A 101,734-nucleotide genomic window follows, 5' to 3' on the forward strand; every position below is an offset into this window, starting at 1 on the left:
TAAGGAGAGCAATCCCATCACTTAGCTCCAAAAAAGTTCTGTGCCTTCTACAGACTGTTCACTGCATTACAGGAGTAAGTCAGTGCTATAAAATGCAAGTAATGAATTATATCATCATCCTCATCATCACTGATAATATTTTTATCCTTTTCCTGAAAAGAAAAAGGAATTAAAGGATGTATAGGGTTTGATTAGAAAAATGGGGAGAAGGAAGGAAACTATAACCCTTACAGAGAAGAAGGGTACAAAACTAGAATTTAGATCTAGTTGTGTACGGAATTGTGTTTGACAGTGTTCAGAGAAGGTTGGGTCCAGGGTTTGTAAAACCACGTGGCTTAGTTTACTTTTGAATGTTTCTTTCATCCCTCAGTATATGCCAGTTTATAGGTATGGAGTGATCAGGCAGACATCAAGCAGCATTAGAAAGCCATAAGGTCATGAAATACTCACTTCTTAGCAGTGTCAATATTATTTTCTTATTTGAAGTTAGGTGATTTGTAGTTCAAAACTGAGATGAAGGTACTTTTCTGAGTAATTCACTACCTGTTTTACAACTCCTTGTTTCTTATTTGTCTTTTCGTTTGTAGGGATAAACTCAGTAACAGCAAAAAAGAGTCCCTGGCATGTCGCAACTGTGATACGCACACCTTCAGGACCAGTGGCAACCTGTTGGCTCTCCTGATTAACAGCTAGCAATGATCAGACCATCTATAGACCTTAAGACAGATCGTGGAATGTTTTATTGTTATGCTGCTACCTCTGGAAGGTACCAAGAGTACCTGAAAGCACTTGCTTATCTATAACCTCGCAATAAAATAGCTGTAACAAAGTATGGAGCTACCTGCCTGATTTTCCAAATGCTTGGATGTCTCATCAGTCCGCTGGGAAGAATAAGGAAGCAGAGCAGGGAGCTGAATGTCTAATTAACTTGATGCAAGGCACGTACTCAGCTCTGCAGACCCCATGGGAGACAAAAGCAAGGGAAGAGGTGCTCAGTGCCCTTACAGGCCTGGGTTTTAGCTTCGCTTTGTTTGTAACCTCAAAACCATAGAAGGACTTCTTGCTGTGTAGATCTATAAATCTGGTAATGTTTTAATTCATAACAAAAATGGAGGCATGGTAGAGATAGACTTGACAAGCGACTTCATGCTTAGCACAGCTTGTTATTTTAAATGTCAGTCTCCTGGGGGAGGTTCCCGTGCCAACAATTTTCTGCAGAGGTTAGACGCTATGGAAGTGGGTGAACAAACCCCCAACCTGTAAATCAGGCAACCTTCCACCTTAATAAAACAGAACAAAAAACTTACAGAAATGCACTAATATGTAGAGCACATAGCTGGGAAACAGCAAAAAGGACATTTTATTTAAAACAGGATAAAAATAACAAACTGTCACAAAAGAGTTGCTCCACTTCTATGCAGCATGCCACACCTAGGAGATAGCAGTATTATCATCTATACCTATTTATTCAAGGCAGGGTTCTGACCTTTCCAGGCTCATTTGTTTCAGCAAACTTTGCTCATGCGACTCATAACTGCTCACAATTGTAAGACCTACAAGACTGGAACATCAAATAATTGCTAATAATATAAAGAAAGGAGGAACAATACTGTTTCTTATCATGTGACTTTTTTTTTCTTTAAGAGTCTGAGAAATCACTTCAATTATTTTGATAATTTTCCTGTCAAAGGTACAATTGGTGAATGCACTTCCACAGATATGAAGCTTTTCTGTGATTTTTGCAACAAATCTTAATGAATACATTAAACCCGGTACTATAGTTCTACCAAATAATATTACTGTAATTATTTTGTTCCAGGTTTGTTAATGTCCACCCAATAATTCCCACAGCTGCATGAAGGAAATGCAAATCTGTTCCTGCAGGTTGAGCAACAGATCCAGACTGCTTCAGGGGTTTGGTGGCTTCAGTCTTGTCACTTGACCCCAAAATGACACTGTGTCCTGACCTATAAAATGAGAACAATAAAATCTATTCATCTTTGTAAACATTAGTGTAACATATGGTTGAATAGCAGTATGTAAATTTAAAATCTTAATTAAACTGAGGCAGAATGCCAAGTAATCACAAAGCACATGCTACTTAAGCTCATTAATAGTTCTGCTGCTGGAACCAGTTTTTTAATGCCTCAGTAATGAGCTGACTACAATCTGCAAAACCACAGGTTTTGATAATTTTTTAAAGTATATAATTACATTGTGATAATGGCTTGAAGTTGTGTGTACACACATAACAAAAAAGATACCTCCAAAGAGTTAACAGCCTAAGATTTTAAATCTGTTCTCACTTATTCCCAATCTGTATTGGTATAACCCTGCAGTCAGCTGTGTCCTAAAAAGGGATGAGGATACTCTGGCTTTTCTGTTGGTACCCAGCACTGCAGCGGTGCTTCAGTAGGATGTTTGATCTGTTACTTTCTGAGCCATCAACTGAAAATACTGTCCAACCAACCCACGTCTCTGACTTTCTTCCCTTGCGTACTACAGTCACCCAGTACTCCTAGCAAACAGACAGTTTCATTTTCTGCGAGACGAGATGCATCTGCAGGTAAGGCATCACACTTAATTAAGCATGTCTCTTCATGTGCAAAGAAGACATTATATATGTTTGAGTGGGGTATGTCACTCTTTCATTTCAACCTAGCTTTTTTAGTAAGCTGGCATTGGCCAGTGGCCTCACTACCAACAACTGCTGGATATTAATCTTCCTCCCTTCCCGTCTTCCTTCCAGCACACTATTAACCTAGGTTATCTACTCAGAGAACCCATTTTTAAGCCCCAAGGTAATTTATATTTCTAATTTGCAAAAGCACAGTTCTTGCCTGCTCTCTCTTCACTACACCACAGGCACGGATCTGTGGTGGGGATGTATTCATATCCATGGCATACAAGTTAGGAGATGGCACCTGGTAAGGCCCATCTCTGGCCTTCATCCTTGGCTGCTCCACTTCATTATCTCTAGAAACCAACCAAATAAAACAGCACATGCAGTATCTTGCTTGCTTTCTTGTTGCACTCCTCATTCAGGTCTCCTGTTGAGCTAATGATTCAGTCAGAGTTTGCTGTCCAGTAACATGCCTGTAGACTTCCCCAGACTTAAGAGCCTGACGCTCTCCCCACAGCTTTGACTTTTCACAACAGCTACCTATGCAAGGAAAAGTGAAGCTGCAAGGCCTAGGAGTCCAGGAGACACATGTCACATTTTAAATTAAGCTCTGCACTGAAAAAGGACAACTCCTTTCAGGGCTGTTTCCTAGGTCTACATTGAATCCAATACAGGGAAACGCCAACCTTGGCTGCAGTAGAAGTAACCACAATCATCATAATGGAATACAAAATGTATATATTTTGATCTTACTTCAATTATTTTCTGCATCTGTAATCATGGTGCATTCACAGAAAAGATCTAAAAACCTATAATCTAAATGAAGGAACCACTCCCCCAGAGGGGAAGACGGAATGTTGTTTTTTTTCTATTTTAAAATTGTTAAGAAGGTGCTTATATGCTATTTCCAGTGAAAGAAGGTTATTTATTTCTCATAAGGATTGAATAATACTGAACAAGTCTTTATACCAACAGCAGACCATCTTTGATACTATTTATGAAGGAAACATTCAATGCATGAAAAATGAAATGAGACCAAAAATAATCACAATGACGACGTCTCTGCAACAAAAACCTTTTCCTCTGCTTCGTGAACTTAGCAACATGAACAACTTGGCTTAGCAAAGTAACAGGGGCACTGCTCATTTGTCTCTGTTGTTTGCAGAGATGTCAGCCTGAAGTTATTTCAGTTATTACGCCTTCCAGTGAGACTCCACCACCAATGGCTGTGGTTTTACGAGGAAGTTGGCTCTTTCCAGTTGCTCAGCGAAACACTTCACCAACCCAAGTCCTCCTGTGCCATCCTAAGTCTTTCAGCGTTTGAAAAAGAAGATTTGAACCTTGGCAATGCCTTTAATTTTCGATTACTAGGAGGCAAAATATTCTTTGATGCCTCGTGCTGTACAGTTTATGGGTGACTGATTAGCTCTATTACAGCGAAAATATTCAAGCAGCAACTTTTTCTGCTGCCACCAGAAGCGTGAAGCTACAGGCGGTGCATTTGAAGCAGAGCACTGCATGTGAAGAAAGCACTGTGTACACCTGGTCCTCAGGGCAAGGGATAAGGAGCAGCTATAGGAAAATCCCCTTATCTCAAAGACTGGAAAGATGGTAACAGTGGCAGGCACCCTCTGTTAGTACCAGGGAGGTAAACACTGTAGCAGTTCAGAGAGTCGTTGACCTGTCCTCCCAGGTGGAAATTAAGATCCCAGAGTAGGACTCCTGTGTGTCTGTGTAGTTTTTCCAAAGACCATGACTAATTCACGCACCCTGTGTGCCTCCCATGTCCTGAAAGATCCCAAGGCATGCTCCAGACCAGGCACTGCCCTCTGTTTTTCACTTGGATTCTCCTGCATCCATGCTTTCACCCGTTCAGTGCCAAACTAAAGAATATGGCTGGTATTTGTTCGGTGGGTCAGGAATGCCGAGCTCCTGTTATCAGCAAACCCCTCTGAGGCCCGTACAGCATCACATCAATGCTCCTGCAACTGTCTGTGATGTCTGACTGGATCTGCACGTTCTGAGGAGGACGTATCTCTTTCACCTTCATCTCACACCTGTGTTATGTCCCTCTGCACTAAACTGCTGTGGCTGGGGCTGATAAACAACCTTCAAAAGGCCTCTTTAGACAGACCTCTGTGGAACCAGGGTGCTGCTTTGTATTTTCCATGTCGGAGGTAGGAGCTGCGTGCACACTTTAGACCATAACTAATGATTTTGGAGGAGCCTGGGTAAGACTGTCCCCATACATACCCCTTCGTAGACAGGAGGGTGCAGCAGAAGGGCGGCAGTCAAGCTTGAAGCTGGGTGGAGGAAGCGGAGGTGGTATTTTGCCTATGCAAGTTTTTTTAATCTTGTAAAGCGTTTCATGAGGTATTTAGTACTGTTCTGCTGCTGAGCGTTCTGTTTCTAAACTCACATTCAAAGCACCTGGGACTCCCCTCGCTCCCTTGGCCAACCAACACTTTGTCTAAGGATCTTGAAAGTCACCGTTCAACCCCAAAGACCCTTAGAGATGCACAGGGACAGGCCCCAAAGAAGGGGGCGAGTGCCAGAAAACCTGCCTTTCCCCAAGCATCCTCAGCAGTCTAGTTACCTAGAAAGTCGTGCCCTTTAACCACCACGACTACAACTGTATTCCCAACAGGTTGCATGTGAGTAGCTCCACTGACTCAGATAATAGCAGGGTAAACACCGTTTAACGTAAACCCAGATCCTTTGGGTGAGCGTAGCGGCTTCACATCGCGGTGCTCCCGGCAGGTCAGTGCAGCTCCTTGCTGCACGGAGCTTCTGCGGCCGCCCCTGCCCGAGCCAGCACGGCCAGGGCGCCCCAAGGGCCCACCTACCCACCCCCGCCCCCGTCCGAGGCGCTCCCAGCCCAGCCGCGCCACAGGCCAACTCCCGCACCCCGCCGCATCCCGGCCAGCAACGGCCACGCTGTCACCCCCCTCCTCTGCCCCGCTCAGCGCAGGGCCCGCCGGGCTCTCCGGGTGGCCGGGCTCTGCGTGCCCGGGCCTGCCCCCTTCCCCGGGGCAGCGGGGTGGCCGCGGGCCGGTGGGGGCCACGAGGGTCGGGCTGGGGCCTGCGCGGGCCCGGAGGGGCGGCCGGTCCCTCCGAGGGCGGCCCGCAGGGCCGCGTGTGGCCAGCGGGGGAGCCCGGGGCGGGGGGCGCGCCGCGGGGCGGGAAGGGGGCGGCAGCGGCGGCGCCTGCGCGCCCCCGGGCCGCCGAGGGGGCCGCGCCGCGCCGGGCGCTGGGGCGGGGTCTGCGGGCGCCGACGGGGCGGGCGGCGGCGGGCGCCACGTCGGCAGCGGGGAAAGGCGGAGGAGTAAAGTCTGCGGCGGAGCCGAGCCCGGTGTGTGCGCCGCGCGGTGAGTGAGGGCTGCGCGGCGGCCGCCGCCGCCCTGGCCCCGCTCCGCCGTTAGCCGGGAGCCCGGCGGGCGTGCGGCCGCCTGCGCGTCCTTCCCGCCTGCCCCTGCTCTCTCGCGGCAGCAGGGAAACTTCTGGGGGATGAGGCGGGAGGGGACCCGGCGCGCCCCGGCGGAGCCGCCGGTGGGAGAGGCGGGCCCGGGGAAGCGGGGCCGCCGCCACCTGCCCCCGGCGCTCCGGCCGCCCGCCCGCCCGCCTTTGTGCTTCCTGCCGCGGCACCGGGGGGGCGGGAGGCAGGCGGGCAGCGGGGAGGACCGCGCCGGCTGTAGCGGCTTCGCCGCGGCCTGGGCTGCCACGTCAGTGCCGCCGCCCTGCGCTGAGGTGCCCGGCGGCGCCCGCGGCCGGGGGTCGCTGCCGGGAGGCGGGTAGCTGCCGGGGGCGGACGTGGCGGGGGCTGCGGGGACGTGGGCCGCCCTGCGAGCGGGGTGCGGGGCCTCGACAGGCCGGGACCGGCGCCTCCTCGGGACCGGGGCCGGAGCCGGGGTGGCCGCCGCGTCCTGCCCCGCTGCCCCCCCCCGCCCCCCTCCGGCCGGGCGCCCCCGCGTACCTGGGCGGGCAGCGGGGCAGCCGCGCTCCTGCCTGCTCTGCTCTCCCCCGTGAACTTCTCTGTGCCGGGAGCAGCTTTGTTCCGGGTTTTTCTTTCCTTCTTTTTAAACTTCGCTGTGTACTGTTGTTTCCTGTAGCACCCTGCTCTTTATTTCATCCTCTCAAGTCCAGCTTGATGGAGTAGGATCTGAAGAGGCTTTTTTGTAATTTCTCGGGAGCAGCTTAGCTTTCTGCATTCTCCTAGCCTAAGCATTTACGTGGTGTGGCCTGAAAATAAATGCAAGTTAATTTAGCCATACAGCTTGTTCTGGTCATTGGGGGAAGCTCATGGGCAGCCTTTGTGGATGCAATTAAATGCTTCCTTCTGCTCGTTTAACCAGGATGTCGCCCTGTAAGGAAGATAAATACCAAGCGCGCATAGCCTGCTTCAGTGTGTCCAGAGCGTTGCTTCAGGCAGCGTGTCTCTGTATAACTGGAAAGGTACATACGAGATAGCCTAATTTAGTGTACCAGTACCGTTTTGTATGCGCATCAATTTTAAGACTGCTCAGTAAATGCTCTCCAGGCTTTTTCTTGTTCAAAGCTTTGTGTTTTGCTGTGGTTAAACATTCAGTAAAGTTGGTGTTGCCTCCTCAGGATAGAAACGGACTGTGTCACAAAAGCGCAAACCGAAAGGTGGTCCTTGTCCAGCAGGTGAACGGGTCTAAATGTTGGGCAGGAGGCAGCAAACAGGTGGTGGATGCCACAGAGAAAGTTGTTTATTTCGTTAGCAGGGGTGGCAAGGGCATTCAGCAGCTGCTTTATCGTGCTGGCTGTTAGGCATTGCAAGTTTTGTCTTTGTAGGTCTCCTGGGAGAGCTGAGGTGAGTGTAGAGCTTGGGCATTGGGAAGGCATTACAAGGAATGGGGACGTCTCTGCCTTAGAAAGCTGAGCTAGCAGGAGACAGAGGATGACCAGACTGGTAAAACGGAGCTTCCGTGGCCTTTCTGAAGCTGTGCCCTGTGCCCTGCTGGAATTTACCATTTAATTTCCAGAAACCGGTTTTGGAGGACTAGAAAAGGGGAATCTGGGTTCCTCTGTCTTTGATTTGGTATCTTGTGAATCCTTGCTTCGGAGAAGACTTGAGTGACAACATCAGGTGTTCCCTAGAGCCTCTTCTGGAGCCTGATCCATACTTTAGTTGAGGGTAATGGAGATACGGTGGATTCCCTTGTAGGCAGATAATGATGTTGTAATGTCCTGGACAGAGTTAAGGGTTTTCTTTTTGCAGGAAATATGCTTCCTTTTTTGTTTTAATACAGATATATCGTATTACCTTCCCAGCTGTGTGCTGAACCCTGCATGCTGTGAGATTGTTTATGTTTCTTAGGTCAGACTTGGCATCTTTTTTTTGGCAGGGGCTTGTAGCCCATCTTGCTATAGGTTTACAAGTGAGCTGTGGTTCACGCTTGGAAACTTCTGATCAACTTTTTGTAGTCTTCCTCTGAAACCTGTGTCTTTTTTTCCCTGTGAAAAAGGCATGTTTGCTTCCAAGGCAGTCTTGCTTTGTATATAAGTCTGAATTTTCAAACTTGGCTTTTAAACAGAAGGCTTGTTGAAATGTCAGCTATGCTTTTGGTTTTTAGCTACATGCTTTCTACGTGCCTGGATTTGTTTTTTTAACGCTGTTAGCATTGACTCTTTCTTCTTGCTGAAGCTCGGTTATGTCTAAGAGAACTAACAGCACTGAGCACTCTTGCCCGTAACATGTTACCAGCCCTAATCCAAGGCATAAAGCAGGGAGCTAATAGTCAGGAGTCGTTTGTGCAGCTTGAAGCACTACCCTGAAGAGCAGCCATGGGTGGGATTACCTTTTTGGCTCCATATTTTTTTCCTTATTTAATTTGGAGAGTAAAAGCACTGTTACTCTTCCCAAAACTTATTTCTTAAAGTATCATCCATAAAAATATTTTTTTGTGTACGTGAAAGATGTCAGGTTCACTTTGAAACCTGCTGCAGCCACTGAAAGAGGGGAAGGAGAGCTGTGCATGTGGCAAGAGCTGTTTTGTTTTCAGTCAGCTCTGTAGCCAAGCTTTCTAACAGCTTAGCTAGCGGGCAGAAGGAAGATAATTTTTTCATGGTGGACTAAGATGAGGTGACTGGTTTGTTTGCACTTCTGTCAGGTGAATAGTTCCAGCACTGTCTGCTGCTGCAGCAGTCTTCTGGAGCAGTGTTATGCTGCCAACTGAAATTGGCCCCATCCTTGGGTAGTTTCATTGCTGCCTGCAAATATCTGAGTAGTGGCATTGAAACTCGCCAGTTTTTACTGGCTGCTGCTTGGGCCAGGTTTGCTGTGCTGAAACAGTAGGGCTTTTTGTCTGTGAAGTCAGGAAGAAATCAAGAGCATCATCTGAAGCTTGGGAAGTTGCACATGCATCTGTAATGGTTAGAGCCCACTTCTCAATGGAAAGCTAGAATTTTACACAAATTGTTGTCTAAGAACTACAGACTTGTTAAGGAAAGGCCATGTCTAAATATGGATTACCACACTTTGTAGTAATCCTCGTGACAGTGTATGGAGCAATTAAAATTACTTCGTTGCCCAAGAATACAGAAGAAATCAGTGTTTTGGTGAGATAAATATCATAAAATGTCGATGTCTTAAGGCCATGCTGACTGTGCTTTTCCTCTGTTGTAGGGTTTTTTATTTATGATTCTCTCTATACACCCATGGCAGGTATGTGACGGCAGCGCTGTTCCATAAGATGTCACTAACCTACTTTTCTTGTAGGTGTATGCAGAATACTTTTGTGGAAACAACTAACTGAAGCCTTCACAAAGGAATATATTTGGTGAGAAAGTTTTCTTCTTATCAGTTCTGTTATGAATGTATGTGTGGCTGTACCGTTACCTCCAGAGCTTTCTAGCGCTTTCATTGAGGGTCCTATAACGGTGTTAGTGTTTCATAAATGGCTCTTGAATTAAAAATCCTCTTCTAAACCACTTCTTTCTTTATAATGATATGAAACTTTGAAGCTTCTTACATATTTCATATTCTGACAGTATGGAAGTGTGTTTTCTTCTTTAAAACCAATTGAAATTGACATTTTTTTAGTATGAAGGTTGATACGTATTTTAATGCATTCTTAAAAAAGATGAGAAGTTACCCCTTATTTCTTGAATGACTAGCACCCTTGTAAGCACATAAGGAAAAAAAAACCCAAAGTAGTTTACATGTGTCCCTGTTTGAAATATCCTTTAAGATCTGGGTTTGCTTCCACTCCTTAAACAAAACACAAAACTTGCATATTCATCTGCAGAGATGAAGAAGGAAACGGGAGAGTGCCACTGATGGGCTAGATGTCTGCTTTGTGAATATCTGTATGCGTTCTGCCCAGGACTCATAGAGATCCTACCTCATTTCATGTGATCTTTTACTGCAGGTGTTGAAGCTGGAAGCTTTTCCCCAGTGACACAAGACACTGTGAATTTGGCATCACAGGATGAAAATGCCAAAGGAAGACTATTTGTTTGCTTGCTTCTTCCCTTTTCTTTAGCCAGTCAAGCATACTTTGAAGAAAACTCTGAAAAACCTATCAGAAAAGTCCCAAAGTTCAGGCTTCTGATAAATCTTTGCCTTGTTGCATGTGCTTGCAGTACCAGCAATAATTGTGACTAATGGGTCAGTGCATAAGGGACTTTGAATCTGCTGATTCCAACTTAAGTTTCTAAAGTTCCTTAATCAGTACTATGCCTGAATGACCTAATTCTCTGCACAAAAGTCTCATCCTTGCACCTCCAGATTGGTGCCTTAGGTATTAGCAGAGTTTTAATCTCTGTTGGGTCTCATGATTTTTGCTTTCTTCTTCTTTGTGGGGACACACCTTTAGCAAGGAGCGTGAAGACAAACCTTCCTTAGGATACGCTGCAGTCTGGTGTCCAGGAGGCCTTTTGCAAACTGGGACATACGAGCTTGGACCTTAATAGACAAAGGAGGCACTGAACTGTAGGTGAGTGCTTTCACCTTGATGGAATTGCATAATTTCTGCTTTTCTAACTACAGTTTTTGAAGAAAATTATATTCCTGCCCTCTTCGTCTGAAAACTGGATGAAGTCATCTGCCACCGAGTAGTTATTCCAGGCCTTTGACCTCCAGTCAATAGAGAGATACTCACCTCAAATCTCTGGAGGGGAGCCAGGTTTAAAACTTGCTCCTGTGCATAGTATTTTCTATTCACCAGATATGCTACACTTTGTGTAGCTCACAGGATTTTTGGATCACTTTTCAGAGGCTTTTAAGTCTCCTGATGTGTTAAGTTAAATACAAGGATGCGTGATGCAGGCTGTAACCTAGATAGCTGAAAATTTTCTGCTGAAGTCCTTTGTTGGATCTCAGTCTTGATTCTGTGATGCACTGGAGAGCTTGTACAGAGAAACAAAAGGACTTGAATTGCTCTTTGTGAGCTCTTGTGTGCCCAGTTCTGTTTCGGGTCAAGCTTTGAGCCTTTTCTGACTGTGATGTGATGCTGTTTACACTTGCACTGATGTAGTGGGAGGACAGTGAGTAAAATCTAGCATAAGCTGGTTAGGCACATCTCTTGCAGCATGCCCGGAGTGCTTCCAGGCACCTGTAGAGCCAGACCTCATACAGTAGTTTTCAGCTTTCTGATCTGTGGACCCCTGAAAGCTCCCATCTGTGTAGAACAAATTCAGCCCTGCGACAGTAACTTATTTCCCTTAGCTGCTCCATTCAGGCCTGTGTAGTACTCCCTTGGCTTCTGGGGTCTGATAGCAGCAGGTTACCAGTGCCTGGGCTGTAGAAGATGGACTGCTGTGGTCCATGTAGTTATAGGAGAGTGAAGTATTTCTGTGGTTTAAAAGGAGTTGCGGTTGTGTTAAATCATTGCATGTGAGCGATGCGTTGTGTAACATTCCTATCTGCCTTTTAGAAAGTAGCTTGGGGTCAAGAATTAAGTAACCTTGAGGTTCTAGGGAACATAGCAATGGAGTGAATGCTTAGTATTATTACTTCTTCTAATGCAGTGCTGTGATTTTATATGCTTTTTTTAACACTTTATCAATAAACTAAAACTTTGCTGTGAAACTCCCCTGCCAATACATTGCTTTGCTCATTTAGTTTTGCAGGAACAGCAAGCAAATCTGACGGTGGCCTAAACTTGATTGTGGAGAGTTATGAAATCATCTTTTACCTGCGCCATTTGCTGGTCTGACTCTTTGGACAGGTCTTATCTTAATTAAATACTTGTATGATGACTAGCACAACAGATCCTTGGTACTTCAGGGCTGTATCTGCTGTCAGTGCTGCTGTGTCCAATACCTTCTTAACAGCAGAAAATACTAAAACTTGTGTGGAGCCTTGTGACACTTTCTAGCATTCTGCCATGTTCAAAACTGGTAACTTATTCCCAACTCTCCTCTAAAGTTGTTGATAATCCCTGAGAGTGTTTTTTTTCCTTTCTTCATAAGATTAAATAGCTTCTCTGAGCCTCTTATGAGGAATTGTTGACAGAAACTTTTTGAAGCTCAAACAAGCAATTTCATCTGGGTTTCTTATGAGAGTTACATGTTGGCTAGATATAAATATATTAGCAGAGGTAGTTCTTTATTAAAAAAAAAAATAAATTCTCTGGCTTAACTCATTTGTGTCTCCCTTGAGTCTGCTTTAAAACTGTTTTGGTCACTTTTTTTATTCCTTTGAAGTAAGGCTTGCTAGGTTGTGACTTATTTTACTTTATTTGCTGCATTAGGGAAGGTTCTAAAAAACCTCAAAACTTCCAAATTCCTGAAGAGTAATCATCTTAACAAACAAAATAGCCACATGTGAAGTAGAAACATAGTTGCTTCATCTTTGTACAGATGTTTTGATCAAATAATGTCAGGCCTGTCAGTTTCTTACGGCATCTGGCTTCTCAGGGTGCTTTATATGTTTGTTTCAAGTTGGAAAAAAGCAACAACCTACATGTAACAATACAGTGAGGATGAAATCCTTGTATTTCTTCCAGCTTGCTTTAGATGAATGCAAAGAAGTACTTGAATTGGGTCCTTTCTCAGAACCTGATAGCCCTTGGTTGCTCCCTGTGATCGGTCAGGCTTTTTTTTTTTAATGACTTACTGATTTGTGAATTAATAAAAGAACAAGAAATTCTGTAATGAAACTTTTTCAATTTGTGCCTTAGCCCTTATGTATTTAGTCTTCCGTCCGGATGTGTTTGTTGCTACTCACTTTCCTATTTCTTAGCTTCCCCACTTGCGTTTCAGGCTTTTGAGAGGTACTTGTTCAGCATTGCCATCAAATCAGCCATCATGGTGGTAGGTTTTTTGCTTGCTTTCCAGTAAAGGTACCTTTCTTCTGTAAAGGTACACGTGTTTTCTGAGTCATGAACTGATACCTTTAGTGCTGATTGTGAGGACTCCTAAATGTTCAATTTAGGCTTGCTTCTCATCCAAAAATCTATCATTTAGCATGTGGGTGCTGTTTTTTACTGCAGTGTTTTGACTTTGTAATTACACTGTGAGGGTGTTAGCTGCTGTTTTCCAGGTGAGTCTTCCCACCCTCAAGTTCTGCTTCTGTCTCCTTATCCTTTCTTCAGATCCCAGCCTCTGCTTTCTCTCCCAGAGGATGTACAGAGAGATCTGGCCATGGCAAGAGAGGCTGGAATTACTTTTGTGGTGGTCGGCGACTCCTGGAAGAAATAACATTTTTTTTTTAAAGGCTTACACAGGGAAAAGGGAGCTAAGAGGTCACTGGCAGGAAGATAGAAGGATGCTGAGTGGCATAATGCAACTTGTTTTTCTTTCTCCTTTTCCTGACCTTGGTGCCAGCTGGGGAGGGAAAGCAGGATTGGCAGGAGGGCTCGGGGGAGGAGGCAGGACTTAACAGCAAGGCACACTTTGATGGGGGAGGAAAGCGGGAGGGAAACCTGGACTAGATACTGCTTTCTTCCCCTCTGAAAGGAAGATGCAGTAAGCAGAGCTGCTGATTTGCACTTTCTTCTGTGCTTCTTCCCCTCACTGTCAGGGACTGCTGTTCTAGAACTGTTCTAAGAAACGACTTCTGGTGTAAAGAAATCTTCTTTCTGAACTGTTTTCATTGGAACGTTTGTGTAGAGTTAAACCAGTCTAGTTCTGCTGCTGTCACCACCCTGTGTATGCAATACAGCTATAAGATAAATTGACTATTTTGGTTACAATTCTTTTATGTTGTTTTCATGGCATTTGTTTAAATTCTGCTGCAAGGACTTCCTTCTTTAAACTACTGCTTTCCAGGTACTAACATACCTTATAGGCATGCTGCTGTTGTTTTTCTAGTGCCCACCACCTCTATGACCACTAGGCCTTTCTTTTTTAGTACTTAAACACAAACTGTTGTATGGCAGTGGCTGTTTTGTTTTTCATACTGGTTTTCTTCCTGATAGCTTTTTAGATGCACTTGGTGTGGGGTGGCAGCTCTCACCAAGCCTGCTGGGCTGGTGGAGGGGTCCTTTTTCAAGTATTGAGTCTGGCTGAAGAATGCAAAAGCACAGTCAGATAATAAAAAGAGCAGCAGTTTGGCAGGAGCTGCTGGCTTATCTGGTAATGAAAAAGAAGCTCCTGTTATGTGGAACTTAAACTAAGTGAATTTTGGATTCATGAATTAATTTATGCTTTGCCAGAAAAGATGTATAGCATATGTGAATTTCTCTTTCAGGCAATAATGAATCAAACGGACAAAAATCAGCAGGAAGTCCCATCATACCTTCATGATGAACCACCAGAAGGTATGTATTGGTTTTTACAATACAAAGTAAAGTCGCAGAAATTAATCAGAAGTTCAGTTCTCTCTAAAAAAAAAAATGGATCTGCAAGCTGAACGCCTTAACTTTCATTTAAGTAACAGTAAGCAAGCCAACCCTGGGATGGAACGGGCCTTGATTATTGTTCACATCTGCATTATCCTGATTACAATAAGGCCGTGGAACATAACTCAGTAAATAACTGATAAATTACAGAGAAGATGGGCAAATACTGAAGTACATACTTTGCAGATCAGTTTCCAGAGGTGTGAATTGGTCTAATGGGTAGTTACTTCTGCTGTTTGTTCTGTGAGATGGAAAGAGCCCAGCTTCGCTTCTGGACACCTTGCGGAGTTCATGGTCCCTGTAACTTTTGAACAAGATGTAAAAAAGTTCCAAATATTTTTTAAATACTACTTTTGGAGGCCCTTTTCCATCATACAATTATCTGTGGTTCAAACTGTTGACTTAATCACATGGTTTTGTGAAAACAAACACACACTTGACTTCATTAATACAGTGGCATCTTGCTCTCCTGAACAAAATGTATCCTAAATTGGTTATTAGCTCTGCAAACAAGATGCAGTTGCAAATGTGCAGAGTTCCCTTCCAGGCTGTGGAACGATGAGACTGTGAAGAGTCCTGTCTGCATAACAAGACTAGAAGCATACTAGATCAAAAGCCATTCCTGGCATATAGATTGTCTGTGTTCTGTCTTCTCTTGCTTTAAGACCAAATGTGTTGGATGTAGAGGTTGGTGAGTCCCAATTCCTCTTGGGTCGTTGCTCTTCAATTTATAATGGCCCTTTAAGCTCAGTGTGTTTGTCAGTTTGGTTTTTTTCGTCAGCCTTTATGTGTTGTGTAACTGAACAATTCGCTTCATTTGAACAGCAGTGTTACCTGCTAACTGTAGCAGAAGGGATTGAAGTGGTAATAGCTCACTCTATTCTTAACAACTATTAGAAAGGAAACGCAATTACAGCAAGATGAGAGGAAAGGGAGAAATAGATTTTGGTGACACAGTGGTTCTTAAGCTGTCCTGTACTTGAGCTTGTTACAGTATCATGGTGTGAGGACAAAAACCTTTCTTTCTAAGCTCTCATGGGGTTGTCAAGATCCCAGAAGCATTTCTGAAAGCAGATGCCAGGTTGGAAACTATGCCCTAATGTGTGTTATCGTCAAGTCTAATTTTTAAGGGGCTTTTTTTTTTTTCTGCTCCTTAAATATTGACTTGTGTTTTATGTGTTAAACCTCACATATAGAAAATGAACAGTGGTCTGACATGTAAATTACAACTGATTCTTGAGGAAGGCAGTGAAAAAGTGGGCATTTTCTATCTTTCTGGAATATTCAGTAGGGTGTCTAGATACAGAACATAACAGCAGAGTCTGATAATCACTAGGTATTGCAAAGTTTTATTTAAAATTTGAGAGCAATTAAGGCTGATCTTCTTCTGCACAGTATCTTCTTTTAGTATGACAATAACCAGTTTGAATATGAAGTCTAAATAGATGGAGAAAGTTAGCGTAGTTGGAGTAGAATGAAACACAGCTTGTCTTAACGGACACTCTGTCCTTGAAGAGGCTTTCTCCTTTTGATGAGGTTTCAATGTGCACTCTTCAAGCCCTGTGAGTTCAGTTAAAATTTTGGAATACCCTTGAAGAACATGTCATGCAAGGCCTTCATATGCGATAGGCTTACACCATCATAGAAAGATGGCCAAATGCGGATGGAAGGCTACCAGTTCAATGTTGGCAAGAAGACTGGCTCTCTGAATGGGCTGCCAAAAAAAATCCTTAGAGGAAAGGCTCAATTCCAAAACAAATTTGCAGTTTTTCGTAAAGATATAGTTCCCGTTCATCCAAATCACACTTAACGAGCTTGGTGCCCAAAGGCTTTAAAGAAATACATATGTAGAAGCAGCTTTTGTGCTCACGCCTGCTATGAGTAGTGCTATTCTAATGTGTTGTTTTCTGTTTTGCTAGTGGCGCCAACCTTTGCAACCTGTGTTCATTCAAACTCTTGTTCACGGTTGGACTTTTTTCAGCAGGAAGCTGGCTGCAAGGTAGCATAGTAGAGCCAACCCCTAAATAGGGAACTTGTATCATTTTCTCCCTAGATCTAGGAATTATCTGTATTACCTTCCTCATGCTGGTTAGAAACAAAGGGACCAGGAATACGAATCCTAGAATAGAAATCAACTGGCAATAAAAACTTTGCAGCTGTGGGCATTTACTAGGTCTCATGAAACAATGCCAACAAGAATTAAATGAGAATTTGTCAGCCATCACCAGAAGTTATTAAGGCACCAAATCACAGTCAGTATTTACACTTCTGAAACAGAGTAGATAATGCCAAGGGATTGGCTACCTGAAGTAATGTGAGGAAAAGTGCGTCAAGGTAACTTTTGTTTGCTTCTCTCTTTTTAAGTTAGCTACGATGGGTCCTTTCTCGCTAACGTCAGGTCTGATTCACTGAAATCAGTTCTTAAAAATTCAGTGTGGTAAAGCTTCACTCACATTCACCCTGATGACAGTGATGTGGTTAGATGGAAACAAAGCACTTTCTGACCAATTTTTTTACAAGTCTGGTCACAGGAATCCTCTAATGAATAACACCTGGACTGTGGATTTTATACCAGGCTCTATATACTCCTCTCTAAGTGTGATTCTTTAAAGGCTTTCTGTATGTAAATAGAAATTCTGATCTCTGTGTGCTTGTGTTGGCAATGTATTTTTGCTAGAGGTGTCTAGGTTGAAAGCTGCTGGCCTAGAATGAAGCAGCAAGGGTGTTACTGGCTTGAAGCAGAAGGCTGTCATTTGCTTCTAGTTTCCATGGCCCTTTCTGTTACGTACATCAGTTTCTTAAATAAGAGATACTAGTGTAAGCTGGAAGCATTTTTACTGTTTTTTGCTGCCTTGAGCTGCACTGTTCCTCTGTACGTTTGGTTGGGTTTTTTTCCTTTTTGTCAAACTTGTAAGAATTTCTCTCATTTAGGTGGCATCTTTTGTTTTAATAATTCCAGGCACACACTATAGGAACACCAAACTTCATGCTGCTTTAATGAATTCTGAGTCCTGGGTCAGTCCTGGCATTACCACAGAATCCTTGGAGGTGCATGGGAAGTTGTTCCCCCTCGTTTTTGTCTTGTAGTCGATGAGTGCTGGGAGGTGACTCTTGGAAGCTGTCCTCCGAGTAGTTGTCGTGAGCAGTCAGGGCACTGGAGAGACTGCCGGAGACTGTTTTGCTGGTTTGTCTCTAAGGCACGTCACAGTGCAGAGTGAATGCACTGACAGGGGCTGGATAGAGGTTTCTGATGGATCTAGATCTGATTTTTTCTTTTCCCCTGCCTCTCTAGACTCATCCTCTTCCAAGCACTCACCTCTTTTTTTTTTTTTTTTTTTTGTCATATTTGCTTCTTCCCTAGCTCTGGCCCCTGTCATTCCACTTGCTATTTTCTCAGTTCCCCCCCGTTGTTTTTCCCTAAGAAAGGGAAATATTTCTGTTAAATCCTACATAAAATCTACGTGTAGCTAGAAAATACAAAAGACTGTGGAACTCACACCCTACTTGTGTTAACTGGCTGTCTCTTGCCATGGTTCTCTCTGATTATTTTTTTTTTTAAATAGTGTTTGGGGTTGGTGAGGAATTGACAAGACAGAAGCTGAAAAATGCTTACCTGTACAGCATTGTTGTGAAGACCAGAGATTTCTAAAGGTTCACATTGAAAACACTTTGCAGACAAACATGTCAGGGCTACTGGTTTATAGGTACAGTAGGTGAGATTTTCTTTGTGTGCTTAAATATGACGTTAACATAATGTTTCATCTTTCTGTATCTTCTTTAAAGACTAGATGATGCTTATGCAGTAGTGGGGTGTGGAGTTGCAGTCTTAATTTCCATTAGAGGCAAGATGCATGTATCTCTAGGATTTTGAAGCCTACATTTAGAAATACGAAGTAATTACTAAACTATTGAAAGGCTAAGTGGCTAATTCTGGGAATCTTTTTATTGCTTTTAATATTTTCTGTTATTTTGAGGCTATGTAATTGTACCATAAATACGGAATAAGTATTGACTTATACATCATATAGCAAGAAACTGTGCAAAGTGCAGGTTAAACATAACATTAAAAAGAAAAAGATATTTATGTGGTCAATAACATGCAGAAATCCTGTGGTTTGAGATTTGGTTTTATACGTCATATTGGGACTTCTGTTGGGAGCCTGTAACTCTGGCTGTTATTAATGCCTTTGGGGACCGCTTTAGGCATTCGGTGAGCTTATTTGGCCATTGGACCTTCCTCCCCCCCACCCCCTTCCCTATCCAAATTACAGAAAAGGCCTTTTTGGCAGAAAATTAAACTCGTGTTCATGGTGAAGAAAGGAAGTGATACAGTGAAGAGATGACATCAGTTTTTGTCCTTCTGATGGTTGTTTGGACTCCTGTGATTGCTTGTTTGTAACCTTTCCCTTTTTCCTGACCCTTGCCACACACCACTTTAAACACATCTTTGAAACAGTAATTACTAAGGAAAAAAGCAACTTGTGCCAAGGGGAGCTCTTTTCAAAGAACAGTGGGGTTTTTTTTAAAAACCCCACACCTTTGGCTCTGCTTTTCCAGGAAGCTTTTTCCAGTCCTTCCTGAGAGATTTGAACAGTAAGGTAGTGCTGTTGCTTTTGGGGGCCTCCCCTCTGTGGGCTAACTTTTAATATAATGATGTAGGGGAACAGGAGGGTGTGTCATTCATCCTGTTCCTGCCCCCACCTCCCCTCCCACCTTAATAAAGTCCAGAAATGAGGTTGATTTGGCCATGAGACTTTACAGAGTCTGGGAAGGTAGTGATGCATACAGAGGACAGTAGTTTATCATGTAAGACCGTCTGGGAGCTGTGTGCCTTTGTAGGCTTTGTATTGACTTGTGTTTTAGAAAACAGCATTGAGGTGTGTCTTGCTGCAGCAAAGTATCTTCTCTTATTTGCAACTACGGTGGTGTATGAGCATCCAGAAAAAGTAGCCTGCCAGGTAGGTGTGTACTGTGCGCGACAGATGTTAGACTAGAAAATGAACAACTTGTCTTTTGAAAATGCTTTAATCGTAGCACTACAATTGATTTGCTTGTTGTTTCCTCCCTTAGGTTCATTAAAAGACCACCCGCAGCAGCAGCCTGGCATGCTTTCTCGTGTGACTGGTGGCCTCTTCAGTGTCACAAAGGGAGCTGTTGGTGCCACGATTGGGGGTGTTGCTTGGATTGGAGGGAAAAGCTTTGAAATTACCAAAACAGCGGTCACATCTGTGCCTTCAGTGGGAGTGGGGCTAGTCAAAGGAAGTGTTTCTGCTGTAGCTGGAGGTGTTACAGCTGTAGGATCTGCTGTTGCAAGTAAAGTGCCTTTAACAGGAAAGAAAAAGGATAAGTCTGACTAAAACCAAAACTGAGACATACTCGATTCTCCAGAATGTTACATCAGTGGCATTAAAATCTGCTAAGATTTGGACCATGAGAAGCCATGTGTCTTAGACACTCTATCTTCTAAAGAGTTGTGCAAGTAACTTGGATTTCATCTGAAAAGGACAGAAGAAGCTTGGCTAGCACAGCGTATGAAGATTTATTAGAGCCTAGATTGAAGCTTTGTATCTGGTGAAATGTTACACTTGATAACTATAGATGTGAGTAAGCGTATCTGAAGGGATAATACATATCTGAATATTCATTTACTGTAAGTCTTTTGCAGTTCTGGACTAAAATGTGAACACAGAAACTTGGTAGTGTCCGCCATACCATCAGTGTGACAAGATGCCATTTACTGTTCTCAGTGGTTTCCACATCCTCCTGCTAAGGATCCTTCAGCCGTGTAACAGCATTGTTGGATGTACCCAAATAGTTTCGGTTACAAACCCGTGTATTCACAGGCAGCATGTAAACTATCGGTGACTTCATTCTGCCAAGTGCAGACTGGAGCAAATAGAACTAGAGGTGTGCAGAAATTGGAAATGAGAGTGGGAGACAGAAGTGAGAAAGCTGGACAACATGGTAGAAGGGATCCTAAAGAGTAAACTAACTTAATGCCTTATTAGAAAAAATATCTTTTTATTAGGGGAAGCTGGGTAAAGAATTGTCCTGTTATTTCAGTGCAGTTCACAGAATGAGCTTTAGACTCTCTTTACGAGTTCCACTGTCTGAAACCTTGTCAATTTTTACTGAAAACAAGATTGCTCCATCTCAGGTGTATTTAATGATATGCATCTCTCTCCTGCAAGTGAAAACTTGCTGCTAATAAACTTCCTGTAGACACTAGAAAAAATGATGGCTTAGTGGAAACTAGGCTGATGTTTGTGGTCATCTGGCACAACTGTCTTGACTTGAAAGAAATTCCTTTGTGTCATTGGAAACCACTGAAGAACTAGCAAAGCTGTTGTCTCAACTCCATGATGCGCCAGGTTAGCTTCTTGCTCTGTTTAAGCAAATGCAAGGAATTTTTCACTACATCTTTCTCTCATACTTTGCATTTTGATTTGAGTAAAATGCAATACTTTTATTTAAAACAAACCAAAAAAGGTAGGTGAGGCCTTAAAAAAAAAAAAAGAGAGAAAGAAACATCATCCAAGTAAATTGTATACTGACAGATTCCAAATGTTGACACACCTCAAATGGGAACATCTGTAGATCCTCTGCAGTGTGTTAGGCAAAAATGCACTTGTAAGGACATAGCTTGAGGTTGCCTTAGAATTGAAGCTGGTGGTGATCCTTTTTGTGTGTGTGTGTGTGTAATGACTTTACAAATAAGCAACCTCTTTGGAAGCCCATAGAAGGCGGCTGTGAATGTTGTGTATGCAGTATTTTCTAAAAACTTGTGTTCCTACAGAGAACTTATAAGCATGTAAGCTTACTTTTTCAGTGGCTATGGTTGTATGAGAAAGATACATAGGGAGGCTTTTTAGAAATTAAAAAAAAAATAATCAACATGTCACTTGTCTAAAACTTAAGTCTTATCTTCATGGGCGTTGAAAGTATATTATGTGTAAGTTATGGTACAGTAGTCACCTAGTCTCTCTGAGCCATTGGTACTTCAACTGCACTCTGGAACAACTATTTGGTATCACTAACTGTATGTTAGCAATACGGTATTTGTAAGCATGGGGACTTGGGGTGCTGGGGAGACCAAAAACCCAACAAACAGCATCATCTGCTCCTTTTGCTAGATAAACCAGCTGCTTAACTCCAGTCTACTGCAAGGGTATGATCAGGTAAGTTTATGTAACATATAGAAGACTTTAACTGGTTTTTATAGTCAAAAGCTAATCACACAGAATATAGTGTATTTTAACGATACCAGTTAGCTCTAGAAATGAGCTAGCTTGGATAGAGGAGGCAGTCTAGCTGTAGCAAATAACTTGGTGTTGTCTGCTCCCTTGCGGTTTCCAATGTAGACATACCCTCAGAGTGCTACCACTGAACTCCTAAGTCTCACCTGTTTGGAACACAGTGGTATTTCTGACACTCAACCAAACCCCTCCTAATTGTTTTCTGAAAACATAAATGCTGAACTGGTCATACCCCTTTTTTTATTACATTCTCTAATTTTTATACTATGAAACTTGCTGTAAAGTGTGGTCTGAGATAAGCCATGTTAGATCTGTAAAGAGCTGCCCACACTTCATTATGTTTTGTTCTTAACATATCCTGTAGTTATTACTTCTGAATCTTGTAACTGAAACGCTTTAACATGGCATATGGTTTTAGTTTTTGAAGAGCTTTGTCCTATACCCTGTGTATTTTCCATTCACTTAGGAAACTTGCTTCGTCTTAAAAACTTGTTCTGATTCTGTCCTGACATTTGTGAAACATTAAATTGTTGCCGTTTCAGACAATTGAGAGCTTCCTTAGTTAATTTGCAGAGAAAAGCATACACAGGTATAGATCTTGCGACAGTATCATGCCCTGGAGTGTCTTTTATCTGCATCTAAATAGCGCCAACCAGCTATTAACAAATACTGTAACTTCGCTGTGCAGGCTGTGCATAGGCACAACACAAAGTTGCTTGTAGTAATTGTTTTTTCCTGGGAACTGAGGCTTGGGGATACCCACTGTTAAGATCATATAGAATATGGCTCTGAAATTGGCAGTGGGAGTGTGGTTGTTCTTGTGTCTTGCGGTTGGTTTTGCGGTGGTTTTATGTTACTCTCCCTTTCCCAGCCCCCATTTCAAAAGGGGAAATGTTTATGAAGACTACTTGTATGCCTGACTGCTCACTAAGTAACAAGAGGGTGGTCTGGGCTTTTACGTGCCAGACGTAAACAGTATAAACTGGCTCACATTCGCTGTGAATAAGCAAGAGACAAGGAAGCAGATTTCAGCAATACAATGTTTTGGTAATTGGGAGCTTCCCTGGGGTTTTATTATAAATGAATCCTGTGAAGAAGAGAAAAACAGGTCCCAGACGAAGACTTAACGAATGAAGGATTGAATGAATTTCAGTCTGCTGGTAGAGAAAAGGAGTCTTTCTGCTTATGCTTTTGTTGTTGAAAGGGGAGGAGAAGAAATTGAAACACTCAGAATGGAAAATGAGTTTGTGATAGCTCGGGCTGTGACCCAATTAAGGAAATGTCTCACTTTCCTGTTCTGACCATTGCTACTGGAAATACTGTAAGTGATGGGAATAAGCTGTTTCAGGAACTTTTAAAAACAGATACCTGTAGAAATGCTGAAACTAAATTTTCAGCAAAAACACTGTTCCATGTCTCGGTTTCCTTTTCATCCTCAACCACTGATCAGTTCTGTGGTTCAGCATTAGAGATTGTATTATGAATAGCTTCGGAGAGCTGAAATGCCCCCTTGCGTCTGAGGGGAAGGATGCTTTTGGATCAGCTCAGCACTGAGAAGAGCAGTCACAGTGACAAAGACAAGTTTCTGTTAATTTTTAATATGGCTATCTTCCCAGTTCCCTCTTAAAAAATAATGTGTTCTGAAGAGTCAGCAAAGACATGGCTTAGTAACACAGCCTGACTCTTGCCAGCCTGATGATACGTGTGCCTTCTTGAATTCTTGCTACAGTCACACGTGCTCCTACGAGAGCAGTGTTTGCCCCCACAAGCTGCTGTCACGTCCGCACTCGCCTGTGTGGCAGTGAGTTTAAGGCCTTCAGCTGCTGAAATCTTGGCACTGCTCTAACCAGATGTTTCCAGCCCTTTCCAAGCTTGCAGTGGATAATGTGGCAGGCTATATAAAATCATCATCTTGCAGCCCACCCTCTAAACAAGTAATTCAATACCAGCTTTCCTCAGCAGTTTAAAACTTCTCTTGAAGAAAAGGAACGCTGGACTTGCTGCCAAAATGTCTGTTAAAAATGACCTTGAAGAATGGCCTGGAGTGAGGAGGGTATGTAACTTTTTTTCCTGCTGTCAAGAGGGAGTATGTATGGAATAGTTGCTTAGGAAGGTCTTTCTGAGAATTAGAATCACTGACGATCCTAATTCTATTGAGATGATCATCAATGATGCTACTATTTTATATTATCATTCACAGCCCCTAAATGAAAATAAATAAAATCCCCTGAGAACTTAAATGCTGTCAGATAGTTACTATTTTGAAAGCCAGCACTTGTCAACAATTACTGTATGATGTTATCTGAGAAGCAGTGTCACCCATATATTTAGAAACTGTGGCAGCTGTTTACGTAGCTGGTTGTCATTTTTAATCACCAGTGGTTTACAGACTAGAGTTTTGTTACACCTAATCTAAAAGTGTGACTTTTTCCTTTCTCCTACAATCATTTGTGACTCACTTGAGTCTCTTCCTAACCTTTTCTCTCCCTGAGCCTTGCTAGAAATTAAGAACTAGACAGTAGCAATAAATGTATTTCCTCCTGCCCCAAACCTTTTACAAAAAGATTAAGTTTTACAGTCTCAGAAATGTAAAGGAGGTTGTCTTTTAGTTTCCTTGCATTATGGTTTGTACATAAACATACTAGGGCCACACTGTAGCAGTCACTAAAAAAATACTATGTCCTGCCCCTACTCTCAGACTGTGCTTTAGCTAAGCGTTCCTATCCAAGAGGCCAAGTGTGCTGCAGGTCAGGATCTGGGAGCTGGAGCTACTTCCTGCAGCGATAAGGAATGGAACTCCAGAAGACTCCCCAAAAGTCAGTGAACCAGTGAGTTGATGAACAAACCTTTTATTTTTTCTTTCTCAGATAAAGATTGTGCTAACCACTACCAGAGGCTGGACTGTGAAGTGACAGCTGAAAATCCAAAGCAGTTAATTCCCTGTTAGGTAACAAAATGTAACAGAACCAAAAAACCCCATGTGAGGTACTCCCTGGGGGGAAAAAAGCAACCTTTATCATAACCAGGTTCTACAATATTATTTGAAAGTATTACAAAGTTACAATTGTAATAATGAAGTTATGCCAAACACCTACTCCAAGGCAAAGTACAGTATAAGACTACAATCTGGTTAAGATTACTTTTGTTTCGGCTCTTCTCAAAGAACCACCATCTCTTTTCTCTTTGATAGTGTTTTGTTGTTTTGGTTTTTTTTTGCTTAAAGTACGGTATTCAAATTAATCTTCTGTGTGTATAGGAGCAACAGGATTGAAAATTGGTCTCTCCTTCTTTGATTGTATCTTACCATAATTGACCTCAAAATCTTTCTTAGTACCATTCAAGCTTTCTAGAGTTCCATTCTTTATATCATATCCTAATGCGGAGAGTTTTTTAATTCGGTACTGAACAATTTGTGTTGTCAACTCCAGCACCATTGGTGTGTCTCTGATCTGCGCAATAGAAATTCCTTCCTTCAGTAGCCCTTCAAGTCTTTCTTCCAGAACTGGAACAGAATAGTAGAGGAGGGCTGGGCACTTGAGCACTAGCTGTTTTAATTCTTGGTCACTGCAATTAAAGACCTTTTTGGAAAAGAGCATGCTCTTCTGCATAGCAGTAGAAGTAAGTTGAAAAATGAAACCTTTAAGTTTGGACAGCAGCTGTAGAACTTCATGGTCAGTGAAATCATTCTTCTGGAGAAATTCCAAGTTCTCCTGGATTGCGGTGGAGCTACTTAATAAAATAAACGGATTTTGGCTCAATAGCTTCAGTATCCAGATCTTCATGTTTGCATCAGAACCTCCTAAACTTAAGTAACTTCTTTGTAACGTCTCTATCACGTTTTTGTTTTTCTCAACAGGATTATAGAAAATATTGGGTGCGCTTGTCAAGAACCTGGTGATTATATTATTCTTAAGGCCCAACTCTTGAAAAAAGAGTATATTTGCCTTCTGGTTGTCATGATATTCAGTAGTAAAGAAAGACTCTGGAAATTGCTCTATTAATTTAATCAACTGTTTTTCATTCTGGCATACTAATTGCCATAGAATTCTCTGAGAGTTTACCTCTGCAGGGGTATGGAGAATTGCCTCTGGGCAGCGTTCTAAAATGTTAGCTACGGCAGTTTCATCCGCTCCCATTTCTTGTAAGATACCAGCAATTTCTTTAACATAGGCCATATCCTGGAGAAGGACCCATTCCTTTAGTTTGCGTATTTTATTAATGTCAACTGACAATCTGTAGAGACTCTCAATGGTATTTTTGTTTTCTTCTCTTGATTTTCTATCAGTTGTGTAAGTGGAATGTATTAGGAAGCTTCTGTTTGCTACTTCAGTCCATACTGATAAAAAATTCAGTCCCGAGTTACAGTATTGAGATCTTGCCAACAGAACAGTAAATGTACCTTTTGCACCATGAGCGATTCCTCTCAACATTGTGGAGTTCAGCCTTATGGAGAGAGAACAGCTGTAAGAAAACACATTTAAGGCACAAATTAATGCTCAGACATGTTGATATTTAGATGAGCTAGCGTAAGAAATTACTCTCAAAAATAGGGTTTTTTACTAGCACAAAATTCAGCCTTTATGTGAAAACCAGGGGGGGAAAAGTACTTTTGAAAGGTCAGTGTTCTGACAGGTGCCTCACTGGAACAGTGACGTGCAGATGCAACAGAGCTGATGTGGGGGCAGTGCTCTGTCCATATAAATGCCTGCAGTCATACAAGAACCAAACTGTCAGCCATTTCCTACAACTAACATTGTGAGTGAGCTGTAATGTAATAACACTATACTAGAAAAATGTTTCATGCAATTTAATAAGACCATAATTCTATTAAATGAATAATGAAATCTAAAAAGCAGCTTAAATACCTTCCTTAACCCTTCTGAATGTGTCTGTTTAACTTCTTGAGCATTGTTTGGAGCGTGACTTGTTCCTTCATGTGTCAGAGACTCCCCCAGCGCTCCTTCAGCAGCCGTTTGTAGCCTAACTGCACTTTGAAATCATTCTTGCTATAATTCACTGGGGGAAAAAAATCATTGAAACCTTCATGTGTTTTTCAGTAGCTGAGTCTGTTAAGTGGGTTCTGAATAAGCACACTGGTACTTTGGGAGAGGAAGCAAGTACACTAACATCTTCAGGCCTTCACCTGTCTCTTCCTCTACTTTGCTACAGCTGCCCTTTGCACTAACACTTTATTTCTGTCTCTAGGTCTCTTCTGTCATTGCCAGCCACCCCGGTAGGCAGGGAGTCCTTGTGGAATAGGTGGATGGCTGTGCACACAGCAACCATAGGGTAGTTGTGGGTAACCCCACACCCCACCTTTGCTCAAACCAACTGCCAGGTATCGCCAATAGCACATGCACTGCCACCTGCTCTACAGTGGCTAAAGGAGCCACAGCAGTCAAAGATATCATCAAGTGTATCTCTAACTTCCTAGGTGATGTTTTCATAGCAACCTTTCAGAAGCATGGAGTGTAAAAGGGAGAACTGCTCGTCTATGAAATACTTGCACAAATTGTTGCTGCTGGTAACATGCTTAGAACTGCTCAAATTGAAAATGAGAAAAACAATGCCATTTGTACATTTGACAGTTTCACTTATATAGTTGATTTCACCTCTCATAAAGTACATACATGAGCATTAAGTTATTTGGGGGGGCGACATTTTTTTAGAAGAGAAAACACCATTATGATTATGCAGTCTAATCTACGTGACAAACCAAGAAGCCCATTGCAGGAACAGCTATGTCAGACTCCTACAATCTTCCGTAAAGCCCAACTTTTAAGAAAATATGTGGTTTCTTTAGAGAACTTGAGTGATAATGCCTCTATCTAGTTGCCAGGTAAAGTTAAATATTTTCCAGGGGCAAAATATTTTATCTCAGGAAAATGTACCTTTGACTTTAAGTTGATGTTTTTCAGCTTCTGAAACCTGGACTCTTACATTGCTACATCATAAACTAACAGAATAAGACAGAATAATAATTTCCTATATGCAAGCTTATGTTATTAACAGGAGCTGTTTATCAGCAACTTGTTTTTTAGTATATTCTCAAATCTCTCAGGCAAAATCTGATTGCCTAATGAAGCTGCTTGTGTCATAAACCCAAGGTTAATGATTTTATCTTCATAAACTTTGTGACTTGAGAAGCGCTGTCCAACAAGCTGTACCAGACACGCAATTTTTCCCAATAGCCCTGAAAGCACTGTAAGCATCCTTTTCGTGTGCTAACCTTTCCATGCCCTGTGAAAGTGGCTGTTTCACGGGGACTGCAAACTAAAGCCTCTCCTCCACAGGGAGTGTGACACAACCGCCTGTGTTTGTTGAGTAGCTCTATTGAATTTAGTGGCTCCAGTCTGAGCAAGTAAACCTCTGAAGGATCAGGGCTTTCTTCATTAATGCTTCAGCTCAGCTGGAAACTGCCAGCAAAATCAAAGTATTGTTAAAATTGTTTGGGATGTCAGATGATACTTCCAAAGTACAAACTGGAAAAATAACTAACCATGACTCTTACTTCAATGTGTAATCCTGCTGTTAAAATTGCCTTATGAGTAATGCAGTCACTTTATCTATTATAGAGTTTTAAAAAAATTCTGATATAGTAAATTGTGCTCTTTCAAGAACTGACATGGAAATAATTATGTTCATTTTAAATAAGCTTTATGTTGTCTGAAAAATGTTTGACATCATAGCCAACTTTTTTCCCTATTGTTAGCGAGGATTATGCAGAAACAGAATACTATAAAAGGAAGGAAAGCTTTATTTGCTAAACTGCATTTGACTGGGGTACTCAGGAGCCCTTGTAAAGCACTAAGTAAAATGTAACATGCACAGTAAGATGAATGGATTTTAATGTCATGGTGTTCTATAGAAACTGAGAAGATGATTAATCAAAAGTTATGATTTGGTGTGTTTCAGAGTACATAGATGACAGTATCACATTTCCAGGGTATGTAACCTATTCCAGGAGTTCAGTTCTCTTAAAGCTCATGCTGGACTACTGTTCTAATATGCAGACCCCCACTGTAACTTTTTACATACTTATATTGCTGTGGGGATTATAAATCAAGATATTAAGAAAAAAACCAGCCAGCTTAAGACATTTGCCCTCACTGCCAGCAGCACCTTATCACCAAGTGTCATAACAGCAATAAGGAACTGAACTACTGTCTACCTGGACGTTATCTGCGATGCTGCTTGCTAGCACACTTGCAGTGACCTACATGTAAGAACAACAAAGGGATGTTCTAAGTTTCATTATTTAATGAGACTCCTATGGATATCTTCTATAGGAAATGGATGCTAGGATCAGCTAGCTGATTCATCCCTCGTTTCATTCAGAAATTCTGAATATGTATTTTGAGACTGATCTTGCCTTTTGAAAATTAGCACACCAACCTCTTGCTTGTATTTTTCACAGAATCTTTCACTAGAGCGCCACAGTATGATGATTACTGGATGCTGGTTACTACCATTCTCATTACAGCACACTGTAGCCAGGCCTTAGTAGTTTAATTCTCTACAGCCTACTAAATGCCTAAATTGAACTTTGAATTAACCAGGAAGAGTCGTTATTTACCTAGAAGAGAGCAGGTAGATAGGATTTGAATAGCCTGTGAAGAAATCTGGAGCAGTAATAGGTAGCAGTTTTGTAGATTAATGCCTAGTAGAGTAAGCATTCACACTTATGCACTTAGATACAAATAAATGAATCCTTGCATTGCATCAGCAGTGGAAATGACATAAAGGATTAAAAAAAAAAATCCCTTTTTTTCTATTATGCTAGATGAAAGTAAAGCTTTCTAGAAAAAAAACTACAGAGGATCCTGGGATAATCCAGGTTGGAAAGGACCTCAAGAGCTCAAGGTGGGGTCTGCTGTAAGACCACGCTGCTTCGTTCCTTCGGCTCTTGAAAATCCCCACGGATGGAGCCTGCCCAGCCCCTCCGGGGCTGCCTGTTCTCCGGCTCGACCGTTCCTCGTGGGGAAAAGGCTTCTTGGATCTGCGGGATCACACACTATTTAAACCAGAGGTCGGAAACGGAGCGCTCCCAATGGCGGCAGCCCAGCCCCCGGGACCACCCCTGCCCGCACGGTCCCCGCCCGCCCTTCGGGCTGCGCTGGAGCGCGGAGGGCCCGGGGAGGCGGCCCGCGAGGCCTGGCAGAGCCCCCCCCCGTCCGGCCCCGAGCCGGGCTGCCGCTGCCAGGGCCGCCCGGCGGGGGCGCCGCCACGGCCTAGCACTGGGGCCCGCGGCCTAGCGCAGGGGCCCGCGGCCGCGCGTCCTCCATGGCCCCGCCGCGCCATTTACAGCACACGCAGCTTCTCCAGCGTCCCGCCCCGTCCGCCTGCAGCCGGCATCGCTGCCGCACGGCCGCACCTGTCTTCAAAGCCCGGGAGGCCAAACTAACGGCGGCGGCGGGCCGGGCCGGGCCGAGCCGAGCCCTCCCTCACCGGCCGGTGCCCGCCGCTCCACGCCCCCTGCCCCGCAGCTGCCGTGAGGCGCCGGCTGCCAGCGAGATGGGACGGGACCTGCCCGGCCGCCCCTGACCTGGCTCCACGTCGCGCCGGGCCGCACCACCGGTACGGGCCGCGGGGGAGGGGGGACGTACCATGTGCCGCCCGCGGGCGGGGCCGGAGGGCGCTGTGGCGGGGCTCCCGGCGCGCGCTGCGCTGTACCGGGGCGGTAACGGGGCTTGCACGGGCGCTTCGTGGTGCGACATCACCTCAGGTTCTTCCTCTTGTCAAAATAGACGTTGTTGTGATTAGAAACAGTTAAAGGTGTTGGGTTCAAACGGCTTGCAAGAGAGAATTAGCTTAGTTAAAAAAAAATAATTGAAAATCAATAATTGTGAAGTATTACAGTAGCAAAGAAACAAACGTTTTAAAATTAGGCTACTTGAGCGCCTGTGTTCTGAGAGAAAGCAAGTGATCCTATTGATTCGGTAACAGAAATGATCATTCCTTGTATTTACCCAGGACTGAAGTTGCAATGCTGGGGCTACTGAGGCCTTGTGCCCCGTGCAGCACGCTGGCCACTGCACTCAGCAGCCACTGCATGCGCCAGCCGCTGCACACGCCGGTCACTGCACTCACCAGCCACTGCACGCGCCAGCCACTGCACACGCCGGTCACTGCACTCACCAGCCACTGCACGCGCCGGTCACTGCATGCACCGGCCACTGCACACGCCGGTCTCTGTACTTGCTGGTCACTGTACTTACCGGTCACTGCACACGCCAGTCACTGTACATAACAGTCACTGTACTTGCTAGTCACTGTACTTGCTAGTCACTGTACTTCCCATCACTGCACACCCCGGTCGCTGTACTCGCCGGCCACTGTACACACTGCCTGGGAACCAAAGCCCTACCACTCCCAATACCAAGCATGTTAACCTCTGCAAAGATGCTTCTGCTCTTTTTGCAAGCGGTATCCTGAAAAATCTCTCCAGGATCAAATTTGGATGAGAGGCATGCTGATGTGATGACGGGAGGCTTGTCTTACATCTGTATAATTTCTTCCGTATCACTGCATTTACCACAAAATAAAAGAATAAAATTCACATATGTAGTCATTGGATTTATAGTCTTTTGCTGGTGGTGTTTCAGAAGTTAAATGAGCTGTGATGGTGAGAATCATCTTCCTCTATCGTAGTTTTTTCAGCTCTATCTACTTTATTTAAACTTAAGAGTAACAAATCAGCAGAGAAACATAAATGATACCCAGACTGGAAAGATTTTTTCTAGGCATGTTAGGATTTTTTTTCAACTAACCCTTGGTCTGCAGAACCACATCCTTCAGACAGTAAAAATCAGTACTGTTCTCTCTGGGAACACTTCTTTTGTCAGCTACATCTTCAATAGTCTCTATTAGATCTATGAAAAAGATCTAATGCAGAAGAGAACTGCTATAGAAAGAAACCATGCTCTATGAACCCAGTTCAGCCTTGGTCTCCTACATAACTGCTGCTTCAAGAACAGTTAACAATTTTTGTTAATATAAATGACATACAACCACATTAGAAACATGTATCTAAAAATGCTTCTAATTTGTAATACACAATGTATCGTATACTTGCTGCTTTATGTTTTTGTCATTTCACACCTTCATGTTTCTTTTTTCCCTTCTGACTCCTCCCCACTCTCTTGATTTTTGCGATCACTGTCTGGGCTAAATTAGCTAAATTAGCAATAATGTTCTTTAAAAGAATTATCCACAAGAGAACACAGTAGTGAGGTTTACTTGTACGAGTTCCTTGATTAACTGTGATTCTATTTTCTTTTTCTACTAGCTTGGAGACACTCTTCCCTTGAGATACAGTATTTTAATTAATATATTCTTCACCTTCCTTCCACTTTTAAATCAAGAACAAACAGTCTAGCACAGAAGGTATGGCTAGGGCCAGTGGTGTTTTGACATAATGATATGCTAATCATATACTACAGTTGTTATTTAGTCTGTAGCAACAAAGGGCTTATAGACTGATGGTTTCCATGGTTGCAATTTGGTTATGAAACCGTAAGGTCTAGCGAGGGAGGGCTGCCTCCACCTTAGTATTCCCAAGAAGGCAGATCAGTTGATGCTGGACTTTATTCAGGGCCATCTTCAGCATCACAGCCTTGTAAGGAACTAGCAGGGAACGTATGGAGTATGAAAAAGCGATTTCAAAATTTGAAATAAAACCTGTATTGTGAGATGACTTTTCTCATTTTGAAGGAATCTATCTTCTTCCATGAGCTCAAAAATTACAGGAATTTGATGGAAAGTGGTCATTAACTACTGGGATTTCTTTTTCTATTTTATTTCTTTGCAGATTATTCACCAAATATTTTACATTTCTTAAGAACAAAAAAAAAAACATGCAAGGAAGAACATGTTTTGTATTGAGAGAACAATGCTCAACGTTACAACAATGCAGGTGCCCCAGGTTTGAGTTGCAGCAAGGGTAAAAGACAGGATGCTGTTATGTTCTTCTTCCACCAGAATGACGAGGTGTGGAATATGGTGTTCTACATATGACAAAGTAATAATTGAAAATCTCATAATAATTTATGCTATTGTTAAAATCAGTGCTTAGGAACAGTTTGGCCTCCACACTTTTTAGAAATAAATTTTGTATAAAACCAAATAGGAAGGGATTCCAATCATGGCTGGGGCCTTTGCTGCTAGCATGCCTTAATCATTAATGACATTAAGTCATTCCAAGTGAGTAAAGTATGAAGGGAGACACATGATGCATGTCTCTTTTTGTTGATTTTGCTTTTACTTTCTGTGTATCTCAGCAGAAAAAAAGACTTTAGTGGAAGGAGCAACTACAATTCTTAAAGTACCATCCTGCTTTGGAATACTGGAAGTCAGGAGAGGTCAGTATGGCTGATGCAAGTCCTCTGCCTTTTACTTAAGAGCTGTTACTTCTAATGAGACCCCTCTTGCTGTGGCTACCCATTCTGTATGAACACCCTGGAATCTGGAGATTTGAGTCACAATCTACAGGTGGAGGTTGATTTTCAGATCTGCATCTACAGCTGCCCTGTTAGGACTCAAAATCGCTCTATCCAGTGCCGTTGGTGTGATGCCTTGTTCCGCAGTTAGCCATACCTGGCAGCTACCACGGGCAGATGCAGGGCAACCGGCTGCGTCGGCAGCATGCAGACCTCGATTTGAGCTCTGTAATTAAAAGAGAAGACGTTAGATACACACCATTTACTCATAATGGCTTTACTAACAGTGCCGGAGATCATTGCAGCTTACTCTGCTGCGCAGAACTGGCTGGAAAGCGCGTTTGCTCCCCGTGCCACGGCACGGCCCAGCTCAGCGGCCCTGGCCCAGCTCTTGTGGCAGCAGCTCGGGGCCGCAGCGGGCAGCGACAGGCGCACGGCCCGTTCCGTAAGCAACGGCACGGCAGCGCGCACCGCGGCCCGGCCCGGGCGGAGGCCGCGCGCACCGGCCGGGCTCCCCGCGCACACGCTTACATAAGCGCCCCGCCTCGGCCCCGCGGGGGGGGTGCGGCGGGATCGGCCAGGCCCGGCCCGGCCCACAGGCGCCGCCGTCCCCGCCGCGGGTGGGTGAGGGGAGCCGGGTCGCCGCGCATGCGCAGCCCCCGCCGCGGGCGCGCGCAGGGCGCTCCGTAACCGCTCTCCCGCGGGCGCGCGCCTCCCAGCAGGGATCAGCACCTCCGCCGAGCCTCTTCGGAGCCCCGTGCTCATCCGGGTCCCGCCGCCCCGAGCTGGGGGCGGGGGTGGGCCCGGTCCCCGCCCCCGGCGCCCCTCCCCGCCGCGGCCCACCGCCTCGCACCGCCCCGGCGGGTGGGATTCCCGCCGGGATCGCGGCCCCCCTCGGCCGCCGGCCGCCCCGCCGCGGGAGCGGGATCGGCCGGGCCCACCGCCCGCTCTCCCCGCGCCGCCACCCTCTCCGCCGGTAGTAAACACACTTCAGAAACGTGAGGGCCGGCGGTCACGTGGGGGTGGGGCCGGCCAATCGGCGGCGGGGGGCGGGGCGGGGCGGCCGGCGGAGCACCGGCGACCGGCGCAGTCACAGGGCGAGCGGCGAGGCGGCGGCTGCCGGCGGGCACGAGGCGCGCGCGGCCGGCACCGACGGCCGGTTCCCGCGGGCAGACAGCGGAGGGGGCCCGCCGCGCCGAAGCGGCCGCCGGATCCCGCTCTTCCCCCGTCCGTCTCAGCTCTCCCCGGCGCGGGGGCTCCGCGGGGTGATGCGTCCCCGCCGGGCGGCCGCCCCCGCCGCCTCCACCGGGTCCTAGAGCCGCCCGAGGCGAGGCCCCCGCGGGCCGCTCGTCCCGTTGCTCGCCCGGGCGCCGAGCGGCGGCGCCGCGCCATGAGCGGCCCCGCGGGTGGCGGCGGTTCCCGCTGAGCGCCCGCGCCCCCGGCCCGGCGGCGGCATGGGGGTGAACGCCGTGCACTGGTTCCGCAAGGGGCTGCGGCTCCACGACAACCCGGCGCTGCGGGAGTGCATCCAGGGCGCCGACACTGTCCGCTGCGTCTACATCCTGGACCCCTGGTTCGCCGGCTCCTCCAACGTGGGCATCAACAGGTGGCGGTGAGTGCGGGGGCGGGGGCCCTAATCCCCGCGTTATGTATGCGGTCACGCTGCCCCCCGCCACCCCCCCGCCCGCGCTGGCTTCCCTCGCCCTCCCCGCGGCCCCGGCGGCTGTGCTGTGTGCCCGGCCCTGCGGCGGCGGGGGAGCGGGGGAGGGAGCGGGGAAGCCCCCGGCGGAGTGCGGGGCGGCAGGCCCTGGTTTCTCGGAGGCGGGGGGGCTCTTGTTTCCCCTCCCCGGGCCGGCGGTTCGGTGCTGGAACGCGGAGCGGGGCTGCTGCGGGCTGCCCGCTCCGGGAGCGGCGCCCGGGGGCTGGCTTTGGCACCTCTGGGCAGCCAGAAACCCCGCGTAGGGTGGCCCCGTTCTGAAAAACTGGGAAGCTGCTTGATTCATTCAAAAGTAATTTCCGAGAGTAGCTTTCCTGCAGGGAAGAGTAGTAGCCTCCCTTTCCCGAAGGTGCGGATCTATTCCTGCACCTTCAAGCCAGGTGTAGTCCTACCTAGTGCAAAAATGAACTTGCCTGTGCAGTCGTGACTTGGTCATCCGTGCTGACTGTGTGCCAAAATAAGGCAGAGGTTCCCGTGCGGACTTGTTCTCTGAGATTAGTTAAAGCATCACTAGGGGTGTGGAAATTGTTACCCTTTTGGAAGGGCTGGTGGTGCAGTGGTGTTCTGGTGTCTGTCCATCCAGTGTCAGAGACTTGACATGCTGTGAGCTGAGCCTGCCCCGACTGCGGCGCAGGGAATTGCCTCATTACGGAACAAGCACAATGAAACTTGGCTCAGCACCATGTCACAGAAGAATTACAAAGTTCAGATACTTTGGGTTTCAGCTCGGTTTACTTCTCTTCAAGGGCTATTTCTTTCACATTTAATAACTTCTATCCCAGGTCATTAAATACTTTACCAGAAAGGTAACTTACCTTTGGAGGCTGGGGTTTTTTGGAACTATTCCTGGGGTTTGGAAGGCAGAAACGCAAAAAATGCTTTCTGTGAACTTGATGGTTATTCTTCCATTTTCACTGACAAATATAATGTTCATACTACTTAAGAATAATAGTTGTTAGATACTTCCCTTATCTCAGGGTCATTATGTAAATTTCTTTTATAGAAGCTTTTTAGTTTTTTTTTAGTTTGAAGGGGTTGAGGTTTTTTGGAATAACAAATCCTGACTTAAATAAAGGAAGCTCAGAGGTCTTAGTGTTACAGATGAAGCTGGAGCAACTGAAGTTTTAAAAGAATGTAGGCGACTGGTGCATGTCAAAGTGTTAAGGAAATCACATGTCTTAAGAGGACTTTTAGTTTCTAATGTGTTTTGCAATTGAAATGCCAAACTGTTCTTGGTTATATTCTTGGAGGTAGTGAATGACAGACTAATGTGAACTTTGATTTTAGTGAAAGGAAGTTCATGTCTTCAGTGCTGCTGCCCTGGTTCTTCAATGACTATCTAACACGTTTGATCTTGGTTACATTTGTGTGTGATAGACACGCACAGTGATTGCTAGTTGGTGTACTTTCAGAGTGTTCTAAAAGGACAAGTAGTCCCTGCCTGCATTTTGCGTTCAAAGAAAACAATCTTTTTTTAGTTGCTAGTTAGAGGGAGTGAGGTTTTGGTGATGTGGGTTTATTTTTCTTCTAGTCCTTTGGCTTTGTGTGCTTCTGCACCTCCCCACCCCCAATGAAGATCTCCCAAAAGAAGGGTAGATTACAACTCCCCTATCCAAAGCACTTTCAGACAATCTTCTGGGACTCAAATTAACTCAAGGCACATGCTGCATGTGGATTTGAGTAGGAAATCCCACTGCCTGCGTAGCCTGGTTTTGTGAGATCTTCCTTTTTTTTCAAGCTTAGAAGTACAGTAACTTTATAGAATAACTGTCTGCTAGACCTGTATGTTTATTAATCTCAATATTATTTTTTTAAATGAACTGTTACTAGTTTGGAATGAATCCATTTTATGTTCCAGTGGTTTTAATGAGCCATTTTTTAACCAGTAGTAACACCCATATTCACAGTATGCATATACAAGACTTAAGATGCAGTGTTTTGGTTTGCCAGTCTCACTCGGCGCTTGTAATTAACAATCAAGAATTTTATCACTTTGAGCAAGATCCTTGCTTACATGCCTGTGGAGTAGGGTGTTGAATGAGTCAAAAATATTTTATTTGAGATTAGGAGCAGAAACCCTTCAGCATTTGGAATATGAGTCAAATTTAATCTTCTGGTGTGAATTTACAGCGGTCCTATCTTAGTTTCAGTTGATTGACAGCAGGAGTTGAGTATGTTCTGGTAAGTTTATGGTCCTGATGCCCTGGGCAAACCTCTTGCCTGTCAAGAGTTCACAGTGTGACTAAAGCAATGGATCTGAGAAAAAATGGTGCAAGAATATGAGAAGTGAGGAGGTTTAGTTTCTTGTTGGAAGTAGTATTGTTCCTCTGTAGAGGAACCAGGACTCTGTAGAGTCAGTGGTTATGGTTCACTTTAAAAAAATGTGTGTTAAATGTGGCATATAGCAGACTGTAATGCATTGATGCTTTCTGTTTATTTTTTCTCTTTAAACAGTCATGTAACACTCATGAACTAATATTTTTGTGTAACTGCACTATTGAGCAAGTCTAATTACTAAGCAGTCACATGGTCTTACTGACCTCCTTTCTGCTGGCATTCAGCGTACCTGTTCTAAAATCATGACTGCTACGTAACAAATACCAGGGCCTTCCTCAACTTGCTTCATTTTTTCTGGTTCTGTTTCTTATTGTTCCTTCTTTCAAGCTGTCAAATAAATCAAGATGTGCTTCCATTGAGACATGCTTTTTCTATGGAATGAGTTTTCCAGTGTCATTCACAGATCAAGGCTTGGGAGAGAGGTTATTTGGTGCAGTAAAATTGTGGAGAGAGATGCTAAATGGTAAATCGCTCTAACGTTCTCTTAAAGTTTTGTCAATCGCCCTTGAAGTTTTGGCACCAGAATCACGGTGCATCCGATTGTGTCAGCGCAGCAGACGCAGACTGTAACTTACGTACTCCAATAAGTAACCATTACCTACTTATGAAAAAATGTGTTCATATGTGCTCACAGTCTTCTCCTTAATAAGGAGAATGGCATCCCCTGTTCAGCAGTACTGAAGCAATACTTGGTGTTTGTGTGTGTTCATTTAGCCCTGGTTTTAGTACAGAGCGGCAATTGATCACAATACCTAAAAAGAAATGTAAACATTCTGTTAGTTGCTGCATAAGAATTTACTTTGGGTAATAATTTACTTTCTTAGTTTGTCTTTTTGAGTGTGTATGTATGTTTTTGATGTGCTAATTAAAAGGCTGTCATGCAGCAATTGATTTTTTAAAAAATGGATAGACTAATCTTGCCAATCCTTGTTCTTTTCAGGAATGATTAAAAAATAAAACTTTCACTTTTAAAATAAGAGTAATAAAATTTGTTTTATATATCTAGTAGATTTTGCAAGAATATTGATGTGTTCAACATTCTGCAAAGTTAGCTGCTGTTGTTATGGCAGATAGTCCTGCTGATTTAGGAGAAAGAGAAGATGTGATGTGTGTGTGTGTGTGTCTCTCTCACATCTTAACATTCATACCTCGAAGCATATTAAAAATTAAAAACCTGAGCAAAAAATAAGTTTCATTTCCAGGACAATCACTGCAATTCTTGGAAATGCGAGTTTGTTTTAGAAAGTTAATACTTGGATGTTCTTCTGTAGCATCTGTTAAATTTTACTATTCTGTCCAGCTGGTTTTGAAAATATGTTTGTATCTCCAGGTTATGTAGGCAATTTTGTCCTATAGAAACCTGTTTGTTGGATGTGGGATTGGTGAAGAAGGTTTGTCAATAGAATTATTCTATTAGTGATTTCAGTTTTAAATATATCTGTAATTCAGGCAGGTGGAATTTGTGTATCATACTTTGTTAGTTTTGGTGATGTGCTTGGTATGTAAAAGGAGTGCACCAAAATTATGACTTCTCTGCTAAAAACATTCCTTTAAGTTTGTTTTTGTGGGTAGCACTTAGGATGAAAATCTGTTTGATTTATGAAATATTTAGCATCAAGGCAGTCATCTAAAATATAGAGAAAACGCTCTTGGTTTTTCGTATGCAAAGCTAGATGTATGTCAGGTTTGGGAGTAACATTAGTTTTGTATGTATTCTGTAGATATTTTGTGTTTCTTTTACAGGGTGGGTAGCCTGTGCTGAGCTCTGCTGCTATAGTCAGGTTGTAACAGGTCCACAAGGGAACCTCAGTACTCCTGTGCTGTGTTCTAGACATACCTGTGGAGTGGGTTGACCCTGGCTGGATGTCAGGTGCCCACCAGAGCTGCTGTCGCTGCCCTCCTCAACTGGGCAGGGGAGAGAAAATGTGGGTTGTGGGTCAAGAGAAGGACAGGGAGATCACTCGGCAATTACTGCCACAAGCAAAACAGACTCAACTCGAGGGGGAGAAAAATTAATTTATTACCAATCAAATTAGAGTAGCATAATGAGAAATAAACCCAAAACTTAAAACAAAAAACAAAACACCACCATCCTCCCACCCCTCCCTTCTTCCCAGGCTTAACTTTACTCCTCATTTTCCCTAACTCCTTGTCCCCGAGTGGTGCAGGGGGATGGGGAATGGGGGTTGTGGCCAGTTCATCAGAGGTTGTCTCTGCTGCTCCTTCCCCCTAAGGGGGAGGACTCCTTAATACTCTTCCCCCGCTCCAATGTGGGACCTCTCCCACAGAAGACAGTTCTTCATGAACCGCTCCAGCGTGGGTCCTTCCCATGGGCTGCAGTTCTCCGTGAACTGCTCCAGCGTGGGTCCCCCATGGGGTCACAAGTCCTGTCAGCAAACCTGCTCCAGCCTGGGCTCCTCTCTCTGTGGGCCCTGCCAGGAGCCTGCTCCAGTGTGGGCTTTGCATGGGGTCACAGCTTCCTTCAGGCATCCACCTGCTCCGGCATGGGGCCCTCCATGGGCTGCAGGTGGGTATCTGCTCCACCGTGGACCACCATGGGCTGCAGGGGCACAGCCTGCCTCACCGTGGGCTTCACCACAGGCTGCAGGGGAACCTCCTGCCCTTCTGCACTGACCCTGGTGTCTGCAGAATTGTTGCTCTCACACTCTCACTCCTCTCTCTGGCTGCAGTTTCTGTGGCACAGTGCGTCCCCCCCCACCCCCTTCTTAGACACACTATCCCAGAGGCGCTACCACCATTGCAGATTGGCTCGGCCTTGGCCAGTGGCAGGTCTGTCTTGGAGCCAGTTGGCACTGGCTCCATCAGACATGGGGGAAGCTTCTGGCAGCTTCTCACAGAAGCCACCCCTGTAGTGCCCCCTGCTACCAAAACCTTGCCACGCAAAAGCCAGCACAACTCATCATACCTTTTAATGAGTGGCTGCAACTCTAGTGCAGTGCGCAACCTGGAGCACTTCTGTCCAGCCAGCCCACTAAATGGAGAGTAATTAATCTGTAAATTACAAGATCTGTTATCGAAGAGCGGTAACTTGTTTTCAGAAGCTGTGTGTTCAGATGGGAGTTCAGTGGTACCAGGGGTTAGAATGGAGAGACCTTTCAGTGCCACGTGTCGTGGCTGCCCCCCGTCCTCTTTCACAGAAAGCCCTGTCTCCCCCCAGAGTGCCGAGAGTTCAGCAATTCCTTCTGTAATTCATCTTGTTATGATCTAGTCTATGATTTACAAAGTACGTCACTGAACCACACTGACGTATGTCCTCACGGTTTTAATCCTGCAGTGTTAATGAAAAGGGTGGTTCCACCCTTTCGTGATAACACACAGCCCTGTGGTGAACCAGGTTAGCTCATCAACCCATCCAAAAGAGATTAGTTACCAGTTTTGGTGGAATTACCTCTGTGGTAGATTGTGCCAGCAAAAAGGTCACGGTAGTAGTAATGAAGAGGCGAGAGTGGGAAGGGTAGGTACCATTTCTTTCAGCGCATGTGAATCTGAACCAGATTAAAATGGCCATATAACTGTGACCTGCATTGCTCACATGTGTAGTAACCATCAGGTGTTTTTTGGAAGGTGATTATTAATTTCTTCTGTGGCTTGCCATTTGTTGACACCCTTTGAAGTTATATTGTCAAGAATAAGTATTGGGCTTTTTACTGTGATAGGGGAAAGGCTGGATTTATTTTTTGTCAGAATGTGAGAAATAACCCAGCCATCTGAGAAATTACACTGTGCTTGTTTGCTTATTTTGGTGAGTGATCTTGTATCGCTAGATTCTGTAATGTAACTTGTTAAATTGGATAGGAAGTCTGCAATGGCTGGTCTGGAAAGAGCAGGTGCTACTGAAAATCCAATTTTATATGATGTGTTCAATAACAACTGCTACTTAAAAAAACAAGTTATAGGCCAGAAAAATTATTGTGAGCGTTTATACAATTTGCTTTTTGACTGCAAGATTGATCTTGAAGGAATTTAATTCCTCAGGTTAAGAAGATTTCAGGTTTTGGAGATCTCGTTATGCATCACTGATCACTAAATTTGAGGATATCAAGAGAAGATCTGGGTAGAGTGTTTTTGATATGTTAGAGTAGCAGGTGGACCTTGAGTATCAAGGGATAAATGCTATCTTGAAGCAATTCTGTAGGATTATTTCAGTCTTCCTTCTCTTGGGACCAGAAATCTATTTTTATTTCATTTTATGTAAGCCTTAATAGATCACATTATTTGAGCAGGGGAAGGTAATCTGTCTGCAACTTGTGGTGTTACCTCCTCTGGTCATAAAAGGAGAGGGTGATAAGTCCCAACAAACACCATCTGTGAGGAACATGAAAGCAGCTTTTTTTTTTTTTTAGGCAGTCAAGAATACAGATTTATTTTATTTTTTTTTCCCCAACAGATCAGTGTGTGGCAGTGTCAAAGAATTCTGCATCAGTTCTTCAAAGCAAATGATTTTACATATTACTATCCCCTTTTGGCTATTTTTATGCAATAAAGTGTATTTTCCTCCAGATTATGAAAATGTCCGTGTTCCTACCAATGGAAGCTACTCTTTAAACATACTTCATAATGCAAATATTGCAGAAAAAGCTGTTTATCATTGTATCACCTGAACTTTTTGGTTTCTGACAGTTCATCTACAGCATTGAAACCTTTATGTTCAAGGAAGGTGATTTTTTTCCATACTCTCTTAATGCCTGGCAGGTTTTCAGGTTAGTTATATAACCCATGATAGGAGGAAGGTCAAGCTGCATTTTTTCCATGTGGAAGTCACATGTAAAGTTTGTGATGTATTAATTTGTATATTGAAATAAACTTTATTTTAGGGAATTTTGTCACCTTCCCATGATGACCTAAAAAGGCAAAAGTCAGCTTGAGCATGAATTGGTTGTGTAAGTAGTGTGGGAGTATGTGGCTTTGTGTTTATTACTTTAGTAATCTGCATATCACATTTTAGCAAGTTTAATAGCCGTGCCTTTGGTTACCTCTAGGAAAAGGCTTGATTTGAGTACCAGGGTAAGGACCTCATGGTGTTTTGGTGCAACACATTTTACTTACATTTTTCAGAGCTGTGATTGAAATGTGGAGCAAGGTTAGTTTGTGTGCTTTGGTATACTTCTGGCTTTCAAGTTCTTTGCAATCTAGGTCAACAGGTGAACTATAATTGCAATGTTCTTCTAACCCCGAAGCCTCCATGTATAATTTTCAGGTCACCATTAAGCATTTGCTTTCACTGCTTTGAGTTTTGTGTGTGTAAATGCTTCTTTATGCAGGAATAAAGCTTGAGTGGAAGTGAAGGATGGACCAGAAAGGACTGGGGACACCAGGTCAATATTGCAATGTTCTGTTTCAAGTGTATGTGTAAATGGAGACAGCTGTGGCAAAAGCCTACATGTGTATGTATACTTTTGGAACAGTTAAGAATCTGAAAGCATACCAATTACTAATGGAGAGATAATAGAAATTAACACATGAGCTTTGTTAGCATTAATTTAGGCAGTAGCAGAACTGCAGTGAACAGTGTTTCTTAGAATAAGCATTTTCTTCCTTAAATTCTATACTTTGATTCTTTTTTTTTCTTTTCTTTAAATTCCATTAGTAATTGAGAGGTCTGAAGGTCTATATTGGTAAACCTGGGTAGGATATAAGAATGTCATTATACTCAGGGTTTCAAAAGTTAATTTAGGTGTCAAAATGTTGCTTGTAATCTCTTTGAAAAGTGCTAATGCAACAAGTTCCTCACAATAGCATGGGACCTGTTCAGATCACCAGAGACGGAACTGATTTCTTCCAGTTGGATGTTGGTCAGGATGTGTCCTGCAAGTCTGATTTCTGTGTTGACAGGCATGTGATATCATGTGCACCTGAGCTTTTGTTAGCAGTTTTCTTCTGCAACTCAACTGAAGAAATTTTCTGGGCCTGCTGTTGAAACTTAAAAATCAAGAAACACCAAGATAAAATAGGAAAGCATTTCCTTTATTGTTCAGTCACATGCATTCCTTTTTTTAACATCTGTTGGTATGTTTTTGACTCTTACACAGCCGTGAAGAGTAAAGGCTGCAAAATTCTTGCACTGTAAGTTTGATTCCTTTCAGAACACAGACTCCTATCCTTTCAAAAGGAAAACTGAAAATACTGGAAAAAGTCTGTTTAAGTTCAAATGGGGAAGTTGTGAAGTATGAATACATGTTATTGATTCTTCAGTGATGGAGATGAAATATCTACACCACAGGCTACATAGGAACAACTCCTGTAAGGAAAACCTGGATTTTTCTGTCTGTTATCTATCCAAAGCATGGAATTCATGACCTAGGAAATGCTTTACTTTTTTTATAAAAAGGAACCTGTGGAGTTCAGTGCTTGCAGATATTTTTTCTTTCTTAATGCCAATGCCAATATTCTACTTACCTTCTAGGTGAAGGGTAAACTGTGCTGCAGTTGATAGGGGCAAAATAATGATTGAAAGAACAGAAATAGGGCAACTTTCATCAGAAAGATGAGTAAATAAACAGGTAACTCCATGTAGGTAGGTTGCTTTGTGCCTTGTATAGTTTGTAAAACATGATCATGGTCTGCACAATTTCTCTATACGCTAAAGACATAGAACACCATGGCAAGCTTTATCTCAGTTTCGCCATCTGTGCAGTTCTGAAGTACTGGAGAAGTGTATAGAGATTTGTGAGGCTCCCTTTTATAGAGCAGCTGGCATTAAAAATAGTGAATGATTTGATTTCCAATACATTGGATTGATTGAAGAATGGAGTGAAAGTTTTCTTTCCTTTGTTACCTTGTGAGATTACTTGGAGTTGAAATTTTCTGTCTGTAAATTCTGTGGCATCAAGTGATTATTTTTTTTTACATTTTTTTTCCTTCATATTTCACATTCTTGACACTAAAGAAACTAATTTTTTCTAGTAGTCTTAAAGTAGAAAAGAGAACAATACAGCTTTTAACAGAGATTGCCTACTTTTGTTACCCTTCTTCCCCTCTCATGAGAGCAGCATGATTCTACATCTGTAAAATTGAGATATGCATTTAAAATAAAATATTTTACGGAGTAATTTTTGCCATCCAGGTTTCAGAAGGGTCTTTGGGGAGGAGGTTGCATTTTGGTTTTGTTCTTTGTTTTTCTAAGTCTCTATTAGTGAACTCAAGGGGTTTGAAACTATCCAGGTCTTAATGAGGATGATCAAGCAAAGGATGTAACCTGAATTATTTGTTTTATTTGGGTTGCCTAGGCATAATTCCTGTGGCTTTCCGTCATTATTTGTCAGTAGATGACAGGCTTAGTAAGATATAGTTAACTGTGGTTTATCTGTGTTTCCTTTTAGACAGTGTAGCTGTTTTCTGCTGTTACCCAGTATATCCCAAATCCTGTGAATGCTTCCTTAAATCACAGAATGGTCAGGGTTGCGAGGGACCTCTGGATGACCACCTAGTTGAACCCCCTGTAAAGCAGGGTCACCTGGGTCAGGTTGCACAGAGTCACATCCAGGCAAGGAAGAGACTCCACAACCCCTCTGGGCAGCCTGTCCTACTGCTCTGTTGCCCTCAAAGAAGTTCTTCCTCATATTCAGCTGGACCATCTTGTGCTGCAGTTTGTGCCCATTGCCCCTTGTCCTGTCACTGGGCGCTGCTGAAAAGAGCCTGGCCCCATCCTCCTGACATTTGCCCTTAAGGTATTTGTAGATCTTGGTAAGATCTCCTCTCGGTCTTCTCTTCCCCAGGCTAAATGTGCCCAGCTCTCTCAGCCTTTCCTCAAAAGGGAGATGCTCCAGTCCCCTCACCATCTTTGCGGCCTCTGCTGGACCCTCTCCCGTAGTTCCCTATTAAACTGAAGAAAAACAAATCTTATTTGCTTTAGTCCCCATATGTCTTAACAGTTTGTCCTGGTATTCAGCTGCTCTTATTTTAACCACATTGTCTCCAACAAAGTTTATACACTTCAAGGAAGGTGGGCTTGGTGCCCCCTTTCCCCTTTTCCTTTTTTTTTTTTTTTTTTTTTTATTTCCATTCAATTGGCAGTGTTGCCGTCTGCATCTTCTGTGTTGCTGTTAATTCTGATCCCGGCACAAGTAAACTAGAAAAAATAAAGTGATCCTGTGTAGGATGATGTTTTCCAGTTGTCTACCTTTGTTCTTTCAACAGTCAAAGTAATAAAAATATCCGTGACTGATATCCCTGAGGTGAATTTCTGTAATTCATGTCCATCTTCTGAAAGGAATGGATAGACGGGGAAAATGAGGAAAATATAAGAATATAGTTGTTCTCATGAAGAATTATTTTATGAAGAATAAAACCTTTATCTAATGACTCATTGTGAGTGACTTAACTAATTTTCTTTTCTCCAGCATACTCTTTCACTGGAAACATCTACTAATGTGTAGTAAACCTTCAGTTTATTACAAAGGAAAAAGTTGTAAATCACTGTGCTATTGCTAGTCTAGCTTTAATTGTAGTATATTCCCCCCCCCCCCTTTTTTTTAAGGCTTTCCTAATTTGAGGAGACCTGTATAAAATTAGTTTTGATCATACAGTCATGGTGGTTTTCAGTGAACAGGGTTATTTAATTTGAATGAAATTTCCTTTCTGTTAGCTGGTTGGCAATAAATTTACTGGTGAGAAGTACTTTATTTCATCATTACTGTGTTTTTCTTCTAAATCGTGAAGAAAATCATGAGTTTGTGGGGACAGTGTGGATGTTCCTATTTTTATACTTCAGATTTTGGCTTTCTGCACTCTTTGAAATACAACTCCACCAGCGTCTCTTTTTCAGTGTCAACTCTGAAACACTGTGTTGGTTTGCCAAAGAAAAGTTCCTCAAAGCTGCATTTACTGAAAGTTTGACTCCAGTTCTTTACTACTACCATATGAGACAGCACAACGGAGCTTGCTTTTTTGGCATTGGAGGTCATGCTTTCAAACTGAAGTGTGATGCTAGTGATCAGATCTTGCTCTTGCAGCAGCAGCCTTTCTGATTTTTTCCATAATTCTGTGGTATTTTTTTTTTTATTTCTACTACTCCATCTTTCTTCCAGAATCCTACCTTTGCAGTTGCTGCTCTATGGCTTGTCAAGTGCAATGATAAAATAAAAATAATTTTTAGGGTTTTTTTTTGTTCTGTTTGAGGAGTATGAGAATTGCAGAAGGAATTATCTCATATATGACTTACAAGTGAAAGTGTGGGGGGAAGCTGCAAAAACTTTTATACTTGCAGTACCATGTTGCCATTGATGCTAGCATTTTTCCTGCTGAACTTAAAAGTTTTGAGAAGGCTTAAGGTAAAGTAAGTTTTGGAGAGCTTTGCTGCATGTGCTTTGTTTTTCTACTTTATTAGTATGAGCTATATCTGTCTGAATCTTTCTGTTAACTGAAGTTTTAATTAGGATGTACTGTATGGTTATGCATAGCTTGCCTTTTGTTGGAATGAGTTGTCTTAGGCTTGGAAGTAGTGTTAGTCTCTTGTGCCTGCCTCTTAAATTTTTACTTTGAATGAAAGCTTTTGAACTTGGGGGTTGCAGGAATTGATAAAAAAAATACCTATGTACAGGTCAGTGTGATCGATGTTTGAAGCTTGTAGGTTTATTTCTAGAGAGATAATCTTTATTTCCTTCATGAGGTTAAAATATAGTGCAATGGGAAGTTGCACTGGTGACCTTTTTTTCTTTGTCATAAGATTAGTGGTTATTAACAGCAACAATAAACAGGAAATTAAGTAATTGTAAACATTACTTCCTGGGTTTGTGTGGTACCTTTGCATGTCCCCACTCCACAGTCCACGCAGCGTTGAACAGGGTTTAAAAACGTGTTATCTTTACCGGTCATTCCCAAGGGTTTTTCTTTTATGCAGATTTATGTTATTTAGACCTGTAATAAAGGATTATGTCCGTTAGCTTGTGCTTGGATGGCAGTACTGAGGCAGCCTGTTTGGGCTGAAGCTTGCCACCAGCTGTTGGCTCTGAGGGACACATTGTTCATGAGCTGCTGTTTTGACACCTTCCCCTTCTGTTTTTTTAATCAGCTCCTCCGGTTTTGAACATTGGCTCGGTGCTTCATGAACTCTAAGCACACATTAGGTTTCACTTAACCTTTAGCAGCCAACAGATCTAAATATGACACAGAGGAACGGAACCCACCAGCTGTTTGTACCTGCTTGATGCCTTTCTCCCGGTTAGGATTAACGTTTGGCTGTGGTACGGAAATCCTCTTGGAGTGGCTCTGAAGGGAAGAAGAAATTCGGGTCCTACTACAGTGGTTACGTATTAACTGCAAAAGTAGGTCATTGTGGCGGGGAGTAGTCCAAACAGCGCCTGGTTGCTGCAGCAACGACCTACTTTAGGAAACTATTTTTGTTGATTCATATTGAAATGTTCTTCTTATGAATTGTGTAAGGAAACGATCAGGTTATGAGACATAGCAATGAAAGCTGCAGACTGTAGACTCCCCCTGCATGTCCCACCCCCCACCCCCTTCTTTTCCCCCTCTTTGGTCTTGCCCTTTGTTGTTGCATGTATAGGGATTAAAGTAAATAAGTTTTTTTTTTCTTCCGTTTGACCTCTAGTGGGGAATGTCTCTTCTTGCTTGAAGTTTCTGCATAGCCATAATGCTTATCAATGGTGATTATGTTTCCGGAGTACAGAGCCTACAAATGCTCCCCTACTTTTTTGTCTATAGGAATAACTTTGGAGTTTAAAAAAAGAAATTTTTCTTGTGGGAGTATCTCTTTTCTGGAATTCTAACAGTTTGTCTTGATATTCAACTGCTCTTATTTTCACTGCTTTGTCTCAAACAAAGTTTTTGTATGCTTTAAGGAAGGTGGGCTTGGTGCCCTCTGCACACCCCCCCACACCCCACACCCCCCCAAATTGGCAGTGTTCCTGGCTGCATCTTCTGTGTTGCTGTTAATTCTGACCCCGGCACAAGTAAGCTGGAAAAAATAAAGTGATCCTGTGTAGGATGATGTTTATGATGTTTTCTAGTTGTTTACCTTTGTTCATTCAGCAGTCAAAGTAATAAAAATATCCGTGGCTGGTGTTCCTGAGGTGAATTTTTGTCATTCACAGCCATCTTCTGAAAGGAATGGGTAGATGGGGAAAATGAGGAAAATATAAGAATATAGTTGTTCTCATAAACTTTTCATTCTTCATAAAATAATTCTTCATCTAAACTACTGTCACTTCTGCAGAGATGATTGAATATCAATTTTTAGTTATCAGAATGTTCCACTTTACTATGTAAGTTGTATAGACTAATTTAGTTACTTCAAGTGAGGTACTTTCTGTTGGTCCTGACCTTCAGTATTGCAGTGAACTGCTGCAGTTGTGGCAAATGAAGGCAGCATGCTTATCTAAAGGTTATGTGGATTTTTTTCCTTTATTATGCCTCAAGCTATATTTCAGTTTTGTTTACCAGGGCTTATGTTCCTGAGCTCCGTGCACCTTTTCCATCAGCTCTAGACTTTGAGGTGGAAGGCCTGTGCGGCATGAAGTGAACCGTTACTTCTGTTAATCTATTCATGCTAAGAAACTTTGGGACAGTGGAGTTTTTCTGGATTTATGCAGCTTAATGAACAAAAGCTGTGTTTCAGTTATTTGTTTGTTTTGTTTTTTTTTTTTTAAATGTTGGTTCTTTCTACATAATTATTACTCAAAAGCCTGAACACATTTTGTTCATGTTTACCCTGTATTCCAATGTAAATGACTAATTTCAGCTTTGAAAGACCAGTTCAGACATTTTTGGTGTTCTGATTCATAAGAGTAGCAATGATAAGTTAGGATAATGTTGAATGGCTGACCACCATAAGGTGGGCACCGCAGAGATGAAATCCAGCCATTTTTAATTCATATTTTCAGGAATAGCTTCAGGTAGTTTTTCTTGGTTTTGAAACTTTACACCAATTTCTGTGCTTGCTTTTAGATTTTAGCTCTGTCCTTAATTCCCTTCTATTAGTTTAATAGATTATTGTTTTTTTAGATAATGGGAAGCCAGAGATCATGGAATTATACCTTAAGGGCTTGCAATTTATACAGTGTAGTTGAGAAATACATTCATTTAACACAGTTTCATTTCTGGGAAACTTAAAACTGTGAAAATCTTACTAGCAGTAATTATAACCTTAAAGTAGTTTTAATGCAAGGGAAGTAAAAGACTTTTATTAAAGGAAATGAGGGGCAGTATAAAATTTGTCCTTCAGAATCAGGTTGCAAGTCTGTATCTTGTTATAGTGCTGTTATTGCGCTTGCTCTTTTGAAATGAGCCGTAACTATTACTTTCTCATGGACAGCTTAGATTGCCAAAAATAACGTGGCTGAACTATTTTATAAAGCAGGCCAGCTCTGGTTTAATTACATAGAGCCTTATGAGCTGCTCATTTAAATAAGAGAACTAGGGTACATGAGAATAAGGAATTTTAAATTTGTTTAAATATGAGCATTTCTGTACTGCCAAGTAGCTTAGTTTTGTAATTGGCTTCTAGGTCCTATTTTCACAGCTGTTTGTCGTTCCCCCCCCCAGCAAATACATTTGTTTGCTCTTGGATTTTCCTTTATGGATCCACCTAGTTTCTCTCTGGAAAGAGTTAGGCATAAGGAATTAAAATCAAATAATAAGGACTTTGATTTATCAGATTTGGATTAGAGAAAGATAATCACAGAATATATACATTAAAGAATGGAAGACACTGGGAGTGAGATTGAGGAAGCTGTGAGCCTTAGTTGCCTATCACCCAGGAGGCTGACCTTTGTAACAAGCGAGTAATTTGAGATGTGTGGTTACTAGTTATATGGGAATAGTTCAGATGAATAATAGGTGCCCTTTGAATGTGAAGTTAAGATCCAGATCTTCATAGAAGCTAAATACACTATTTGTGCTGTGATGTATGGCTCACAAAATTGGAAGCAAATACAGATCGCTATTTGGGAGATTATGAATGTCTGTTGAATAGGACAAAAATTTTATTTCCTACCTTTGGGGAATGTTAACCTTGAAAAGGTCATTCAGTTGGGAAGAAATTTATGAGGAATGATATCTAAGGAATTACTAGCTTTGTGTCCATTGTAAGCTAGGTTAGATTCAAATTATTTTGTTGCTCTTAATAGAGCAGTATTGCTTGGTGTAGTTGGTTTTCTAGTTCAACTCCATATGTGAAATGGTCTTTACTATTTAGCTTCAAAGAAAATGCACCCAACATGACTCAGCTTGGAGACTTTTGAAAGAAAGCAACATTTAAATTCTATTATTGTTCAAAGTCCTTTCCTTAATCCTTTTGCAAAGAGCTGCATTTGTTTTTTTAAGAAGCTCTTTTACAGCAATTGTGACTATTTAAGCTGTACATGGGCTTGGGTATATCTTGCATTCTTCCTCCATCACAGCTCTGTTTTGTCTTGGAAGTTATAACAGTAGTAAATATTAGAGGAAAAAAGTGGAGTGACACACTTCATGGTCTGTTTGGTTTGGTTTTTGCGTGTGGATCAGCTCTTACTAAGTTATGAAAGATGCTGAAGTCCTGAATTGCACTCTAAAGGAGCTGGTTTTTCTCCACTGACTGTAGAGCAACCCTGCAGGAGATTAGTTAGCTCCCACAGCCACTTCACTTAAGTACCTAGAGTTGAATAACATGAACTTTTTCCTGCTTTTGTGTATAAGCTTTAAGGATAATACCTTTGTGAAATGTATTATTGTATACCTTTTTAGGATGTGGAAGTTGTATGTGGTATTCGCTGAAACAGTGTAATATAATAAGGCATGCCTCTGTGACCTTGATTTGGTAATAGGAAAATATTACTATGGCTTGTTGCCAGAGGATGCGGTGGAGTGTACATAACACTTAAATCCTGTCTGAGCTTAATCTTCTTACAGTTTCGTAAGAATATACTGCTCGTGCTAAGACACACTGGTTGGTGGCAATCAAGCAGGAAAGTATACTGATAAAATATTAAATATTTGTATATAGGTACATGAAATTTGAGATGCTTCTCAGAGGCTCATACTCTGTTGTGGCAGATGAAATCAGCCTTATGATTCCTGTAGAAGGTGGTATGAAGATGATGTTTATCTGAATGAAACAGACTTCCATAATGATCTAACAGAACATATGGCAAAATAGCAGATATATAAGAAAGAAAGGCTCCCTTACTCTCTTCCCATGAAGAGAAATAAATGTTGCGTAATTTATTAATAGTCATGGTCTAATCCTGTAAACGACTCAAAAAAAGTGGTTGATGTTATACCAGTATGTGATATTCTTTCTTTTTATTGAATCCAGCTCTACTAAACTTTGAAAGATGGAGGAGGATTATCTGATAGCAATGTTGGAAAAAAAGATTGAATGGGGAAAATAAAACTAGCAGACTTTAGGCTGCTTAAGATAATTCTGGTAAACAAAATCTGGGTGGCAGTCAGATACCTGTAATGACATGAGTCTCTTGTTTGACAGCACTTTTCTTTCACTGGAGAGATTGTAATCAATGGTTTGGGATGAGGACTAGTGGGTAGATAGAAGGTATTTAAAAAGACTAGTTAAATGGAAGTTTGGATGGGTTGCTGCAGGTTGGCCAGTCTTAGGTAAAAATACTAAACTTAGGAATGAAACAAGTTTTATCACTGGTGGTTGGGGTGTTTTTCACTCAGATTTCTAAACTTCTTCCTCAGAATGAGGAAACCCAACTAGATTCCTTTCTTTTGTGTGATACTGGCTGTGCAGCCTAACACTCCTGCCTTGCCTAATGGTTCAATTCAGAATTTGGATCAGTTCAGAAAAAAACCTGAAACTGAAGATGCTTAAGGGCTTAGCACCACCATTTTCAGATGTCAGTGGTGCCTGAAAGAGAAGTCACTGCATTTTAAGCCCCCTCAGTTCCCAGTAACTGTCCTCATTTCATACTGGCAAGGATTGTTCTGTGTGATTATGGTTTCTGGGTGTTCATTAATCCTAAAAATAATGCCAAACAAGACTTACTGGTAGCCTTAAACAGTATGTCTATAAGGTTCCTTCTTGTGTGTCTCCTAAATAAGAATGCTGCCTTTTTAACAGACTGCTCCTGACTTCTTCCCTGGAGAAGGTCTTTAATCATGTTAAGTGCAGAGTCAGGAGGGCTGCATGACGTAGTGCTTAGATTTGTTCATTTTGTTAATGATTAACTGTGTTAACCATTAGTTACTTAACTTTTTGAATTTCTGCCTTGATGGTACCGGTTTGTATCAGTTGCATAGTAGCTAAAATTATCATCAGTATTGTGCAAACTAGTTTCTGGCAGTCACTCTTAAGATGCAGGGGGGCAGAACATTTAGGTTAGATTTCAGACCCCAAGACTTTGCGTAATTGGCAGCAAGGAAGATCATGGAGTTTCTTGGAATAATCAGCTAAGATTTTATGTATATATCTTTTAAAAATGTGGTCTTCAGAAGCTTTCATGAAAATTCTGAATATCGTAGTTAGATGACGCTAAGCAAAATGTGTGTAATGCCCTCTAAGAGTGTTGCTTGAAGACAGGTATGCTTTGCATCGGCATCTTTCCTGTGTTACAATAAGTCAGTCTCTTCTGCCTGCCTCCATCGTCTCTGTCATGCATGTACCTTGTGCAGTTTGCTACAGTGAAATTAATGGTGAACTTTCCCTTGTACAAAACTAGAGGAAAGTTGAATACCAGATGCAGAAACCTGGGCTGATGCTCTAATCTGATTTTAAAAATATCTGTGCATCATTTTTGTCTTGTTAATGACGTCATGTAGTTTTTATGGCCATTCAAAGCGAAAAAGAAAGTGCTTGCCCATTGACCTTTAGGTTGAGAGGAAAAAGTTGTTTTAGATTGCAGACCTGTAACTGTAGGGAGAGGTTTGCATAGCTCCTAAATGCCACACTGGTGTAAAGTATAGGCTTCAAGCCTAGTAGCTCTTACTTTGTAGCTGCTATGAAGAAACTTCGCCTCAAGAGCTCATATACTGAAAAGAAATTACTTTTTATTTCATATTTGGTTTCAGTTCACAGACTAAGTTACCATTCTTTTTGATGTGTGTTATACTGTGAAAGGAACATGTTTGTGAGCATTTTGGTATATCTCTTCAGAGAGAAAGCTCAAATAATTTTGCCTTCTCTATGCTAGAATGCTGTTCTTAATTATGTTTAAATGCCTGCACTGAGCAAAACACCTGTGCTGCAGCAAGTGTCCTTGCATAGTATTAGAGTAATTCAAAACCATTTTCACTTGCAAACAAGTGTTAGCAGTCAAAATGATACCTTGGTAAACTAAAACCTCTTCTCTTCCAGATCCGGTAATAATTCACCCTGACAGTGTGTTGTTGAAAACTGAGAATTATTATTTAGTTATTTTTTCTTATGCCTTAATATGGGTGTGTGTGTGTGTGTGTGTGTAGATGTTCTGAATATGTTATTACTCCTATCTGATATAAAGTTTGTTATATGTAAAACATTAATTTGCTAGGATAGGAGATAAATTTAATGCATTACAGTGCCATGCCAAAATTAGAGCAAGTGCAGGAATTAAAGTTGTCCCAGGGAGTTGGTATAATTAGAATATTTCCTTTTGCATAGGCCTATTCACACAGACATTTATTAACATGTTAGATGAATGGAGAAGTTCTGAAAGGTAGAATTTTCCTTCCTTAAATTCAGAGTAATTTGTGTATGGTGATACCTAAAACTAGATATTAATTAGCATGCATTTCACCGCAGTAAAGATGCTGTGCTGTGTCTGGAAGTTTTAAAGGTACTCATGGGAAAAACTGGAGGTGAAAACTTTGATTATAACAAGCAGTTGATTCAACTATTAAGTTTCTTGGCAGGGGTTGTATCTAAAAGCAGTGATTTAAGGAGGTTTGGTTTTAAATAAGCAAGACTTGTTGCAGGTGGGTTGGACTGGATGAACTTTAAAGGTCCCTTCCAACTCAAACTATTGTATGGTTCTGTAAATCTTTGTAAATGCTTTTATGTTAGAAAAGTTTTATTAACACTTTAATGAGAAAATGCCTTTAGATGTGGTATAGCATAAATACAATTGGTGAATGCAAAATAGATGATTATTTGAAGCACACTTTATTAAAACACATTTGGTCTGAAAGATTCAAATATGCCTAATAAACTGCACGCTTATTCTGAGTACCCACTTGTAAACTGAAGCTGTGTTCTGAAAGTCAAAAGCGGTATCCTTTTGCATTGCTGTTATATAGATATCGTAGGGTTGCTAGGTTTAATGTGTTTTGGTTTTTTTTTAACAATGTGCTTTCAGTGAGTCTTGCAATGGAAGCTGTGGTTTTGCTTTTTTTGTTGTTCTGGTTTTGTTCAGGTTGGGGGAGTGTGTGTGTGTCCTCTGGCTGCTCTCCTGCTCCCTTCCTACATACATTTAACAGTTTGAGTCTACACCATTATGTCTGTTAAATGCATGAAAGAGTTCTGTGGAGATCCAGTTCTGGAGTGTGGTAAGAGATAGTTGAGAGATAATAGAGGGGATTTGGGGAATCAACAGAATAGAGATTAAACAGTATTAAGGGCAAGTTTAGGGATCTTGGATGTGAATTGGAGACTGGGTCAGTGCATGTAATCTTCTTGAATAGGATTTTGTGCCAAGTACAGACTAGAAGTTGTATGCTGTGATCAGTCAGGTAGGAAGAAAGAGATTGAGAAAATAGTGCAAATTGAAATGCTGATAGGAAAAAACCTAATGGTTTCCTGAAAGACAGATTTTTAGTTTTAATAGTTAAGAGCATTTTATGTCACCAGTTTCTCTTTATACCTTTTTCCTTATATTCTGTGATATAAAGTTTAGAAAACAAAACAACCACCACAACTAACAAAATCCCATCAAACCAAACCAAGAAAAGAAATCCAACCAACCCTCTTTTGGACTGTTTGAAAGGCATCCAGGGCACTATTGCAGCTTGTCTTCATAGCCATTTGTGAAGTATATGTGAATGCACGTGCTCCTGGAAGGCAAGGTTCACATGAGTAAGATTAATGATAAGGTCTGTCATTTCAGGCTTCAAAAAAATGATAAAATGAAGGTGTACTTTCCAGAGTCCAACTGGAAGTGACTTTGGCCTGGGAACGTGGGGCCCAGGTTCTGTCGGACAGAAGCATGTGTAATTCTCATCTGATTCTTAAAATGACTCCTGTGGGCCTTCTAACTAAATGTGTATACAGAAGTCCCTTTTACTTTTCTTACTTCGCGGTCTCACTACCAGAGTTGTTTGTGGTTTGGGGTTTTTTTTCAAATTTTTGGTTTGTTCCAGTCAAAAAACATATGAGCATAGTTGCCAGCCAAGAAGCTGTTACATGCTGGCTTCCCCTCGGACTTGCCTGCTGTTATCCTTTCAGGTTGAGTGAGCCGCACATTTTAGGTATTTAATAGCTGCTCTTGGGTTTTTCACCCAGCCTTCTATATATTATTTTTGATACTTTTCTTCCATATAAAGTTGGAAGCAATCTGTGTTAGGTAGTCATCACATATAACTGCTAAATCTCTAGAAAATGTAAAAAAGTGTTAGTAGATTTACAAGTCATGTATACCTGTATACCTCCTAGAAGGTGTAACATTGTCTTTGTAACCGGTTATTTCTTAAGATTCATTCTTTAAAGCGTAGGTGTTATGTGAACTCCTGATTTTAGTAAACCTGCTTGCTCGACACTTTGGTCTTTGTAGTGCTGTGGGCACTCGCAGTGGTGCAGCCTGCCCGTTGCTGGCAGCTCCGCACATTTTCATCCCGGCAGCGGGCACCATGCCTCCAGGGCTCCGTGGCACTGCTTTCCCTGCCTTGGTCTTGTGGTGTTACCCTCGCGGCCTTGCACACACACATACAGCAGGTGCTCTCAGAAATAATGGCCTGCAGCGTGGCCGTCGCCTCTGCTCCCCACCCCCCCCTTGGGTGTAGCTCTTGGTTTACGGCAGGGCATCCAGTGGTGTGTGTGCACAGAGGCTGGTGACTGGCTGGCTCTGACTCAGCGCCTGCCCTGATCAGCACACACTTCGGTGAGTACCAACAGCACTGCGAGTAAGAACAGTTGGCAGAGTTTGAGCAGCTCTTGGTGAGAACTGCATTGTTACTGTGAGGAAACAGTGTTGTGGAGGAGCCACCTGTTACACTGGAGAGGAGTCCAGGGGAAGGGCATTCATCTGGAGACCCCCAGCATCTCTCTTTCAGCTAGCTGCAGGGTACAGCTTTCACTTTTCCTCTCCTTCCTTTTGTTTTTATTCTTCCCCCAAAATCTGTCACCATTGGAGTCTTTAGTTAACTGTACTCAGTATACTCAGTAAAAAATCTTTGCACATGTGGACCTGTCTCAACATCCTTTCTGCAATTACCTGTTTCTCTTAAAGACTTGCAGATTTGCAGTTGTGTGTCGCGTCGTAACCCCCCCCTTCTTTTTTTTTTCTTTTTCATTATTTACTGATTTGCTCATTAAATAATTTGGGTGAGGTTACAGCCAAGATGCATGAAACTGTTATATAGAGAGCTATTTTTATAAATGAAAGCCAAAGGTGTAGTTATAGAATGGTTTGGGCTGGAAGAGATGTTTAAGATCATCTGGTTATGACTATGTAGTCCTCTGGTATGCTACTTTTAGTAAGAGTTCAGGCTGCTGTGTTGTAAGAAGGACTTGGATTAAGTTTAGTAGCAGTATGCCAACAGCTGATTGCCTGGGTTTGTTGGGATTTTTTCAGTTGTGTGCTTTTTATTCAGAGTGACAAGATACTTCTAGTTTCATTTAAGATTTGAAGGTGTTTTAGTCCATTCAAGAGTTGAATAGTGTTGAGATGGAAACTTAAATGACAGTGCAGTTTGGTTTTCTGAGTTATTGTTGAATGTGTTATATGGTATTGAACTGCTGTAAGCTAAGTGTAATTAGACTTAACATGCATGCATCACCAAAATACGTATCAAATACTGAAGGTGTGATAATCTTTGTTGGATTGTTCCTCTTAGTTCCCTTTTTCTGTTGTAAAATTATCTGGTTTTCCTCAGAAAATAAGTGTTTCTTTACACTTCCTTGCAGATTCCTGCTTCAGTGTCTTGAGGATCTTGATGCCAATCTGCGGAAACTGAATTCACGTTTGTTTGTTATTCGTGGACAGCCAGCAGATGTTTTTCCCAGACTTTTTAAGGTAAATGCCACCTTGCAGTTGTTTCTGTCCATAAATATGACTGAGAAACTAATTTCAACTAGAAATTTCAACTAATTTCTTGCACTACATACTTCAGCACACATTGTTATCCATGCAAATATTTAACTGTTCTTGCAGTTTCTCTGTTAGATTCAGGTTTTTCCCCTCTAATGTGCATATCACCAACTGAACTGAGTTGCTTTTAGACTTTACAGGTTTTGGTTTCTTTCTTTCCAGAAGTGGAACTGATTTCAAATGGTTTGTTAAGTGTAGGTATTGCATATTATTAAATATTATTATTAAATATTCCTTTCCAGGTTCCCTTTGAAATACTGAAATACGATTCTGTGCATGAGTCCAAGTTCAAAGCCTGACCTGTAAAAGCAGTGTCTTATTTAGGCCAAATATCTGCTGTGGTTGCTTTTGGCCATTAAAAGTATTTAATAATTTAATAAGTAGTAGGCTTGGTAAAAGCATAGTGCAGGTAAAAAGAAATTTCTAGTTGAAGAAGTTTAAGGCTTTTGTGGGAAAGGGTCTGATTATTGAGCAAATTAAAACTGTGAGGGATTGTTACTGATAGTAATCTGTATTCCATGGATAACTGTGTATTTAAGGTAACAATACTATAATGCGATAGTAAAAATGAACACTTTGCGGAATAATGTTAAAAATGTTTATCAAGTGACTGGATCAAGGAGAATGAGACAAGCAAGACTGTGGAGAAACAAATAGAGTACCTGTTTTTCCAAAGAGATCATCAGTTCAAGGTTTTTGTTCCTAAGTCTTCAACACCAAACTGAAACTCAACCAGATCTCACATTTCAGTCTTCATTCTTGTGCTTTATTTGTGATATGCTAACTGGATGATACTCTGACTGGTCTTTTCTTGATTTCCCTTCAGTGAAGAATTTCCTGCAGGAGTGGCATTAGTTGGTGCTTGCAAACCCCCAGATATTCAAGCTTATTATATCTGCCTGCCAAATTTGGTTTGATTGCATTTAAATAGGAGCAAAGATCTTGCTGTTGTGTGTATTGCCTTCTGGATTTGAGTGACCTGTGACAAGATTTCTTAAATAATGGCTACTTTGACAACTCCTGTTTCAGATCTTTCTACTAGGCTGATCTTTCTGTGCCTAACAGCATTGGGGTGCCACATTTTCAGAATATTAGTGCTGAGAAAGTAATGAAAATAACTTGTCATATAGATAGTGTACGGCAGCTGAAAAAGAACATTCACATCTGTCTATGTCTTCTCGTTCCTCAAATTTCAAGGAAGTGTCTTTATTTTGTATTTGCTTGCTGAGGGGCTTTTCAGGGCATCCTCTATCCTGGAACAATAAGAGGCATTGTTGAGGCTCTTGAGGACTTCTTCAATGTTTGGCTGAAGGCTGCCTGGAACATGCATCTGTCTCCTATCGCTAATCTCACAGCCTCTTTTGCCAGAGCAGTATCTGTGTATCGGGCACTTGCAGTGCAGCAAAGGGCATATAACACTGAACCAAGCTCTTCAGATCATCCTCGTTAAATGTCTCAAAGGTGAGCGGTGATCCTGACCCTGAAGAACACACGTAGGTGTTTTTTGGCTGGGAGAAGGTAACTTTAAATAACGGTAGGAGATAGTGGAACTTTTGTAGCGCCTTTGTCGGGAGCCGTGTCACAGATGCCAGCCTCTGTGGATTTCCTGGGGATGAAAGCTTCATAGCTGTTTCTTAGTAGGGCGCTCTCTTTCCCAGGCTGAAGGACAATTCCTTGCAAGAAGGCCTCAAGGTCCTTTAGGCTCTTTCATTTGTGTGTGTGTGTGTATATATATATATATATATATATAAACATACATATAAACTACTTTCCTCTTTTCAGTCCTTCAGAGCAGCTTTGATTCCCTTAAGATGCTGAATTCGGTTGGTATCACATGTTTTTAGCTGTACTAGCTAGGAGCACTGCTGCTAGCAGCAGTGGAGTGTCATCCTCTGGAGTAGTGCATAGAGACAGAATATTTTCTCCAGCAGACTTTGCAGGTCTCTGCAAAATTCTTTCAGGTTTTTTGTTTGTTTGAGGGTTTTGTTTGTTTTTTTGTTTGCTTGTGGCTTTTTTAAGTAACTTGAGGATGGTGTTTCCATCTGACTGCAGGGATCCAGCTTCTGCTAGTAGTAGGCACCCACCTGGCACCTGTTGGTAAACTTCAATTAGTCAGGTTTTGGTTGGTTCTTGCTTCATTCTCTTCAGTTTTTTCTGGTCTGCTCTGTATCTCCAGCTGTTTGGGACTGGCTTGGTAAAGCAAATAGAATTGGAACAATCTCTGTAATTCTTTAAATGCATCAACGTTGCTAAAAGTATCCAGCAGTATATGCAAAGCAATTTGTGTCCATGCTTCTTCTAAGTGTCTAGATCATGCTGATGTGATCTGGGTATATTCACATCACGTAGCACTTGTCTCAGAGTTCCTTGGCTCCCTTGGGGACATGGCTCTGGCTCTTGGACACGTTTTTTTATGGTTCTCTTTTCAATATGCCAGAGGAGGGAGAGATTTAGAAAAATACCTGCTACAGCTTGTCAGGCAGTGGTTTTACATTATGAAATGGGAAATAAATGTTATGAGGGTGTAGGAGGCTGCTTGAGGATTCAGGGCCTGCTGGGTCAGTCTTGGTAGACTTAATGATGGAAGGAACCAAGCCTTCTTTCAAAGAGCAGGCACTCCTTGACATCGCCTATCCTCAGGGTTGTACCTGGGCTTCACCTAGGAGAGAGCTGGAGTTCAGAAGTGAAATGGGCACCTTAGGTGAGCAGTGTAGAGCGCTGTGTGTCTCTTTGGTATAAATCCAGTTCTCCGAAATAGTCTGGCTGGTGTATTTAAATTAACTGATTAAGATTCTGAGGGATTAGAAGGGTATTTCCCAGAGTTTGATTGGCAGGATGGCTTTCTAGGATCATTGGGTGCATACATCACCTTTCCAATTTCCTACTGTTATGAAGCCTTAGCCATTAGTTGATCCCTTTCTTCACTTCTTTTCCCCCACCTGTTACTGTTGGCCTTGGTAACGGCATCTGTGACATGAAGGATATTAAACTTCAAGGTGTCCTCTGTTTAGGAGGGAGATTTTTTGTAATTGAGAATTTGAACATTGTCTCTTCTGGTGGGTGAGGGGTGAGGATTTGGAAAAGGGAATGAAAGTGGGTGGTGGGGAGGGTATTTTGTTCTGTTGTGCCCCCTGCCCCTCCCCGAAACTTCAGTTCTGCTCTTAAAGTTGACAGGCATGTATGAAAAGCTTTTCTACAGAGCAAAACTACTCCTGCTGATCAATGTCCAGAAGACAGCTTCTGTTGTCTTTCCCTTCCTTTGTGTCTCTTAAAGTATATGAATACTGAAGTTAGAGCTGAGTTTTCAGTTTGCACAGAAGCTGTCCTGTTATTGTATGCCCTCACACTAATGGGTCAGATAGAGGCTTTTTTTATGCTGGATTCCTAATTAGATGCCACAATGTTGGGCTTTATTTTTGTGAGTCTGGGTGCCTAGATGTATTTTGGGCCGTTGTGTATCTCTTGACAAGTTTCAGCAGGTCACAGCTGGTGTTCCATCTTGTCTGTATCCTTCCTGTTCTCTTTTCCCTCCCCCTCCATCAAGCAGCCAAGCTGAAGGACCACTTTGTTGTTGTTGTTGCAGGAATGGAATATTGCAAAACTTTCTATTGAATATGATTCTGAACCATTTGGGAAGGAAAGAGATGCAGCAATTAAGAAGCTGGCTAGTGAAGCTGGAGTGGAGGTCATTGTTCGAATTTCCCATACATTATATGACCTAGACAAGTAAGTTACCATTACCTCTAATTTTAAAAAGGAAAAAAAAAAGTATTAATTTTATGTAGTACTTGGTTAGATACTGTGTGCTACTTTCTTTGTAGAGCACTTCATGTTTAAGAAGACTATTTTATGTTTCCCTTTTATCCATCCTTCCAAATTTTATTGCATACTGAGTAGAACTTAACTCAAGAAAATGATACATAACTGTATCTGAAATACAATTTTGATTCAGTGTTCTTTTGAAAATCATAGTCATGTTAATTTTCTGTCTTACTATAATGAAGTTCACTCAAACGTGCCTGTAACTTCTCCCAAATAAGATCTATTGTTGCTTAGTTGCTTTGTTAGATTTTTTCATCCTTATTTTACTTGTGGTACACAAGGAAGCAGGAAGTCCTTTATTTTTCAAGAACAGTTTCCTACCAGTTATGTATCCAGTAAGTAATTGTTTGCTATCCCTGTGTTGCCTTACTTAATGTCTTGTTTATATTTCCAAAGATCTATTTAAATGGATTAGTATTAGCTCCCTATTATGGAAACATAATTCACAAACTATTCAGAAGTATTACTTGGCTTCTCTTAAGTGACTTATTGTGGTAGATGCCAATTTTATTCTGTTACAAACCAATGCATGAGAGGCAGCTAGACATATGGGAGGAAAGGGAATTACTGTTTTGAAACCAATTTGAAACCTGATGCATTTTTTATCTTAAACTTAGAACTCTTTTTCTTCCCTCTCTGCCCAGGCACTCCCCCACTAAATGAATGGTTGGTTCCATCTACCACTTTGTAAATTATTTCTGTGAAGTTTTCCTTTCCGAGAATTTTATATATATTTAAGGTGACAGTGCAAAATATGGAAACTGTTTAACAACAGTCATTGTATATAAACTACACCTTGATTTTCCCCGTATTAAGATGGTTGTAATATTGACTACTGTTCTGAATACCAGAGCAGAAAAATAGATACTTTTTTATAATGCAAATACCATAGTCTTGTAGGTTACTTGCGTGTATCTCTATGTAGCTATGATCTCTCATCTGCTTTGCTGATCTGTATTTTTCTTTGCCTTGAGCTGTCCATGTTCATTACTTGTTCTTGAGTGACTTTCCTCACCCCAGGGATGAAGAATAGTTGACTTGGTTATAAACAGTTAATTTATATATCTCCCTAGTGGGGGAAAAAAAGGATGGTAAAATTGAAGTTCAAATGGTCTGGGTTGCCATGTATTTCTGTGATTTTTTTATAACATGCTAGTGGCAGGTAAGAAGATATTTCTCTATGTGTATATTTTATTTTAAAAAATAAATGTTAGGTATTATTGACTGACATACTACTTTTTTTCTTTTTTGTTTTGTTTTGTTCCAGAATAATAGAATTAAATGGAGGACAGCCTCCTCTTACTTACAAGCGGTTCCAGACCCTAATTAGTAGAATGGAACCACTGGAGATGCCAGTAGAGACTATAACCCCAGAGGTAATGGAAAAATGTACTACTCCGGTTTCTGATGACCATGATGAGAAATATGGTGTCCCATCACTTGAAGAGCTAGGTATGTTCTAAGATTGCTTTGACACTGTGAAACAAGTAAGATGTAATCTGCCACTAAAAGCGTAATACTTAAAATAACCATGAGAGAGGTTTTACTTACGGTTAATTGTTAAACTGATGCCAGTTATGACACACAAAAGGAACAAGAAAGGATAATGAATACATTTTAGTTGTTTTCTTTTAAATGGAAGCTCAGTTATATCAAACTACATACACTATGTACCGTTTGGCTTTTTGTAATACAGCATAGCCATTTTCCCATGGTACCAAATAATCAGTAAGCTACCAATAGTCTTTGATACTTCATTTTGTATTAAATACATTTGGTATCTTTGTGCTTCAGGTCATTAGTCTGTCATTTTACAAAGTAATTAAAAATTCCCTCTTGTCTTGCAATGCAAAAAAAGATACTAGTAAGGCTAATAATTCTTTGAGAAGCTTGGGGAGCTGTGCACCTTACGTTTCTGTAAATTTAATTTTAAGAAATGGTATCAAGCTGTTGTCCTGTGAATCTCCCCCCTCTTTCCTGTTCCCCCATGCCCCAAAATACAAGCACATGTGGTATGACCTCCAAATTGCGAGCACAAGGGTCTGGATGGATTTTTGGCTGAGCTGTGACTGCTCTGTGTACTCCATTTGAACTCTCATACGGCAGACCTTTCTTTTCAAGGGTTTGAGAAGATCTCACTTAACATGTCTACCTATAGTTTAACCACTGCGTATCTCATGCACTTGATGAACAATCAGGGGGACCCGGGGAAGAAATCTTGTTACTTTCTTTTCATCTTTCTTTTGCAGCTCAAGTACATGTTTATGATCGAATGGACAATAATCCCAGTCGTTTATTTAAGTCAAGGTCAATGAAACCTAGGAATGTTCTGAAGCTAGCTCTTGTGCTTTTATTTTGATGGAAGAAGTTTTTAGATATTCTGTAAATTACAATTGCAATTGTTGTTTCAACTTAAAAAAAAAGAAAAGTTTTGAGTTTGGGATAGCCCACATATTGCAGAGCTGAGAATTGAAAAATGATAGAAAGGTCACTTAGTGCAAAAAAACCCCAGAAATAGGGAAACTGAGTAAGACCATTCAGCATGTAAAACTTGTAATATAAATCAATGTAAATGTAAAAGTTGGATTTTACTGCAAACTAGAGGTATTGAATGTGCTTTGGTATGACTTGGTTGCATGCTGTTCTAAAACTTGTACTTTGCCATGTGTCCAATTTACCACTATTCTCAAGATACAATAAAATGTAGTCAAGTATCAATATACTACAATTTTGATGCACTACAGTATAAGCAAACAAGAAAATTCCCTGTTTCAATTTAAATGTTTTTCAGGTTTTGACACAGATGGTCTGCCTTCTGCAGTATGGCCAGGGGGGGAAACAGAAGCTCTCACACGATTGGAAAGACATTTAGAACGAAAGGTATGTTTCAAATCATTGCAAGTATGACACACATGGGAAACGTAGTTACTCTTTGCAATCGGATATAAAAGGAATTGGACAAGTTGCTTAAAAAAAGAAATATCAAAACCACAAACTTGAACTTAATGCCTTGGTATACTGATATAAATCAACTTGGGTTTTAGTTTTAAAAGTTTATAGCATTATGTCTTTAATTTAAATTTTAGAGAAAGTCTGTGATACTGTTTTCTACTAAAAAATGAATTATTTTTTCTTTGGAGGTACTTTTGCTTGAAACATAATTTTTATAACTTTGAAGGGGAATTCTAAAGCTAATGTAATGCTAGTTGTCTAGGTTTTCCTTTTTAGAAGAAAGATAGGTAGTTCTGGAAGACAGTTCATGCATTCTGCCTTGAGATGAATTACCTTCTAGAGATTCTGCTGATTCAAAAGGAGCACCTAGATATTGTACGTAATGTGACCATCTGTCCAGTGTCTGGGTTCTGTTATGGACATGATTTCTTGCTTTACATTTACAAGTTGCTACCTAGCCTGTAGTCTGGTATTGCTGTGGGTTTTTTAGGTTGTTGTGTTGTTGTTGTTTGGTTTTTTTTTTTAAGGCTTGGGTAGCAAACTTTGAAAGACCACGAATGAATGCAAATTCCCTTCTGGCGAGCCCTACAGGGCTTAGTCCCTACCTCCGCTTTGGCTGTTTGTCCTGTCGTCTCTTTTATTTCAAGTTAACGGATCTGTACAAAAAGGTATGGTTTCTACATAGTCAGCTACATGTTCTTAGACGTCATGGCTTTTCCCTACTACTTCTCCTAATAAAATGTTTTCTTTTAATGACGATCTTCAGGTAAAAAAGAACAGCTCCCCTCCCCTCTCCCTCTATGGCCAGCTGTTATGGCGTGAATTTTTCTACACAGCGGCGACTAACAATCCGCGGTTTGATAAAATGGAGGGGAATCCTATCTGTGTACAAATTCCCTGGGATAAGAATCCTGAGGCTTTGGCCAAATGGGCAGAAGGCAGGACAGGTTTTCCTTGGATTGATGCGATTATGACACAGCTTCGTCAAGAAGGTTGGATTCACCATTTAGCCCGGCATGCTGTAGCATGCTTTTTGACTCGAGGTGACCTCTGGATTAGCTGGGAAGAAGGAATGAAGGTATTGTTTCTTACTGTTGGATTGCTTGAAGTGCCTATTGGAGTTGCTAGTAGTCATTCTAGAACTTTTACTGTGTGGTGGAAGCTGAATTTTAAACCTTAAACTGTGACCAAAGTTAAATTGGTTCTGATAAACAGTGATGTTGGTTTTGCCTGTTGAATGTCCTCTTTTATTGGAATATTAGAGTGTTTCTTGCAGTCAGAATAGGTCTGCATTCTTTTAAATTTGGGATTTCTTCCGAAATTTTGGCAAATAGACATGGATTACTCTTGTAATTGAAATTTCTTGCCAGTCGTACTGTGTGAACAGCTTCTGTTCACATCTCATGTCTGCTTCCCTGTGAAGGGAAAGCACCACAGGAATTAAAGGGAGAAAACTAAAAACTGAGCATGTTCTTTCAGCAATTTCTGTCCCTTCACCCAATGTTAGAAGTGCAAGTATGGTTAAAATGATTTGGTTGAAGTTTCGGTGCAATTAATTTTTATGCAGTTCAAGTTCAAATTACAAATGCCAGTCTTCTGAAGAATGGAATAATTTAATCTCAGCCTTTTGAATCAGTTTTACGTTTTTAGAAGGATAGTACATCTTTTATTCATCAATGATAATAAATTAAAAAGTCTTTTATTTTTGAAATCTAAAAATGCATTTACTTGCCACCAGATCATGACTGCATATTTATATATGTATATGATCTTATGAAATTTCATATTTCTTAACAAATCAGTTGTAAGCAAACACTTTCAGTTAAAAAAACCCCAAACTGTCTTGGTTACACAACAACATAAGCTGCTTTAGGAATTTTCCTTTTGCTGTTCATAGATAAAGTCATCAAAGATGCACATAACTCAGCCAAAAAACAAAGCTGTTTATTACAGATAAATGCCAACTTTCTTACTTTTGAAATATGGAGAGCCTGGCCTTGTGCAGTGGAAGGATGTTTGATTCATGTATCTGCATGTAGCAAAAGTTATTCTGGCTTTCTGCAATGATGTTATTTCCAAAGTCTTATTACATGGCAGCATCTAGTGGAACAGTTGTGTGCTAACAGTTAATGGTCATCTGAAGATCTTGTTATGTTATTAATTACTTTCTGTTTAGAAAATTTTTTTAAAGTGTTTTAAGATAAATCTTATTTTTTCAAATCAGTCCAGCTCCAGCCATCCTTCAGGGATTTACTTTTTTTAAAGGATATGCATATGTAAGAATCTGGAACTTTTTTTGGTTGTAGCTTTCAGAGATGTCTACAAGGTTTTTTACAGGATAAAAGCCAAACAGCTATCACACTCTTGTTCTTGAGTTTGGCGTTCAGGTAAGTATTTGCAGTTGCATACTGAGCATTCTGTGAATGTTGCCAGGTAAGAAGGAGTGTTGCTACGTTAAAAAGCTGGGTTTCCTCTAATGAAACCAGAAACCCAGAACAATTCCTAAAAATGTCGGGGTGTCAAAGGTGTGCCATGTTCAGACTAATTTGTTGCTTTAATTTCTTTAAGGTCTTTGAAGAACTGTTACTTGACGCAGATTGGAGTGTGAACGCTGGAAGCTGGATGTGGCTGTCCTGTAGTTCGTTCTTTCAGCAGTTTTTTCACTGCTACTGTCCAGTGGGTTTTGGCAGGAGAACTGACCCAAATGGGGATTACATCAGGTAACTCACAAGCCAGAAACTGCAGCGATTCATGGATGTCACTTAAACTGTCAAGTGGCTTTATACTGAAAATGACCTTTTAATTTTTTTTTTCTTAAGACGTTATTTGCCAGTACTTAGAGGTTTCCCTGCAAAATATATCTATGATCCTTGGAATGCCCCAGAGAGCATCCAGAAGGCAGCAAAATGTATTATAGGAGTTAATTATCCCAAGCCAATGGTAAATCATGCAGAGGCAAGCCGTCTGAATATTGAGAGGATGAAACAAATCTACCAGCAGCTTTCACGATACAGAGGACTGGGTATGGTTATAGGCTATTGGCTTTATTTGTTTGAAAACTTTTCTCACCTTCTAGAAACTAATAATTCTGTCTTATAGCAATGGTAACCAGATGTGAGCTCAGTGTTGTGACTAGGGTTGTGCATGCAAATAAAAGGGAATATTAGATACACCCAAGAAAAGGAAGAAAGAATTTGAGTGGAGTGCCTCTTTCTAAATCTTACCTGGACTTTTCTTTTTTCTGTGCATTTTTGGAAGTTGTTCTATTAAACTGGGTCTTCTGATGCTTTTGTAAAGTTAAGTTTTAATACCAGTGATTAGAAAATTAATGTGGTTCAACCATACTGTATTTGCATTTGCAAATGCTGTTACTCAAAGAGCAATGCAGCTTCTGGTAGCTTTCTTCCTAGTTAGGAAAGACTACCCTTTGCTCCTAGAGGTAAACCACATGCACTTGTATTGCTTAGGTAGGTGTAAGCAGTCACCGTGTTCAGATATTGGATACTGAATCAGGATGCATTGTACCTTAATGCAGCGTAACGAATATGTGTAAATAATGAATATTGGAGAAGTTATGCAGTGTGTTGTGTAGAAAATGCCTGTTAAGTAACTGTGAACTAAAATTACTTGGCAAGATAGAGAGATGTTCTCCTGTTATAAAAGTAAATCACTCAAGGTGAGGGTGGAGAATTGGCTATCATGAGGAAAAAAGCATGATACACTTCATCTTTTATTTTTCCTGGTTTTCATTATGGCTATATATTTTATTTTGTTGCTTAGGTCTTCTTGCAACAGTGCCTTCTAATCCAAACGGAAATGGAAATGGTGGCCTAATGGGTTATTCACCAGGAGAAAGCATTTCTGGTTGTGGTGGTACAGGAGGTCAGTCAAAATCTTTCAGTACATGGAATTATTGGTACTGAACCGCACAAACTTCTTTTCTAGTGCCCTTGGTGTGTTATGTGCTAAAAAAGAACTGTTTTCACAAGACAGTTTTCAGTGCAAGTCACAAACATTTTCAGATTTATTCATGAAGGTTGGCAGAATTTGTATATAGACATCTTTCGAATATTTTTTTAATCCCAAACATGTAAGATTTTTTTAACCTGTTTTTTTTCTCCCTGAAAATTACTTATTAACATGCATCAAATAGTTCATTTTTTAAAAAAAGCATTTGAATGATTTATTATTATTATTATTATTGGTAGAAGTCTACAGGCATCATGATATTTGTAGCAAGGAGTGATTTGTGAATTTTCAAGTCAGAATTGTTAATTTATGAAGTTTTCTAATGCTAGCATTAGATAGCTTACTGGAATGTAATTCTACCATAATGTCAATGACAACACGGTGGGCAGTGTCTGAAAGAACTTAATATAGAATTTGTCATATAGTTTTGATGAAAATTGCTTTAGGCTATTAAACTTCCTTATGGTAACATGCAAAGGCTAGCATTAACTAGTCACTAAGAAAAATAAATAAGAACACTATTAACATTGTCTAAACCCACGGTGCAGCAACGTCTTGAATACTCTGTGTACCTTGGACTCCTCATTGTAAAAAGATACAGCAGAACTGGATATCTACTGGGATTCTGGTCTCCTTAGGCTTTAGACAAGGTTGGAAGCAGTTTGTGGAGGAAAATGGACCTGACTGTTGTCAGCCACTATGGTTCCTCTCAAAGAATTGAAGTCTAGACTCCTTAAAGCTAGCTGGGTGCTTGAGCTTTTCTTCCTTTTAGGTTCAGAGATTTAGAAAGCAGGAAGGGCTTAGTTTAAAAAACTAACATTATGTACACTCTTTTTAAAAGGTATACATGTATGCTTAAATGTACGCATGTACTTAGGCTTTTTATATCAGAAATGTATCCATTTTGTAGGAGGTTACTATGTATTCATCTGAGTTTGCAAGTGTGAATTTGGAAAGACAAAAATATTAGAGCTTTGGACCTGTTGTGAGGTGTTTTGGAAAAAAAAACACCCACCATAATCAAAGTCTGCCTCTCAAAGAGGGGGGAGGGGGGAGACCCAACATCTTAAACTGCAGAACTGGAATTGTGTCCTCTGTTATGTTTAAGTGTTTGTTGTCTTGGTTTTTTTTTTTTTTCCCCTGCCTCTCCAGCAGCTCAGCTGGGAACTGGTGATGGTCATACAGTTGTTCAGCCATGTGCCCTGGGAGACACTCATACAGGAGCAAGTGGAATTCAGCAGCAAGGTATTATGGCAGTGCCTGTCTGTAGAGGATCTCCAAATCCTTGCAACTGTGGAAAACCAGACAAAACATCAAAATAACATGGATAGATTTTTGGTGACAGCTGCTGTCTACAACTTGAACTGACCTTGTTTCTGTTCTTGAAACATAAAAGTTATTTCTTAGAGTGAACTTGCTTGTCTTGTCACTTTTATCTCTCAAATGCTCATTTAGAACAATATTTGTATGTTTTGAGTGGGAGGGATCGCAAGTGTGACTTAAAAATAAATAAACATTATCCTAGGTTACTTCAAATGAAAGATACTGAAAGAAAGTAGTTGACTTTGTATTAGAGAGCAAAATTTGCATGTTACTTTTCCCTGATTTCACTACCACTCTTCCCATACATAATAAATTTCCACAGTTTTTATGTGGATATTCTCATATTGTGGAGGCAAATTTTTGTTACCTTAACTATACAGAAACTTAAGCTGTGGTTTGTGATGGATGAAAGTTGCAATCAAATTTAGCACAACTGTTTCTCTGCAATCTTAACAGAGGTTGTGTGTTAACTGATCATGACTGTCATGTCTGTTTTGTTTAAGCATCCAGAATATAACCAGAACACCACAACTGTTCAGAATAAAAAACCTTGCAACTGCTTTTGCTAATTTATGCTATTTATGCAGGGCACTCAGTTTGCATCTTTAAGTTATTTGCATATACTTTTTTTCACAGCTTAGCTATGCTATAACAAAATCATAAAAAAGATGAGACTTGGCAGAACAAATGTTAAAATTTACAACAACTTAGAATTAAAGTGTTTGGATATATAAACATTCTGCTTGTTGCAAATATAATGCATAAATATGTAGGCACTTAATATTGTATTGTGCATATATATTTAACTGCTGTAGACTGCCATGAGGTTTTTTGGGTTGTGAGTTTTTTTGTTGGTGGTTTTTGGTTTGGTTTTTTTTTTTTGCATAACTCTTCTGCATTTAGGGTAGTTTCTGGCAGGATTTTTCTTGATGATGGAAAATAAATCAATTGGCTCCTTTTTGTCATTGTATGCTTGCTTGCAGTTCTAAATTTTATTTATTATAATAAATATCTACTGTATCTGAACAGGTTACTGTCAAGCAAGTAGTATCTTACACTATGCTCATGGAGACAATCAGCAATCACACTTATTGCAAGCAGGTAATTTAAAGAACAACAAAGAAACAAAAACACTTTTCCTGAATATATAAAGGTGCAATAGAGTCTTAATGTAAATACTGGTTTTAAATTTAAATTATCAGGAAGAACAGCCCTTGGTACTGGCATTAGTACAGGGAAACGCCCAAATCCAGAAGAAGAAACTCAGATTGTTGGACCAAAAGTCCAGCGACAGAGCACAAATTAAACTGGTAAGATCTGAGACACCTTAAAATTACCCTCATAATGAGTAAATTCCTGTACAGATTTTGTGTCTGCAAGTCTACAGTAACATTCATATCACTGCGATGCAAAGGATCCTAAATTAGTGCTGCAAATATTTCAGTTCCAGGTGCTATACAAACAGATAATACAAAATCCTGGATCTAAAGAGTTTGTGAAGTATGAGATAGGAAGCAGTTATAAAAAATAGAACCAGACCAAAGATTCAGACACAGATTGAGGTGTTAATGAAAGTGAGAGGGATAAACTGTGGTGTCATGTACGTTAGCAGAGCTGCTTATTTAGTTTCAGTTACTCTCTGCTCCTGCATCTCACCTGAAGTTGTGCCCAGTGCTGTTTGTGTGACTGTACGGTGGCCTGAATCAGAAGACTAACACCACTTGAAAGGGGCTGGGTTTGAGTTCTAGACATACAAGTGGACTAAGCGGAACATGTTTTAGAGAGAGACTGTAGAAGGCCTGCGGAATGCTGATGTAGTTATTGCATGTAGAGGTATAGGGACAAGGAAGATTTGAAGCCTTGAGCATTTGTCATTGGTCTGTAACCTAAGCGGGATGCTCAGATAGCCAAGTTTCTCAAGGAAAGCTGTGGTGAAAAGTACTTGAGTTTGGAGGAGGAGGCATTGCTGCAAAGGTACATGTGAACAAGTGTGAAAATGTGTGGAGAGAAGCAGTAAATTGGGGAGTTTGATATGTGTGAAATCATCAACATAGAGAAGATAACTGGATTTTGTGTTTTGGATAGAGTTACTTAGGAACAGGATAGAGAAAAAGAGAAGGCCAAAGATGTTATACCGCTTCCCTCAGTGAGCTCAATTTGAGAGGAATAAGGAAGATGACCTGAAAGACAAGTTAAAGAGTAATTACTTAAGTGGAAAGCCAAGGAATGGAGGGCTGTCTGAAGCAAGAGGGGACAAGACTTCAAAACTAGGAGTGTGACAGCATAGGTTAAAGGTGATGTCATTCCATCTTTATCTTTTACAAAAAGAGTTGGTCAGTATAGATGAGATAATGGCACGTGGAGAGACTTCAGTGGAATTGGAAGATAGGGGTTCCCTACAGCAAGTATAGAAGATGCATTCAGCATCTCTAGAGATGAAATGGGAAATTCAGTCCACTTCATTTGGATTTGATAGCAAGATCTAATTTTGCTTGTTATGTGGTATTAGCAGTTTGACAAAGTTATTGTGGTGCATTATGAACAATCGTGTTGTACTGATTTGGTTCAGTGAAGAACCGCAGCATTGTTACCATAATGTTACTTGAAGTGAGCTGAGACCTTAGTGATTGATCCACCTGCTATTTTCGCACACATTGGAAGCACTGTAAACTGTGCTTCTGTGTTCTCAAATTGATTTCTGGTACTCGGATGGGCCTGAGTGGAACGCAATTCCGAGAGAGTCCGTGTTTCAGTAGCTGTCTGATCCATAGCATGTGTAGATTCATTCAGCATCCGTGTTTTGTATTGCAGAATTCCTTAGGTGCTCGTGTCTGTGTAGAAGAAGTGCCTGCAGAGCGAACGTCTGGTTCCAGTCTAAGCTCTTTTTCAATTGAGAGACAGGTTGGAGGGGTTTCCAGTTTGGCAGAGAAGACTGATTTTGTTAGGAGTGTCCAAAGCATGCTGCAAAAGCATTACAGTCAAATATAAAAAGCAGCCAAGATCATACCCAAAACCACTGCTGGCTAAAGGATGTGCGCCTTCTGAATAGCACTAAAGTACAGAGGCTGTTGGGTTTCTCTCTCTCTTCCCCCCCCCCCCCCCCCCCCCCCCCCTTTTTTTTTTTTTCCTGGTTTGGTTTTTTTTTTCCTTCCCCTTTTAGCCTCTAGGGAGTAAGAAATAAGAATGCTGAGTATTTGGGCCAGTACAAATGGGGACAGAGCTTCCTGCACAGAGAAGGGGGGAAAGAATATTGGTCCCTTGAATTATTTCTGCCTTCTTCGAAGACTCATGACAAACTGCCTAAGAATAATTTTTTTATTTTTTTCTTGCAGCATTATTAGAAGAGAAGATAACCACTCCAAGAACACACAGGACAAAATTTCTGCTATTCTGTATTGGAACTAAAGTGTTGTGAGAGTACATGTACTAAAATGACATACTTTTTCATAAATTATTTTCAATTGTTCTCAGTTGTAAACAAGTCCAATTTTTGGAATGCATTATTTCTAACTGGCATTTCTATGGTTTTTAACTTTTTAATGACTCTTTCACAAAGCGCAAATTGAGTTTTGTATATAAAGTATTTGGTGAAGAATTTGCTAACTTAATGTAAATATAAACATTCATGATTAGCGATAGACCCATCAATATATTTTTGATAATCTTTCATGTATATGGTAGTAGGCAAAGCTATAGTGTTCTGTAAAATGGATGGACATAGAAGGTTTTGAAGCTTTTAAATTGTTATTATTTTTAGATTCCAGAACTTGACCTCTGTATGATGAACTTCATATTTTCAGAATGTAAGTGCTTAGGACTGTGTTTAATCAAATACAGTAGAGTTGTAACCTTTGTTAATCACATCTGTATATAGGTCATGCCAATTTTTTGTCGAGTTGTAAAATTTTCATGTTTATGTCCAGTCCTGTATCTCCCAGTTGCCTTGTTCAGTAATGACATACCTTGTTAATAAAAGAAAATTGTATATAAAGATATGTATGTCTGTCCTCTGTGTACTCTTTTTTTACTCTAGCACATATTTCCAAAACCATTTCAGGAAGAAAGAAGAAAAATGTAATTTTTAGACTTGATCTAGAAGTGCACAGTGAACCATACTACCTTTCACTAGAAGTTTCACGATACTGAAGCAAAACTCTGTCCACGTTACTCAGGTCTTTTTGTTGAAATTGCATGCAGGTATGTATTCTTGTCATTAAATGTTTTTCACCAATGTATTTATTAAGTATTTCTTCAAAATCTAGGGGTTGTTTGGGTTTGGGGTTTTTTTTGCTATAATTGCAATTTGCATCACACCTTGATAGTCTTTTCTGCACTGTAGCTAACTTGCTGCTCTTCGAGGACGTTGATTTCTAAAAACACATCAGATTTACTGTCTACTCTGTCAATACTGTCTCAAATGTTTAGAGAAGTTGTATTTAAATGTTTTCTCAGACCATTGATGTCTCTGAAGAAATGGTCTGAATTACTGTATTTTACATATAACTAGGTCAGTTACCCACTTGAGTGGGTGCACAAATTATGCTCATGTGGGAGTAGTTAATTATCTTGTTCTTAGTATCACGTGGGTGACTTGCAGTCAAAGGGCACTTCTGAATTTTAAACACATGGACCAGATGTATGGGTTGACAACATACACCACAGGGCGCTTGCTGGAAGATAAACTGATGTGGTTCTGCCTGTTCCTAGATTTTAGATGATAATAGTTAAAGTAAATATCTCTGCATACTGACTCGGATAGAATAGCAAAATCAAAAGTATTACTAAGAAAATACAGGTGTGCTTACTGTCTTGAGGCAGAGAATTTTTAAGATTGACTGGTCTTGAAGAAAAAAAAAGTCAACAGTGAGAATCGAGAAGCAGATGCTAAGTATTTTCCACAGATCAGTCCAAGTAGAACAGAGAGATTTCCGAAGAACATATACATAATCAGTAGAATAAACAATTCTTCTGTTCGTTGAAGTAGTCTGGAAAAAAAAAAAGGGCAAAACAAACAAAAAAAAATAGCCTACACTGTCCTGGGAAGTGTTTTATGCTGTCAAGACAAAATCATACTGGGGTTTTTTTCTGCTGACATATTAAGAAGAAATCATACCATCCAAATGAAACATTCCACCTAGCTTTTCTGAGTGATTAAGCTATGAAATTCCCATGAAGAAACTTCATCAAGGTAAGAAGATACAATTAAATCTCACCTTTCCCCCAGCCCATCTGGAAGGCTCAGTAAGTGAGGGAAGAAATTTCCCACAGAGTTGATTTCTCTGGTAAGTTAATTCCCGCCTCCTTAAACGCTGAAAGGAGGATTCCTCTTCTTGGTCTGGGCAAGTCCTTAGATCAGGAAAGGAAAATCTGTGGTGGAGATGCTGTTTCACTTGTGTCGTGGCTTGAATGAGTTCCGGTGTCAGGACTGCAGCGGAAGGAATGGTCTGTAAGCAGGTTAGTGTGGGAGAGGGGAGAAGGTTGCCTTCTGTGTAGCAGTAGCTTCCTAAAAGCCCTTTGCTTCATATTCTTCCCTCCCACTAGTAGTTGCTGTGACCACAAAAATAAATAAAAGAAGGCTGAGGCTTTGGCTGCACAGAAAAATTGACCAAAACCATTGAGACATGCGTAGGTTTTCTCCTCTGGCCCCCACTACCCCCTTGTGATTTTCAGGGAGGGGCTGGACATGTGTTACAAACCCAGGATGGATAAGGGCCAGGATATTGTTTCTTATTAGACCTCTCCTCCAGAAATGTGGCTTAAAGTATTCCTCAAGAAAGCTCTGCTCCTGAGAGGTCTGGCTGGCTGGCCCTTCCCTGAGCTGGTAGGGAATGGGGAGAGGAGTGTTGGCAGATTGGTGGTTTTTTGGAAGCCAAACCCCAGGAAAATGCACTCTGGAAGCGTGCAGGGACAACTGCAGCTGATATTTGTGATGAAAAAAAAATTACTTTCAAGCATCTTCAAGCTTTCAGAACTGAGTGTTTCGAAGGAACTCACAGAGGTTTTTGGAAGGAGGGGAATGAAAGGAGTTAGGTGGAGGGCAAACCTGCGAAGGCCCTGTGGAAAGGCTGCTGGGCTAATACGGAGTGAGAAGTACCTGTCAGCTAGAAATCAGAGATTAGCTTTATGCTGAGTTTAGCGACGTAGTTGACTGGTTTCTGTTAAAGTGACATTTATGTGGACCTTCCTGCAACCTAGAAATCCTGCCCGTTGGCAGAGGCATGGAACAGCCATCTGCAAGGCAAGTGCTTGCTGTTTCCCCACCTGGTTGGGAAGGGAAGGGGGGCGCCGGGGCTGCTGCCACGGGGGTGTGAAGCCCGGCCTCCACCGCGGAGGGGCTGGCTGCAAACGCCCGCGGAACTGCATCCCTGCGCTTACAGGTAGCTGGGCTACTGCAAGTGATGCTCGGAGGTAAAGAAGCAGAACCCTGTCAGGTTCTTGATGTCTATTTTAAATAAAACTCTTGTGTCTACCTACAGAGCTTTATTGCTTTAAAATTATGCTTTCAAAACTGCAGTATATGCCACGCATATACTTGAAGCACTTTTTCCTATTTGCGGAAACTTTGAAGTCAGGGCAACTTGGTCATTTTTTTGAGGCAGAAGGGAAAAAAAATAAAATACATCGTTTACAGGTGCTGCCAACTGTGCGGGTGCCCGGAGGGGACGCTTGTGCCCCGAGCGCGGCGGTTTGCGCGCTGACACGACCCGCGTACGGCCTCGGCTGCTGCTTGCCGGGGGGATTTATTCCCCGGTTCCCTGCTCTCCCCGCCGCCGGCCTGTAGGTGGCGCTGCAGGCGGGCGCGCAGCCCCGGGCAGGGGCGGGGGGGGCTCAGCCCGCCCGCGCCACCCGCCGCCCCCGCTGGCCCCGGAGCCCCCGCAGGGACCGGGGCCTTGGGTTTGGAGAAGGAAACACCGGCTCCTAGTCATCCAAAATCCTGTGCTAGCAGCCGGGGAAGGGGAAGTAGGTAGGGATGATGGAGCTGCCGAACAGCCGCAGTAATTGCTGCCCCGTGTCTCTAAGTCGCGAACCGAATCCCTTCTGTTCGTCTAAAAGCTGCTGTTCAGGAGCGCTGCCCTCGGTGCCTGCCTGCAGCGACGTGTGTTCTCTTTTTCAATACACTTTGCCTAGAGATTACATAAAAACCGCCTTATGAAAACTCAGTCAGGCTTTCACCGAGCTGAACCATCTCCTGGGCTGCCTCTGCCCCGGGGGCCCTTGCGCCCGGCGCGGAGCCGGGACCCCCGACGTCTGGGTGCTGGGCTCTGCTCCCTCTCGGACCCGCTGAGCAGCCTCAGCAAACCTCTGCCCATTGCTGAGGCCCTCCTGCACCAGCTCGTGCTCCAGCCGTACTGTGCTGCTTTGCTGTAGATTAGATGAGATGAAACAGGATAGAAAAAGAACCTCCGCCCTCTCGTTTGTGCTCCTTATTTCCACTAGAAAAGTATTGTTTGGGCAAAAATTCCCTCCCTTGAAGGACCAAGCAAACAAAATGCTCATACTTTAGCTATTACCTCAGCTTTCAACTTAATTGTTTATCGCAATTTTATTCCAGAAATTCAAAATTTCAAAGGCCGTGGAAATTTCTGGGTAGAGGAGAAGTTTATGTTGATTGAAAAAGCACAGGGAAATCTTAAGCAGATGTAGAGAGATAACTTTAGTGTTGATTTCAAGGGATCTAAACTGGTTTTGAATTGTGTGCACTGCAAATGCAAAATTAATTCAATATTAAATTTAAAAATGCAAATGGAATTGATTTTGGGTTTTTTTTTACAAAATCTCCTGTAGAACAGAAAGATGGAAGATGCAGAACAGAAAATGGAAAAGATACTCAAAAGGAACTTCTCTCTTCAGGATGCTGTTGCTTTCCTTGCAAGAGGCCTCAGCACAAATTTCACAGTCCAAAACTCTTTAAAAAGAGCTGCAAAATGCCAGATGCAAAAGAGCCAACGTGTGGGATCACATCTGAGGCCCTGTGGCTAGTAGAAGCTTCTGCACCTAATGCCAGGTAAATTATACTCTTCTCTAATTTTCTTATCTCTGCTAATTACACCTAGCACAAGAAGATAATCTTGTTAACTGTGATTATTCTGACTGGGAGCAGCCAGCAAGCACATAAATAATTAATCAAAGAGCAATTTATAGGCAGCAGTTATAGAGAGGGAGGATTTTCTTCAGGTCTGTTTGGCTTTCTAGAGCTTCAGAACATGTGGTCTTTGCAAAGGCTTTAATTACCTGGATTATATGTGTTTCTCAAGTCCTTTTACCCCATCCAGACTAGGAATATTTTTAAGCAGTCATCTTTACCTGGTGGTAGATAGAAACAGCACTGCTCTGAGGAACAGCGTGCACCAGCCAGCATCCGTGATGTGCCTTCAAACCTCAGGGCGACTGCTACACATGCAAGAGCAGGGAATTTCAAGGAAGCTTGGTGAATGGATGGAAGAAAGATGATAAAGTAAGGAAGGATTTTACAGAAACCTTAGAGTGGGAAGAAGGAAAATTAAAGGGATGGTGTAAGGAAAGTAGCCAGCGGAAGGAAAGAAGCAAAAATTCAGATAAGAAATGGAAGTGCACTGGCAGATGACGGTGCATGGATAGATTTAGCATCTGTTGTGTCTTGGTTAGCTGGATAATTAGTCCTGTTATAAGATAAGCCTTTTTTGAGAGGGCAAAGAAGGGGGAGAAATGATCCTTTGCAGGTATTTTAGGTATTACAAGAACACTGTGATTTTCTGAAATACTTACAGTGCATATGGCTTTGGTTTCCAGCTGGTGGAAGATTTTGATAGTTTTGGTCCTAGTTGACTATTGGCCCCTCCAGGGAAGAACGCTGTGGGGTAGCACTCCTGATGTCTTTCCCTTCTGCAGGGCAGCCGAGCTGCTGCCCTGCCGGCTGCTTCAGTGTCCCCTTGTGTGCTCGGCTCACCTCCTGCAAAGTACTTGCATATGTGTACTTTTTTGTAATTAGCACATTAAGGCCTTGATTTTATTTGTGACATCAAATGCTACTAACTACAGTGCTTACTGATGAGGGGACCCCTCCTCTGCCATGTCTTCTGTTGCTAGACTTCTGCCGGAGAAGCTGGAGCTCACAAGAGGCTTTTCCTCTGTGCCACACGTGTTGAGGCTGAACAAGCTGGGATTTTACATGCTTACTGAGGCTGTGATGTTGGGTGCTTAACCGAGCGTTTTGGCAAAGTTTGGTAGCTACATCATCCAGCTCTGCTCATGGGTAGCAAGGGGAGCATTGGGCTGAGGGGCTGCACAACAGGAGCCATTTGCAGGGCAGCGCACACCTTGCAGTCAAACAGAGTAGCCTGGCCTGCCCTGCTGGGGTCCAAGTCGCCATAGAGAGAATTAAGGACCATTCCCTAATTCCTTGTAACTGCCTGGGCTTGAGCAAACAGCTGGCTTGCTGGGGGACAGCTGCCATTCACAGGGCTCTTTGTGGGCTCCAGACAAGACTTAGAGCCTGTAAGTGGTGACACTGGAAAGCACTGGTTTAATCCTATGGTTCAAGGACAAAAGTGTTGAGTAGACATGGGAAAAAAGTCAACATAGAATTGGTAAAGGAAAAATTGCTTTAGCGCATGTCTAAAGGTAGTATCTGCAAGACTTATTACAGTCTCGTGCTTCATACCATGAAATGGCACCCAAATGAAGGCTGTAGATAGAAGAAAAATTATTGAAATATTAACTTTATGACTGTGTACCATTTGCACTGCAAGGCTTTTTGTCATGTGTTTACAGGCCTAATCAAACATGTATTTGTGGATCCAGGTAAAGAGTAACGCAATTCTGAAACCACAACAGCACTGTTTGATGAACCCTCATTTAATTTGCAATTTACTACTGCCAACAGAAAATCCTGGGCTGATTCTCAGGCTGTGTGCGCATGTCCCTTGGAATTGATGGGCAGGTAGAGTGTACACTGGTGAGAGAGGTTGCTCTCCTCTTTCTGCTGTCATTAACATATGTGGAAAATCGTGACAAAAATGAAGCCGTGGGGAGATGTTTTGTATGCTAAGACTTTCAATTTTGCGTACCCAACCTCAGGATCTGAATCCAGATTTAGATGGTTTCTAAATAATTAACGACAGCAAAATGTAGTCAGACTCTCAGTTCTGAGCAAATTATTTCTCATCTGAAACTGATCGGTGCTTAACCTCTTTCATGCAGTACCATGGGTCTGTAGCTCATGTCCAAATTCAAACTACTGTTCTTTTACCTGGGCCTCGGTTGTTAGACACACGGAGCACCTGTAATCTCCCTGTAAGCAAGCTAGCAATAAAATACACAGGTGTGTGTGTTTATCTGTGTGGACAGTGTCCCAGGTTTAAGTGTTCTTCCCCGTGATCTGAGCAGAGCCTTGAGCCTCGCTTCTGGCCACCCTAGAAAATGCTCCAAGTTTAGACACAGTTCTCTGCATGCAGAGCCAAGCCTCAGTTTCTAGCCATTTTGCATTGTTCAGTGGGCCCTGTTACTAGTTAGCGTGATTTATGTTTTACTATCACTCCTGCGAGGGCTGGCATCATTGTACGGAGTGCATTTACAATGGGAAGAGATTCCTGCGGCTTCACCGAGGTGGCAGTGGATTCCATTCCCCATGTATCTTAGCTATTTTTATCAGACGATCTGGGGTGGGTTTCTGTCTCTACAGCTATCATGACATGATGCATTTTAATGTGGCAACGATTATGACCTGTAAGTTTCTTTTGGCCTCCAGTGCCCCAAAAAGGAAACCCAGATCCCACCCCCACCCAAAGAAATCTTTCTTGTATGCAAGGGCACTTATTTCCAAACCAGTCTCTTTTCCCAGGACAAGTATAGATGAATGGGGCCTTTTTTCTCCGATGACACTGCAGTCTGATGATTGTGGCGTCTCCACTGGATGCTGGAGGCAGGCAGGGGTGGGATCTCTTCCCGCTGGAATCCCTGCCACGCCGTGCCTTGTGAGGAGAACCCGCTGGCAGAGCTTCCCTCCAATCTCCCTCTCTAATTTCTATCTGTAGTTCTTGTGCCTGTCTGCACACAGCAGAGGAGGCTGTGCTGCTTCTAATTAAGAAGATAATTTAAAAATACCTCTTGAACCTTTGACCTTCAGGATTCCCTCAGAGGACGTCCCTCTGATCTAGGAAGAGCTCTCTCACGGTTGCCACTCGTCATGTGAAAATAGGTAGGGTGTAATTTGCAAATATTTATAAAGTTCTGTTCTGGGTAATTGAAACCACTGTTAATTGCTCATGATTTCAATCCAGACAGCTGGTTTGTTTTTCTGCCTCACTCCCACAGGAGAAGCTGCATTACTCCATGCCTCAAACCCCCAAAGGCCCGCTGGTTTGCATAGCATATTGTCTGTCTACCGTGTTTTCAGTAACACTTGACAGAGTCGTAAAGGCGACCATGGCTTGTTCCAGGAATTGAAACAGAGAATAGGCAATATGTAAGGCTTTTTGGCTTTGAAAATTTGGGAATGATTGCACTGGGAGCTGAATGAGCACGAAGAGGAGAGGAAGCAGAACTGTCTGCCGGGGCCCTGAGCAACAAGGCAGACCTCGTTAAGGGGGTAGATGTTATAAAGCCTCTTAAACAGTAACCTGAGGTTAGTAAGAATTCAACTTTGAGTCAAACTGACTCTCCAAAGGTCAGGATAAATATACTTCACTGCTGCAGAGCACGTTTCATCAGAAAATTATGCATGGGTGGGTAGATCCCACCGGACAGCTAACGAGCAGGAAAGGCATGAGAAAGGGAGTGACAGGAAAGACGGTTGGTGATCTTCCTGAGAGACATCTGTGAGATGAGAGGGTGTTAGGAGCAACCAGGGCATTTCAAGCAGCTGCAACAGGAGAGATCATTCAGGGCCAAATAAATCAATAAGGTAATCAATGACCATAATAATAATAACTACAATAATGTTCCAAACAAGTGCAACTTAAGCAAAGAACAAAAAGATGGACGAAAGGAATCTGCTGTATACACACTTACATGAGTGTGTGTGTATAGCCTTGTATAAAATAAAAGGAATAGAGGATCAATAAAAGCAGCAGTGCTTTTGAAGGGAAAAGATGGATGAGCTGGTTATTGCTGTGGAACTGGATGTCTCATTAAAGACAGCGAATGAAAAATGGTCTCTGAAAATGGGAAAAAACGGAAAGAACTGAAGCGAAAACCAGGCAGCAGGAAATTCAAAGCAACTACGTATAGGTGAAGACACCATGCAGCTGCACCTGTGGGACCACCTCTCAGCCTCCAAGATATTTGTGCAGTTGCCTTCAGCCCACAGCACGGGGCAGTGGCCACCTCTGGCTCCGTGGCCCTCCCTGGGAGAGCAGCATATCTAGGGCCCTGCCGGGAGGGATGTGCAGGCTGGGCTGCACCCCAGGCGAACACAAGCCGTGGCATTCAGCAGGCAGGGCCTGGAAACCAGAGCCTGGCTTCGTTGCTTTCCAGGGGTTTCACTCCTGGATCCTCATTGCTGTCTTGAGATCAGGCAGGATGAAGCTGGAGGCAGAGCCTGGAGTATTGCGGAGGGTAGTCAGTCATGCCTGGTTGACCTGATGAGTTGGTCACCTTCCCTGGGCTTTATGTTAGAGCATTGTTTTGCAGACAGGGCGAGCCAGGAGGGCTCAGTCTCCCCCCTTCACACCAGCGCTTTGCCAGCCCTGCCTGGCTGGCAAGCCTGACAGCTCCCAGCCCTCAGCCAGCTGCAAGGATGCTCGGCTGTGTCTGGGGAACCAGGGCATGAGGAACAATTAGTTCAGACCAAGCAAAACCTAAGTAGTCTACAGCAGGAGCTAGCCTCTCAGTCTGACCCCTCAGTCAGTTAGTGAGTGCAGGGGTTAGTATGGGTCAGATCCAAAGTCCCCCAACAGCAAGAGAAGATGCCCAGTGATCTAGACTTTTGGCTACGCGCTCCTCATGGCTGAAGAAACTTCAGTGCATTGGGGTGTCTTAAGCACATGCTAAATGTGACATACATGATTTAAGCTACTTTTTGTTTCCCCTGGGACATGGCTAGTTTTGAGCTGCTTTTAGAAGAAACTCAGAAAGTTAAACTGAAAAAAAACCCCAGCCTAACCCAGAAGAGGGGCTATGTCTGAAGTAAGCTGGAGAAAAACAGACAGACCAACAGAAACATTTCTAAGTTTTAATCATAACACAGAGAAAAACAATGGAATGGAAATGCTTTAGGTAGAAAAGGGGTTTATTTGGATCATTCTGATTAATATCCACCCTACGCCTGTTTATATTTCATAAATTACACAGGGTGAAATGTCCTCTTTTCATTTTTTAAAAAATGTCTTCATGCACATGAATTGTACTATCCATCCTTTTTTTATTAAAAAAAAAAAAAGGCTTTTGTAGCTAGTGGTAGTATTAATTTGGGAAAGATGGTGGGAGTGAGGGAAGAGGCAAATACGTACATCTGCTATGTATGAAAATCATTGTATTGTCCATTCTTTATTTGTTGCCATCTAACACTGTCTTTAATGGCAAATGCTAATGACTGCACAACTACAGAAAACACTGAGGAGACCGAATACGCCCAGTAAGACCCTCCAGCCAAACTGAAACTCCCCATAAGATCTTCATTAATTAAAATCTCTACAGATGGGTTTCCTTAATTGTAGGAAATGGAATACAATCCCTATAATTAACTCTTCACTTAAAGGCTTTTTCCTGCCCCCAGCATCTGGAAAGAACAGCAGTGATTGTTTGGCACCTCGTTGCTGGAGGCCACGGCTGCCTCTCCAAAGCTACCTGCTGCCCAGGGCCCCACACCAAAACCAGTCTCATCTCTCTGCTCAGACTCCTCCAGCAACCCTACCGTGCTGCACCGAGGGGTTTTTGTCTTCATGTGGATCCCAGTGCTGGTATTCGCTAGCCCAATGTCCCTTTCTCTTCACCGTGGAGGGAAATGTTGGTTCTTCTCTAAGGTCTCTGCCTGGGCTGGAGGGTGAGCACCCCTTCTCCACCGCAGCACAAGGAGGAGAGGTGCCAAGCTGTGGAGCAAGTGGTATTGAGGGGTAACCAAAGAAAACTGTCCTCCTTGGAGAAGCAGATGGTCTTTGGGGCAGACCTTGCCTTATGATGAGTTTGTGGAGCACCTAGCAGTGTGGCACCACCAGTCCATGAGGACTGCCAGCCAGTCCCACAGGAATTCCCACCTCTGCCTCCAGAACTTATGGTTTCATCCAGCACAGCTCTGACATGTCACCTTTTCTCTCTGCTCCTGTAACTAAAAGCCTTTTTTCAGTCCCACAGAATTCTATGTTCTGGTTACTACCTCTTTCTCCTCTTCCATCCCACTATCCCCTCTTGTTACCACCTTTCTTTGCACACTCCAAGTCCTGTAATTGTCTCAGCCTTTCTCCTTCAGGGGGTTGTCATCCCTCCATTAGCTGTGTCCACTACATGGCACTGAATTCCACCCATTGTCCTGCTTTTTCTGCTTCCATCTCATGGAGTCAGCATGTCAGAGTGGGGCACAGCAGAGAGGAGCTAAACGGCCTCCTCCTGGTGGTGGCTGTAAACCCATGGACCTTATTTTTTCTTTTGTCCTTTTGCTACAGTGTGAGCATTGTGGTGAAAGTTTATTAAACTGATTACTGCTTATGAAAATGTCTTTGTCTTTAATTAGGAATTGTTTAACTTGGACAGGGAGCTCAGGGAGCTCAAGGACAACTTTAATGAATAGGTGGTGTTTGTCCTGAGCCCCCTGAACGAGAAAGGTGTGGGCAGCACCATCCAGGCAATAAATATTGTGTGCAGCTGCGTCATGACGGTACCTCCACCACACTCAGGCATCTGGCCAGCATCCCTGGTGTGTGTGGACCTTGCATATCATGAGACAGTGCATGCTTGCACTTGGCACAAACTTAAAGTTTTCATACACTAGGTATGTAAGTTGGTTTTGGTTTTGCTGTATTGCAAAGGCAGGCAAGCTCTGGGACTGGGCCAGAAGCCTCACCTACAGGTGGATGCACCACATAGGAATTTCCCAGTTACTGAGAGACTCTTGGCACCAGCTACAATGGGGCTTACCAGCCAAAGTGTAGGCTTGAACGGTGTTATTAAGGTGGTAATTGGTGATGTATCCTTTTCTTAGACTCCATAATGCTTTGCAGTAATCATTTGATGCATCACTTCTATTGCTCTTTTTTTCATATTGTGGATAATAACTAGTACTGTTTCCTTTTGTCATATTGCATGCTGTTTTCCTGTATTATCTTGTATTATAATAAGCTGCATTTATTCTTATATTTGATTTGGAGTCCATTTTTGCTTGGTATCCACTCAGTCATCAGAACAAGGCTCTGTGGCACAGTGAAGAAAACTTCCCTAGAAATGTAAGGTGGTGCCAGGCAAACTGAAAATCATGTGCTCTAGCTGGCTCTAAGACAGAGCAGCTGGGGAAAGGTGCTTGCTCCAGGCTGTCCAGCATCCCTGGTCTTCTGAGACAGCTTGTGTGCGCTGCTGATCATAATGCAAACAACCAAGGCATTGAGTATGGATGAGCTCCGATCCCTAAGGGTATGGTAGTTATTACTGGGAGCAGCTGCTACAGAAAGCACTTACACACACTCCTTAGCTAAGGGTTAAGTAGTCACCCCTGGTGTTAAATGTCCTTGGGCTCAGCCACAGGTGAACCATATGGAAGAAGTGGTGGCACCTTGTGCATGATGAATTTCAGCACTGAAGCAGCGTGTTTCTGACCAGATACCAACTCGCCTAAGGAGCTTTGCCACATTTTGGGAGAGCCAGGGGACACCATCTGAAGAGAGGTTGTATGGTAGGAGGGTTTTGGAGGACCCACGGACCTGGAAGTAAAGCAGATACCTGGGGTCACCCTGCAGATTGCAGCCCTTCCTAATATTGGTGTGGACCTTGGAGGATCCACAGTTCTTCATGTCTCCTGAACACAGGGAAGCTCTTCAGAGGGTACGTTCCTCTTACAACTACTTTCTGCTTGCTACCAACATGGGTCCTGGTATCTTGTCTTGGAGGAGCTTCTGCAGATATCCTTGTTCTCAGGGCTCACAGGCACGTCAGAGCTGTTCTCCAGGGAGCCACGGGAACATGGGACCAGCCGTAAGGCTGATGTGCACGGCGGCTGTAAAGGCTCCCCCAGAGAGTTACAGTTCCTCCCTGAGCAGAGCGTGGGGTGCAGAGGGTTGCCTTCCTCCCCACCAACACTACAGAGATGAAGGTCTCTGCCGGCAGTTCAGGCACATCTGACTCACAACTGCATGCGTCGAAGACAAATAGACTCAAGAGAAGACATGCTCACACACAAACCTGAGGTAGGGGTTGCAAAGACATGTGGCATCTTGCCCACGGACTCCACTAAGGAAATGTACTTCATGGAACGTGGGGTCTCCGAGCCAGCCCTGACCTGGAACAGCACATTCATAAGGGAATAATATGTATGGGGCAGGGGGGTAATACAGAAAAAAAAAAAATCAGTTTTCCCTTTCTGCCACTCAGAACTTCTTTCACTGTAGTACGCGGGTACCCGCTCAGTACAGATCACTGTGCGCCTCTGCCGAAGGCACTTCCACGTTGTGCAGCACAGCACTGTACAAGGCAGATGTTTTACTGCTGCTTCCCATGCTTATCAGGAAAGAAAGCCAGTAACTGAAATAACGACAGTTTAATTGCTCATACGGTCTGTCTTTGTTCTGTAACAGCATCATCAGAGTTTTCTATCTATGGAAGTTGTTCTTTTCCTGATCTTTAGGATGAGTCAGTTTTAGAAACACAAGTCTGCTTTTAATCAGTGTTTTAAAAAGTAGATTTTTTTTCTTGGAAATAACTTCATCATTGGTATGACTGGAGTCTCTTGCTCCCTGAGACGAGCACTCGGCTGCTGTGAAGCACTAGGGTCTGCTGGCTACTCTGCACACAGTTTCAGGCGTTAAAGAATTGTACTTTTTCTCTCATTGTAGCGAAGCCAGATACCCTTCAAACTGCAAAGATTCACCTTTGGGTTGGGCAGCACTTTTCTGAGTGTGGGGCAGAATCCCTGGGCTTGTGCCCATGTAAGGCACTAACCTGCATCTCGGGGGGGCTTGTGTCCAGCTTCCCACATTCACATACTCAAGAGCAATGCAGTCCACACAAAATTTTCAGAAATGATGAAGGAACCCTCAAACTACATCCTCAGAAATTGTATAGCTACTGTAGAAGTATTTCACTGCAAGTCAATTTTGAAAATGGGATACACCTTAGAAAACAAGGTAAATATATATGTACCTTGTAAGGCTATGGGACATCCTGCATGGGTGACACACAGGGCCCCAAGATGACCCTTTGTCACACTCCTTGAAGAAGGTCCACCATCCCTTTTGCTCTTGTGTACAGTATTTACTTTCTGCTGTGCTCTCAGCTTCGCTGACGTGACTGACTCCTCCTGGTCCTTCTCTGTGACATCCCACAGGAATAGCAGTCCAGTCCAAACCATTGCTTCTGAATCCAGCCCTCCTAATGAAAAGGAGTTCATTCACCTGGCAGAGGGATTTGTACAGAAATGCAAAACAGTGTGTAGGGTTCAGCAGAACACTCAGATGGACAATTTATTAGTTAGAAATCTAAGCATGCGTTTAAGTGCACTGCTGGGTCCCCGCTGTAACCCTGCAGTCAGCAACAGACAGGCAGCTAGAGAGGCAACAGAATTAGTTGCACGGAACACAGGATAAACAAGAAGAACCCCCCCTATTTTTGGCTCACCGGCGCTGGACTGGCTGTAAGCTGAGCCCCACACTGCTTCCCACGGTCTGCAACAGTCCAAGTGTGCCATAGCCTCCTATCCTCCGCCCTGAGCCAGAAGTGGTGTGGAGACCCAGGTTACCTCCCTCCAGAGGGCAAACCCTGGTGTCACTGGAAACCTTGTTTTCTGAGGGGCCTGTACTGCTCAAAGGGCAGGACGTGGGTCAGACCTGCTTCTCACCAACCTGAACACAGCTTCTGCACATGCTTAAAGGTGAGGATGTGGCTAGGGAGCATTTTTCCTCATTCACTGCTTGCAAAAATACCGATTCAAACTTTTTAAATGCTTGTCCTTCTACCAAGGCTATTTAATCTGCAGGGATGCACCCAGCAAATGATTTTTCTTTATAAAGTTTTGCTAGATATTTCAAGAGACTCCTTTGTGCAAATTGCTACCTCAGTGAATGTACCTTGCAAACCTTTATGATGACCTAATTAATTTTGCTGAATAGTAGAAGCATTTCCTACCTACAGGCAAGGTACAAGACGAGGGGATTGAGTGCACCCTCAGTAACTTTGCAGACAACACCAAAGTAGGGGGGAGTGCTGATCTGCTGGAGGGCAGGAAGGCTCTGCAGAGGGATCTGGACAGGCTGGACCAATGGGCCAAGGCCAGTTGTGTGAGGTTCATCAAGGCTTAGTGCTGGGTCCTGCACTTGGGTCACAACCACCCCACACAGCGCTACAGGCTGGGGGCAGAGCGGCTGGAAAGCTGCCTGGTGGGAAAGGGCCTGGGGGTGCTGGCTGACAGCTGGCTGAGCATGAGCCAGCAGTGTGCCCAGGTGGCCAAGATGGCCAGCAGCGTCCTGGCTTGTATCAGAACTAGTGTGGCCAGCAGGACTAGTGATTGTTCCCCTGTACTGGGCACTGGTGAGGCCGCACCTTGAATGCTGTGTCCAGTTTTGGGCCCCTCACTACAAGAGGGATGTAGAAGTGCTGGAGGGTGTCCAAAGAAGGACAACAAGGCTGGTGAAGGGTCTAGAGCACAAGTCTTATGAGGAGCAGCTGAGGGAACTGGGGTTGTTTGGTCTGGAGGAGACTCAGGGGGTTGTCTTACAGCTCTCTACCTGAAAGGAGGTTGTAGGCAGGTGGTGGTAGGTCTCTTCTCCCAGATAACTTGTAACAAGACAAGAGAAAATAGCCTCAATTTACACCAGAAGAGGTTTGGATTGGATATAACGAAAACATTTTTCACTGAAAGGGTGGTGAAGCATTGGAACAGGCTGCTAAAGGAGATGATGGTATCACCATCCCTGGAGGTGTTTAAAAAACGTGTACATGTGGTGCTTAGCAGCATGGTTTAGTGATGTACTTGACGGTTCTAGGTTAACGGTTGGACTTGATCTCAAAGGTCTTTTCCAACCTACATGATCCTGTGATTCTGTGATACCCACTGTCACCCAATGGATTTTTAAGTGCCTTTTTTCCCCTTTTGTTTCAATGGTCTTTGTTGTTGAGCCATCAGATATTATGATCAGAATACCAACTTTTCTCCTCACTGCATGTATAAGAGTGTAAAATTGTAAATATTGATTCAATTGTATATTCAGCTTCTAAGACGCTATCTAGTAGCCACAGTGGAGTTCTGCTTTTCTACTGCTTACTGAGTCAAAAGCAATTCTGCTGAGCTTTTCCTAGGCGGAAAGCATCCTGCTGGATTTTCACACCACAGGCTTGTTCCTGTGCCTCCAGAGTTAATAGGAGTTTCATCATTGACTTGGGGTTTTTTTTTAAACTCTTTATCTTGTAAGGTAGATTATAGGCAGTAAGATAATATAGAGTCTGATCCTGTCTGTACTAAAGTCAATATTCAATGCTTGTGGGTTTTGGTGGCACTGGATTAATTCATTAGTTGTAACTGCATTTGCAGGGAGGCGAGAACCATGAAACACACCTAGATTTTACCTGCCCTGGCATAGGCATAGACACAGAATCTAGTTTGACATCCTCAGCCATAATCATGTTGGAAATCACTAGATACTGACTTACCAGCTCCATGAAACCAAAGCACAGCCTGGCAGCTCTCATGATATTGGTCTTTTTAGGAGTGACCCATGCATGCCCAGACATCTACTCCCAGAATAACTTCGTAGGTGTAAAACTGCAGGCTAAAACCATCCAGTGTAAAAGACAACATTGTGTGTCAAAACATGACAATCTTTGGATGTCTAACTTATCAGTTACTGGGGTGGATAGCTGCCCTTTCCACTGATCTCTCAAGGGAAAGTATTGCTTTTTTTCCTACAGCTCTGGCCTGTGCAATGCTGAAGTCAAAGGTAAATGTAAGTTAGCTGAACATATTCACTTCTCATTTGAGCCATGCCAACTTTAAGTGCTTTTCATATACTAAACATTTTATATGTTTGAATCTGCTTTCTATTTTGCTTTCTGCCATTGATGTGTTTCAGTAGGTATGAGCATGGCATAGAAATACAAGAACCAAAAGCCTCAAAGGGGCTGGTGCTTCTGGCTGGTTTGATTTGTTGTTGTTGTTCATTGCCTTGGTGGTACTAAGTTGCCCTCCCCCTGGCAGTACCCAATGTCTCTCATGAGACTTACGCCTTTTCTCATTCCTGTTAGGGAGAATTGTATGCAATGGTGGTTTTTTAGAAGGGCATGTTTATAAGTGTTCATGTACACTAAATCAGCTGTGCTCTAATACAGGGTGTTTGGTCTGAAAGGGCAGTTTGAGCTTGGAAAGGAGAAAACACGACCAGAAACATTGGACAACAGCAGTGGTTGCCACTAGCTAAATGAAGCTGGGAAGAGTAAATGATCTCATGGAAATAATTCCAATGTTCTTACCTTTTTTCAAAACTTCTGGGACCAAATCTGATCCAGCACTATTTTTAATTTTGTTAACTTCCAATAGAAATATTGATGCACTAGGAAGGCACAGACTGACAGTCAAAGACTCATCAGTCATTTTATGGTCTGCCTCTGCATTTCAGCTCTTCTAATTCATTGCTTGGAAATGGCCTCCCAGTGCATCCTTGCTGGTTAATCATAATCCCCTCACCTTGGCTCTGAAACCTCTCCTACAGATTGAATGCAGCAAAGTGTTGCTCCCTACCCAGGCAAATCTTCCACCAGCTCCCTGGGCTTGTGGAGGGTGACATTGTGCCCGTGAGGTGCTGGCCAGCAGGTCTTGTTCAGGTCCGCTGGGTCTGCTGTCAGCCACAGGGAAGCCATGGCAGCTTTTGCTTGGAGAAGACCCTCTGTCTTCATCAGTGTCTAGACTCTCGACCTGCATACTCCGTGAAGCTGCTGAAATTGGTGAGAATTTGTTGGTGAGAACTGGCATTTAATTAAAAAACCCAAATAAACCACAAACAAAAACCAACCAACACAGCTTCTCCAGCTCCACTGACAACTTCCCATGTTGGCCTAGGTCAAATGTAACCAAAGTCCACGTAGATTAGATCTCCTACTTTTCCCTGATCAAGGCAAGCAGATACCCCAAGAAGTTTAGCCTGATGTGATCTGTTTTTCCTAAAATCACATTGCATTTTTGCCTATTTTCATTTCTGCATCCTGATTATTTCCTCCAATATCTGTTATACATGATAGAGGTCAGACTAATGAACTGTACTTTCTAAATATATATTTTTTCCCCAGCTAAAGGTCTACCCCCAAGTCTTTAAAACTCTTTCAGTCATTTAAGTGCCTGCACAATATCCACTACTTCTTGTTATGTTAATAACATTGCAATACTCAGGGAAGATATACATAACCTTGAACTTTCAGTATACACAGGTTCTCCAGCTGTTCAACATCATATTAAGTTTCCAAAGAAACTGAACATGATGCAGTTTAAAACTTTCTGTATTTCTAGCCTTAAATTTGTACGTATTGTGGAATAGCCTCTGTTCAGTGCTGCCATTGTATCAATAGTTAACAAATATAGGCAAAAGTGTTCATGTTTCACTTACTTGAGTCGCTCAGATCAACAGGAGTGTCTGTTCTTTTTTACTTTCCTATGCAAAAATGGATTATCAATTATTAATCAAAGCAGACTTGATTTCCTTGAAGATCTGGCTTCCTGTAGCAAGGTACTGTATCCTTAAATGTTAAAGGTGCATTCTTTCTTAAAAGGCCACATGCTAGAGGAGCTTTTAACTGCAATATGAAATGGATCCAATGGTAAAGCCTAAAAGAGTGTAAGCGTGAAATGTGGGCTGCAATGCTTTCGCACACAAAGAGCTTTAACATGGATGCCACAAGTGTGCAGAACAGCATGCTACACAGCTGGTCCTGCAGGACTTCAACAGAAAGCCGTTCGTTCCCCCATCCCTGCGGATTGCTCTGCACCTCGGAGGTGCACACCGGGGACACACAGCCCTGTGCAGGCCTGTGCAAAGGGCACATAGGCCCCAAACTCAGATGGCCTTTGGAATAAGAAGTGGGGGATGTCAAAAGCTGAATTTCAAGGCTGGGGTTTCTTTCCTGCAGTGGCCTCTGGTGAGCCTCAGCCTGGCTACCAAAGAGATCCTGGGAATCCTCAGCCTGCTGGGGCCATGCCAAGGCCATGCCAGGACTGGGGCTGCTGAGGGGAACAGGGATGTTTGCTGGGTTGGAACTCAGTCCTTGCATCAGCTCTCAGCAAGCAGCTTCCAGTATTTATTTTAAAGCTCTGTCAGCTCAGTTTAAGCTGTGCCTGTCGTGAGCATTATGTTCAAATGCAAGCTAAAATGACTTAAAGACACATTTAGAATGACCGTGAACCCTGTTGGAATTGATAACCAAGGCCTCTCTTTCTTTATTATTTTCACATGCTCAATTTATTATGTACAGATAATAAATTGAAAACAAAGTGCTGTATTTGTGTGACATATTTAAATTATGTATCAGTAGCCCAAGACACTGTGGTTAGCCATTAAATAAATCATTGTAAACAGACCAATTCAGAATGATCTATTTCCATATTTACATTTGTGGCCTAAGAGAGGAAATGGAAGCTTTTCATGGAGGAAAAAATATCCATCTATCATGGGGTCCTCCAACTAAGGTATCCAGTGCTAGTAAAAATGGTATTTTAAAACATAGTATTAAATGGGTTTCCAGCTTCTCCTAGGAGTGTAATGCAGTGAAGTTCCTTTGCGTTACAATTTTGGGTTTTATATGATGTATGTATCCATTCTGAGAGAAATGTAAGAACAGTTTGTTGATGGGACTTTTTCTTCTTTTCTAAGAAAATTGCTTTCCATTAATTAAATTGGAATTCATCCCTTTGAAACTTCACCTGCCACAGAGCTCAGCAGGCAGGAAAAGGCAGTCCTGCTGGCCCTGAAAACAGCAGCAATGCTCCAGTTAATTGCGGTTGGACCAAAAAACCCAAAATGGCGCTTCTCACAATGGCCACACGGATTCAATGTGTGTGCTCAAGTGTTTGTGCTTTTCTTTTTGTGATTGCAGCTTCTGGAGTCATGAGATTCCTGTCACATTTCTGTTGTCCTTTTGGGAAGAAAAGAGGAGAAAAGTTTCTACCTCTAATTGTGGACAAGATTGAAAAAGAGGACCCCCAGGACTCAGGCGTGAGGAGGTAAGTAAAAGTGTCTCAGGCTGGCGTATTAAACCCATCTCACGAGTGCTTTTTGGAGACCTTGCCTTACGATTTTGAGACCAGCAGTTGGTTGTGCTGCAGCAGGTCAGGCTTTGTTGTTCAGACCTGTAAGGTCAGTTACACCGGTGACTTCCACAGGTAATCAGGAGTTAAAGGCACACCTGAAATGTGTCATCCTCAAGTACCTGGCTGAGGTGGGATATAACTATTTTAGAGTATCCTACCCCAGGGTCTGTTTGGCCAAAAGGTCAAGTCTACCAGAATGCTTTCATGTAAGTGAAACCAAAGTTAGCAAAACTGAAGCAGTTTTGGGGATTTTGCTCTGCTTTTTGGTAATTGCATTATTTATCTAATTTACATCTCAGCTGGGTTGAGAAAAGTAAAACTGAAGTTTCACATTCTTCTACACAGTCTCTGGTTAAGTTAAGGTTCCCATCTGTACCCTTCAGCATAGTGCTGTAACAGCAGCAGTAACTGTTCTGAGGGAGTCCTTGGCTTTGGGGGTTACTGTTCTAGGGGACCATATACACAGAAGAAACATTTTTCTTGCTTGAAGAAAAGAACCGTAATTTGCTGACCTCCCTCCAATTTCACCTGCTGACCTCACTGTGTTTGATTTACACTAGTATCTAATCTCAAGCAATGAACTTCCTAGACTTCAGGAGCTGAGCAATCTTTTTTGGCATTCCTGATAAACACCTTGATAACCACAGATACTCCATAAAACATGAGTACTTAATGAAGCTATATTTCTATGATTGTGCATTTTTAACTCAAGAACAGAAAAAGCTTCCTGTATTTACATTTTGCTATCACAAAAAATCCCAGCCACAAAGGCACAGAAAAATCAACACTGGAAAACCACCACAAGCTTTGTTTTCCTTTTGTATAAACATGCTGACTTATATCAGCTGAGATCTGAACCCATGTGGGAAACCTGAGAAGCTGTATCTAAGCATCAGGAATAGGTCCTCTTATATCAATACCTTGTAAAAAGAAGAACAAGCTGTTCTTTAGAAGGAAAAAAAAAATTGCACAGCTTTGTATGTGAATGATGGATCTGTAACACTTGCACAATTTCACTAAAGATTCTCATGGCAAGAAAAATGCTCTGGGAAAGCACCCCTAAAAAATCTGGCACTGCCAATAGTGTCAGCCATGCAAACACCACTTCTGTGTACGTCACTGTGTGTAAACTCAGTGAGCTAAATGTTTAACTGACTATTTCTGCTGTTCGCCTCTCACCCTGAGAGCTGTTTGCATTAACAAACAAAGTCTAATGTTTATGTACACAGTCACCCACACTGTCTCCCTCCACCATTTAGCTTTTATTCCAGAGAATTATTCTTTCTGTTGGTGCAAGGCTGCTGTAATAGCTCCACTGAGGGATCCTGCCCCTCAAAAGAGAGCTGTACCAGTGAGGCCAGGAGAGAAAAGCTGGGTCAGTTCACTCTAATTAATACCAACAATTCTTTTAATCAAAAGCAAAAGGCACTGCCACAGTTTCTTTGTGACTGGAGGAGACATGGATGAGGATGGAAAGCAGGTCTCTCACTCCCTCTGAAAATTAACCCGGGTAGAACAAGAATTGACTTTACAGGTGGGGAAAAATAATATAAGCAGTTGGCATCCATGCAGTGCTGGTTAGTGAAGTCCACAGTGGCTCTTACAGGTGGGTGCTGTGTTTGTTCCCAGGGCCAAAGCTATGGCACCGAAGTGAGAAGTTTCTTCAGTTCTGGAGAGATTTTGGAGTAGAAATGGGGAGAGAAAGGACATCTGGTGATGCCACACTTGCAGCTCTGTCTCCTGGAGCCCTGCACATGGTACCGAGGAAGCTGTGAGGCCCTAAAGCTCCAGCAAGCTTCTCCCCTCTCTGGCTGGTAAGTGAATACTGTTGTTAAAATAGACTCTTTCCAGCCATCCTCCTCATTGCTCCTACAAAGCAAAACAGTAAAAGTGGCAGGAATTTCCTTCTTCCACCTTTGAATTACTAGGAGACTTTATCTGTTCCATTGAATTACTATCTAGTCTTTTGTTGTCTATAAATTATTTTCCTCAACACCAAAGGGGGACACTTCAGCATGCACCACGTATAGTCTCATGCTCAAATGTTATAGTGATGGGCCGTATTTTAAGACCTGGCAGAGAGAAGGAGCAGGCTATGTATATGTATGTAAGAAAACCTGCAGAGTATGTGTGCTGTTCCTAGCTGAGTTAGGGTCATTTGTGAGGGAGTGCTTCCTGCTGTGGGTTGATGCACTTTGTACTGAAGGACACAGGGCATGGGTGGAGGTCAATATTCACCAGATTTTGCTAGGAAAGGCTCACCTTGGTGTGGCTGTCCATGAAGGGATGATGAACCTGCCACAGAGACCTTCATGTAACCATCAGCAGGCAAGCCATGAAGAGGAAAAAGCAGTCATTTAAGGATGGTGCCCGACATGGGTCAGTGTCTGCACAGCCTTTGGCCCTGCCTTCCTCCAGTCTGATTGTGGGGATGCTGCAGGTGATAGGGACCAGCCCAACGGCAGCTCAGGCTGTGGCAAGAGTGGCCTCATCCCTAGGTGAGAAGCCCACAAAGGCAAAGTTCCTGTGGGCACAAGCACCACTGGTTTTACGTGACTGGAGCCCTGCGAGGTGGCAGGGTGCTGGGGGAGGCAGCAAGGCAAACATGCGTGTCTGGCAGTGGAAAGCTGGCTCTGTTGGACCTGGGCAGTTTTGCCACTGATTGCAGCAGACCTGGAATTTTGGCATTGGCAGTACTACACAAAGGAGCACGCTCCCATTCTGCATAAACTCAGTTTCTCTTGGAGACGGGTGTGAGATGGGTGTCCTACCCTGGTCTGGAGTAAAAATCTGGGGACTGGAGACAGCAGACAAAGCACAGAGCTATGGTGAAACAGAGGTCTGTTCTTCCATCTTTACACAAACAAAAGGCCCATTGAAAGCAGCAAGACATTAAGTCCTCTGACTGAAATATATATATATAAATACATGTAAAAATTTGTTGTATTACAGTTTCAGCTCTATGCTTTCCCTTGATTTTAATTTTTATGTGGAGTTCAAATACAGTGTTCCTTCACAGCTTATTTTCAAAGCCTTTTTTTTTTTTTTTAACTTTCATATTTAGACTTATTTAAGGCCCTTAGATTTTTATCCCAGCTGTGGAAGGCAAAGACAGAAAGAGACAGAAAAGTCAAAGACACTTTTACAATACTGGAACCTTTGAAAAGCATCCTTGAAATACAGAAAAAAATGCCACCATAAATAATGCTTCAGTTTTTTAAAGTTTTTTTGCGTGAAGCCTTTTCCAGTTTTAAGAGTATGAAATAATTAAAGTGTGCCAATGCATAACTATGCTTTGTCTCTACACCTGCAAGTATTGTGGGGGGTTTTTTTCTCACTTTTGCTCCTATTTTATCTCTCTTCTATTACCAATCAGGCCCTGCTTCCTGAGCAGGTACCCTTGGAAAGGAGAAATGCCTGAGCTTATGCCAGAATCACTGTCCTGGTTCTTCGGCAAAACCAGGTTTCCAACATGTGCCATGTGCAGCACATGCCCTGCCATGCCAGGTGACTGTCTCAGGGCTTCTGTCTACCAAGGGTGGGTGTTGCTCTCGGGGTTTGTTTCCATCCTTCACTGTAGCTGATGTGGCTGCTATGAATTTTCTTTACTTGTTGGGAGAAAACAACCAGGTTTGTGCATTCAAGCAGATCTGTGCAGAAACAAGCAGTCTGTGCTCAGGTGCCTCTCAGGCACCTGAGCATCCTGGGCAACAGAAGCTCTCAGTAGCGCAGCTGCAGTCCTGGTCTTAGCCCACCCCTTTGCGGGGCTGAGGAGCCCAAGGTCCCTGGACCCACCTATCGAGCACAGCTGGCAGAAGCTGCCTGCAGATGCAGCAGCTTGTGTGGCAGTTTTGGGGCTCTACTTTGATATCTGAGATCAGGGGTGGGGGGAGATCCTGGGAGCCCTTTGAGGACTGTGAGGTGTGGGGTGAGGACAGCGATGGGGGGCTGTGACCACTAGCAAGCTCTGGCAGCCTGGAGTTCACCTCCCTTCTGTAACCTGTGTTGCTATGGGATGCTGATCACTGAAACTTTTTGCAGACATTTGCCTAGTTCAGTAACCATTTGCTTCAGAGTGACCAGTGGCGAGAGCACTCGGCTGTGTTGTAAAGCTGGGTAAAGCTTTTCCTGTCCCGAATGCCTCAAGAACTTTGGATGTGCCTGAGCTTATCCTGGGCAGGGATGGGCAATGTCTGAAACTACACATTTCTTCCCCACCCCCTCTCAGAAAGCGAAGTTTTATTTCTCTGTTTTTTAAAGAAATAGAGTAAGTTGGAGAACTGAAGTGAGAATTTTTATATTGCAAAACTTGACTAATTGTATTTCCCCTATGCTGTTCTTCCTCCTCCAAAAGCCTCTTTCTCTGCAGCTCTTCAGAGGACTTGTTATGTTAATATCACTGTCTGCTGAGTTTGGAAGGTCAGTGGCTAGAGAAGAGGGCAGGGAAAGAGACCACGTTCCCCCAGGATGGACACAAAGCAGGCTGGCGCTGGGCCACCCATTGTTACGGGGTGGACTCTCTCCTGAAATGCTTTTCAAATGCTGGCAGCTTTGTGCACTAGCAGGAGCAACTGTTGTTCAATTTTCAAGAGTAAAGCAAGCTGCTAGCAACTCTGGGAGGCATCTCTTAAATATCAAGGTGTGGGGGTATCAATCAGACAACCTAGGGAGCATGGAGTTCATCCTGGAGGGCTGGCTCTGATGTCGGTTGTTCACAGCCTCTCCTCACCCCAGGTAACAGGGAGATTTTCTTCCCATGGAGAAAGTGCCTCTAGCTGAAGCCAAGGAAGACAGGGTTCCATTAGAAAGCTTGGAGCATCCCAAGGAGCTGCTCAGGGCTTTCTGCCGGCAGCTGCATAGCCTCCAGGTCATACGGAGGAGACTTTATTGGGTGTCTCTCCTGAAGCTTGGGGGCATTGTCAGGGATGGTGCGTTTGTAAAACACCCTGGTAACATAGCTAGGAGGGTGACAAATTAACTTCTTCCTTTATTTTGTCTGGGTGAAGCATTTATTTGTGCAGCATAATTAGTCGGGGTGCACGCAGGTGTCTGTGAACTGCAGCACACCCAGTTAAGTCAGGAGACTAAAAAAATGGGCTGGGAGGCTCATGGAGAGTATGAGAGGGAAGGGTGTGCTGTGGAAGGGTGTGCTGTCTGTGAATAGCACCCAAAAAAGGATCCCAGCTGCCACCCTGCTCACAGGCAGCTGTCCCCTTGAAGGGGTTGTGGGGCTCTGGGACATAACTCTCAGCCTTGCCCAGAGTCTTCCTCATGTCACAGAAATGTGCCATTGCCACGGTGGTTTAACCTACTGCATGGAGAGAGGTAGTGTAAGAAGATGAGGGGTGGTGGGCATCATGGAAGCGTGGAGGACTTTGCTCCCACTTATGGAATGGAGACCTTTTCCAGACCCCTGTGTCAGGGCAGTGGGACTTGGCTGCTTGTCACCACCATTAAATTTTGATCCCACTGCCCAAATCCAGCAGAGTTTAAGTTTGAGAGAAAGTTTCGAAGTTAATTATATATTCTCAGCAGATTATTAAATCAAGGAAATGGGCCCAGACAGGTGTCCACCAAGGGGACCAGGCTCATTACTCAGTCCAGCTGATGCCGGCCTGGCATCTTGCCCATGCACATGTCACCAAAAGCAGAGGGTAGGAGCTGGTTATTGCTGGGACGGTAGGGATAGTTGGGGAACAGACGATGCAAATCTGTAGAAACACAGGCTCCATTAATTTCACTGCTTTGTAAATGAGGGTGGGGGAAGAGCAGCAGTTACTAGGATGTGATTATTAGGACTAATCCACTAGAGCTACGAAATTAATATGCTTAGGTGTGCTATGTCTCTGGATGTTCTTATTCAGAAGTCACTTTTTTTACTATCAGATCTTTTGCTAGATTGTTAAAAAATAATTGGAGAGGCCCAGCTAGAGCTCAGGGTCTCTGCCATGTGAACAGGACTGTATGTGAGCAGGAGCTCATGAGGTAAAAGCTGAAGAAGCAGAAGGAAAATCTCAGACAGGTCAAAAGAAAGCATTTCTAGAGCACAGGAAGGGAGAGAAGCTGAATGTTCTGCCTTACATCTCTCCAGCTACATTTTTCAGAGGGATTACTCTGAAGGAGCTGTTGTGACTTTACTTGTTAAGCATGTCAGGGAGGTTCTTCTAAGACAGTACTTACAGTTCCACTCCCTTTTGTGACAGTTGCAGATTCTCAGCAATGCTTGTTATGAAGTCTTGTTCTCAAGTGCATTTAAAAAACCCAGTAACGTAAGGCCACACTTAGCCATCTTTTCTGTGGGGACTCAATAGATTTTCTGCATATGTTATACAAGTCTCAGTATCTCATGAGCAACTTACATTTCCACCAAGCCTGCAGGTCTTTTGCCATATCACTTTAAGTTGGGATCATTCATAATTGTTTGTGTAACTGCACATGGGAGCTCCATTTGAAATTGGACTTCCTTGGGTGCACTATCACACAGTCTCATATTAAAGGCACTCTTTGCCTTGAGAAACTTTTCCCATGAATATATAAGATGAAGGATGGGAGTGGAATGAAGGACCTGTCATGTAGCTGGTGAGCCTGGGAACTGGAGGTGGGAATAGCAGCAGGGATTTCCTGAGTCTCAGCCTGATGTCTCTGCTAGTGTTGCCCTCCTGCAAAGCCCCGTCTTGCTGAGGTTCAGGTCACAGCGGCAGACGCAGAAGCTCTTGCTCAGCCCCTTGCCGGTGTAAAGTTGTTCTTTCTGCAGCTCTATGGTGCTCAGGCAGAAGGGGCCAGCTTGCTCACTGGAGAGCACTGCTTCTGCTGATGAATGTGCCTTGGGAGTTGCTCAGCTGATGGCGCCTTCTTCCCCCAGTCAGTCCAAAGCAACATAAAATACTGTGCCAAACTCTGCCAAAACATTGCACGTCTGCCAGGTGTTATAATTAGAAGTAATCAGGCCCTGGAGGGGTTTTGCTGCCTGCAGCACAGCATGCTGCAGAAGACATTGGTATCCAGGCCAGCTCCACATTTGGGGCACAGCTATGTTGCCAGTGTAGCTGAAGTTAACCCTTGAGCGTAATGTTGTTCAGGCAGTGATATTGCTGTAGGGCTGTGCAGGCTGAGCAAGCGGGCAGTGGATCCAGTTGGCTCTGTAGGTGCTTCCCGTGCTGCATTGGATTTGACACCTTGCCATAATGCCTGATCCGAGACTCTGCAAGCACGTTTTGGTGGGTAAAAGTAATGTGTGTAGGAAGCATTGTGGTCAATCCCAAAGGACTGAAAGCAACAGCCCATGCAAGGCAGAACAAACCTGTCATGTTGGGAAAAGCTGTTTTGATGAGAGACCCTTTGGTGGTTCTGGTTCCATATGCAGTAAGCCTGTGGCTCCTCTGGTCTCTTGTTTTCTGGATGAGCATGAGCTGGTGTCGTTAGATGGCACCACTGTGACTGCTGGCAGAGCTCTTGCTGACTTTGATAAATGACATACTGACACCTGATTGCCATTCTTCCATGTGCTATCATGGTAAAAAGGTGTGATTTTCAATTCTTAGGCATCTTTCTGTATCCACACAGGAAGAAAAAAATCTAGGAGCTGGTTGTCCACAACTCCTGAAAGAAACCATGAGCCTTCCTCCTGTACAAAGTCTAGGAAACTACTGTGGTGTAAGTGCTCCAAGACAGAGAACAGTCAAAGTCCCTTGGGGTTTGCTTCAAAGTGGCAGGCTAGAGAATGCCCTCTGAGAAATCTACTGCCTCTTGGAACAGGAAGCCAAATTTAAGCAGGGCTCATGAAAATGTTTCCTTTGCACTTTCAGTTCCAAGCTGATGCTCCTTGTTGTGCCATCTCAACCTCCTTACCTATTTGTTTCTTCTTTCCTTCATACCTGTATCTCTGAAATTGTTGGGGCAATTAGCTATTTGTTGTCACCTTTTGTCCTTTTTCTTAGAATTGGGAATGTTAGATACTTGCAGGTACTCATGCGTTGCTCCTTCTCATCTTTTCCTCACTCTAATAACATTTCTTTGGTTTGTCTCACACTTAGATTTATCTGCTTTGTAATACTGGAATGCAGCTAATAAGCAGTATGATTTTTATCTAAACTATTGTAAGCCATTATTATTTATTTTTACCACTTCTGCTATAATTTTTGAGCTAATAGTCATGATGCTGTAGGGTTCTATTTTGTACATAAGGCTGGGCTTCATAATCTTTTTGTATGAAAAATACAATTTGTCCTTTACAAACTTTGTAACATTTTCTCACTGAGTAGAAACAGGACATTTTTTGAGAATTTGCAAGTAGATTCCTTCAATTAGCTTGGAGTTAAAATTAGTAATAGGTTTGTCCCTTTAAGAAAGTTAGTACTTGTGTCAAATCTGTCACTATGAGTACTCTTGATATCAGAGTAGAACAGATACCTCATACTGCACATATAATAAAAATGAAATCTTGGGCCTGGGTAACACTGAAAAATACTAGGTTGTAAATATCTCAATTATTAACAATTAAATTTAATTACTATAATTATAGCAGGTTAAATATGGTCAGGTCAGCAGTTTAGGTAAGTCTTAGGTTAGGCCATTTGAGATGTCAAATCTAAAGTCACCTTCCACCATCCCACCTGTACTAATTGGTGTGACGTGATTCAAACATCTTTAACAAGTAAAATATATGGGCAAACAGGGACCTGGGCACCCAGTGCTGCATGACAGATAGTGTGAGGCAGCCCTGTTGCTCTGGGGAGCTTTGCAGCTGTACACTGACGTGGGCATGGGGGCTTGCCCCCAGCCCTGCAAGTGCATTGGTACCCCATGGCCAGGGATGCCGCAGCAGGAACTGAGCATTGAGTGCCTGAGGAGAGGTGCCCCAAAGCCCTGAACGGAGAGCTTGCAAGACA

At 42.6% G+C, this 101,734-nt stretch overlaps 3 protein-coding genes and 1 long non-coding RNA gene across 14 annotated transcripts; 3 read left to right on the forward strand and 1 right to left on the reverse strand.

Annotated features, from left to right (window-relative positions):
* Positions 1-5,856: 5,856 nt before the first annotated feature.
* On the forward strand, positions 5,857-21,534 carry TMEM263 (transmembrane protein 263). 3 transcript variants are annotated; one of them, XM_055710691.1, is made up of 5 exons: positions 5,857-5,991; positions 9,366-9,426; positions 10,465-10,584; positions 14,283-14,352; positions 19,504-21,534. In XM_055710691.1, the coding sequence occupies exons 4-5, from the start codon at positions 14,289-14,291 to the stop codon at positions 19,788-19,790; spliced, it is 351 nt and encodes a 116-aa protein (XP_055566666.1). In that variant the 5' UTR covers positions 5,857-5,991; positions 9,366-9,426; positions 10,465-10,584; positions 14,283-14,288; the 3' UTR covers positions 19,791-21,534. The 3 variants fall into 3 exon arrangements, with proteins under 3 accessions (XP_055566666.1, XP_055566667.1, XP_055566668.1); XM_055710692.1 differs by lacking the exon at positions 10,465-10,584; XM_055710693.1 differs by lacking the exons at positions 5,857-5,991; positions 9,366-9,426; positions 10,465-10,584 and adding an exon at positions 11,721-11,817.
* Positions 21,535-24,522: 2,988 nt separating this feature from the next.
* On the reverse strand, positions 24,523-33,917 carry MTERF2 (mitochondrial transcription termination factor 2). 8 transcript variants are annotated; one of them, XM_055710689.1, is made up of 4 exons: positions 33,860-33,917; positions 33,285-33,353; positions 30,235-30,421; positions 24,523-26,150 (listed from the first exon to the last, which is right to left on the reverse strand). In XM_055710689.1, exon 4 carries the CDS (start codon positions 26,117-26,119, stop codon positions 24,926-24,928), a length of 1,194 nt encoding a protein of 397 aa, XP_055566664.1. In that variant the 5' UTR covers positions 26,120-26,150; positions 30,235-30,421; positions 33,285-33,353; positions 33,860-33,917; the 3' UTR covers positions 24,523-24,925. The 8 variants fall into 8 exon arrangements, with proteins under 8 accessions (XP_055566664.1, XP_055566662.1, XP_055566661.1 ...); XM_055710687.1 differs by lacking the exon at positions 33,860-33,917 and adding an exon at positions 33,438-33,851; XM_055710686.1 differs by lacking the exon at positions 33,860-33,917 and adding an exon at positions 33,438-33,851 and having other exon boundaries at positions 30,296-30,481.
* Positions 30,153-31,248, forward strand: LOC129736121 (uncharacterized). Its single transcript, XR_008732302.1, has 2 exons — positions 30,153-30,266; positions 30,663-31,248. It is a non-coding gene; the product is annotated as an uncharacterized LOC129736121 (long non-coding RNA).
* Positions 33,918-34,574: 657 nt separating the features above from the next.
* CRY1 (cryptochrome circadian regulator 1) lies at positions 34,575-73,440 on the forward strand. 2 transcript variants are annotated; one of them, XM_055710683.1, is made up of 14 exons: positions 34,575-34,739; positions 57,196-57,304; positions 60,963-61,105; positions 62,469-62,653; positions 63,993-64,081; positions 64,681-64,821; positions 64,920-65,231; positions 66,722-66,873; positions 66,973-67,175; positions 67,934-68,035; positions 69,275-69,367; positions 70,475-70,546; positions 70,648-70,755; positions 72,778-73,440. In XM_055710683.1, exons 1-13 carry the CDS (start codon positions 34,582-34,584, stop codon positions 70,749-70,751), a joined length of 1,863 nt encoding a protein of 620 aa, XP_055566658.1. In that variant the 5' UTR covers positions 34,575-34,581; the 3' UTR covers positions 70,752-70,755; positions 72,778-73,440. The 2 variants fall into 2 exon arrangements, with proteins under 2 accessions (XP_055566658.1, XP_055566659.1); XM_055710684.1 differs by having other exon boundaries at positions 69,278-69,367.
* Positions 73,441-101,734: the final 28,294 nt, after the last annotated feature.

Source organism: Falco cherrug, chromosome 5 (assembly GCF_023634085.1).
Source record: "Falco cherrug isolate bFalChe1 chromosome 5, bFalChe1.pri, whole genome shotgun sequence".
Taxonomy (NCBI): Eukaryota; Metazoa; Chordata; class Aves; order Falconiformes; family Falconidae; genus Falco; species Falco cherrug.

Coding starts and splice junctions, on each gene's coding strand:
- CRY1 (XM_055710683.1), top strand. CDS start 34,582: ATGGGGGTGAACGCCGTGCACTGGTTCCGCAAGGGGCTGCGGCTCCAC. Junction 34,740..57,195: donor GTGGGCATCAACAGGTGGCG/GTGAGTGCGGGG, acceptor ACTTCCTTGCAG/ATTCCTGCTTCAGTGTCTTG. Junction 62,654..63,992: donor CCCATCACTTGAAGAGCTAG/GTATGTTCTAAG, acceptor AATGTTTTTCAG/GTTTTGACACAGATGGTCTG.
- TMEM263 (XM_055710691.1), top strand. CDS start 14,289: ATGAATCAAACGGACAAAAATCAGCAGGAAGTCCCATCATACCTTCAT. Junction 14,353..19,503: donor TCATGATGAACCACCAGAAG/GTATGTATTGGT, acceptor TTCCTCCCTTAG/GTTCATTAAAAGACCACCCG.